Source organism: Ovis canadensis, chromosome 6 (genome assembly GCF_042477335.2).
Source record: "Ovis canadensis isolate MfBH-ARS-UI-01 breed Bighorn chromosome 6, ARS-UI_OviCan_v2, whole genome shotgun sequence".
Lineage (NCBI taxonomy): Eukaryota > Metazoa > Chordata > Mammalia > Artiodactyla > Bovidae > Ovis > Ovis canadensis.
This window is the reverse complement of record NC_091250.1, coordinates 74,449,478-74,593,656: the sequence shown is the minus strand read 5'-3', so window position 1 is coordinate 74,593,656 and position 144,179 is coordinate 74,449,478. Positions and strand designations below refer to the sequence as shown.

General features: G+C 41.2%; 4 protein-coding genes across 53 annotated transcripts in view; 2 read left to right on the top strand and 2 right to left on the bottom strand.

Annotated features, from left to right (window-relative positions):
* KLHL5 (kelch like family member 5) overlaps nucleotides 1–10,136 on the bottom strand; it is a 148,196-nt gene extending 138,060 nt beyond the window's left edge. The window contains exon 1 of the mRNA XM_069593889.1: nucleotides 9,953–10,136. The gene's annotated coding sequence lies outside the window, so the exon portion shown is untranslated. The remainder of the gene's footprint in view (nucleotides 1–9,952) is intronic.
* TMEM156 (transmembrane protein 156) overlaps nucleotides 1–39,985 on the top strand; it is a 62,514-nt gene extending 22,529 nt beyond the window's left edge. For 5 of the 40 annotated variants that reach the window (XM_069593899.1, XM_069593903.1, XM_069593906.1 and 2 more), the window contains 3 exons: nucleotides 2,431–2,514; nucleotides 13,933–14,038; nucleotides 16,701–17,272. In XM_069593899.1, the coding sequence (XP_069450000.1) occupies nucleotides 2,431–2,514; nucleotides 13,933–14,038; nucleotides 16,701–16,713 (203 nt within the window). In that variant the 3' untranslated portion in view covers nucleotides 16,714–17,272. Of the gene's footprint in view, nucleotides 1–2,430; nucleotides 2,515–13,932; nucleotides 14,043–16,700; nucleotides 17,273–19,547; nucleotides 19,609–19,852; nucleotides 21,890–28,697; nucleotides 28,749–33,957; nucleotides 34,053–37,112; nucleotides 37,500–39,851 lie in introns of those variants that run through there. The other 35 variants (XR_011257738.1, XR_011257742.1, XR_011257718.1 and 32 more) reach the window with 23 other exon arrangements.
* Nucleotides 39,986–42,257: 2,272 nt separating this feature from the next.
* Nucleotides 42,258–112,921, bottom strand: FAM114A1 (family with sequence similarity 114 member A1). 5 transcript variants are annotated; one of them, XM_069593891.1, is made up of 15 exons: nucleotides 112,538–112,679; nucleotides 107,284–107,360; nucleotides 104,282–104,637; nucleotides 91,953–92,040; nucleotides 78,946–79,059; nucleotides 78,718–78,824; nucleotides 76,209–76,343; nucleotides 70,914–71,066; nucleotides 62,642–62,765; nucleotides 56,944–57,035; nucleotides 54,966–55,127; nucleotides 53,756–53,895; nucleotides 49,722–49,794; nucleotides 45,956–46,009; nucleotides 42,258–43,825 (listed from the first exon to the last, which is right to left on the bottom strand). In XM_069593891.1, exons 3-15 carry the CDS (start codon nucleotides 104,627–104,629, stop codon nucleotides 43,724–43,726), a joined length of 1,692 nt encoding a protein of 563 aa, XP_069449992.1. In that variant the 5' UTR covers nucleotides 104,630–104,637; nucleotides 107,284–107,360; nucleotides 112,538–112,679; the 3' UTR covers nucleotides 42,258–43,723. The 5 variants fall into 5 exon arrangements, with proteins under 5 accessions (XP_069449992.1, XP_069449994.1, XP_069449993.1 ...); XM_069593893.1 differs by having other exon boundaries at nucleotides 78,718–78,821; nucleotides 112,538–112,623; XM_069593892.1 differs by lacking the exon at nucleotides 107,284–107,360 and having other exon boundaries at nucleotides 78,718–78,821; nucleotides 112,538–112,921.
* Nucleotides 112,670–137,656, top strand: TLR6 (toll like receptor 6). Of its 7 annotated transcripts, none has more exons than XR_011257716.1 (3): nucleotides 112,670–112,831; nucleotides 134,703–137,362; nucleotides 137,469–137,656. XR_011257716.1 is itself a non-coding variant. In XM_069593869.1 (2 exons), exon 2 carries the CDS (start codon nucleotides 134,771–134,773, stop codon nucleotides 137,162–137,164), a length of 2,394 nt encoding a protein of 797 aa, XP_069449970.1. In that variant the 5' UTR covers nucleotides 112,670–112,831; nucleotides 134,703–134,770; the 3' UTR covers nucleotides 137,165–137,656. The 7 variants fall into 7 exon arrangements, 4 of the variants coding, with proteins under 4 accessions (XP_069449970.1, XP_069449971.1, XP_069449968.1 ...); XR_011257714.1 differs by having other exon boundaries at nucleotides 112,696–113,308; XR_011257715.1 differs by lacking the exon at nucleotides 112,670–112,831 and adding an exon at nucleotides 119,598–119,716.
* The last annotated feature ends 6,523 nt before the right edge of the window (nucleotides 137,657–144,179 follow it).

Sequence of the window (144,179 nt, the reverse complement as noted above, 5' to 3'; positions counted from 1 at the left end):
GACAGGTGATTAGGAGGGGGAAGAAAGGCTGGGTTAATTGGAAGGAGTTGGTGGACTGGAGATTGAGCAGAGCTTGGTGGAAGTGAGGCAGAAGAGGGGTAGAAGAATAGGGAATGGTGATAAAGGATTTCAGAATTGGAGGTCTTAAGCTCTAGGCTCTAGGTGATGAGTATGAGCAAGAGTCAATCTATAACAAGTGTTGGGGAGAAAACAGATTTTTGACTGTGAAGCACTAAGATGTGTAATTGGAAATAAGGATAATAGGGATGATATTTAAAAAGAATTAACAACTGATTAGGTATGACAAGGGCATCTACCTATCAGAACAGACATTGACTGTCAGTCACTGTTGCAGTCCTATGGTGTGTACCCATGTATATACTGGCCCTACTGCTGTTTGAGTATGTATACATGACCCTTCTGGCATGTACCCACGAACATACTGGCTGAATATTAAACCTGATGAGTAGTTGGTTTCTTAAGGATAGTATAAAGTGTATCATTACAAGATTAGGCTTTGGAGACGGGTACTTAGTTTAGAATCCTAGGGCTACTACTTACTATTTATGTGACTTTGTGAAACTTACTTACCATGGTTGAGTGTTCCTTTCCGCCTCTGTAAAATGAGATTAATCCCCATTCTTACACAGGGTTGAGGTAAGGATTGAACTAAAGAGATTACATAAGAAGTAGTTCTCAATAAAGGAAAGCAGTATTGTGCTGGTGTAGTATTTCCCAAGACTCTTGTGTTCTTTACCAGGCAAGGCATGTTAGTAGGCAGAACAAATGGTTGCCTCTAGGTTTGAGTGAAAGTGTCATTAATTATTTTGGCTAAGTGTTTGTTGGAGATATTTCTAAAGGCAGTTTCATATCATCTTATCATTGGTACATTAGTATATGAGGTCCTAAACACATTGGTCAGTAATAACATCAATATTCTTCATTTGTAGGATAAACATTTGCAGAGCATTCCCATGAGTTTCTTTTTGTCTTTTTTTTTTACTAGATTCTCAAAGTATACAGACAGGACATGTTCTATTTCTTTTATTTTATAGATGAGCCTCTGAGGCTCAGAGAGATTAAGTGTGTTGTCCAAAGTAATACAGTAATAAAATGACAGAATTAGAATTAAGACCCAGGGTCTTTCTAGTTGTTATTATTTTAAATAAAATATTTTTTACTATTTTAAATAAATGTGTGTCATTTGCAATAGTGCATAGTTTTGAGTTTCTTGATCTATTTTTCTATGAATGGTTCAGTTCAGTCGCTCAGTCGTGTCCGACTCTTTGCGACTCCATGAACCACAGCACGCCAGGCCTCCCTGTCCATCACCAACTCCTGGAGTTCACCCAAACTCATCTCCATTGAGTCGGTGATGCCATCCAACCATCTCATCCTCTGTTGTCCCCTTCTCCTCCTGCCCTCAATCTTTCCCAGCATCAGGGTTTTTTTCAAATGAGTCAGCTCTATGCATGAGGTGGCCAAAGTATTGGAGTTTCAGCTTCAACATCAGTCCTTCCAAAGAACATCCAGGAGTGATCTCATTTAGGATGGACCAGCTGGATCTCCTTGCAGTCCAAGGGACTATCAAGAGTCTTCTCCAACAACACAGTTCAAAAGCATCAATTCTTCAGCACTCAGCTTTCTTTATAGTCCAACTCTCACATCCATACATGACCACTGGAAAAACCATAGCCTTGACTAGATGGACCTTTGCTGACAAAGTAATGTCTCTGCTTTTCAATATGCTGTCTAGGTTGGTCATAACTTTCCTTCCAAGGAGTAAGCATCTTTTAATTTCATGGCTGTAATCACCATCTGCAGTGATTTTGGAGCCCAGAAAAATAAAGTCAGCCACTGTTTCCGCTGTTTCCCCATCTATTTGCCATGAAGTGATGGGACCAGATGCCATGATATTAGTTTGCTGAATGTTGAGCTCTAAGCCAACTTACATATTAGAAAAGAGAGAGATAGAAGCCAGATGGAGAAAAGGTCTAGAAAGAGATCAATAGTGGGGAGTGACATGTTTTTAGGAACATCTACCTAAATGATGGGATTACTGGCTTTCAAAAGCTTGCCTTGCAAATCCAACATATGAAGTAGTGAAAATTATCATGCCATTTAGGACATTAAATATTAAATATATGTCAAATATTCTGTATATCATATCTATTATACATAACAAAATAATATTCTGCATATAAGAATAGATGCACAATGGCACTTATGGCAGTGGAGAAGCCGTTGGTTTTAGAAAGTATCTACTTGTTAATGGAAAATAACAATAAGAAAAAGCTCAATGTCTTATTAATCCAGGCTCTGCTATGAATGGCCTATTTTCCTTGGTAATCCTTGGAACCAACATGGGGAATATATATTAAGAATAAGCTTGCTTATCATCTAAATATTTAATATCTTTTCTTGGAATAGGTCATAAATACAAACCTACATCTGTCCTCTTACGAGGAAGTGATTCTGAGAAACTACGAACATTGAACGTGCGGGTTGTTTCAGGTGAGTTCTGTGATGTCCAAACAGAGCCCTGCCTGTGAAATTCCAATGTGTCACCATTTCACTATAGACACAAGATAGAGTGATCTGAGCTCACTTAAATTAGTCTTGTAGCTGGAAGAAAGGAGCCATGAGCAAATGAAATCCAGTATAATGTGTCTTATTATCAGGGGACAGTTATGATAAAAACTACTTCCTTAAATAATGGAAAGTTGGCTTAACTGGCAAGAAGAAATTCATGTGAGTAGGCAGAGGAGAGAAAGCAATAAGGAATAAGCCTCAGGTTTATTTTTAAATGAGACAAGATACCATTATTCCTTGGAATTGCAAGAAGTAATTGCAGAGTGGGCATAGTTTTGCTGGAGTCTTCACTTAGCAGAGGGTGTCATTGTACAAAGAGAACGTCTAATAGCCCCAATTAAAAAGTCCCCTGTCCTCTCCTGAGAGCTAGAAACGGAATAAGGGAATCCTAATTAGAGCAGCTGAGGGGGCTGTGAGCACAGATGCTGTGGTTCGATCTCATTCTTCTAATTGTGAAGCCTCTTTCTGAATTCAAATTGTCAAACCATATTAAAGAGAGAGAGAGAATACAACATGGGCAAAACTTTTTCATCAGGGAGAAATATTGGCCTCGACTCAGAAAACCAGAGAATTATGACTGGTGTTCCCATAGCTCCTGGTGCACAGCCAGGGAGCAGGTGCCTTCACATTTTATGAGAAGTTCGATAAGGAAGCTTCATGTCTGCTGTGTAAACAATTTTCAAAAACAAGAGGAAACCAAACCCTGAGCCCTCACCACAGCTACATTTGTAACCACATGGAGAGTTGCACAGCATTTCACTGGAAAATATGCTCTGGGAACTTTCTTAGTTTTTTTAAACTGGGAAGTACTCAGAGCCCTAATTTGAGAAAAAAAATTGGGTTGGGTGCCCCTAAAGAGCTCAATTAAAAAGAAACTTAGACTTTCTACGCTCATCATTAGCAGTAAAATGGTTAACCTATGGCGAATAAGAAGCTTTAGCTAAGTCATCATTTGACATCAGCAATGTACATGAACTTGGGCAAACTCCGGGTGACGGTGAAGGAAGGCCTGGCATGCAGCAGTCCATGGGGTCGCAAAGAGTCAGACACAACTGGGTGACTTGGACAGCAACAACAAAAAGGAGGGGAAGGTTGATGAAAACTGCATGCAGTCAGTGCCAATTTTGTTTGATGAATGAAATAGACAACATAGGGTGGTTTCAAATGGCAAAAGTAACGTTTCTTTGTGGCATAGCCTCTGCTCGCCCTTCTTACCCAGTGCCTGTGCCTGCTGTTCACGGGCCAGGCATGTTTTAATCCAGTGCTCCTGGGCTTTGGATCAACTTAGGAATTCTGGTACTTTCTCATTTTAAGTCATAATTCTGAGCCCTGTAGCCTTGTCTGAAAAAAAGTCAGTAGTTCCCCTGTCAACCTGTAAATTCAGGGGAAACACAAATTTAAAGTACTAGCTAACCACAAGACTCACCTCACAGGTTCTATTTATGAGCCTGTGATTTTCATGCACCAGAGGAATCTGCCTCGGCCATCCTTTCCCTTTAATGGTTCTCATTAAAAATCCTCTGACTTTATTACCAGGCATATAATATTAATGTTTAGAGTGGGCCAAGGGGTGATGGCCTTTTGTTAAAAAAAAAAACAACAACAAAAAACAAGGGGTCTTTGGAAGCTTAGCATCTAAAAGGGAGGAAGAAGCAGATGCTTTCTTGTTATAAATATTCCTTTAACCTAAATGCAGTTTCCCCCTCCCATGATAAGTTGCTCTTTCTGAGAGAGAAATGGGAAGGAAATAATGTCTCCCCTGAGTGCTGTTTCTAAGGCCTCTCTTTGTAATGATGGATGATCGGCAACAGTGAGAATCTAAGGGAAAAAATGTGCCAGCATGATTCTCTGAAGAAGCAGTAACATGAGTGAAAAAGTAAAAAAAAAGTAGTTCAAAGAGAACAGTGACTATAGTCAGATTCAGCAGAGCAGCTTGCTGTCAGCCCTGCCTGTACGTTCCAGAAGGTCTCTTTAGTTGCTCATGTATTACAAAATAAGTATTGTGACACACATACACACAGAGATATAGATAGCTCACACCCTCAAGGAGAAATAACACCCTTGCACTGCACGGGGCCCGGCACGTGCCGGGGGCACGGTGAACACAGGTGAAATAAATAAGCCTCATCGCTACAGAAAGAGAAGTCATACAGAATCAATTCTCAAGCTTCTGTGTGTCTCCAATATTTTCTCTCTTGCTTGGGGGAAGTGTGGTGCCTTCTGTTGTCTGCCTTGACATTCTTCTATTTTACATTTTATTCACTTGACTATATTCTTTTCACACAGGTGATGACTCTGTCTTATTCATCTTTGGATTCTTGTCCCTAGCATAGTATCTGGCATGTAGTTCATGCACAATAAAAGCTTATTAAATTCCACAAACCCTAAGGGGAAATGAGTGTAGAGTAAAAGGAGCAGTTGAATGAGAAATGAACCTTGGGGGTGGGGAAAGGTGAAAACAAATGGAGAGACAGAATGATCAAGGGAACATAATTTCATTTCATTAAAGAACACAAAATGCACTTTGTAGAATTGCTAAGGATATCAAAGGATAATAAAAAACATTTTGAAGAAATTTTGAGAAGCATGCAAAAGTAACTTGGAGATTCATCCATAAAAACAGTGCTTAATGAGTTGACTCCCTTGGGAGATGAAGGCCAGGGTAGTGTATCTGAATCATTGGGTGCAAACAATAGAAACCAACTTGGCTGATTTGGCAGAAAGGAAATTTATGGGAAAAGCAGTAGAGAAACCATGGAAGCAACAAGAACATTAGGTAATCTAAGCTTGTGCAGGAGTTGAGGGGACAGGCAGCCAAAACATGACTGGTGTTACCCCATAGGAATGGTCTGTTGAGAATGCCTCTGCTGATATCCACACCGGATGCTCCCTCTGGGTTGCCAGAGCTCCCTTTTGACCACCTAGCCACTTTGCATCACTGTCCAGGATTGCAAGCCCCACAGAGGGGTATCTGGTTGACTGAATGAAGGCACAGATTGGTACTCTGGGTACCAGGAAGCAGGGAGAGGGGATGTCTGCCCCTCTAACTTCCTGCATACTTGCGAGTGCCCCTGAGATGGCCACATACTGGACAGCCAACAAATACATATCTATGTGCACGACAGCAGGTTCCTAGGAGTTGAGCCTCCTCCACTGCATGGGTCAGCCAAGGGAGTTCTATCATCTCGTTCTATACTATGTCTATCAAAAACGGTGAGATCTTTAAAACTTGAAATTCTGTCCTTTCAAATATTCAACCAAAATATATTGAACACTTACTCTGAGCCAGAAATGGTGCTAAGCATTGCTGACACAGTGCTCGTACCACAGTGCGGTCTCTGCCTTCACAGAGCTGAGGCCACCCTTCAGGAGATTCAACCCCTGGTTCCTTAGGAGAAGGGAAGCTAATTAAACTATACAAACTCAGTAACCCCCTTGATGTGCACAGTACTTTCACACACATCATTTTATATCATTTCATAAGAACCTCACTTTTTTTTCCTGATGAGAAAAACGGAAGCTAAGAGAGTTTAAAGTAACTGACCCACTGCCAGATCCTAGCAGGGTCAGGGTTCAAACTCGGTTCTAACCAGTGGTTGCACTTTCCAGCACATCGCTTAATGGCAATGATGAACCGGGAAGTTTACTGCTGGTTCAGATCAAAACTCTTCTCACTCTTTAGATGTAAAAGAGCTGGAAACCGAGATGAAACATTTTCTCTATAATGTAGCAGGAGTTGTGTGAGACAGTGTGAGTCATCCTCAAAGTAACATTTCAGCACTGACAGTTAATGTGGGTGGGTTTTGAAGAACCACAAAGCAAAGAAAATGGAATTTTATCATGAATGAGAATTGCTAAATACCAAAAGGAGGCGGATGACCTTGTAATATATATTACTCCCAAATAAAACTGATGGCAGTGTAAAATTATAATTTGCAACATGTTTAAGGCCAGTATAAAGATTAAGCAGGTTTCAGTTTTATGCAGAAGATAAATTACTGGTACCAGATGTCCAGCAACCAAGCAAGATAACATGAAAATTTAATTTTTACTTGCTTAACTATAATATTTATGACTCTTAAAATACAGATTTGGGTTCATAAAATAGTAAAGGTTATAGCCATCTGCTTGGTTGCAGAATAGATCAAGAAGCAGAGGGTGACTCTACATGTAGGAGGAAATTCGTAAGAGTGAAGAATCCATAGGCTAAATAAGATGATTTACTCTGTTCATTCACTGAGTGAATCTATGCGACAGCCATTTGTGCCAGGTCTGAAAAAACATGGTAAAACATTTTGCAGATGAACATCTTCATCTGTACAAAACTTTCCCTGCCTGACCCACCCTACCCCCGGTCACCACCTCCCTTGCAAACCTTCCCCTTTCCCACCCTGCCTTTGTCTGATTAACTCCAACCCTGCTTTTCTTTAATCTTGGCTTAACTAACCCTTTCTCAGGGAAGTGTCTCAGATTTGGTGGACAAAGTAAACTACACCCTGATAACATAACACATCTTTTTTGTGGCAATTATCACTGTTGTTCTTTCATGTTTCTGTTATTACTTATTGATGTCTCTCCTGTGAGCCAGTTAGCACCTTGTGATCAGGACACTACCTGATAATACTCATTGCTGCATCCCCAGCTCATAGTACAGTGTATAGAAGAGTTCATAACGGGTACCCAATAAATATTTGTGAAATAAATACAACCCTGTGTTGTCTATGTTGAAAGAATGGCTGCTGTCATCTTACAAAGACCTTTTCCTCCTAAACTATAACTTTTGATAATGCCTACCCAAAATAACAAAAGGAGAATGGTTAAACACTTAATCAGTTTCATTCCTTGGAGTATTAAGGATACCTGCAGTGTCAATGAATCAGATACTGAGTCAACGACTCAGAATATTAGCACCTATCTGTTCAAGAAGCTTTTCCCCCTCTTTAATTGCTAATTCTAGATCATGCTGCAGTCATTTCCCCAGCCCACCATCCGCATTTGATTCTCTCACTGGCCAGATTCGGAACAGCTAGGTAGTTTTAGGATCACTGTTAATAAAAACAGATGGAGCCTTGAACATAGCAGGGAGTTGGCACCTTGAATAATGGAAGTGTGTTTTAAGGCACCATAATTGGTTCTATTAGCCCTAAAAGGCTACTAGCTATCTTGGGCTTGCACAAAAGTGCCCATGTTTTCATGTGATGGAAAGGTCAGAATGATGCATAGCAATATTGAAATTCTATATTCCTATGACAATTAGATCTTCATGACCCAGATAACCACGATGGTATGATCACTCACCTAGAGCCAGACATCCTGGAATGCGAAGTTAAGTGGGCCTTAGGAAGCATCACTATGAACAAAGCTAGTGGAGGTGATGGAATTCCAGTTGAGCTATTTCAAAACCTAAAAGATGATGCTGTGAAAGTGCAGCACTCAATATGCCAGCAAATTTGGAAAACTCAGCAGTGGCCACAAGACTGGAAAAGGTCAGTTTTCATTCCAATCCCAAAGAAAGGCAATGCCAAAGAATGCACAAACTACCACACAATTGCACTCATCTTACATGCTAGCAAAGTAATGCTCAAAATTCTCCAAGCCAGGGTTCAACAGTATGTGAATCATGAACTTTCAGATGTTCAAGCTGGATTTAGGAAACGCAGAGGAACCAGAGATCAAATTGCCAACATCCTCTGGATCATCAAAAAAGGAAGAGAGTTCCAGAAAAACATGTTACTTCTACTTTATTGACTATGCCAAAGCCTTTGCCTGTGTGGATCATCACAAACTGTGGAAAATTCAAGAGATGGGAATACCAGGCCACCTGACCTGCCTCCTAAGAAATCTGTATGCAGGCCAAGATGCAACAGTTAGAACTGGACATGGAACAACAGACTGGTTCCAAATCGGGAAAGCAGTATGCTAAGGCTGTATATTGACACCCTGCTTATTTAACTTACTTGCAGAGTGAAAGTGAAGGTGAAGTTGCTCAAACGTCTGACTCTTTGCGACCGCATGGACTGTAGCCTACCAGGCTCCTCCCTCCATGGGATTCTCCAGGCAAGAGTACTGGAGTGGGTTGCCATTTCCTTCTCCAGGGGATCTTCCTGACCCAGGGATTGAACCCTGGTCTCCCGCATTCCAGGCAGATGCTTTAACCTCTGAGCCACCAGGGAAGCCCAAATGCTGGGCTGGAAGAAGCACAAGATGGAATCAAGATTGCTGGGAGAAATATCAATAACCTTAGATATGCAGATGACACCACCCTTATGGCAGAAAGCAATGAAGAACTAAAAAGCCTCTTGATGAAAGTGAAAGAGGAGAATGAAAAGGCTGGCTTAAAACTCAACATTCAGAAAACTAAGATCATGGCATCTTGTCCCATCACTTCATGGAAAATAGATAGGGCAACAATGGAAACAGTGAGAGACTTTATCTTTTGGGGGGCTCCAAAATCACTGTAGATGGTGACTGCACCCATGAAATTAAAAGATGGTTGCTCCTTGGAAGAAAAGCTATGACCAACCTAGACAGCATATTAAAAAGCAGAGACATTACTTTGACAACAAAGGTCCATCTAGTCAAAGCTATGGTTGTTCCAGTAGTCATGTATGGATGTGAGAGTAAGACTATAAAGAAAGCTGAGTGCCAAAGAATTGATGCTTTTGAACTGGTGTTGGAGAAGACTCTTGAGAGTCCCTTGGACTGCAAGGAGATCCAACCAGTCCATCCTAAAGGAAATCAGTTCTGAATATTCATTGGAAGGACTGAAGCTGAAGCTGAAACTCCAGTACTTTGGCCACCTGATGCGAAGAACTGACTCATTGGAAAAGACCCTGATGCTGGGAAAGATTGAAGGCAGGAGAAGGGGATGATAGAGGATGAATGGTTGGATGGCATCACCAACACAATGGACATGAGTTTGAGTAAGTTCTGGGAGTTGGTGGCGGACAGGGAAGCCTGGCATGCTGCAGTGTGTGGGGTCACAAAGAGTTGGACATGACTGAGCAACTGAACTGAACTGATGACAATTAGAAGAAATCATTAAGACGGAAAGATTTTTTTGAAGCCAGCTTAGAGAACTGAATAAGAATCACCGAACCATCTGAGAACGTCCACATCTGTCTTGCCCGAAGTAATCTGTGAGGATTAACTTGAATTCATCCATTTTTAGAGAGGCTCTAAAAATTTTTACCTTTATTTTCCTTAAGGCAGCCACACTAGCTTTGCCAAAGTCACAAGGAAACGATCTCGATAGTTCTGTTTCAGTACTTGGTCCGCTTTGAAGGAACATGGCAGGTGAGGCCCAAGCCCGGTTGGGCCACTGCCCTCAAGGCCACACAGGTTCACAGAGGTAACTTACCTGGTCCAGCGCCTTCCTTCAGGCCTCTTGGCTCAGCCTCCTGGAATGGCAGCAGGATCTATGGCTGTGTAACCCAGCTCACACCAACAGTTGATAAAACCAGAAGAGCAGAGTATTAATTCCCAAAGAGAAAACACAGCTGAGAGAAATATGGACCAAAACGCTTCTGACAGCACGCACCTGTGTTCTCTTTTCTTAGAACCACGTGGGAAGTCAAATCACAGCCAAGGCTTGTTTGCCAGGTCTTCAAGTGGATTCTTTTGCTAACATAGTTTCAGGAACCTTATTCCCTGTTTTAGAGGAAGCCTAATTGGCTCGTTTCACACAGCACTTTTAACATTTAACAGGTTTTAGCCTAGGGGTAATTTCTGAAGATAACTTAGCCATGTTTGTGCTCTGGTTATGGGTTGATTTTCTAGATTAACTCTCACAGGGCACTCTTGTTTTCCTTATCTCCAAATTCCTGGGTGGCACCTCAAGAGGTTTTGTCCAGCTTGAACCCACAGCCTTTTTTTTTTTCCCAAAGAAACACAGGCACGGATAAGTTAAATAACATTCCTTCAGTCATTCAACAGGTATTTATTGAGTACCTGTTATGTGTCATGCTCCAAGATGGAGTTCTGGGGAGTAAATTGAGCAAAAAAATACAAACTTTGTACCCTGGAGGCAGACAAATAAGGAATTACAACAAAACTAGATACATTCTCCTTTGGGGAAGTAGAGGTCACAGAGGGTCATAGGACACCTAAGTTTGTTTTGTTCTCCTTGTTTTTCCTTTTGGCTTTCCAATTCAGTAACCAAGTAAAATTTAGCTGAACAAGTACTTTTACAGAAGAGAAGATAAAAAATTTGATGTGGCAAATTCCCTTAGTAGCCAAGAGAGCCTGAGTAGGATGGGGAAGTTTTAGATATTTCTTTAGTGTGGAAGACATACCCTGTGTTTCACATGAAAATCATCAGGAACAAAGCGAAGGAAACACCTCATAAATTTCTGTTACTCAGTGGGAATCAAGAATTACTTTGGAAGGACAAGCTGAGGTTAGAGACTAAATATCACAGATATGAAGCATTTTGAAAAGTGATAAAAAATTTTTAAAAAGAAGAAGAAACATCATCAGAGGTCACCCTGGCCATTGTCATGGGTGGAGTGATAGGGGCTTTATTTGAGAACATAAAGCATGTGGTTTTATTTTTAATCAAAATTTCTATTGTTGGAAATCCATTTTGTTCACTAGATTCAGTCAGGTCAAAACTCAGACCAGGGTTCTTTCTAAATTTTTAGGCTCCGCTGAGGCTCTTATAAAAAGTCAAAGAAATGTTTGGTTCAGAGATTTGACAAATTCATGAAAAGACCTTTATGAAGTTTTAAAATATTTCAGACTGCTTCTGCTGCATTAAGTAGTGTTGCTAAATGAATATGATTTGAAAGAAGCTATTTTTCAGTGTAAAACTAGAAAAAATATCACCTGTTTTAGCTATTCTGAAGAAGGTATTAAAATGACAGATATCCTACCTTTTTGCCTTTTAATCAATTTTTCTGAAGTTTTCCTATTAGCATATAAGTTACATGACTTTGGATACTAGGAGAAAAAGAAGATAATGTTCCACTAGAGAGTTACTTGAACTAGTTGTCATTTTGACAAATAATGACTTTCTGAATTATAGTTATACCACACTATAAAACATCAGGAAACCGAATAAATAAGCAAATGATGAGCAGTTTGACTTTCAAACCAAAAGGACTCTGTTAATTTTCTTCGATAACTATTTGGTTCCATGAATAGGCTCTTTTGAGATTTTAACCTTTAAAAATTATTCTCTCTAAATCTCAAATTTTGGAAGGTTATAAGATGTTTTACCAGCAGGGAAGGAGTGGGGAGGAATAGATTAGGCATTTGGGATGAACATATACATGCTCAGTCACTCAGTCGTGTCTGACTCTTTGTGACCCCATGAATTGCAGCACGCCAGGCCTCCCTGTCCATCACCAAATCCCGGAATCCACCCAAACCCATGTCCATCGAGTTGGTTATGCCATCCAGCCATCTCATCCTCTGTCGTCCCCTTTTCCTCTTGCCCTCAATCTTTCCCAGCATCAGGGTCTTTTCCAATGAGTCAGCTCTTTGCTTCAGGTGGCCAAAGTATTGGAGTTTCAGCTTCAACATCACTGCTATATTTAAAATAGACAACCAACAAGGACCTACTGTATAGCACAGGGAACTCTGCTTAATAGTCTGCAATAACCTAAATGGGAAAAGAGTTTGAAAAAAGAGTAGAAACATCTATATGTATAACAGAATCATTTTGTCATACACTTTAACATTGTTAATCAATTATACTCCAATATAAAATAAAAATTAAAAAAAGATACTTTGTCAAAGATGTCTAAACAATTATTCACATGGACGTTCCTTCTGAAACTTTAATGTGCATCAGAATCAACCATCAAAGGCCCCCTGGGCCATTAAGAAGATAGATCTGGGGCAGGGTTCTAGAGCCTGCGCTTTAAATTACCACTGCTGGGGATTTTCAGGCCAAGGCTCTGTTGATCACTTTATTTGTTTTCTATTGCTGTGTAACAAAATACCACAAACCTAGTGGCTTAAGACTACGTACCTTCATTATCTTACAGTTTCTGTGGGTCAGAAATTTGGGTACTGTTCTGCTGCATTCCAGGGACTCATAAGCTTGAAGTCAAGATGCGAGCTGGCCTGTTTTGTCATCTGAAGGGTTTCCTTCCAAGTTGGTTCATGTTGTTGGCAGAATTCATTTATTTGAGGATGTAGACTGAAGGCCCTGGCTTCTTAACTGGCTCTCACCACCAGACACCACCCCCAGGTCCTAGAGGCCACCTGCAGAGCCCTGCTATAGACCCTTTACATACACAGTTCACAACATGGCAGCTTGCTTCTTTGAGCCCAGTGAGGGATCCTCCCTGATGGCAGGGAAGGCCAAGTCTCTCTTTTAAAGGCTTTCGAATCAGACCCACTCAGGATAGACTCTCTCAAAATCAACTGATTTGGGATGTTAATTAACCTGCAAAAGCTCTTCATCTTTGTGTAACCTAGTCACAGGAATGAGATCCTATTACAGTCCTGCCCATGCTCAAGGGAGGAGAATTAAAGGGGGACATGTACACCAGGAGTGGGAATCTTGGGGGCTGTTGTAGAATTCTTCCTACCACAACCACCCTTGAGAAGGACAGGTTTAAAAAGACAAAAACCACAGACCCCCGGGGATTTTCCATGTGAGAGAAATAAGGCTGATAGATCTAGCCCCGTGAGTGCAGTTGGCCCTTACCAACAAAAGAGCCCATGAAACGTTAGACAATTCAGGACTTTAGTAAATGATGAAAGTGGCTTATCACATTAGTAGGACTACAAAAAATTGCTGAATGTATAATGCTTGGACAACTGACTAATCAGAAAAAAAAATTACGTAATCCAGAGCTCACACTAACACTACAGTAAATTTCAAACACGTTAATGATTTTAATAGTAACATGAAACCACAAAAAAGAAGGAACAATGGTAGAATTCATTTATAATGAACTGCAAAACTAATCATGACGCAAAACTCAGCTAAATCGCTAATAAATTTGACCATGTGTAAAAGAAAGTACCGGAGAAGGCAATGGCAACCCACTCCAGTACTCTTGCCTGTCGGAGGAGCCTGGTAAGCTGCAGTCCATGAGGTCACAGAGTTGGACTTTACTAAGTTTTTTCTTTACTTTGCTTCTCCTTCACTATACTTCGGATCTTGTGCCCAGAAAGCGGTGGGAGAGGAGGAATGAAAGGAAAGATACAAAGTTGAGAGAAATGGGGGAAACTTGCAGACAGGAAATTGAGTGAGTGGTAGAAACTGCCAAAATCCTGTTTAGACCCAGGGCATAGTTCTCTTACTACAATAGAATATACTGTGTCTGCTTTTGCATTGCTGTTGACTAAATAAAGACTAGAACAGCTCTCTTTATTAAATAGCAGAGACCACAGAGAGGCTGCCGATGACTCTGGTCAAGGATGTGCTTCCTCCAATACCAGAACTAGAAGTTACTCCCGCGGTGCATCAGCAAGATCAACATACACAGTGAGTGATGCTTCAGTTTTATCAATGATTTGGCTATTTATTATAAACTCGAATAGATCCAAGGAGGTATGCTGCTGCTAAGTCACTTGAGTTGTGTCCAACTCTGTGCGACCCCCTAGACGGCACCCTACCAGGCTCCCCCGTCCCTGGGATTCTCAAGGCAAGTACACTGGAGTGGGTTGCCATTTCCTTCTCCAAGGCATGAAAGTGAAAAGTGAAAGTGAAATCGCTCAGTCGTGTCCAACTCTTAGCGACCCCATGGACTGCAGCCTACCAGGCTCCTCTGTCCATGGGATTTTCCAGGCAAGAGTACCGGAGTGGGTTGCCATTGCCTTTTCCAGAGGTATAGTTAACTTCAAATTGCATTCCTGTCTGGATGTAGCAGATAGAGGGCTTCCCAGGCAGTGCGCTGGTGGCGCTGCATTAGCGCCTGCCAATGCAGGAGACATAAGAAATACGGGTTCAATTGCTGGGAAGATCCCCTGGAGGAGGAAATGGCAACCCACTCCAGTATTCTCACCTGAAGAATCCCATGGACAGAGGAGTCTGGCAGGCTACAGTCCCTGGGGTCACTAAGAGCCTGATATGACTGAAGTGACTTACCAGGCAGGTAGCACGTAGGAGATAGAATGTGATGAACTTTCAAAATCGGTTCATGTGAATTAGAGGGCATGAAATAAAATCACTATTTCCTCCAAGGTCTAGTAAGGACCAGTAAACTAATCTCTTAGTCTGTTGAATAACATGTGCCCTGAGATGTCAGCTCATCTCTTGGCACTGTTTCCTGAGATTGAGTCAGAAGTCCAGCAGGCTAATCATTGCTTCACTCAGAACATGAGAAAAGAGAGAATGTAAATTTGTAAAGTAGAACTATTCATTGACCCTCAACTACTGAAATAAAAATTTCTCTAAAGTTTGTATTTTATAACCTAGATGAATGCACATTGATTTCCATGCATTTGAATACAAAACTGTGATCAGAAGTGTCCTAGAAATCTTTTTCTTTCATTCAACAAATATTTATTAAGTAGCGATTTTGTGAAAGGCACTATTAATAACCATTGTAAGAGGTATAAAAATTGGGACAAAATGGGAAACTAGCATTTCTTAGTATTCTTTTATGTTGCTTAGTGTTTATAATACTTGGGTCCTGGCAGGAAATAGATGATATACTCATATTGAATAATTTGGGGAGAGTTTCATAAAGGGCCTTTTAAGTCAGCATGTGGGAAAACCAAAACAGGACAGTGTGGCAGCCTAGGACTAGTCACAGTGGGGCACTGCTACTGTCCCTAAGACCAAAGAGACAAAGAACTCAGAGGGACAGGGACAGAGGGACACACGCAGAAAGAATATGTGTGCAGGGCTGCCTGATAGGAGCAGTGGCTTTTGGTCGTGGACACAACAGCCTGTGGTTGCCCTGAGGAGAGAGAATTAATATCTCAATTTGGCTGTTCTCCTTTCTTCTCAATGTCGCGTACTCCCCACTGGCCAAACCCAACCAGAGCCAGAGGATTCTGGAGCTAGCTTGAGACAGTTCATATAGGCTGGTCTCCCAAGCACCAAGCAAGGTGGACAAAAGGGGAGAGCCGATCGGGAGAGTCAACCAAGGAGATCCAGCATAGGTGGCTCAGTGCACCAAACTGGAAACTAAGTGCCAAGGATCCCTCTGTCTTCAGGACTAGAGAGAGTCAGGTCTGCATGCTTGGGTCTTAGGGCAAAATTCCTAGGGAGACGACAGTGTCATCATATAATGTTTTAATGAAATGTTACTGGCTGTTGTGCTTGATATTTCTCATTGAGGTCCTCATTCTGGGATATTCAGCCTTGCATATGAAGGAAGACTCTCCTCTGTTCACTCACCAAATACTTTTAGAGCACCTGAAATGAAGTGAAGTGAAGTCGCTCAGTCATGTCCGACTCTTTGCGACCCCATGGACTGTAGCCTACCAGGCTCCTCCCTCCATGGGATTCTCCAGGCAAGAGTACTGGAGTGGGTTGCCATTTCCTTCTCCAGGAGATCTTCCTGACCCAGGGATTGAACCCAGGTCTCCAGCATTCCAGGCAGATGCTTTAACCTCTGAGCCACCAGGGAAGCCCTTAGAGTACCTAGTGTGTGCCAAAAATTCTGCTACTCATTGGCAAAATAATAGCAGTCAGTGGAAGAATTAGATTAGGGAATCCCTAATTGTCAAGTAATGTGATAGAGGCTCTCACAGGAACTTGGGGAGCGAAATGAGGAGACCCTTTCACATGTTGCCTAGTATTTAACCAATGTCCAGTGAGTATTTGTTGAGTGAGTGGATAAATTCCAACTTCTGTGTTTCTCTGGTAGTGCATAAACACTTTTTTCATTTTTATTTTATAGAAGTGGAAAATAAGCCCCAAAAATATAGTGGCAGGGGCTGGAAGAGACCCTAGGTTTCCTGGCTCCTAGGCTGAGAAGTTTATTACCACTAACCACACTGTCTTCTTGGGGCCCTAAAGGAGGCTCTGTGGCATAACAAAGGATTGGAAAGAGCCTTTAATCAGTGACTTTAGGAAGTTTTCTTGTGTTCTTATAAGACATAGTTTTAATAAATGGTTTTTTTTCCACTAATTATTTTCAGGTCAACAGTATTTTTGTATGAATAATATTTGCCTTTGTTTCTTAAATCTTCAGAGTATCCTTATGAACTCCTCTGGGCAATTTGGACTGAACCCTTCTGAAGACTACTCATAACTCTATTCTGGAAATGAGTTAACTGGTAAATATTTGGTACAGCTGAGGCTGCACAATAGGAACCAGTAGAAATGCTGACTGGTTGATGGGAACTAACTCAATAGCACTCATTTTACCCAGGAGATCAAAGGAATGAGAGTTTTTTTTAGAAAAGAATTATGAGTCATGAAAAACAAGCTGATGAAACCCATGGAAAGAGAACACTTTCTTCCTTTGTTTATCTACCATTATACAGCTTACAGTAGCCCGCAAATTTGATTTTGAGATACCAAAAACAAGGTTGAGGAGGAAAATGCTTTCTCTCATCATCCCACATTGCAGATCCTGATTTGATGTGTTTTCTTAAACAGATGGATTGTTCCTATTTTACAAATTGCTTAAGAGGATCTGGGTCGGTTGTTTATACATTTGCTTGCATCTAAAAATCTTGCCTCTTTTCAGCACTGAGATGTTTAAAAAATTCAAAGATACCAAAATAAAATGAATTTAAGTGAAATATATGAAAATTTAAATCTAATAACAACATGTTTCCTTTGTTTCTTTTGGTATTCATCTTTTTATAGCTATCACTGATGTTAAGAGTTATTATAAATATTAATTACACTAAAATTACATATAAACAAAAGGACAGTTCTTAACTTTGAAAAATAGGAAAGTATCTTCCAAAGAATTAAAATGGCCTTACTATTCATAGCAATCTACAGATTTAATGTGATCCCTATCAAATTTCTCATGACATTTTTCACAGAACTAGAACAAATAATCCTTAAATTTACATGGAACCATAAAAGACCCAGAATTACCAAAGCAACCCTCAGGGGAAGAAAACAAAGCAAAACCAGAAAAAAAGCAGGAGGCATAACCCTCCCAGACTTCAGACAACACTATAAAGCCACAGTGATCAAAACAATGTGGTACCAGTACTGGCACAAAAGCAGACATATGGATCAATGGAGCAGAGTAGAGAGCCCAGAAGTAAATTCACACAGCTACGGCCAATTAATCTCCAATGAAGGAAGCGAGAATACACAATGGGGAAAAGACAGTCTCTTCAGCAAGTGATGCTGGGAAAGCTGGACAGCTGCATGTAAGTCAATGAAGTTAGAACACACCCTCATACCATACACAAAAATAAACTCAAAATGGCTTAAAGACTTAAACATAATATATGACACCATAAAGTTCCTAGAGGAGAACATAGTCAAAACATTCTCTGACATAAATTGTACCAATATTTTCTTAGGTTGGTCTTCTAAAGCAATAGAAATAAAAGCAAAAATAAATAAATGGGACCTAATCAAACTTACAAGCTTTTGCACAGCAAAGGAAACCATAAACAAAATGAAAAGACAACCAATGGAATAGGAGAAAATATTAATATTTGAAAATTATGTGACCAGCAAGGGCTTAATTTCCAAAATATACAAACAGCTCATACAACTCAACAACAAAAAAACAAACAACCCAATCGAAAAATAAGCAGAAGGTAGACGTTTCTCCAAAGAAGGCATTGCTGCTGCTGCTGCTAAGTTGCTTCAGTCATGTCCAACTCTGTGCGACCTCATGGCCAATAGGCACATGAAAGATGCTCAACATTGCTAATTATTAGAGAAATGTAAGTCAAAACTACAATGAGGTATCTCCTCACAATATTCAACTCTGAATATTCCTTGGAAGGACTGATACTGAAGCTGAAGCTCCAATATTTTGGCCACTTGATGCAAAGAGCCGACATTGGGAAAGACCCTGATGCTGGGAAAGATTGAAAGCAAGAGGAAAAGGGGACAACAGAGGATGAGAAGGTTGGATGGCACCATCAACTCAATGGACATGAGTTTGAGCAAACTCCAGGAGATGGTGAACGAAAGGGAAGCCTGGCATGCTGCTGTCCATGAGTTGGAAACAACTTAGCAACTGAACAACAGCAATAATATGTGGAATCTAAAATATGACACAAATGAATTTATCTGCAAAACAAAAAGAGACAGAACAGACTTGTGAGTGACAAAGGGGAGGGAGTAGGGAGGGATGGGCTGGGAGTTTGGAGTTAGTTCAGTTCAGTTGCTCAGTTGTGTCCAACTCTCTGCGACCTCATGAATCACAGCACGCCAGGCCTCCCTGTCCATCACCAACTCCCGGAGTTTACCCAAACTCATGTCCATCGAATCAGTGATGCCATCCAGCCATCTCATCCTCTGTCATCCCCTTCTCCTCCTGCCCCCAATCCCTCCCAGCATCAGGGTCTTTTCCAATGAGTCAACTCTTCACATGAGGTGGCCAAAGTACTGGAGTTTCAGCTTTATCATCATTCCTTCCAATGAACACCCAGGACTGATCTTTAGGATGGACTGGTTGGTTGGAGTTAGTAGGTGCAAACTATTACATATAGAATGGATAAGCAATAAGGTCCTACTGTGTAGTTCAGTCAACTACACTGAATATCATGAGATAAACCATAATGGAAAGGAAATAAAAAAGAATGTAGGAAAGAAAAATATCTTCAGAGAGTTAAGGTGGAACTTAATCTCTTAATGTCAATATATGGCTAAAATTGCTTATCTGAATAGATTTTCAGAGTTTAACTGCCGAGTCTGATTCAATATTAAGCAATCTAACAGGAATGAATGTTTTAGCACATAAAGGTTTTTTTTTTTTTTTTGTACTCTATATTTTGTTATTATTAGCTCACAAACTGAGGTTCTAATTGTAAAATTTAGAGATTGAGGGTTTGGCAAATGGAATTCTACTAATCATACTTTTTCTTGCTTGTATTTCCTTGATTAATAGGTGAGTCAGGCTCAGATCTGGAATACTTCAGCAGGAATTTAGGGGTGTCACACTTTCTGAGGTATGGACATTATATGATTTCTGAGAAGCCAAATTATTGTTTTCTTGCATATCACCTACTATATTCTGACAAATGACTTGGAAATCAATGGGAACTTGGCATACAAAAAGCATAAATCAAGCTTCACGTTGTGTTACATTGTGGCAGCTTTTAAAAGCTGATTTCACTTATTTGTTAAAATAATAGACTTTAACTGAAACTGTGAAGCACTGCAAGATGTGGATGGCCTGCTGTCTGCCCACAGGCTTATGATGTGAAGGAGACAGGAGACGCATGCCACTAATTATAACACTAGGTGCCGCGGTAAGATGTGTCATTAAGAGGCTGCACGGTTCCTGCTGAGACTTCACAGGCCGATAGAATCATCGCCAGTTGAGGGTGATCTGGTAGGCTTCTCCAGAAGCCCACTTCTGAGCAGGGTCTGAAAGACGAGTTTTCCTAATCTCTCAGTAAATCTATGCTTGCTCAGCCCTCATGCCCTTTTCATATCTGTCATTTATAATTATTTTCATGATTGTTAATTAAGGTCTGTCTCCCTGCCTAGACTGGTTCTGTTCACCATACTCTCCCTGCCAGCTGGTATAATGCTCGGCTCACAAGTAGGGGCTTAATAAGTATTTGTTGGATGAAGAACTATTTCTTGAGTGTTCGTATACACCAGGCAGGCACATGCCATGTACACTCATTTCCTCCTCACAGTAGCTCTCAAGGTGTCATTACCTCTAGGAAGCTAACCAGTTAGCGTGTCATCTCTGGACTAACATCTAGCTCCAGTTGAGGTCTGTTAGGCTGCAAAGCTGGGGCTGCCCCCAGGACTCACACTGTGGGGTGAAGATGGGATAAAGGGCGCAAGACGCTTGGGGGTGCCTGAGAAAACGGCTCCCACCCAGAGCTCCAGTGTCCTCTCTCCTGCGAGTAAGAGGAGCCTGGGTAAACCTGACCTTGAAGAAGTCTTCTGATGGAATGTCCCTGGGCTTGTTGGTCCTGCTGTCTCTCCTGCAGCCAGCCAGTTCTGCTCGGCTCCCTGCACACTTGGCTCCAATAAAAATGAACCCGTGTTCCTGGGTGTCTGGTGTGACTCCAGGCTTCCAATCCACACCATTGAGCCTGACTTTTAGCACACCCCACTTTTGCACTGGTTCCACTTCTGACCTTGACCCACCTCATACCCACCCCCACCCATGACTTATAGCTTCATCCTCTGTGTGTCTGTGGTTCTCATCGTAGGTGACCCTTCCTAGCTGTCCCCCACACTTATCTCCTTGATCTCTGTGTCATGCTGAGTAGCAAGGACCCCAGCTCTCCATCCAGAGAAATTCAGGTGTCAACTGGAGCGGGCAGGGAACCATGGCACCAGGCAGAAGGCTGGCTACATTGCTGAGACGCCGAGCAGACATGGTGGGATTAGCATGGAAGAAAGAGGGATGGGCAGAGGAGAGGGTGTCAGGGGAGAATTGGTGGCGCTTGGCAATGATTTGATGCAGGTGTGGCCTGAGGGTGTGGCAGGGGAAGGGGAAGAGAAGAGAGGCAGAGGGCACCCCTCCGGGTCTCTGTGTGGAAAACAGTATTGCCCAAACTTACAGCTGCCGCCTTTGGTTTCCAGAATTTTCATTTTCCATAAGATTCCCTTCAAGCTTTACTTTCATCCTGGTTTCAAGCTCTGCTTCTCCCTGCACCCTGCATACTTAGTCATCCTGGATGGAGCAGTCATTCTTCAGATCACCTTGTTCTTCCAGCTTCCTTTCTGTTCCCTTTCCTTCCATCTGCAGAAATCCTCTCCATTGCAGACAGGTTGCCATGTCCATAGAGCAGCCCCTCCTGATGCCATTTGGAATCATGTCTCTTTTCTGTGCTTCCCTAAGGCTTAGTCCTCTTATCAAAGTCGTTCTCACATCCTGCCTCACACCACAAACATTGTACTCATGTCTGTTTCCCCACCAGACTGGGAGGAGACTGGGAATTACATCTTCTCCAGCTTCTAAGTCCCCAGTGACAGGTACTCGCTTCTCCCTACCTGCTCCTCCTTTGCAATTCTCATCAATGGAGTTTGACAGATATTGGCTGTAAATCTGGCACAGTGTTAACATTGAAGGCATCCGGAAGGGAGTGGGGCTGGGGATCTCCATGCCAGGGACATCTAACACATTGCCATGTTCTCTTGAATACTTGGTAGCGGATATATGGGAGTCATTGTGTTATGATTCTATGTAGCTTACATATATTTTAAAATACACTTTTGTACCCACTTGAAATTCAATAAAATCAAAATTTAAAAGATAAATATTGTATAAATTGCATCATCCTTTCTCCTTCTGTCAGAAGACGGCTCTTTCTCCCAATTATATTTCTTTTCCTTCATATAAAACATGCTAGAATAAAGACTCAGACTCATTTTTCTGACAGTTGATTCTCGTGATTTGATTTTGTTTTCTTCCTTCTCTATTTTTATTTTACGTCTCTTTTCTGTCTATATCTTTCTTTCTTTTTGTAAAAAAAACAAACATTTATTTATTTGGCTGTTCAGTTCAGTCACTCAGTCATGTCCAACTCTTTGTGACTCCATGGACTGCAGCATGCCAGGCCTCCCTGTCCATCACCAACTCCCAGAGTTCACTCAAACTCATGTCCATCGAGTTGGTGATGCCATCCAACCATCTCATCCTCTGTCATCACCTTCTTCTCCTGCCTTCAATCTTTCCCAGCATCAGGGTCTTTAGCAATGAGTCAGTTCTTCGCAAAAGGTGGCCAAAGTATTGCGAGTTTGAGCTTCGGCATCAGTCCTTCCAATGAATATTCAGAACTGATTTCCTTTAGGATGGACTGGTTGGATTCTTGCAGTCCAAAGGACTCTCAAGAGTCTTCTTCAACACCATAGTTGAAAAGCATCAGTTCTTTGGTGCTCAGCTTTCTTTCTAGTCTAACTCTCACATCCATACATGACTACTGCAAAAACCATACCTTTGACTAGACGGAACTTTGTGGCAAAGTAATGTCTCTGCTTTATAATATGCTGTGTAGGTTGGTCATAACTTTAATTCCAAGGAGCAAGCATCTTTTAATTTCATGGCTGCAGTCACCATTTACAGTGATTTTGAAGTCCCCCAAAATAAAGCCTGTCACTGTTTTTATTGTCTCTCCATCTATTTGGCGTGAAGTGAGAGACCAGATGCCATGATCTTAGTTTTCTGAATGTTGAGCTTTAAGCCAACTCTTCACTGTCCTCTTTCACTTTCATCAAGAGGCACTTTATTTCTTCTTCACTTTCTACCATAATGGTGGTGTCATCTGCATATCTGAGGTTATTGATATTTCTCCCGGTAATCTTGATTCTAGCTTGTGTTTCATCAAGCCCAGGATTTCTCATGATGTACTCTGCACATAAGTTAAATAAGCAGGGTGACAGTATACAGCCTTAACATAATCCTTTCCTGGTTTGGAACCAGTCTGTTGTTCCATGTCCAGTTCTAACTGTTGCTTCTTGGCGTGTATACAGATTTCTCAGAAGGCAGGTATGGTGGTCTGGTATTCCCATTTCTTAAATAATTTTCCACAGTTTGTTGTGATCCACATAGTTAAAGGCTTTGGCATAGTCAATAAAACAGAAGTAGACATTTTTCTGGAACTTGCTTGCTTTTTCTACGATCCAACGGATGTTGGCAATCTGATCTCTGGTTCCTCTGCCTTTTCTAGATCCAGCTTGGAGAATTTTGAGCACTATTTTGCTAGTGTGTGAGATGAATGCAATTGTGTGGTAGTCTGAACATTCTTTGGCATTGCCTTTCATTGGGATTGGAATAAAAAGTTATCTTTTCCAGTTTTGTGGACACTGCTGTTCAGTTCAATTCAGTTTAGTCACTCAGTCGTGTTTGACTCTTTGCGACCCCATGAATCGCAGCATGCCAGGCCTCCCTGTCCATCACCAACTCCTGGAGTTCACTCAGACTCACATCCATTGAGTCAGTGATGCCATCCAGCCATCTCATCCTCTGTCGTCCCCTTCTCCTCCTGCCCCCAATCCCTCCCAGCATCAGAGTCTTTTCCAATGAGTCAACTCTTCTCATGAGGTGGCCAAAGTACTGGAGTTTCAGCTTTAGCATTATTCCTTCCAAAGAAATCCCAGGGCTGATCTCCTTCAGAATGGATTGGTTGGATCTCCTTGCAGTCCAGGGGACTCTCAAGAGTCTTCTCCAACACCACAGTTCAAGTGCATCAATTCTTCAGCACTCAGCCTTCTTCACAGTCCAACTCTCACATTCATACATGGCTACTGGAAAAACTATAGCCTTGACTAGACGGACCTTTGTTGGCAAAGTAATGTCTCTGTTTTTCAATATGCTATCTAGGTTGGTCATAACTTTCCTTCCAAGGAGTAAGCATCTTTTAATTTCATGGCTGCAGTCACCATCTGCAGTGATTTTGGAGCCCCAGAAAATAAAGTCTGACACTGTTTCCACTGTTTCCCCATCTATTTGCCATGAAGTGATGGGACCAGATGCCATGATCTTCATTTTCTGAATGTTGAGCTTTAAGCCAACTTTTTCACTTTCATCAAGAGGCTTTTTAGTTTCTCTTCACTTTCTGCCATAAGGGTGGTGACATCTGCACATCTGAGGTTATTGATATTTGTTCTGGCAATCTTCATTCCCGCTTGTGTTTCTGCCAGTCCAGCGTTTCTCATGGTACTCTGCATAGAAGTTAAATAAGCAGGGTGACAATATACAGCCTTGACGTCCTCCTTTTCCTATTTGGAGCCAGTCTGTTGTTCCATGTCCAGTTCTAACTGTTGCTTCCTGACTTGCATACAGGTTTCTCAAGAGGCAGGTTAGGTGCTCTGGTATTCCCATCTCTTTCAGAATTTTCCAGTTTATTGTGATGCACACAGTCAAAGGCTTTGGCATAGTCAATAAAGCAGAAATAGATGTTTTTCTGGAACTCTTCTTGCTTTTTCAATGATCCAGAGGATCATCATGTTGGCAATTTGATCTCTGGTTCCTCTGCCTTTTCTAAAACCAGCTTGAACATCAGTGAGTTCACGGTTCACGTATTGCTGAAGCCTGGCTTGGAGAATTTTGAGCATTACTTTACTAGCATGTGAGATGAGTGCAATTGTGCAGTAGTTTGAGCATTCTTTGGCATTGCCTTTCTTTGGGATTGGAATGAAAACTGATGTACTGGATCTTAATTGCAACTTGCGGGATCTTTAGTTGCAGTGTTTGAACTCTCAGTTGTGGCACACAAACTCTTAGTCGCAGCATGTGGGATCTAGTTCCCTGACCAAGGATCAAACCAGGGCCCCTGCACCAGGAGTGCAGAGTCTTAGCCACCGACCACCAGGGAAATCCCTACATCTTTCTTAACCATTTCCAACTATTGGTGCTACTCCGATGGGTGGCAATCTTAGGATAATGGGTGAACGGAAGTTCTTACATTTGAAAAATATAAATAGGTATGTTATTGATTAACTGAGAGGTATGACAACAAATGGATGCATTTTAAAATCCTCTATGAACTAGGAATCATTACTTTAGTAAAGACAGAGTGGTCTAGAAGCTTCTTTGATTTGAAGGACAAGATGAAATGTGCTTGGAAGGGCTTGGGGCAAAACAGTCCATTTTGGCAAAAATAATACTTCACAAAATCTCCTGGATGAGTTATTCCCTCCCCAACCCTCAGAGTTAAGGCTGTTATCAGAGGGAAATATCGAGATAAATTTATTGCTTATTGAAAGAATATAATATTTATGTTATCATTTGAGATACTTTCATCTGCAAATAATAGCAAGCCCAAGTCGAAGTGACATAAATTATAAGAAGATGTATCGTCTCACCCAATAGAATTCTGAGTAGGGTGTTTCCCAAGTTGGTGAACTCAACAGCTCACCTCATTGAGCACCTGGATCTTTTCTCCTTTTCCTCTCTGCTGTCTTCTACTTGTTGGCATTGTCTTCAGGCTTCCCCTCTCATGGTTTCAAGGACAGCTTGTACTAAACGGTGGCCCCACAGCACGTTCTTCACCACTCTGTTCTTTTTAAAAGCTGTTATAGGAAGCCCCCTTCTGGAAAGATTTCTCCTCATGTCAGAGTGTCTAGAATTGGGTCACAAGTATGCGTGCTAAGTCATAGTCTTTCCAGGCCAGGTGGCAATTGGGTCACAGATCTACCCTTAAACCCAAGGATGACAGCACAGAGGGACTGAGACCATTATGATTGGTTTGAAAGTGAAAGTGAAAGTCGCTCAGTCGTGTCTGACTCTTTGCGACTCCATGAACTATACATGTCCATGGAATTCTCCAGGCCAGAATACTGGAGTGGGCAGCCGTTTCCTTCTCCAGGGGATCTTCCCAACCCAGGGATCGAACCCAGGTCTCCTGCATTGGAGGCAGATTCTTTACTGCTGAGCCACTGGGGAAGCCCAAAAATACTGGAGTGAGTAGCTGTTCCCTTCTCCAGAGCATCTTTCCGACCTAGAAATCCAACAAGGGTCACCTGCATTGCAGGCAGATTCTTTACCAGTTGAGTACCAGGGTCTAGAAGGACTCAGATTGGCCTGGTTCTTTAAGCAGGGAGAGAAATTGACTGTCAGAATGAAAACAGGTCTCTGTAAACATGGAAGAAGAGGAAACGACTGATGAGTGCCTCCTAGAAGGCTCCTCATCAGAAGGAGATGTGCAGAGAGAAACTGATTGAAAACAAAACACAAGCTTCCCCCTCGGAACAACCTTTTGAGGCACACTAAGGCTCATGCATCGGAGAAGGAAATGGCACCCCACTCCAGTGTTCTTGCCTGGAGAATCCCAGGGACGGGGGAGCCTGGTGGGCTGCTGTCTATGGGGTTGCACAGAGGCGGACATGACTGAAGTGACTTAGCAGCAGCAAGGCTCTTCATCAGCATGTGTCCTCATCCAGCATTTTATGATGGGTGTCCACAGGGTTGTCATAGGGCTATCATTTCCTCCAAAGATATGTCTATTTTCAGATGGACTGTGAAAATAGCCCAACTATTTCTATATAGAAAGGTGATTATCAGTGTGTGATAGTACAAAGGCAGGCACAGTGTTTGTAGTGAAGAGTTGAATGGTTTTCATTATCTTTCTTTTGTGATCTTATGCCACTTTCCTCTTAGGAATTATGTCTCATCTATTGAACGATGTCTTGACAAGGCTGTATGTAAATCGAGGTTTCTTGCCCATCAGCCAAGGGGTGACATGTGACCTAAGCTAGACCAATGTGACCCGCTTTCTCGGGACTTTGAATTTATAGTGACATGAGAATGGAAAATATTATTTGAGTTCTTCATTCTGGCAGTTAAGTTGCATCATTCCTGCTTTTAGACCCTCTAGGATCCACCCAGCCCCTCCAAACTGTCTTGATCCTGAGGTTGGTTCTCCAGCCTTCCCTTTGATTTCACGAGCTACCAGTTACATCCTTGCAAAAAGATCATTTCCTGCTTCAGTAGCCTGCTATATACAACATCTAACATCTATTTTATTTCATAAAATCATAGGATGTCTGAGCTGTAAGAAATCTTAGAAATCATCTGGGCAGTGCCCTCATTTTATAGCTGACGAAATTGAATCTCCCAGAGGTTGAGGGTTTCTCTCAAGGTCACATCACTGAACTTATCAGTGACAGAACTGGGAATAAGACAGGGTCTCCTTTGCCCAGGGTATTGCAGCCTGCTTTTTATTTTCATTCCTTTTATTATAAACCACAGCCTGCCTTTCTCCTCTTTCTCTCATACTTAATACAGAATGGTGACCTTAAAATTTTCATTTCTCCCCTAAATTCATAATTTGCTTGGAGGAGTTAAAAATTTTGTTTCAGAGGTAGTCCTTTCAGAGATTTGGCATCTGGTAAAGACAGGCATCAGTTTATATCCTTATATGGAGTCTTAACTATTTTCAACTATCTATAAAGAAATTCATGTTTGGAAAGGAAGTGGTTTACTCTAGGGAAACATATGGGTTAGGGTTCTGAAAGTGATTATCTCCCATTTTTAACTTTAGCTTCTATCTGTATGCATTTGGAGAAAGTCTTCCTCGATTCCCACTAAAAGATAAATATCTGCTCTATTTTTTCAGTCACCTTAGGGGAATCATAGTTTAGACAACTGCTGCCCAAATAGCCCAATGTTAGGGTAGGAACTGGGAAGAGGTTTTCCCTGGTGGCTCAGTTGGTAAAGAATCCATCTGTAATGCAGGAGACCCAGGTTCAATCCTTGGGAGGGGAAGATCCGCTGGAAAAGGAAATGGCAACCCACTCCAGTATTCTTGCCTGGGAAATCCCATGAACAGAGGAGCCTGGTGGGCTATACTGTCCATGGGGTTGCAAAGAGTTGGACAAGACCTTAGCAACTAAACTATCACTGCCACCACTTTAGGCACTAAAAATGTACTGGTTAATTCATTCACCTCACAATATCAGAAAGCAAGTACTCTTATCAGGATCCCAATTTACAGATGAAGAAAGTAAGGCACACAGAGGCTAAGTAACTTGCTTAAGGATACACAGATTTAAGTGGCAGAGCTGATATTTGAACCAGGTGGTCTCAGTTCAAAGTCCATGCCCTTAACACTCTGTTACATCTTAATTATTAACTCTCGCTATGGAGATAAAAGTAGATTCATTTTCCTAGGAAAAGAAGATTGTCCAATACCTTTTTGTACACACTTCCAGCAAGGGGGGGTTCTTCAGCATGACTCTCTTGTGTCCCAGTGATGCTTGCAGCATACACTTATGAACACCATTGAACTGCAAGTACTCCTACACAACAAACGTTTTTCTTGTCTCTACCCATGTAACCAAATACATCTAAAGAATCTGATCACTTGGTAGTTGTGAGATGAATTGCACAGAGGGAAGCTTTTTGCTCTGGATGCTCATCAAATAGGATCAAAAGTGAATCATTTAATAGATTATTTAAGAGTCAAATTCTTTGAACTCAACTCAAAATCCCCTGTGGTGAAAGGTACTAATTACAATGCAAAAACAGCCAAATATTGATTAGAAAATGCTATGAACTAAGTGCCTAGAAAGTCCTCTTCTGCTTACTGGATTTAAAACACATTATTCTGCTTGAAATTTGTTACAGAGAAACAGGAAATCATCTCCATTCCCCATCCTGTTTTGGCAAACAGACAAAGTAAGTTTTATTTTTAAGCAATTTATCAAAACAAAGTTCCACTATGTCAAAACAAATTGACAGTGCTTAATGCTTACATCACAGTAAGATTTTTTTGGACATTATTCTTTATTCAGAGTGAAAAATTCAGTTAAAAAAAGGGTGTTTAAAAAATTGTCTATTTTATTCAAGCTCTCTTAATTACAGACTAATACTAGAAGAAAAGTTCATTATTCAGTAGTAGCTGTTGGTTTTTTAATAGAATAATTCGATCAATGTGAGCAAAAAAGGATCTCTTTAAATGGCATGTTTTAGTGGCAGAATTCACACAGGCTGTATTCCTGAGAATTTGCTGGTTTGCATGGATGGGTGGTGCTGGAGGAGCAGTAGGGAGAATGAGATGGGAGGAGGCTTCTTGCCTCTCTTGGGAACTGGTGGTAAGAGCCCGGGGTGTGTAGCGCCCCCTCCCTGAGGACCAGGTTGGCCTACCTGTGCCCCAAATAAGCTAGTATCTGAGCACCATTAACAAGTACTGGTATCTGATGTAGAAACTACCAAGTTAGTGTTTGTGGATTTAATGAATGGAATGCTATTGGAGCCCAGACAAGGGCACTGAAATCAAGGAGGAAGAAATGAGAGAAGACTTTCTGGAGGAAGGGGGATAATCTGACACTTAAAGAAGTTGGACAGAGTGGAAAGAACACATATGAAGGCACTTGGGCAGTTGTGTATGGAAAAGAGCGGTTTACTTTAAGATCTATGTGTCCTCCAACACATACACACACACACACACACACACACACACACACACACACGGGCTCCTGACATGCAGGAGATGGAAGCATGCTCTCTTTGACATTGTAATAACCATGCTCTTCTGTTTCAAGGACACTGTGGTAATTAACGTGGGAGAAAGATGGGCTTTGTTAAACTTGAGAATGTCAGGGTTCTGCAGGGGAAAACTGACAATACTGTGATCTGTTGTGATATTTTTCATATTCTATAATTTGAGCTTGTAACTGCTTAACCAATTAAAGTTTAAGCAGGCAGCCCTTAAATACTACTGCACAACTGAAAGAATGATTTATTACACACAGAGTTATTGGAAGAGAGGGAAGCCAGATTGTATTCAGAGGAACACCACTGAAGGTGGCTGTTAATTTTTGCTCTGGATATAGGCTTCCCTGTTTAACTTAGAGAGAAGCTGCACCCTCAAACCCCCTTTTGGAGAGTTCCAGTGCAAAATAGTACACTAAAAGGTTTAGGAAGTCCTTAGGGTTAAAAAGAAAAAAGGTTTATTAATGGTTAACCCACTTCTCAGGTTAACCCACTTCTTTTTTTTTTCCTTCCCGATTATCACTGAGTACATTTTTTAATCACTGCAGTGAGAAAAGATTGAGACACAGGAGGAAATTTCATCCCTCTTTGGGGGTTATATTATAGCCAGATTTTTAAAAATCCAGTCTAAGATAAATTCCATTAAAGCACAATTTGTGCTAATGATGCTATGCTGATTCTAGGAATGCACTGTTCTGACATTATCAATAACGCTGAATTACTCAGTTCATACGGGCCCCTGATGGGCTCCAATCAATGCATGGTAGCAGCTGCATAAGTTAAATTGCCACTACACAGAGCCAAGAGGGAGTGTGGTGCAAGGGGCCATCCACAAGGATCTCTGTGGGTTTTGCCCTTGAGTTGATGAGGAATTGATGAAGGTGCCCTAAAAGGTAGGAGGGACTAGACTATACAGGACTTTGTTTGGGTATTCTCCAAAGATGCTGGGTTCAGCCAATGAAGGTTTTGATTAAAGGAATAACCAGATTTGCACTCTTAGGGAATCTATGCTGACACTACCACGATGGGTGATTAGAGGGGAACTAATACCTGCACTGACACCAAGTTGGTATCACAGGGGAGGAAAAATAATTACCCCCTACCATCTGAGTTCTTAACTGAGACCCCTGTAATAAAAGGCAGATTGACAAGAGAAAAACAATCAGAAATTTACTAACATGTTATCTCATGTATACAAGGGTGATACCCAGGGAAAAATGAGTAACTCAAAGAGGTAGCTTAGAATTCAGACTTAAATCCTGAATTCTAAATAGGGAAGGGGGCAGGAGATGTCAGCCTCTTAGGGTAGACCAAATGATTTTTTGGAAAGATGAGTGGACCCTTAGAAGAATAGGTGGGAAATATGATGGTTTGTGATAAAGTCTGTCTGAAAGTGGTGTTGACTGCTAGTCTCCTCTTCCATATTGAGGCAGTCTTCCTTGGTTGTTGAAACTCCCAGTTTAGGAATCTATGACAACTGAGTCCCTTATGGAGTATCTGTCTTCAGGTAGGTAAGGGAAATTCAAAGCCTCTCCCTGTATTTGCTGTTTTTCAAGAGCCTACAGCTCAACAGTAATCAACATACCAAAGCAGCATATTTGGGGATGGTATGTCCTGAACCCCTACAGTCATATACTGGGGTGGCATATGCTGCCATCCTTCAGTATCTATTATGCCAGTTCACAGGAATGATGAGAAGAAAGGGAAACAAGATGGAGGCAATGGGATCCAGGAAGATATACAAAGAAATAACCGATAGCACTTGGAAACTGGTTGGGCACTGAGGGTAAAGAAAAAGTAGGAGCCTAGGGTGACAGCTAGGCTTCTGGCAGAAGCAACACTATGCATCCAGTTAAGAAAATATATTAATAGGAGGAGGGGGGAAAGGTGATGAATTCAGTTCAGACATGTTCAGATTAAGTTTAGTGGAACACCCAAACACTGATACACAGGTGTCTGATAGGAAGCTGACTCTATGGTTGGAATCCAGGAGTGATGTTAGGGCTCCAGGTAGAAATTTGCATGTTATCAGCATATAGGTGGATGCTTCCCTGGTGGCTCAGAAGTAAAGAATCCACTTTTCAACACAGGAGATGTGTGTTGGATCCCTGGGTCGGGAAGATCCCCTGGAAAAGGGAGTGGCAACCTACTCCAGTATTTTTGCCTGGGAAATGCTACAAACAGAGGAGTCTGGCGGGCTACAGTCCATGGGGTCACAAAGAGTCAGACACAATTTAGTGACTAAACAATAACAACAACAAGCAGGAGAAAAGACAATTTCTAACAAGTGGTGCTGGGAAAACCGGTCAACCACTTGTAAAAGAATGAAACTAGATCACTTTCTAACACCACACACAAAAATAAACTCAAAATGGATTAAAGATCTAAACATAAGACCAGAAACTATACAACTCCTAGAGGAGAACATAGGCAAAACACTCTCTGACATAAAACACAGCAGGATCCTCTATGACCCACCTCCCAGAATATTGGAAATAAAAGCAAAAATAAACAAATGGGACCTAATTAAAATTAAAAGCTTCTGCACAACAAAGGGAACTATAAGCAAGGTGAAAAGACAGCCTTCAGAATGGGAGGAAATAATAACAAATGAAGCAACTGACAAAGAATTACTCTCAAAAATATACAAGCAACTTCTGTAGCTCAATTCCAGAAAAATAAATGACCCAATCAAAAAATGGGCCAAAGAACTAAACAGACATTTCTCCAAAGAAGACATACGGATGGCTAACAAACACATGAAAAGATGCTCAACATCACTCATTATCAGAGAAATGCAAATCAAAACCACAATGAGGTACCATTTCACGCCAGTCAGAATGGCTGCGATCCAAAAGTCTACAAGCAATAAATGCTGGAGAGGGTGTGGAGAAAAGGGAACCCTCTTACACTGTTGGTGGGAATGCAAACTAGTACAGCCACTATGGAGAACAGTGTGGAGATTCCTTAAAAAATTGGAAATAGAACTGCCATATGACCCAGCAATCCCACTGCTGGGGATACACACCGAGGAAACCAGAATTGAAAGAGACATGTGTACTCCAATGTTCATCGCAGCACTGTTTATAATAGCCAGGACATGGAAGCAATCTAGATGTCCATCAGCAGACAAATGGATAGGAAAGCTGTGGTACATATACACAATGGAGTATTACTCAGCCATTAAAAAGAATACATTTGAATCAGTTCTAATGAGGTGGATGAAACTGGAGCCTATTATACAGAGTGAAGTAAGCCAGAAAGAAAAACATCAATACAGTATGCTGCTGCTGCTGCTAAGTCGCTTCAGTCGTGTCCGACTCTGTGCGACCCCATGGGTGGCAGCCCACCAGGCTCCCCTGTCCCTGGGATTCTCCAGGCAAGAAAACTGGAGTGGGTTGCCATCTCCTTCTTCAATGCATGAAAGTGAAAACTGAAAGTGAAGTCTCTCAGTCGTGTCCAACTCTTAGCGACCCCATGGACTGCAGCCTACCAGGCTCCTCCATCCATGGGATTTTCCAGGCAAGAGTACTGGAGTAGGGTGCCATTGCCTTCTCTACCAATACAGTATACTAACGCATATATATGGAATTTAGAAAGATGGTAATGATAACCCTGTATGAGAGACAGCAAAAGAGACACAGATGTATAGAACAGTCTTTTGGACTCTGTGGAAGAGGGTGAGGGTGGGGTGATTTGGGAGAATGGCATGGAAACATGTATAATATCATATGTGAAATGAATCTCCAATCCAGGCTTGATGCAGGATACAGGATGCTTGGGGCTGGTGCACTGGGATGACCCAGAGGGATGGTACAGGGAGGGAGGTGGGAGGGGGGTTCAGGATGGGGAACACATGTACACCTGTGGCAGATTCATGTTGATGTGTGGCAAAACCAATACAATATTATAAATTAATTAGCCTGCAATTAAAATATATTTAAAAAAACAACAAGAAGCAGAAACTATGGATATACCTAGTGGATTAATAGATTTGTTTTTCAAACTTATTTATATGGTTTTGGATGAGAGAACTGCAAAGTGAATTTCAAGTTGAACCCTATTTTATTCGGTAGAGTGCACAACAGTTGCCATAATGTTGTGAACTAGCTGGATGAATATAGGGATGAATGGATGATTGAATGAGTAAAGGGTAGAGGTTCATTAAAACCAGTAGATGTTTTCCTCTTTTACTTTATTTCATGATTTGTTTTAGCTTTAGCTCTGGAAACAAGAAAAACATATGACTATCTCAAAGAGGCAAAAAGGCAACAGTGGGTGGATTGTTTGGATGCAACACATGGAGGACTTTATTCCTGCACTTAAAAATCAATGAGCCTTTTGCTTTTAAGCCAAGTGATTTCAGACCATTGATGTATATTATTCCCATTAGGTATCAATGCCCTAGCAGTGACTGACCAACTGCTGCCTTCGCAGCAATCCAGATTGAGATGACCAGTCAAATGACAGACTTGTTACTTTCAGCAAGTAAGCCTGTTATTTCACACATGACTTCCTTTGAGTAAATGTGAGTTTTCACTCTACATACCTGGCCAGAAATCAAGTGGTTTTACAAGAGAGATGTGGGATATCAGGCACTGGATTGTGACACCCATATCTTATGTAAATGGCCATACTATGGTCCTTGGGGGCTGCAGAATAGTCCAAGACTCCTTAATAATCAATCACACCACCATCAAGGCAATAGACAGGGCAGGTTGGAAGCAAGTTTTCCATTACCACTGATGGATGACTTTCACCTTTTTGTGGAAGAGTAGTTTTGATTCTTCATGAATCATAGAGGACATACTTAAAATGCCCAGCTGTGGCCCTAAACAGTCAAAAATATTTTCATACTTCTCTATAGGCATCAAATAATTTGGGCAATGCCAAGTAAGTTACAATCCATTTCTGTGGTTTGGGAAGGTCGTTAGGACTCAGATTCATTATCTGCTGAGACTTTTCTTTGTTTTCCATTTATTACTCTCCTTTGAGTGAAATAGAGCTGCAGGAGTGGAACAGAGACCTCAGTTCATTCATCCCTGACACATTATTCGTGTCTACCATTTCTCCATAAATTTGGAGAGGAAGAGACAGAAATTGCAAATGCAGGGATTTAAATCCCCTTGAGCTACATTTGTCAGGATGAGCAGATTGTAAACTGCCTCTTGCAAATATGATAAGCATTTGGGCATCAAGCTAATAACCGGGAACCACAGACTCATTCATTTGTGTGGTGTTTCCCTCCAGAAGTTTCTGAAATTGCTTCTGTAGTCATTACATACAGCTAGAATTGTTCAGGTTTAGCAGGAAGATTAGACACACTACAATATCTGGCTAAGGAAGTTGGCTTTTTCCAGTGAGGCTGAAATGATAATTTTTTTCTATTTATATCATCACAATCTTTACAAACTGCGTACTTGGAATACTTGATTTGGGCTTTTCTTAGAAAACAAGGAGAGATCTGTATAATCCTTTAAATTGTCTTAGAGCTTTATAGGCACATTGATGACAAAGAAATCCAAATCATTAAGATGCTCTCACTCACAGTTATGGCCCTTCTGTTGAAAAATAAACTTTGTATTTTACACTTTAAGTCCCTGGCAGGACCCTATCCTCTTATCTTCTTCAACAGAAGCTATTTTCTTTTGCTTCTTATTTTGACCTTAAAAAATTTCACTGTATAAGTCATCCATTAATACATTTTCATTATAAAAATATTACAAATAACACTGGAGTTCCCTTTGATTATTATGTCAAATTCTGAAGTTCTCCCAATCCTACTACAACCCTATCCATTTTTGGTCACAAGCATCATTAATAGTTTTGTGTGTGTCTCTCCAGACTTTCTTCCAGGAATGTGTGTGTGTGTGTGTGTGTGTGTCTGTGTGTGTAGTATATTTTTGTGTATGCTATTAGATGTTATTTGAGATAAATATACTATAATGAAGAAAGCTGAGCACCAGAGAATTGATGCTTTTGAACTGTGGTGTTGGAGAAGACTCTTGAGAGTCCCTTGGACTGCAAGGAGATCCAACCAGTCCATTCTAAAGGAGATCAGTCTTGGGTGTTCTTTGGAAGGAATGATGCTAAAGCTGAAACTCCAGTACTTTGGCCACCTCACGCGAAGAGTTGACTCACTGGAAAAGACTCTGATGCTGGGAGGGATTGGGGGCAGGAGGAGAAGGGGACGACAGAGGATGAGATGGCTGGATGGCATCACTGACTCAATGGATGAGAGTCTGAGTGAACTCCGGGAGTTGGTGATGGACAGGGAGGCCTGGCGTGCTGCGATTCATGGGGTCGCAAAGAGTCGGACACGACTGAGCGACTGCACTGAGCTGAACTGATACTGTAAGCACCATACCACAGGTTTCTTTTTTCATGCAGTGATTCTGGAGCTCTGTTAGTACAGAGAGCTATTCCATCTTGCTATGGATTGAATGTTTATATCCTCCCAAAATTATACGTTGAGGCCAATGTGGTTATATTTGAAAGATGGCTTTGGGGAAGTAATTAGGTTACAAGTAAGGGTGGAGACCTCATGAATGAGATTAGTGCCCTTATAGGAAGAGACATAAGAGAGCCTACTTCCTCTGTCTCTTCATTCTCTGCCATGTAAAGATGCAATGAGAAGACAGCCATCTGCAAAGCCAGAAGTGGGCTCTCACCAGGCACCAGATCTGCCAGTACCTTGATCTTATCCAGAGAAATAAATGTTTATTGTTTAAGCCATCTAGTCTATGGCTTATATTTATAACAGCAGCCCAAACTGCTGTTATGTTTATAACAGCAGCCCAAACAGACTAAGACACATTCTTTCTAGTCTTTTTTAACCACTGCATAATATCTCACAGTATTGGTAGACCATAGTTAACAAATAAGGGCGGTTACTAAATAGGTGGTTCTAATTTCTCACTGTAGGCTACCCCTGCCTGATGAAGAGTCTTGAAAAATCCATTATAGAGTGAATTCTTCTAAGTAAAAAAGTGTAAATTCCATTTACCTTAATGAAAAAAAATGTTTATGTACTTCTAAGTGCCTAAATCATGCCCATTTATGCTACAACACCATATAACATTAACATGGACACAAGGACTTCTATAGTTAATATTAACTTGGCCAGATATTCTCCATCATTAATTACCCTATCATACACCTGTTTCCATTCTTTCAGTGTTTATAGGTTGAACACTTAAGACTTTGATGTATTTGTTCATTGAGCACCTATTATGAGTCAAACACTGCTTTGCATGCTGGGAATATATTAACAGACAAAAAATTCCTGTCTCGTGGAAATTAAATCCTAACACAACAGACAAGTAACAGACAAGTAATGAAACAGAGCAAGACCTTATGGTCCTTCCCCCCCACCCCAACCCCCAGCCATGTTCTCAGCCTGCCTTTTGTCTGTGGAGAAACTTTAGCCAAAGAATAAGTTTAACCAGAGAAGTGAGAAAATGCAGAAACGAAGGAGGCAACCAGAGGAGGCCACATAATGATGATGATGTCACTAAGCATAATCAAAGACCCTTCTTCCTCCTCAAGGGCTGCAGATAATATTCTAAGCTGTATCCTGTCAGCTGTGTTACAGATGCTGAAACCCCCACCAAGTGGAGAAGTTAACCACATGATGCCCAGATTATAGCCGTGACATAAGCAGCCACAGTTCTGAGAACTGGCCTCAAGGAAACGGGAACAAACTGACCCCAGAACTGAAGATCAGCTGTACTTAAACCAATCACGATGACACTGGTCAAACCACAGATGACCAATCTCAAGATGACTGTCAGAGCTGACTGTGCCATTTCTGCGTGGAGCCCTCTCTCTCTGTCTATGAAAGCTCTTACTCCGATTGGTGGGAAGAAGTTGGCGTCCACCCTCACCCTCCCCGTTACTAGCATCCAAAATAAAGCTTTCCTTTCCACCAATCCAGCTTCTTTAATAGCTTTTGAGTGTTGAGCAGTTGGACCTTGGTTCAGTAGCAGTAAGATATAAATGATGGTAGACAGTGATATATCCTAAGGAGAAAAAAACAAAGCAGGGAAAGGGAATATTGGGAGGACTGAAATTTGACCTGGAGATACCTCACCAAGAAGGAGGGTTTTGATTAAAAAGCCCAAAGAAGTGAAGGAGGGATGTGTGAAGCTGTCTAGAAGAAAATTATCCTCTCTATATAAGATGCCCCATATCCTCTGACTAAGATGCCCTCTAGGACCAAATAATTTTTTCTAACAGAAATGGCCAGTCTTTTAGTCCTGCAGTTCATCATTGGTTTCTCGTCCTTTATCACATTTCTTAGCGGTGAATTTTTTTTTTTTCCCAAAGAGAGCAGACTAGAGTTTTCTTGCAGAAGTGTTGAGAGGCGATCACAGTTTTCAGCGATAAATGGATCGCTCAGCATGAGATTTATAACATGAGGGAGAATGGGACACATGGGCTACCCACTTTCTCTTGGGAGGCATCGGCAGGAAAAATGTGGTTAGGCTTCTGACAGGGAGATTTGTGCAGCAATCTGTCTCTGCCAGAGGCCATTGGCTAGAGAAAGAGCCCAGGTATTAGCTGGAAGAGCAGAACTCAACCCAAATGAAAATGAGCAACTTTTTTTATGACCAGGCATCTGGTTGTCTGGGGGCTCTGGCTAGCGTTTTATATACTCCCTCGATATAAATCCTATCTCTTCTGATTATCATTTGGATAACCTAAGACAGATTATTTAATCTCTCTGAGGTTTGCTTTTCATCTGGAAAATAAGTATGATAATAGTCGCTATCTCATAAGGGTGATATTGGGAATTAAACTGAGATCATGGAAGTAAAGTGTCTGTAACATAGTTAAGTAGTTAGTGAATAAAGACATTGTCACCACCAGCATCATTATCATCACCATAACTACTACCATCATCTTTATCACCACCAACAAAATAATCAGCATCATTACAACCACCATCATCAGCACCACCACCATCATCAGTGTCAACACCACCATCGTGATCTCTATCACCCATCACCATCATCATCATCACAGCCAATACCACCACCATCATCCTCTCTATCACCACCACCACCATTTCTTGGGCTCAACAGGGAATAGCACCAAGTTCAAGGACAAGCAGGCATTACCGAGTGCATCTTTAAAATACTTATCAGTATCTCACAGCCCATGGTACTAAAGATTCAACAGAGAGGCTGCCTAAAATTGGTAATCTTCAAGGCAAGGGAAGCATAAAACCACTGCAAGCTCCAAGTAGGTAGTAGAGGGTTAAGGATTTCCAGGGAGGGTGGTGATTTACAAATGGGATTCCTTGGCACGAGTGACAGGGAGGAGGAGGAAATGGAGCCATTTTAGGACAGTCCAAGGCACCTGTGAAGCAGGCTACTGTGCTGATGCTGACCAGGGAGCTGCTTGATGTAAATCTCTGTGAAGAGGTGCAGAGGCCTGCTGTGAGAAGCACCCAGGGGCCCAGTAGCCTCACATGGCTTCATTCTGTGTCTCTAGGGCCCCAGCGTGTTCTCGGTTGCATGGAAACAACCACAGCTGACGACCCAATCTTTCAGCTACAAATCCACCTCACGGTATAAAGAGAGCTAAACACATAATTATTCAGCTATCTCTAAAAAGAACATGTTGGTTTTCTCTTTTGTTGAGAGGCTCTACAGAAGAGTTACAATACTTAGTCAGGCCAAAATGACATGGGTTTGAATCCTGGCTCTGTTTCACCACTTGTGTAAGATTCGATGAGTTCTAAAATTCCTTGCATCTGAATGTTCTCATTTGGGGAGCGGAAATTGTAGTATCTACCCATTAGGGTAATTACGGAGAGTAAATGGGATGATACATACAAAACACTCAGCACGGCGCCCAGCACACAGTAAATACACATTAATGATTGTTATTGAAGCTTTTTGGCTGGATTGTTTTCTGGTGAGGTAAATGGGGAAGGAGAATATAAATGTAGAGAAGGAGAAAGGGAAGAGGAGACATGAAAAAGAGAGTCAGGGTGTGGAAAGCTTATCTTGGAAGACAGGCACTTAATGACTGTCAAGAAAGTCCTGAGAGAGAAGAAGGATAAAGATGGCAGGGACTCAAAGGCAGAGGATTCATTTTGCTTTTTTGCCAAGGTTTCATCCATCTGCTCTTGGCTTCTATGCTGACTTTTCCCGCCAAATGGCAGCTCTAGAAACCTAGTGGTGAAACCCAGGGCAGGGAGACGACCATTTCGGAATCACCCTAAACTTTTATTCTCAGGGAAGTCATATACGAAATGTACATACTATTCTTTTGCAGTATGGAATTTCTTTGAGACGAATAGAAGAGACAGGCCTTCAAGTGAGTCAGCAGTGACCGCAGGCAGACATAATCCTATTGCTTTTTGGCTGACAGCTCATGCAGAGAAAAAACACTCTCTGATCCAGACAAAGGTAACAGCTTCAATTCCAACACAAAATTCTTATCCTACAAAATCAGGTTCTATTCCCAGTCTATGATGGCTCTAGACACCAGAAATATCAGAAACACCATCAATTTCTTACTATTGGGCTGTAATAAGCTAATCATTGCTAAAAGTAAAATGCCCAAAGGGTAGACTAACTCAGATTATTTTCAGGAGCGAAGCGCGTATACACACAAAAGAACTCAGATTTGTTTAACAGCAGACATTGCAGTGGAACATCTATTATAGGCAAATATACAGAAGTGAAGTCGCTCAGTCATGTCCGACTTTGCAACCCCATGGACTGTAGCCTAGCAGGTTCCTCCATCCATGGGATTTTCCAGGTACTGGAGTGAATTGCCATTTCCTTCTCCAGGGGAATCTTCCTGACCCAGGGATCGAACACAGGTCTCCCACGTTGTAGGCAGATGCTTTACTGTCTGAGCCACCAGGGAAGTTTTTTAAATATACAGAAAATGAACATAAACCTGAATAAGTTATGAGATAGCTAGACAAATACAACAAATGGTTAACTACGTGATTATTTTTTCAATGTGAAGAATGGATGGTCTGAATCCACTCTGATGGCTTTTTGAATCTTAACTACAAAATCAAGGCAAAATTGCAGTTCTGAAATGAACTTTCATTATGATTTCTTCTGATGTGATTTTACAAACCAACAGTTTAAGAAACCAAGTTGAAGCCTGGATCTGAATATCAGAATGTAGGGCACGCTTAAGAGGAAGATCAAAGGGCAATTTAGACCTTACAAAAAAACTAGCTTGACCCTGAAGAATAACTGCTTTTATAAAATTAAATATAAATTAAAGTCATGTGTATGATCCACCTCATCTGTTCTGCATACATACATATTACAAATGTATACTTTTTTTAGGAAAGAAGGGAAACATGCTTATTTCACATTTTTGCTGAATTACTTCCTAAGACGTTATGTCCTAGAGCTCTGGGATGGCTGTGACTGGAATTTGCTTGCTTTTGTTTCTAACTTAAGCACAGCCTGGCAACCTGTACAGAATTTAACTTTCCAGATATGGGATCACCTTGGGGCAGCTGACTTCTATTAATACAAAGCACAGGAGACACTCATTTCTGGGTTCAGTATTTCTCTCACGTAATCTGCACGTAATCTGTCCAAGGTGCTTCTTCCCCTTGGAGTTCTGCAGCTGAGGTCCATGGTCTACCCCTTGATGGCTGCAGCTGAGGTGGCTCATCCCTGGTTTTGCCCAGCCAGCCACATGGCTCATTTAACCATGGGTTTGATGTACAGCCCAGTGTGAGACCCAGAGGGAAGGGAGGCTCTGTCTGAAGTTCAAGATTAAATACTTTCCTCTAAGAGTTGGGATTTTGCCCTTTAGAGCTGCATGTATCAATACCCCAAAGCAATTTTCTTGGATGCATTTTGCTTTGAATTTGAAATATGCTTTTGAAGCTTTTTATTTAATAAGGCACAAGCACAGGCACAAGACTACATTCATTATTTAGACTAGAACTTCTTTTGCACTTGATGTAAGAAAAAAAAAAAAAGGCTGGCATGCATGTTCAGGGTAATTGCATAGATTGAAATGAACCCAATTTCTGTAAAGGATTATTGAAGGAATACAAAACTTCCAGAGTAAGTCTGTTAAATCATTCATTCAGTAACTGATTGACATTTGCTCAGATCTGGATCATGTGCTTTGCTAGCTTTTAAAGCAAAGCAAAGAAGAAATTATTTAAAAGTGATAGTGAAAAACAGTATTGAAAGAGAGCAATCCTGGAGAGTGGATATATTTTAAATGATGATTCTCTCTTAAATAATGTAATTCACAGACCATGGAGCTAGGCCCCAGGAATCATCTCTCAGCCTGTGTTTTCACTTGGCAATCCTCACATCCTATCATTAAAAGATATATAAGTACAATGCAAATAATGTCACCACTTAAAAAATAATTCTCTTATTCTTTTGTAGATTTATATTTCATTTCATGATTAAAATTTTTGCTATGCACTAAGTGAGTGAAGGCTTAAAGTCTAATTTCTAGCCCCTTTGCAACTATCTGTTTCTTTTACATTTCCTGTTAACACCCATAAGTTCATCTGATGCTAAAAAAACTCTGATATGAAGAAACTAAATCTCAACCCTTTCCTCTGCTCTATACATAAAAAGTCTAAAATTTATGAAGAGGCAAATGCAACATTTTTATCAGTTAATTGTTCTCTAGATTTAACAGCAGAAACATTTCAGGCAATCAAAAAGCAAGTAGGAAAAACCACCTTTAATTGATTCCACAGAGAATTTTTTTCCAGATTATAAATAACTTCTTATATTTTCCATTTGGCTGTTTCAGGAGTTACACAAATGAAATGCAGGATATTGGAAAATACATTGCTAAGAAGTAGGATGATATGAAAAGATCCCTACTTTACCTATATGGAACAAAAGTTGGTCTATTCTACCAGGGGAATAAAAGCAAATGTGAATGAGGCTAACATACAGGCTTTGTTTCACCAGAAGAGAGTCACTGGGTAAGACACCTTGTGATAGTACCTGGGAGGGATGTCACTGGGGCTCCCAGACAAGAATGTTGTATGAAACCCCTACCCAGAGCGAACACTAGGGCTGGAGGGGAGAACTGCCCATTGACAATGCCTCTCCTGGCTGCAGGGTCTTTGGTGCAGCCTCTTGGATTGTAATACCATTTAGTTATCCATACATCAATATTTTCTGTCTTTAGGAGCAATGATGGCATTTGCCGCCAGGGAGTGTGATCTGTGTATTCATGGAATAGCTTGACTCAACTGTAGATTTTAAAGTGCAGTCCTGGGGGTCTACTGTGTTGTAATCCCTCTAATATTCTATCTAAATACTTGCAAGCTCTGTGATTATGCCATTATGTACTATGGTCATAAGAAGTTAGTTTTAAACAAAACATTCTTTAGTATCCCTTATCATATGTATTTTCATCCCATATGCAAAGTTTTGGATAAAAAAGTTCAAGGAATGTGAAAAAATCCAATCTGCTGAGGAGTAGAACATTTAAAAAAATACTTATTTACCTTGTTCGTCAAATTTTTTAAGGTTTAGAAAAGTTATTAGTATTGTAAAGCATTTTCAGAATGATTGTAAGTCCTCTTTCAGAATATCTGTTTCTACCGGGTGAGATCATGTTCTTCTACTGTGAGCACACAGTAGGAGCTCAATATATGCTTGTTTGAAGAATGAATGACTATAAAGAGACACCTATATTCCCCTTTCACTATAATAGGCAAAAATCTATAAGTAGTGTTATCTCTTCCCATGGCATTTATATAATAAAACTAAGTCCACTATAAGAACTGATTTAAAGTCATACTATAAGAATGGGAAAATTTAAAGTGAAAATTTAAAGTCTAGGGTCCACTCATAACTTGCCAAAGATAACATGCTTAACCAGGAAAATGGAAATGAATATTTGTAAGTGAACTCTAGATTAAAGGAAATTATCAATACAAAGCTGTGAAAGTTTAAATTAATATAAAAGAAACATAATTATTTGTAAAAACAACCATATACATTAAGAGAAATGATACTCTCTTTAAACTTGCATTTTCAATACTGTCTGTGCAAAATTGCTTGTAGTGTCTCCAAACAGACGTCTGTGGCTGGATGCATGGAAAACTTCCCATGAAATGCACATCAGAGCAACAGGGCCCACTGTTTCCTTTAACAAGATGAAGTCTGGCCAGGTCATGGCTGTGCTTTGGAACAACTGGTCTGGATGTGTGAAACCTGCAGGACAGGCAGCAGCAGCTGGAAGGCATCCTGTATGTATGTGGTGCTATTGCAGCCCTGTGAATGGAGAAAACTGTCATTGAAGGGTTACTGTCAGAGTTCCAGCTTGACAATTCTTCCCATTTGATAATGTTCTTCTCCTCAAACCCCACACTATTTTAGAACATTTTTCTTTTAATGCTGTTGCTTAAAGCAGATATAAACACATTTTGCTGGATGGCTTGCAACCAGCTCTCAATTATCTACACTAACAGAGAGAAGAATTCACTTGAGGCAAGCCATTTCCATAGACTTTTAGGGTATATTAGGGTATATTTCCTTTAGCTCAGATGGTAAAGAATCTGCCTGCAATGCAGCAGACCTGGGTTTGATCCCTGGTATCAGGAAGATCCCTGGAGAAGGAAATGGAAACCCACTCCAGTATTCTTGTCTGGAGAATCCCATGAACAGAGTCCATGGGGATACAAAGTGTTGGACATGACTGAGTGACTAACACTTAAACTCTAGGGTATATTATGTGTGTATAGTCAATACCCATTATGTCCAGTCTTACTTATCCTTTTTCCAGATCAATCCCACTGCCCTGAAATAACACAAAAGCACAGCATGAAAGAGGCTGTAGTTTGTCCTAACCTACAGATGAAGAAGGGCTTCCCTGGTAGCTCAGATGGTAAAGGATTTGCCTGCAATGCAGGAGACCTGAATTCCATCTCTGGGTTGGGATGATCCCTTGGAGAAGGAAATAGCAACCCACTCCAGTATTCTTGCCAGGAAGTTCCCATGGACGGAGTAGCCTGGTGGGCTATAGTCCATGGGGTGGCAAAGAGTCAGACACGACTGAGGGACTAACATGTACAGATGAATAAACAATAATGGGTTACTGGAGATATTGTGCAATTATTCACGGCAAATGCTTGAATGCTGTCATCTTCCTATTCATGTTGGTACTCTCCACTTGGTTTGGATCTTTGACATTGCTATTCATGTTCATGGGTGCTCTAACAGACAGTATTCCACGAGAGACCACTTAAAGTTCCAGGTAATTAAAACAGGAGAAAACTTCCACCAAAGGAATGAATAAACGATTTGACTTCATACTCTTCATGACCAACAGTAATTCATCTGCTAATGCCTTTTGGGTGGCCAAGGAAAATGTTCTCAGGTTCCATGTTCTGCCTCTGATTGCTTGGATTTCCTTTAGCTCTATCCTCCAGAATCTTCCCTGCATGTCAACTCCATCCCTCTGGGAGGCTGTGTCTTAAGCAATAACACTTAGGGTCACCACTGTTACTCCTGTACCTCGGTAGCTTTCCTTAAAGGTAAGACTCAATTCCTAAGTGCATTGCTATATATTTATATGTAGCCCTCCCTCACTTTTGTAATTTCCAAATTTTGCATTTGACAGGTACTTCAGAGAGCAAGAAACCACTGTATATACACTGCTTATATTCAAACTTAACTTGTCAACACCTTGCGGCTTCAGCTGGGTGCCGTGGGGCTACAGAAGTGCCAGTTCCTTATGGCTGATCCGTAATAGAAGAATTTCCCCCACTAGCCACAGATGGAACACAGCACCTACAGGTCAAGAATGAGGCGTCCTAGGTCCCTTTCCTTTTCTTTTCTTTTACATTGCTGCTTCTGGCAAAGCCACAGCTGTGTGGGGCAGCTGCATGTCCGTGTTACAATGTCCTGGTGTGTGGGCTGGCCATGGAGTGAGTGGTCACAGAGGATCTTGCCTCTGGTTAGTGAATGGGCAGATGCTAAATATTTACCTGTCATTTGTTGCCAGTCTGGAACTTAGACCCGGCTAAACCCAAGGTTATTGTGAATGGAGGAAAGTGCCCACTTTAACAAAAATTCACCATTGAGCAAGAATTCCTCGTTGCAGCCAAAAATCACAGTGTTAAATCTGGTGTCAAACTTGGCAGCAGAAATGTGCTTCTGCCGGAGGAAACAGCGACAGAAATAATGTGCAAGCTTAGCATTTCTCTTTATAATCAGGATTCTTGAAAATTAGGTATTGTTGTTTCACTCGAGGGTTTACAGCTATACAAATGTACTAAAAAAAGACTGTAGACGATAAAATTTAGAATTGCAGAAATACTTGCTGTCTGGGAGAAAGACAAAATGTGTAGCTCTAAAATTTGGTTTAATTCAGAAGCATTTTCTCTCTGGGGGGCCACTTACCTCTAACAATACACTATTGATCATGGGGTTAAGGACCTCGGCCTTCTGGTTGCTCTGTGGAATCAAAAGTATGAAATTGACAGATTAGGTGCTCATACTCCAAGGCTTGTCAAAGTGTTAAGATGCTGGCTTTATGAGGGATCTCTTAGAGAAGAAGAGGAGAAGTGGAATGCTTACTATACATGAGGCTTCATACTTGGTGCTTCCCCTATACGATCTCATTTAATTTCCACAGAAATTTTAGGGGGTAGGCAGGGACCACAATAACTCTGATTCACAGATGAGAAAATATGAATCAGGAAGGTTGAGGAAGTTATTTAAGGTCATGTAGCTAGAAGTTTAAACTCAGACCTTTTAAACCATTCAAATCTTATATCAGGTTTGGGATTAGGGGGAGGTGAGTGAGATTGAGTTGGACAGAGTTAGCTTCAGTCTTTGCTTAAAATTTTTATATTTTGTTCATCATGACTTTTGGTATTCATTTTGATTTTTAAAATATTGCATCTATCTAGATGACTGAGGTTGTCCATTTGTCTCTTTTTGAGAGATGGTCCCCTTAAATTTGGTAGACAGGTTAAGTACCTTTACTTGCCTTTACTAGTCCCAGCCCTAGTCTGTCTATTTTTCTTTTAAATACAAGCACAGGTACTTGGTTTTAGGGTATGTCTTCTAGGTTGGCAGCAAAGTTAAAATACTCGACTATAGCTTGCAAACAGGTTGGCAGATTCCAGTTTGCAAAACATGAATATATGTAAAGTGCAGAATACAGAGTCCAGTGTTAAGCAGGTGTTCAAAAAGTGTTAGTGTCCATGTAACCATTATTATTATGTCTGCTATTGGTCCATTAATCAACAGTCTTCTCTATCTAAAATGTTCAATCTACTCTTAGACAATAAATAATTAAAGGGACTAGAAAGAGAGACAGCAGTCTTAATAGGCTGTTTTCTCTCACGGTACTCGAAAAATGTTATGGTAAACAAAAGGATATAAATGAAGTCTGTCTTCCCAGAGCAGCCCACTTTCATTGACATTACTCTATTGAGGGCTAAATAATGTCTTACTGGGGAAAGCATAATGGAGTCTTGGGAAAAAACTCTTTAAAAACCTAGTCATTTTAGTAAGTAACCAGAAAATCCATTATGGTTTGCTTTCATGTTTATTTGATTATCAATAAACCTCTAAAATATAATCAAAATGAGGGCAATAAAATGACATTGGCTTTCAGAATCAATGAGATGTGCAAGCAATTTAAATAGAGTCTGGAGAGCAATATACACTCATTAACTTCAAGTTATGAATAATGGCTCTTTCAGAGAGCAGAAACAATAACTTGATATGAATGATTTATTACAGCACAAGACAAGAGGTACTGTTGTGGTGAGATGGCATTTCATAAACCATCTTTAGATCTGGTTTTTTCCTTCTTCAAAATGACAATTTGTGTATTCCTGATTTTGTATATACAAACATTTGGACACACGTGTGTGTGTAGTTTATGTGTATGTGTGTGTATATTCATTCATTTTTGTGTGTATATTCATTCAAGTACATACTTCTCTGCTAGAACTTTGCTACTCAAAGAGTAGGATAGGAGTCAGGAGCACTACTACCACCTCGGAGCTTGTAGGAAATGCAGAATCTCAGTGCTCATCCAAGATCCACTGAATCAAAATCTGCATTTAATAAGATCTCTAGGTTATTCGCTTGCACATTAAGGTTTGAGAAGCATTGTGTTGGAATACACTACATTAAAGACAATGGAAAGCAATCCCATGAATATTACCAATCAATGTAAATAAATTAATGTTTAACATGGGTATACCCTGGTTGTTTCATGTTGATGTTTGGTAGAAACCAATGCAATACTGTAAAGCAATTATCCTTCAATTAAAAATAAATAAATTTAAAAAAGAAATTCATGTTTAACATGAATCGTAAAAAAACATATAGCACATATACACAAAGACATATATAACCTCATCACTAGGAAACTATAGAGAGCCAGTTAGCTGTCTGCCTCCTGTGTCTGATGGGCAGCCAACTGGGAGTTGAGAGACTAACTGAGAAGCCTGGGTGAGTTAGTTCACCCCTCCGGGACTCAGGGTCTCAGGTAGTAAACTGGAAAAAAGCCGAAAGAGTGAAAAGAAGATACAATAGAGCCTTAGGAAGCCAAGTCGCCAAGGTCATCCCATTCTGATGAAGACTTCACACCTCTCTGTAAATCTAGCAGTTACACCAAGAGCACCAGCATCGGTTAACCTAGGCAATGCCGCACACATAAATGCAATTTATCAAGCCTATCCTATGAATAAGCTTCTACCTGCAGCCCCCCTTCACTCTGCCTGCTTACAGCGAAGCTCTGCTGCTGAAGGCCTAAAATCAGACAAATATTAAAAGCTGGTGTTTTGCAAAATGGGAGAGGCAGACCATATTCTCTGACAGCAGAATGAATCATTGGTATGTAGCTCATCCTTTATTAACTAAGCCACTTACAGAAATGTGGGAGGCATACATCTCCTGACAGTCAGTCTACAATCATTTCTGCTTTTTTTTTTTTTTTTGAGAACTGCCCTTCTCCTGGGGTGAGGGGAGGTGCGTCGCAGCACCCAGGTAGGTCTACATGCAATGACTCTGTCCTCAGTCACTACTGGTGACACCAGATGGATATCTGAGGCATGCTACTGAGCCTTTCAAACCTTCTCACCCAGGATCCTAGAATTTGAAGGGAGAGAACTGGGAACTGCTGGAGTTGAGTCACATTAATATTAATAGCAATGCTCCAGAAAGAAGGTGCATGAGCTCTGCTGAGGAGTCCCCACAGCTGCTCATACATCTCCACCACTTTTAATAAAGTTCCTTTACTGCCTGTCATGGATTGAATTGTGGCCCCCAAGGATATATGTTGAAGCCCTTACCTCCAGTATATCAGAATGTGACTTTATTTGGAGATAGATAGGGCTTTACAGATTTAATTAGTTGAGGCTGTGCTGGTCACCCAGTGTGTGGTACTTGTTAAGGCAGCCCTAGGACACTAATACATTTATTACCCAAACACCCTAGCTAAGACAGGAAGCAAAACTTGCTGTTTCTCATGTAAAGAACCATCTGCCCTTGGATCCAGGGCCTTAAAGGAAAAGTGGAAACCTTGATAAAGGAATAACTTCCTCTATCTCCTCCAGCCCCACTAGGTTGAGTTATATAACATGACTGATTTCTCTAGAAAATAACCAGAAGCCACATCTCCAAGGAATGCCAAACCTCTCAAATTTGTTACTTTGAGAACAGAAACACTTCTACAGATTGGCTGATAATATTTTGTTTTTCTTTTGGTTAAAGTTGAAGTGTAACAATAAAGCTTCTGTGGCTTATAAAATAGGCTTTGAAGACAAGTGAATGTGAATATTAAGAATGACTTATTTTAATAGAAATTTTAGTATTATATATCACAGATATTAAGTAATAGAAACAATCTTCATTTGATATTTTTTTCTTTAACAAATAAAGGAAATGAGACCCAGAGAGGTTTGAAAATCCACCCAGTATCTTGTATAACTGATCTGGTTGCATCTAGAATTCAATCGGATGAGAGCCTCAAGCCACCTGTTGCCAAAGAAGATGCTCAAACCTCATTTTAGTAAATGTCTTGGCTGCATTTCTGCTTGTGGAGCTATCAAAGAAGGCATTCCATCCTCTACTTCATCTCACAGCCCCTAACAGACCTTCCCTTTAAAAAGGTGAAAAAAAAGAGCCTGTATCACAGTCTTACCCCAACAGTGGTTAAAGAAGTTGTAAACTTCTCTGATAACGAGGCCACTTCTTTGCACATTGCAGTAGTTAATCTGAAAGAAGGAAAAAAAAAAGAGATTTGGGGATTTTTAGTTAAGGAAAATAATTGGATTGTTCATACAATTATTGATACTAATACAGCATTCCCTTTAAAAGAAGGGCAGACAAGTTTGAATATGCTCTGTAGAAATTTCCCTTAGTATTCTTCCATGACTCACAGTCACAGTTTAATTAATTCTCACCCTACCTCTTTTTAGAAGCAAAAACATATGCAGGAAATTACCAGGCTGGAGTTCCACATGTGTAGGGGTTTAAGACTATTGCCAAGGGACCAGCATTTTGGTCATTTGAAAATAATAATGAACAGTCACTGAGGTACCATGTTAAGTACGTTTGTATGCATAATCACATTTAATCCTCATAATGGCTTCATTCAGTTCAGCTCAGTCACTCAGTTGTGTCTGACTCTTTGTGACCCCATGCATCGCAGCACTCCAGGCCTCCCTGTCCATCACCAACTCCTGGAGTTCACTCAGATTCATGTCCATCGAGTCAGTGATGCCATCCAGCCATCTCATCCTCTGTCGTCCCCTTCTCCTCCTGCCCCCAATCCCTCCCAGCATCAGAGGCTTTTCCAATGAGTCAACTCTTCACATGAGGTGGCCAACGTACTGGAGTTTCAGCTTTAACATCATTCCTTCCAAAGAAATCCCAGGGCTGATCTCCTTCAGAATGGACTGGTTGGATCCCCTTGCAGTCCAAGGGACTCTCAAGAGTCTTCTCCAACACCACAATTCAAAAGCATCAATTCTTCGGCGCTCAGCTTTCTTCACAGTCCAACTCTCACATCCATACATGACCACTGGAAAAACCATAGCCTTGACTAGATGGACCTTTGTTGGCAAAGTAATGTCTCTGCTTTTCAATATGCTATCTAGATTGGTCATAACTTTCCTTCCAAGGAGTAAGTGTTTTTTAATTTCATGGCTGCAGTCACCAACTGCAGTGATTTTGGAGCCCCCAAAAATAAAGTCTGACACTGTTTCCACTGTTTCCCCATCTATTTCCCATGAACTGATGGGACCAGATGCCATGATCTTCGTTTTCTGAATGTTGAGCTTTAAGCCAACTTTTTCACTCTCCACTTTCACTTTCATCAAGAGGCTTTTTAGCTCCTCTTCACTTTCTGCCATAAGGGTGGTGTCATCTGCATATCTGAGGTTATTGATATTTCTCCCGGCAATCTTGATTCCAGCTTGTGCTTCTTCCAGCCCAGCATTTCTCATGAGGTACTCTGCATTTAAGTTAAATAAGCAGGATGACAATATACAGCCTTGACATACTCCTTTTTCTATTTGGAACCAGTCTGTTGTTCCATGTCCAGTTCTAACTGTTGCTTCCTGACCTGCATATAGGTTTCGCAAGAGGCAGGTCAGGTGGTCTGGTTAGGGTCTGTGATTTTTCCCATTTTATAAATGAAGAAATTGACATTTAAGAAGGTTAAGTAACTTGCTTAGGACAAGAATATGATAGAGCTGGAATTCAAACTCAGATGTCTCTTTATATCTTGATTATGTTTTTATGCGATACCTCAAATCAAAGATATTGTAGAATATGTTTTTTAAGACTTACATCAAAACTCTGTGCTTATTCCAGCCTTTCTACCTGTAGGACTTTACCCCAAGAAAATAACACAAGCTAGATACAAATATTTAATAAAGTAATATTTGTCATAATATAGAAGATGATGACAAAAACTGAAAACCTAATTACCTAACAATGTGCTTATTGCCCAATTTTTTAACAAGTATATATACTTACATGAACAGTGATTAAAATGCTATTAGCAAGACAATAACTCCAAGTTAAGAATCTTACACATTAAAAGATTTAATGATGTCAGTGGGAGTAAGTTTCATTCTGATAAACAGCGGTTGTGTCTAGACGATGTATTCAGGTATGTTGCCTTATATCCATCTATCCCCCCTTCCACCCATCCACCCACCCAAGACTTATCTGCAAAAAGGGTCAGGAGTAAGGCTGGAGATGGCAAAGAGTGGTTCTGCCTATGTTCTTGGGCACGTGGATGGTAAGGCACTTACTATACAGACATATATGAGGCCTTATTACCTTTCTCTTGGAGCAGCTTGGTAAGGCTGGGACAGTCAGGGGCTGGGGATAGGAAAGGAGCTAAGAGTACGGCTCTGCTTTCCATACTCAGAAACCTCTGACTTCAGCCCTCCTCTTTCAAATCAGCACCGTAAATAGTACTCAGATTTTTCCTCAATACTTTAAACTTTTCCTATTTTACTGTTTCCTTTTCCCTCTACACTGAGACAAGTATATATTCTTTGTACGCATTTTAAGGGCAGGATTGTGCAGGGCTTATAATATCTTTGACTTTCACATGTTTAGATATGAAAATCTAAACTAGATGCCAAATCTGGACAAGTGAGGAAAAATGCCACCAGACACTAAGAATGAGTTTTGCGAAGGTCTTTCCATTGAAAATTTGCTCCCCAACCTGCATTGCTGAATTTAGTAATAAGAGAAGACTAGTTGAGTGAAAGTGTTCAGACGTGTGTGTGTGTACATGTGTGCACGCACCCATATACTTTAGGAGGCTCTTATTGTGGCTCCTGCGTCTCTATATTTATAATAAGGAGAGGGCATTTGTGCTAGTTCTCTATACCACAGCAAACAGTCATGTGCCTAAAAGTTAATGGCTTATTCTTCACTTCCATAATCAACTATTTTAATGAACACTTGATACCAGCTATTTTCATGTATATAATGTTACATACACACACATTTTTATTTCACTAGATAAACTAATAGTAGCTTATTGAAGAACAAACATATTACAGCAAATATGCACACACAAGCAATCCACAGTGAACTGGCTTACAATGGTGACCATCACTGCCAGATTCAGAATATGTAGAGCTGGTGTAAGTCCCTAGGAACAGTGGGGGTGGTTTGTATATTTCTATGAAACTAGCTGAGAAGTCCATTAAGGTGTCTTTCTTCTATTTGTGCGGCATGTTGAAAATGTAATTATCTTCAAAGGTTTATACTTCCAAGACCCTGACCTACTAAAACAAATACTTAGCTCTGAAAGATTTAGGGTGTCTTCTCTTCAGTTCAGTTCAGTTCAGTCACTCAGTCGTGTCTGACTCTTTGCGACCCCATGAATCGCAGCACGCCAGGCCTCCCTGTCCATCACCAACTCCCGGAGTTCACTCAGACTCACGTCCATCGAGCCAGTGATGCCATCCACCCATCTCATCCTCTGTCGTCCCCTTCTCCTCCTGCCCCCAATCCCTCCCAGCATCAGTCTTTTCCAATGAGTCAACTCTTCGCATGAGGTGGCCAAAGTACTGGAGTTTCAGCTTTAACATCATTCCTTCCAAAGAACAGCCAGGGCTGATCTTCTTCAGAATGGATTGGTTGGATCTCCTTGCAGTCCAAGGAACTCTCAAGAGTCTTCTCCAACACCACAGTTCAAAAGCATCAGTTCTTCAGCGCTCAGCCTTCTTCACAGTCCAACTCTCACATCCATACATGACCACTGGAAAAACCATAGCTTTGACTAGACGGACCTTAGTCGGCAAAGTAATGTCTCTGCTTTTGAATATGCTATCTAGGTTGGTCATAACTCTTCTTCCAAGGAATAAGCGTCTTTTAATTTCATGGCTGCAGTCACCATCTGCAGTGATTTTGGAGCCCCAAGAAATAAAGTCTGACACTGATTCCACTGTTTCCCCATCTATTTCCCATGAAGCGATCTCTCCAAAAATAATTCTTGGAATGTCTAGCTAACTATTACTATTCTCCCTAGCATGCTCATTTCTTAAGAGAGTCCTTATTTCTCAAGATGACGGCAGAGCAATGGACCTAGTTGACTGCAATGGGAATCTCTAGCAGCCAAGGGTGTACATGGGTCTGTGTGTGCACGTTTGAATGACACAAATACATACAATTTGAGAAATAAGAATTAAAAGTAACATTTACTTTATCAGAACTTTTGCTTGGTCCTGAGCTGATTTTTCTTCTTCTTGTCCATGAAGAATTAATTCTGCTACTTTATGAAGTTGCTCAATACAGCGAGCTGTTACTTCTGCCAGGCTTTCAACGGACAGCATGTATACTTCCTGAAAGCAAAAAGTGTAAGTCAGAAAATTATTCACTGAGCAGATACTTTCTAAAAAATCTTGTAACATTAAAAAAAATTAAATAATTCTTGGGAAGAAAACCAAACAAATATGACCTGAAAAAAAATTACCCAAAGTTTAATGAGTAGACTATTCTAAATGGAAATGCTACCATAAAATAGAAGTGTCTCCGGGTCCCAGGGACATGACAATCCTTCTTTATAGCTGTGTCCCCAGTTCTCGGGCTTCCCCGGTGGCCCAACTGGTAAAGAATCTGCCTGCCAATGCAGGAGATGCAAAATACACGGGTTTGATCCCTGGGTAGGTAAGATCTCCTGGAGAAGGAAATGGCAACCCATTCCAGTATTCTTGCCCAGAAAATTCCATGGACAGAGGAGCCTGGCAGGCTAAGCTCATGGAGTCACAAAGAGTCAGACACAACTGAGCAACTGAGCACACACATGTACACGCCCCAGTTGTCAGTGTGATGCTGGGCACATAACAGGCAGATACCCAAGAAAGCATGTAGAAGGATGGCTGAGTGAATAGACCTCAGTAGATATTTTTCTTTAGAGTGATCTAAATTGTAAGTTTCTTTATCTAAAATTCAATGTAAAATGAAGTTATTGCAAATGCATTTTTTTCAACACAGGCAGCTTCTAAATTATGCACATATAAATTTATTAAACTACAGAATAAAAACTATCGTAATGAAATTTTTTCAAAAATGCTTCAATTACCTCATTAGTTAAATGGCATAAAGACATTTTATGGTTACAAATTTGCATATAGGATGGAATTTTACCTTAAAGAATAAATCAGCTAGGTTCTTAAAGTTCTTTTTCCCTTTAAATTATAATTGTAAAGCTATGGAGGAAGGCTACAATATCTGTGCTAAGTCATGAAATGTCTTGGCATAGAGGGATTTTAGTGTTTATTACACTAAGACTCATATTAGTGTGGAATAGGGTACAAATGAAGATGAAATGGCTTTGCCTCACTTAAAATGAAGCTGCTACTAAAATTTACATATTACTGCTGTTTAGGTGGATGACCTGTAACATGTTTACCTCGACTGTCTTATTTGTCTTTTCTTTCTTCTCGCCTTCTTCAGGGTTTTCAGGTTTCTCTTCCTTTTCTTCCTTCTCAGTTTTGTCTTCTTGCTCTTCAGCCACATCTACTGATACCACAGTTTGATCCTCTTCCACCCAGTCATGAGCTTTTTTCATGGCCTGCAAAGGACCCCCCGGCAACCAAAGCAATATGTCTATTGTACAAATACAGAGACACAAAAGCCAATCCCATGACTTGGATCAAATCCTAATCCATTAAGGGTGGTTTTCTGTATGTTTAAAGAGTGGTGGGGCAATTATTCAACCTCCCTAAAAACACCTTGTTGTTGCTTTCTGGTAAAATACAGTAAGAAAAGGGACATAATAGAAAGAATGTATGGAGAGAATACCACAGGGCCAGAGAAATTTTTGGAAAGCATTCTAAAACGATATTCAGATAGGAATAAAAGTGACAGTCACTCTGGAAAAGCCATAGTATATTTTTCACTTTTCCTGGCCAATTATAAAAGCATGATAGAATATATATACATACATACATACATACATACATACATATATATATATGTATGTATGTGTGTGTGTGTGTGTATATACATATATATATATATATGAAATTTAGCCAGGGTCATTGCTAAAGCAAATTTCTTCTGCCATGTTTCATGAAGCCCTCAGTGTTTCATGAACCTAATAATGTATCACACTGGGAAGATGAAGGATGGCTCTGCTCCTCTCCAGCCATGCCAGGTCTTTTGACCTCAGGGTGGTGGTGGGGGAGGAGAGAACTATGATTAATTTCATTTCACATGAGTGCAATTTGCAATTTGAGCAACATGTGGCCTTTAAAGTTATTGACCAAGCATAAACCACCTTCCCTGTGTATTATTCCCTGGATTTTGAAAGGGCAGACTCACTAGCTTTCGCATTGCAGTTTAAGCTGTTTGCTTAAGTTTTATCTGAGCTTGTGTGAAACTGACTTCTCATTTGAAAGCTTGCACGTCAAAGTTTAACACAGAATGTTGATGGAAAGTCAACAGGGAGAAGATTAGGGGAGACAAAATCCAACAAAACTATCCTTGGTGTGTCCTCTTTTAGGGACAAAGGTTTACCTGACTATGTAAGTAAACCAGTGAGACCTTGGAGGCACCACACACACACTGTCTGAGCAGTGGCAGGTGCTGCACGGAGATGAATGAGGCAATTTCCCCACTGTGTTCAAGTCACTGACCTGCCAGAATTGGTGACCTCTATCAGAGATAAAGAATTACTCATCTCTGCACCTCCCTGCCTCAGTCTGCATTTTCCTCACTCACCTTGATGAGTGAGGACCTGTGTCAATCACTGATGGTTTAAAAGAAGAAAAAGAAAGAGAGAGAGAAGGGGGGAAATGACACCGTTTTAAGTAATTAATGCTCAGTGACCTCACTAAGAAATGCTATAGCAAGACCTTGTACAAACTTGCAAAACATCCTGTGTTACTATCAGAGTAACCCAGACCATGAAAGCCCGGATGGCCTTAGATCTTAGGACAAGGCACCAGCTTTCCAGTGGGAAGGGTCGTGCGGGTGACCTGGCTCTGGCTGGTGTGCTTTCTCTGCCTGATTCTGGCATGTCACTTTCAAGGTGACGGGAGATGGAATTTGCAAAAGCCCTTTGGTAATTCAGCCTCTTTCCTCCCGTAGGCTGAAGATAACCCTGCTTTGAATAAAATCCTATTCTGTGGAGAAGTGACTTGTTCAAGATCACACCAGTGAAGCTGCAACTAAAATGCAGGTCTCATCACACAGCCTAGCATGTTCTCAACAGTTACATTTCATGATGTTGCCTCATCAAATCTTAATGTCTGGCCTGGGTCTCCTCTCCCACCACGTGCCATTTGGAGCTTGGGGGTTTTTCTATTTCAGGTGAATCTCTGGAATTTTACAACCAGGACCTTTTTAAAAAAACAAACAAACACTCAGACTCAGATGGGACTGACCTTATTGAGTTTGTCAGGTGTGGCTGCAACATGTAATTCAAAGAGAAGCTCTGTAAGCATGCTAGCAAACTCTTCTTTGTTTTCTTCTATGCCTGGAAATAGAAAATGACAGAAGTAAGAAGCATGATTTCTTTTTCATCCTGCAGAATGTGGCAGCTCCCCTAACCTTACAGCCTGCAGTCAGAGTATAAGTCGGGGGTGGCAGCAGCCCACCCTCCAACTCCGGGAAAAGATGAGCCGTGCCCGGATATTCAAGCACAGTGGCGAGGTAGCAGGCTGAAGCTGGGTGGGGGGCTGGTAAAGCCTTGCTGCTCACAGCTCTAGCTGGGGCGCCCCTGGGCTAGACTGAAGGGCACATGAAGGATGAAGGCAGGGAGGGACCATGTATACCATAACAGGTATAGACGGTCACCACCTATTTGTTGAATGACTGCGTGAACAAATTAATGATGTTTCTCAGGCCTGAGAGCCCTGGGACAACACTGTATTTAAGGCTTATAGTGTTGTTATGCTTAGCATTGCAACCCTTAATGATACCCCAGGGCGCCCTTTTGTGTCCACAGAGCCACAGTGCTGAGCAAGCAGAATTAGTCTCCGTGGATCATCTACTTTTATGTTAACACCTATAACAACCTATCTCTAGAGAAACTTCTCATGATTTCCTAGGACACCTGCCTGGTCATACAGTATTTCATAATGGTATGTCTTCCCTCCAGACTGGAAGCTACCTAAGGGTACAGATGGTACTTGTTTTGCTCATTCTTGAATCTAGAGACTCTAACACAGAGACTGGAACATAACAGGTGATAAAAATGAATAATGATTGAAAAATAATTTACTAATCAGTTGTACCATATTTACTAATATATTGATTATATAATATGTCGTATACATGAAATAAAATTAATCTCATTGATGGGCAATGAAAAAGAGAGATCTTTAAAAGTTACCATCTTCTATCTCTCATTTGAATCTACAAGTTGAGGCCATTTTTAAAGTTTCTGATTAGTGCTAAAGAATTGATTTCATGCAACTAGAGATTATCATACTACGTGAAGTAAGTCAGAAAGAGAAAGACAACCATATGATATCACTTATTGCAGAATCTAAAATATGACACGAATGAACCTATCCGTCAAAGAGAAACAGAATCAAGGACATAGACAGTAGACTGGTAGCCAAGGCGGAGTGGGTGGGAGAGGGTAGGAGTGGGGGTCCGGGATTAGCAGATGCAAATTGGTATATGTATGAATAGAATGGATAAACAACAAGGTCCTACTGTACAGCACAGGGAACGACGTTCAGTATCCTGCAATAAACCATAACACAAAATAATACGAAAAAGAATGTTTATATATGTATAACTGAGTCACTTTGCTGTATAGCAGTAATTAACACAACACTGTAATTCAACTATACCTTAATAAGAAATAAATAAATGAAAGAATTGATTCCACTGTGGGTTTTATCACTAGTCTGCGGTGAGGAGGGGGTACACTATAAAAGCATCATTTGTCTGGCCTGACTACATGATCTCAAAACCCCCTGAGAAGGAAATATCTGGCTTAGGTTAGTGGGTGAAGATAGCAGCTTCAGAGAGGCCTGAGCTGTGTGAGAAATTCTGTAGCTAACACTTGTCTGCCTGTCTTTGTTTCTGTTTTAGAGACAAAATGGTTAATCACAGCTTGTCAAGATAGCCAGGCCTATATCAGTTTATCATCCCCTAGAATTTATATACTTATTCTCACCAGGGAGCAGGTCAATAAAGATACTAGAGATGGAAAGCATATATGTCAGGTAAGAAGCTTTATGGAGAAGAAGAAACCAAGGAAGAGGAATAGGGACAGCTGGGGGTTAAGAATCTCCCAGCTGAGAAAGTTACTTTTGGGTAAGAGCCCAGAGGAGAAGGGGAGTGAGTCACACGGGGGGCCAGGGTAGCTGTGGCCGGCAGAGGGAGGCATGTGCCCTGGGGTCGAGAGATGGCTGTCTTTGTCCATGGTGAAGTGATACAAGCAAATCATAAAAATCCATAAGGCGAGTGCTCAGATAGAGCAGGCTGTTGCAAAGGTTGAGCATGGGTATTAAGAAAGCTTCCAGAAGGAGATGATGCTTGAACCTAGCCTTCCAGGATGAGAAAGGCATTAGTCACAAGCAGAAAAAGGGAGAATTGGAGGCCTACAAAGAGAGAATTAGAGAGAAAGTGAATGGGATTCCATCAAAAATTGAGATTCTCTCTCTGCTAGTCAGAGGTCTTGGTCTCACCTTCTCTAACTGGGCAAATTTAGAAGGGCAGCTCCCACAGGTTCTCATTCCCCAACTGCCTGGTCCTTCTCATCTGTGTGGGGCAGCACAGCAGGGCAGAAAGAGCCTGACTTGAGGCTGGGGTTCTTCCCTAGCTCCTGTAGTTAGTGGGTCTGTGACTGGGGCCAGTTACAAGGCTTCTCAGCTTCCACTTCCTCTTCTGTAAATTTAGGGTAAGAAAACCCACCCATCTCCTTTTTAGTGTTATTGTAAGGACCAAATAAAACCAATGTGTAAGTATTTTGTAAACACTAAAGTTTTATATAACTATATTGTTATATGCTGCAAAGATATAAACATAGGGAGATTAAAAATATTTGAAAGTAATCCATACTAAATTAGGATATATATACTCTGTGTATCTCCAGTTTTCAAATGTGCATTTCTGTCATAAAACAGAGAAATATACCAAAAACGCAGAGCAAACATTTTAGGAAAATCATCACAGAGAAAAATGAAAGTAGATAAAAAAACAGATAATAAAGAATGTTGCAACAAAAAAGACCTATTACTACAATTCTTGGTCTGTACATGTTGCTGAGAAGTTTTTCACCAAGGCAGTGAAAAGAGGAAATAGCTTTTAGAAATCTCCTTACAACAGTGGGAAACCAAATTAGAGACCCATGGCAGTGTAATAAAATTACATGTTGCTGGAAAGATAAACATGCAAATCATTAGCTAACGTTATTAAAAACAGAGGAGCCCAATATTAAATTTATCTAAAAATGACAGTTTATTACATTTTCTGAGACGATCAAATAAATTATTTAGGTGTTAGAGGTATTTTAGAAATATAAGTGCTTACAAGAAAAAACATGATGAAAACGCTCTGGTTTCTCCTAGACTTTGGCTCCTGGATTGTCTACTCGCTCTCACTGACGAGATTGTTCTTGACAGCTTTTAGTTAATCCCTCACCTTTCTGGAGTTTGTAACACTCCATCATATCTGGGTTGATTTAATGACAACCCTGGTATTCTTCTTTCCTGTTCTTGTTTAGCTATTTAAATGACATCTATTTATTAAATTAATTAAAATTAGTAGTGCTTTGATAATCTGGAGATTTCCTTTAGGAAAATGAACGTATTGTATGTATTATGGGAGGTAACAGGGTTCCATCACTTAAAGAGAGATGAATCTACCATTTCCTAAGCAAGCTGTTCAAGACTGTAATTTGCTTTTTGGTCAGATTCTAAAATCTCCATTTATTGAAGCTCTGTATTAAGACTGAAACATAACACATGGAGTAACATTTTCTACTTAACAGTTTGAATCAAGTTTCCTCTCCAAGAAATAGTACTTGTTGGGGATGCAATGCTGCCTTAACTTATACAGGCAATAATATTTCATTGATGTTAGGGATCCTCTTTTTATCTGTTCTGAATGACACCCCCAGTAGGATAGAGGTCTACCTCAGGTATCATGAAGCTGAAGAAAAACAGCCTGCATTTTTTGGTGATTGTTACTCTGCAAAAGAGGCATCTACATTAGTTCATCTTGGGTCCATAATCCAAACCATAGGACCTTTGACAGCTAGTGTCTTAGTTTCTTCATTATTAAAGCAAAGACAAGGCTGTCATCCTTTGTGACTTCATAGCAACACGCAAATGCTCAGAAACATTGCTCTCCAGCTGTCTCTTTGATACTGACCTTTTCCTATGCTGCAGTGTAATTGATTCTTCTATCTTGATGCAATGAGCATAAATCTCATTAAACTTAAGGCACATAAGGTCAGTATGTGGGAATAAGGGGGCGATATTTTTTAAATGACAGTTTGCAAATGCTTAGAATAATACTGCCCTGAACATCTAGGCTGAAGCATTTGAGCTCCTGTGTTTGAGCTTTGATTAAAGGTATGTATCGGGCTTCCCTCATAGCTCAGTTGGTAAAGAATCCGCCTGTAATGCAAGAGACCCCAGTATGATTCCTGGATCGGGAAGATCCCCTGGAGAAGGGATAGGCTATCCATTCCAGTATTCTTAGGCTTCCCTTGTGGCTCAGCTGGTAAAGAATCTGCCTGCAACGTGGGAGACCTGGGTTTGATCCCTGGGTTGGGAAGATCCCCTGGAGAAGGGAAAGGCTACTCACTCCAGTATTCTGACCTGGAGAATTCTATGGACTGCGTAGTCCGTGGGGTCACAAAGAGTCGGACAAGACTGAGTGACTTTCTTTTTAAAGGTATGTATCACGCCGGGGCACAAAATGCTTCCAGAGACTGGATGATATGAATGTACATTATCACAAGTACAATTGTAAATAAAAGCTATAGCTTATTGCATCTTTGCTATTTTCCTGGCATTGTGTTAGCATGTCTGATAACTAGAACAGCTAACACTTTGAGCAGTTCCATGTGCCAGGCACTGTAATATACATTTTTACGTATATTATCTAATTTGATCCTTACAACAGCCCTTGGGAATAGGTATCACTGTCTCCATTGTATAGGTAAAATACTGAGTTTCAGAAAGGTTATATACCTTGTTCAAGGCCAAGTAGCAAGTAAGTAGTAAAAATGTGGCATGTAAGACCCTTCAGAGGATCCTAGGAGAAGCCAGCCTTGTGTGTCCACGGTTGCTTAAATTTTCAGCAAAACCTACACAAATCAATGGCAGTTGCAGTGCATGGTGATGACACCACTCACTCTCCATGTACATAGCAAATGCTTTACTAGATTCTGCTCCCAAAGGGACAACCTACTCATTAAGCACATCCAACCTGGAGAACATCTTGGCCCCTCTCAAGGAAGCCTGGCCTCTCACAAGATCACTTCTAGTCTCCTTGGGTCGTGTCATCACCTGGCTGGAAGTGTGTCGTGGGAGGGTGCATCTGGCTCACTGCAGCGACTGACAACCCGACACTCCAAGCCCTGGTGTACCGTGTGCTTTTCTCAGAACTGTACTTTCGGGGGGAAGGCCACTTACAAACACACCCTAACTCCTACACACAGAAGTTAAAAGGAAGGAGAAAAAAATGAAAAGAAATCCACTCAAAGACCTGCCTACCGTCAACGCCAACCACATTCAATGACTTCCACGTGCAGACAAAAAATTTGACGCTGCAGCATAAACTCTAGCCATCAGAGCCCCTGTTGAGTGTACCGTGCTCTTTGATCATTCGACCAGATGCATTTGCTGTGTGCCTGTGACATGCTGGACATCAGAGAAGTAAAGGTGCCTGACTCAGGAGCTCCCACCCAGAGGAAGGGAGGATTGTGACCAGTGTGACCAGCTCCTGTGACAAGAGCAGGGGCGCAGAGCTGGGAAGTGAGCAGGAGTGCTCAGCGAGCAGGAGTGCTGAATTAGTGCCTCTCCCATTTAAATGGCTGTGCTTATTAACAGCAGCTTCATAAGGATGACACCAACAGTTTGTCTTGCTATTTTATTGGTTATTTTTCTTTACCTTGCACTTCTTGATTCTCTTCATTCTCGAACACTTTGGCTGCAAAGATGTCTTTAATGGAAATTAGGTCATTTTTTAAGACCTCCAGCTTCTCTCCATCAAGTGATGCTAAAAATGACTGAACCTGAAAAAAAGAAATAGGTCAGCATAACTGTCATCTTTTCTTCTCATTAATGATGTTTACATTCAGTTGTGCCCACTTCTCCCAGGTGATCTGTGGTGTGGGAGGTAACACTGGGTTGACTGTTGGATTAACTGCCTACTAATTGTGTAACTTTGGGTAAGTTACATAAACTCCCTGGGCCTCAGTTTTCTCATTTTTTAATTGAATGTATTTAACAGATAACATCGTCAAATGTCAAAGATAAATTTAGGATGTACAACATGTTAGTTTGATAGATGTGTATATTGTAATATGATTGCCATTGTAGCTATATTTCGTGCCTCTATTGCATTACATAGTTATCTTTTGTTTTTCATCATTGAGAAAATTAAAATTTTAGTCTCTTGCCAAGCTTGGTGATTATAGTGCCTAATTGCTGTCTGCATTCCTAATACTGCACATTAGCTCTCTATGGCTAAGTTACTACTTGTGCAAGTTTGTACCCTTAAACAATATCAGTTGTATCCTCCCACCTATCCTGGGCTAACCACCATTTTACTGCTTTTTATGAGTTTGACCTTTTGAGATTCCACATACAAGTAATAACATACAACATTTGTCTTCCTCTTTCTGAGTTATCTCATGTAGCATAAGGAGCCCAAGGTCCATTCACGTTGTCATAATTGGGAGGGTGTTCTTCTTTCTCATGGCTGAATAATGTCCCATTGTGTATATATATTACACCCTTTTTAATCCATTTATTTGTTTATGGGCATTTAGGATAGTTCCATGTCTTGGCTATAGTGAACAGAACTGCAATGAAACATGGGAGTGCTGATATCTCTTGGAAGTATTGTTTCTGGCTTCCTCAAAAAATTAAAAATACATCTATAGTATGATCCAGCAATTCTACACACCCAAAGGAAGTTCTCTGTTTTAAAGTGAGATCCACACTTCACTGTGATCCTTTGCAGTTAAGGAAACAATGAATGTGAAGGACATTGCACAAATGCACACAGCAGATGCTAAGTAAGTGGTGGTGGCAGCTCCATCAAAGCGGCTAAAAACACACCTCGGTGTCAACCCCGGATTCTAACATCTTACTAATTCCTATTTGCCGGGAGCCAGCATGAGGAATCCCACCCGTGACAAGGTCATGTGGCACAGATCTGATGGGCAAGGCGAGTCGGATCTCAGGGTGTCCCCCTGGTATTTCCTGAGCATGTACCCCAAAACCCAAAAATCTGCCTGCCTTTGTACTCTGCTTTTCCACTCTGCTGACACACTCTGGAAAAAGTCAACTCAGGGCTTTAGTCGTCTGCATTTGAAAGGGATGTTTCAGTTAAACCCCCTCTGATAACTCTCTAGCTTGCCTAACAGGTTCCCCTGGACCTCTTACAGCTTATGAATTGCTTACAGCCCCCAACCACGAGAGGCACAAAGCTTAAGGCATCTTAAAGATACAGAGCCTTTTCTAAAGAGCTAAAAATCATATTGGTGATGGGTTTTCACTGTTGACTCGATGATTGCTGCCAGGCCTCCATATTCTTTATCTTTTAGGTACCTGGGAGGATGTTAATCAATATAAACGGGATATGGAAAAAGATATATAGTAGTTTTGATGTTAGCAACACTAGACTTTTGAGTTAATTACTTTTCTTTTGTTATAAATCACTGTACATCTTTTACTTGTTATAAATTGCTGTATCTTTGCTATGTAAGAATGTAACTTTATTTAGTGCTTTCTGAGAGTGGCACCAGACTTTGAGAAGAACAACACAAATAAGTCTTCTGGTTGACAAACCCTTATCAGAAAAAAGGCTGTAAAATGTTCATTGGCCCTTTTGGCTGGAAGATGATGTAAATCACCTAAGACTTGTGCATACAACTAGGTATGCAGAGAGAAAAGCCTGGTTTTGATAAGAGCCTGGCTGCTAATGCTGCATAATTTTGTATTACCCATAGATCTCTATGTACAATTAAAAAGGTATAAAAGGCCTTGCTAGACAATAGAGGCTGGGCCAGTCGCTGGACTGGTTTCCCCTGTGTCTTCTCTTTACTCTAATTTCTGGCTGAATTCCCATCTGGGGCCTGGAGGCTTGCCATGTCTACTTACTTGTCCCAGTTTCTAAGATCCGTAAGAGAGAGAGCCCAAGGCGGGGCACTCCCCGATATTCAAATGGACGCCGGTGGCCTAAGGTAGATGGTGCAAGCTCCTTGTCTGGAACTTTATTGGCTTTCCACGTAAACCAAGTTATTCAGCCTCTTTTCTCCACTTAATTTTCCTACTACACTATTTCTTACTAATCTAATTTTATATTAATAAATAAATAAGTTTTTTCCTCGCCAACGCCATCCCCGCTTCAAATTCCCTGAATCCACCGGGGCTGGACCCCGGCACCTATTCTTACTAATCATGTGACTTTGGGTAATTTACTTAACCTTTCTATGACTCAGTCTTCTTATCTCTAAGTAAGAACTAATAGCATCAACCATATAAGATTGTTTTGAAGGTTAAATGAAATGATGCACTCAAGAGTACTTATTGTGGTGGTCAATAAATTATATATATAATGAAAATAAAGATATATGTAAAACAGAAAACAAACTTATGGTTACCAAAGGGGAGAAGGAGAGAGGGAGGCACAAATTAGGAATGTGGCATTAACAGATACAAATGACTACATATAAAATAGAGGTACAACAGAGATTTACTGTACAGCACAGAGAGTTGTATTCAATATCCTGTTATAACCTATAATGGAATATAATCAGAAAAAATAACTGAATAACTTTGCTATATTCCTGAAACTAACAGAAGATTGTAAAGCAACTATAAGTCAATAAAAATGGGTATGTAAACAAATACATAAACAAATAGATATTGTATATCACAGATATACATATAAACACACTTGCTAGATGTTTTATTGTATAGGAGTTACAAAAATGTAACAAGACATATTTTTCTTCTCAGAGATCTTGCAGTCTGAAGGAGGGAGGCCCAGATGACCCGAAACAGCCACACCGAGTGTGAATGCAGTAATGGGGCGGGGGGTGCTCCCAAGGAGGGGCTGCAGTGCCCTTTGGGGAAGCGAGAGGTGGGCAGGGACACTGCACAGAGGACCTTGCTTGAACTGACACGCTCCCTGCCCACTGTTCTTCAGAACTCCTCTTTTGCAACCGTCCTTCAGAAACTCTTAGAAATCACCTGGATAGATGGCCAGGCAACCTCTGTGAATCCAAAGATCAATGTGAAATTCCAAAATGGTCACAGTGAATGGAGAACCATACAGAAAGTAAAGTCTGACTATAAAGTTGGAAGGCTTTAAATTCCTCATTCTGTAGGTTAACACTTGCCCTGGAAGGAGAGCCAGCAGAGAAGCTGCCATAGTCTTTGGGTTGTGGATTTTTGAAATTTACCTTATTTTCGGTTGTGCTGTGTGAGTGCTATGCTGTGCTTAGTCGCTCAGTTGTGCCCGACTCTTTGTGACCCCATGGACTGCAGCCCGCCAGGCTCCTCTGTTCATGGGGATTCTCCAGGCAAGAATACTGGAGCGGGTTGCCATGCCCTCCTCCAGGGGATCTTCCCAACCCAGGGATCAAACGGGGGTCTCCTACATTGCAGCACTGCATCCAGATTCTTTACAGTCTGAGCCACTAGGGAAGCTGGTGCTGTGTGAGGGCTTTCTCTAGTTGTGGCAAGCAGGGGTTACTCTCTAGTTGAGGTACATGGGCTTCTCATTGTGTTGGCTTCTCTTGTTGCAGAGCACAGGCCCTGAAGTACGTGAGCTTCAGCAGTTGCTGCACATGAGCTCAGTAGTTGTGGCTCGAGGGTTCCAGAGCATGGGCTCATTAATTGTGGCACATGAGCTCAGCTGCCCTGTGGCATGTGGGATCTTCCCAACTGGGGATGGAACCAGTGTCTCTTGCATTGCAAGGTAGATTCTTTTTTTTTTAATTTATTTTTTAAACAGCATATTTTCTAAACAGCATTTTTCTCAGAGTAGAGAAATGGGTAATAAAGTACAATGCTGAGTGGAAATGGATATGCACATGCGGGACCTCTTTGTTCCTCCATGTATTCTGAGGGTAGCCATCCCCCGGGAGTGAATGCATTGGGGTTTTATGCTTTGGGTATCTCCCAGGAAGGGTTCTTTTTAGTGAAGGACTCTTTGGTCAGCATCTTTCTATTACAGCATCTCTCTTGCTTCTTCCTAGTTCATTCCATTATGCCAATATGATGTGCATTAAATCTTTACTTCAATCCAATAATAAATAATAAATAACTATGCACTCCTCAATAAATATTCATGGAATGCTGACTATATACTTGGCACCCATGCCCAAGTGCTGTCGGGGACACAAGGGTAGAAAGTCTGGTGTGGGGGTGTCATTTCGAGGATTCTTGTTTACTCTTTTGATTAACTATTGGGTATATAAAATACTATAAAAATATTAGTTTTTCCTTAAGATTCATAGTACACCACACTGCCATGCCTACTGCCATCCTAGTGTCAGGCTTGTAGGTAGTAAGGATTCCTTATCATTCTGTACAACCTGTCTAGGTTTTAGCCAATGGCATGTTAGCAGAGGGAATGTGTATCATTTCCAGGTTAAAGCTTTTAAAAACTGGGCACTCCCCTCTATATTCTCTCTCCTCATGCTGATGGAATGAAGGAGACAATGAGTTCCTAGAGAAGAAGGAAATCCAACACATTAGACTTGGACATAGAGGAAGCCGCAGAGGCAAAAGGACGTGCCTGCCCAGAGCCCGCACTCTCTCGTCTAGATCTCTCTCCAGGTGAGTGCAGGTTTCCTTCTAAAGTCTGCATGGACCTCTTCGCCAGGCTGTGCTCCCTATGGAGGGACCATCTACCAGGCGATGTGCCCCTAAGCCCAAGGAATGGACAAAGGTGGCTGTTTGCAGGGGTTGTGTATGTGCTTGAACTGGGGCATCCTCGCACGTGCCCATGAGGTTCCCTGAGGTGAGAGACCGCTCAGGGACAGTGGAGACAAAAGGAAGGGAGCAGATGGGAGGGTGATGTGGAAACTTGAGGAGTCTAAAGATTCTAAATGGGAACCTGGCCTTCTGGGCCATTATAAAAGTACATTTGTCAAAGAAGGATGATAATTTCTTTTTTTTTTTTTTCTGGCCATGCCATGTGGCACATGGGATCTTAGTTCCCCAATCAGGGACTGAACCATGCCTCCTGCACTGGAAGCATGGAGTCTTAACCACTGAATCCCCAGGGAAGTCCCAGAAAATATTTTCTTTAACAGTTTGTTTCCAAAAGCTCTTTAACTTTTAAATATGTGGTATGTGTTGGGTTACCTGGTGAAGTGTAAGATGTCTAATTGAATTCCAGGTAAACAATGAATGTTTTCTTGGTATGAGTGTATATCTTAAATATTACACAGGGCATGTTTGTACTAAAAAAGTATTCATTGTTTATCTAAAGTTAAAATTTAATTAGTCATCTTGATTTTTATTTGCTAAATCTGACAATCCCAGGAGGGTCTCCATTTGTATTCTTGCCAGAAGTCTGCGAACATTAGGATGGAACTAGTGGAGCCAGAAGATGGACAGAGCCTGGCTTCTGGATCCTTAAATGCTGGAAAGCTGACTGCTGACCAGACACTCATACCTTGGAAAAACACTATAACTTAAAAAAAAATTTTTAATTGGAGGATAATTGCTTTGGAATATAGGTTTAAGAGGGTGGGGATCTCTATAGTTTTTGACCCATATTTTTTAGAACGATTAATTATAACATCCAGTAAGTACTATTACGGGCTTCCCTGGTGGCTCAGCCATAAAGAATCCACCTGCAATGGAGGAGATTCAGGTTTGATCCCTGGGTTGGGAAGATCCCCTGGAGAAGGAAATGGCAACCCACTCCAGTATTCTTGCCTGGGAAATCCCATGGAAAGAGGAGCCTGGCAGGCAAAACTTAGCAACTAAACAACAATAACAATAACAGGTATTATTACTAACACAAGAAAAGCTCTGTATTTCTCACAATGAAAAACTATGAAAGTCTCCAGGCTGGGGAAAGAGAGATAAGCCTGTGGGAGCAGTCTGCAAACAGAGGGCAATGCCCACCTCCAGGGACTAAACCTCCTTCCTGGCAACATTAGTCCTTTGGGGCTGTTTGGACCCCAGAACTCTTTTATAGCCTGACCTACAGTGGGAGCAGCTTATGTCTTTCTTCTACCATGATAGCTTTGAGGGGATGTGCTTCTCTGTAATGTTTTCAATAATAATAACAAATAAATATGTAAGAATGGATAAAAAATAAAATTTGTCACTGACATTATATATGCATATACATATATATGCATAAAATGGCAGCTGACATTCATTGACTGCTTATTATGTACTAGGCAAGTTGCAGCTAGCTTTGTATGGATTATCTCATTTAATTTTTAAAATAGTTTTATGAAATAGATCATTATCATTCCCATTTCATAGATAAAGAGATTGAGGTAAGATAGGTCCAAAATCATACTACAGCTACTAAGTGGCATTTGATCACATAATGTCTGACCCCAAACCCTGCTTTTGTAGGGAAAAGTTGGTGTTTCAGTGGAAAATGGTATTTTCTAGATCAGTTTATCAGATTATTAGATTCTGATTCCATGGGAGCAGTTTTATAAATCTGTAATGTAGATACCTGATAGCAGTGCAAAATAATTTGTCTATAGACATGTGAACAAGTTTTGTCCAGGGAGGGACAAGCTCCCCTCCTATGGAAAATCAGATTTGTGTCCATTTGCATATTCATTTCAAAATTGCTTTATTTTATATGAATTTGTACTTATTTGGCTTTTCCTTTGAACCAGTTATAACATCTGACTGGTTCTTTCATTTAATTAATGAGTTAAATAAATTCTTTAATTTGTGTTCATTTGGTAGGTATCTTCATGAGTCATGATTTTGCTTTAAAAAAAATTATCCGTTAACAGTTTAACCACAAGACTGTCAGTGATGGCTGATGGATAACTAGAAAGGAAATAAACACATTGTAACTTGTAACTGTACAATCTTGGGTATGTATGGAGGGTGGGGTGGTGTCCATCCTGTTTGCTTCTTGGTTGCCTGTTATATGGCAGAGGTCATCTTTCCCTGATAAGGTGAGTTTCATGAATGTCTCAACCCCTCAAATTCCACATTTAAGAAGACGAGGCCTAGAGAAAGTCAAATATCACTTTTTCCTTCTTCCTTTCCTTGGAAGGAACTTGAACTTCCTTCCAAGTTCAGTTTCCCGTCTGAGGCCCTGCCTCTCCCCAGGGAATGTTACTGGGCTTCTCACAGGAGGTCCAGAGGATACTGCCCTGTGACCTCCATTGGAAAAACACCCCAGAGCACAGTCAACCTGAGGTGCACACAAAAGAGTAATATCCACAATTAAATGAGTCAATAGTTTTGAAGTGCTTAGATTAGTCATTATATAAATGCCATGTAAGTATTAAGTAAAAACACATTTGAACATGGACATGCATACCACATAAATCCTTTTCTAAAAATAAAAGAGAAATCACAAGCTCTGCTGACTTCCACTCTCCAAGTTTTGTTTCTCTGGGATCACAGTGCGAGGGTGTGAACGTGCAGGGCTGTGAGGTAATTTCCCAGAGTTCTGTTCAGGAGCATCCCTAAACAGAGTTTTAATGCCCAGTAAGACAGTCCTGCCCTTCACGGCCCAGGCATTCTAACAAATGAGTGAGTAAATAACCATACCACCCGTGAAACTAAGTGTACTGAACCCTGCAGTCTGCTAGAAGCATCAGCTGCTTTGTTGCCACCGGGTAGCAATGAGGAAGGATTGGTAATAAAGGCCGGTAGCTCTGATCTGGGTACCACGGCACCAAAGAGGGGCACAGGCCAGGTGCCGACAGTCAGGTTTCTGCACGCCTTTTGCGCAGAGAGGTGGGGGTGGTGATGATTCGTATCATGATGGCCCTCTTGGGACTGGTGACAGGGAATAGCTTGGTAAGGAACAGAGAGGAAATAATACGGAGCCTGAGCAGCTCATCGGGCCATAAGTGATTGTGACCTCAGCACAGAAACGAGGCTCTAAAAATGAGGTATTTTAATAACAGATTTTCTTTCACGTTTAAGAAAACACACTCATGAACATGCTACTTCCAACGACAGGACAGACATACCTTGCTTTCGCTTTCATTGGACAGAATTTCCAGGGCTTCCAGGTGTGACAAACCTTGATACTCATCGAACAGCATCCCATAGTGTGCGGTCCTCTCGGCCGTGAGCTGCTGTGCCAGCCTCTGCTTCTCCTTCTCTTTGGCCTCCCGTAACATCTGCACAAACACATTTGTACATTAGATGTATGCTTAAAAGCCCCATTTACTCCAAGATGTAGGGGAAGATGACCACTGACTTGGTACTAGTGAAGAGTAGGTTTTAGTCACTTTGGAATTTCTGCAAAAATGACTTTTTTTAAAAAAAGGTAGGGGAGTTTTTCTTTCTTTCTTTTTTGGCCACATCACACAGCTTGCAGAATCTTAGTTCCCTGACCAGGGACCGAACTCATTCTCCCTGCAATGGAAGCATGGAGCTCTAACCACTGTACTGTCACATTCCCCTAAAATGACTTTTTGGATTAATTTTACCCACAGTTTTCCACATAATATTCCACTTTGGATTCTTCATGTTCATATGTGCACAACAAAACAAAGCAAAAACCCTACTCCCAAGAATAGTATTGAAAAGAAGGAAAGCAAAACAGTGGTTTCCACTGAAGTGTTTTCTGTGTGTGTGATTAATCTTATTTTTTTTTAATGTCCAGATTTTCTATATTAGCAAATTTAATGTACACTGGGAAAGCTGAATCTATTGTGACAGGATTAATTGCAACTTGTACACCTAGGCAGACTTCAAAGAAAAAATAAGTTGATATGATTTAATTTGAATTATTTAAAAATTTTTTGTTTGTGGTTATTAAACATCTTCAATTAAAAAATAATAAAATATAACCTCACAGTATATTCCTCACCAGATACCTAATATAAATATAAATATTAATATAAATAAATGTTAGCTTATCAATTCTTAGATTGGTTTTGAGAAAAATGACTGTGAACTGACTTCCTCTTCAGGTTGATCATTTTTCTCCAGTTATGTTTCTATTGATTAAATAGTAAAACAGTAAACACAAGTTGACCAGTTACTCATAATTTCCTGCACTTCCTTTCTTTGATTCTAAGCACCTTTTATTTGATTCCTTATCAAGGTTACTGTGACATTGTTTATAGGGTTCTTTAATATCTGTGAAGAGCACCATAAATGCGCTGGCCACTACAAGGTCACAAGGGGAAGATCATAAAAGAATAGATTTTGGTTTTTATTGGCTGTCAATAAAACAGTCAGCCTTGTTCTCCTTTTCAGTTCCTGAGGTTGTTAGCCCAAAACCCAATAGGCTACAGAAAGAATTCACCCTCCTGTCTGTTTTCAAGACTGAATAAGCACAAGGTTTGAATTTTAAAATTTTCAAAACCACCTCTGGGAATTTTTTAACACTTACACAATAAAAGCCAACTACCCTCACTGATCTCACTGGCTTGGTTGTGGTGAAATAAAGTAACAAAGCGACACTGAAACTGCTTCCTGATTGCCCTCTTTCTGGGCTTCCCAGGTGGTGCTAGCGGCCAAGAATCCACCTGCCAGTGCAGGAGATGCAAGAGACGTGGGTTCAATCCCCGGGTCAGGCAGATCCCCTGGAGAAGAAGATGGCAGCCCACTCCAGTATGCTTGCCTGGGAAATCCCATGGACAGAGAGAGGAGTCTGGTGGGCTACAGTCCATGGGGTCACAAAGAGTTGGACATGACTGAGCTGGTATTATTCTTTACCCTCTTTCTGGTCTATTTTTTCTTTCTTTTTTTTTTAACAGCACTCATCATCTTCTAAAATATGAGATGATGTGCATTGTTTGTTCGTCCCTCCTCACTAGAACAAAATCTCCAATTTTAACCAGTGATGGTCTCAAATGCTTAGAACAGTGTCTAGCACATAGACATTCAAAACGCATTTGTGGAATACGTTGTGGAATGTGTTGTGGAATGATTGAATGAATGAATAATTACTGTTTGGAAGGGGGCTGAAGGGGGTAATGTTGTGGCCATCCAGTGTAAACTGGCCATGTGAATCACAGGTGCAATGCTGAGATGTATCCCAGAGTGTTCCCTGGTGGTTCAGCTGGTAAGGAATCTGCCTGCAATGTAGGAGACCTGGGTTTGATCCCTGGGCTGGGAAGATCCCTTAGAGAAGAGAATGGCTACCTACTCCAGTATTCCGGCCTGGAGAATTCCATGGACTGTATAGTCCATGGGTCGTAAAGGGTCGGACGCGACCGAGTGACTTTCCCTTTCACTTTCAGATGTGTCAGGCAGTTCAGCCGCTCAGTCGTGTCTGACTCTTTGCGACCCCATGAATCACAGCACGCCAGGCCTCCCTGTCCATCACCAACTCCCGGAGTTCACTCAGACTCACGTCCATCGAGTCCGTGATGCCATCCAGCCATCTCATCCTCTGTCGTCCCCTTCTCCTCCTGCCCCCAATCCCTCCCAGCATCAGAGTCTTTTCCAATGAGTCAACTCTTCGAATGAGGTGGCCAAAGTACTGGAGCTTCAGCTTTAGCATCATTCCTTTCAAAGAAATCCCAGGACTGATCTCCTTCAGAATGGACTGGTTGGATCTCCTTGCAGTCCAAGGGACTCTCAAGAGTCTTCTCCAACACCACAGTGCAAAAGCATCAATTCTTCGGTGCTCAGCCTTCTTCACAGTCCAACTCTCACATCCATACATGACCACTGGAAAAACCATAGCCTTGACTAGACGGATCTTTGTTGGCAAAGTAATGTCTCTGCTTTTAAATATGCTATTTAGATGTGTAATTACAAACAAATGCAAATGGCAAGTGTGTATTCTTGGGTGACACATTTCTATGAGCATTGCTACTTACTTTTTTAGTAAGTAAGTACACTGAATGCAGAGGTAACAAAAAATTGTGATGGTGGCACAAAAACTATGACAACCTGGGAACTTGACCAGGTCTAGTTCTTCACTTTGCAAGAGTGTAAACTTAGGCCAAAGATTCACATACTTAGTTTCTGAACTTGGTCACATTTCCCTCCCACACTGCCTCCTTCCTGACTATAATTGAATTTATATATATGTATAAATTTATGTATACATATATAACATGTTTAGATGTGTGTACAAATCTGTATATATAATATACATTATATACATGAATATATAGATATCTTTTATTTCTAGATATATATATTTATTTCTATATATATATATATGGGTATCAATTTATACATATAGGAAAAGTGAAAGTCACTCAGTCATGTCTGACTCTTTGCAACCCCATGGACTGTAGGCTACTAGGCTCCTCTATTCATGGAATTTTCCAGGCAAGAATACTGGAGTGGGTAGCCATTTCCTTCTCCAGGGGATCTTCTTGACCCTGGACTGCACAGGAATGCTTACACTGTGGGAATGAAAGATAAACCCTTTTCATTCTAAGCCACACTGATACTTGGGTTGTTATTGCTATTATTGGTTTTGTTTTATTTTGCATTTTTGCAGCATCTAATGTTAATGGCCTGATTAATACAAAATCTATTTGCTTCTTTAAGGATCAAGAGGTTAATGGTCTAGCTGACTCTGCCAAGTCTCTACTAGGGCTATGATATCAGATTGGTTACATGTGGGTTATTATGGAAGTGTGTGTTAGTTGCTCAGTCCTGTCTGACTCTTTGTGACCCCACGGTCTGTAGCCCGCCAGGCTCCTCTGTCCATGGGATTCTCTAGGCAAGAAAACTGGAGTGGGTAGCCATTCCTTTCTCCAGGAGATCGTCCCGATCCAGGGATTGAACCTGGGTCTCCTGCACTGCAGGCAGATTTCCCATCACCTGCGCCTCCAGGGAAGCCCCTACAGTGGAAGAGCCAGGGAGAAATCACCTAGAAATCAAATTCTTAGGAGCTGCCACAGCTGAGATCACCTGTTTTCAGTGATATCTCCTTTGTGGCTTTCTAGCACTGAGTCATGGGAAGACCTGTCTGTCCTGCCTGTGAAATTTATAAAATCCTGCATCTGCTGCTCCTGATTTTGGTAAGACATAGAGAGACCTGGTATGTCAGACTCTTAAAGGGGAAGAGGTATAGGGGCACGGCTGACACTATGGGGTCTGAGCTGGGCATGTGCTGTATGAAGGAGCAAGTTCAATATTAGAGTTTTGTATTTGGAAAATAAGATAAATACTACTTTTAATTTAATTGGCTACTGTAAGTAAAGCAAAACATAAATTCTTCATATCATACTTCTCAAGGAGGAAAACTTTACAGCTGGAGGTGTGACAGGAGAAGTCCAACCTTGCATATAGTAAAAGAAACATAAACTAAGATTCCATTGAGATAGCATTTTTACCTATCATCTTGACACATAAGAATGACAATGGTAAGAACTGATATTCTTGGGTGCAAACTATGACTCAGGTTCTCTTCTAAGTCATGTAATCCACACAACAAAGCTATTAGTAGGTATTGATGGTCCCAATGTACAGAGGAGTAATCTGAAGCACAGAAGGGTTAAGTCATCTGCTCAAGGTCATGGAGCTAGAACCTGGTAGAGCTAGAATATGATGGTACTGCAAACTGAAAATTGGTGTTTCCCCAAAATTCTTTTGTTGAAACATAATCCCTGGTGTGATGGTATTAGGAGGTGAGGCCTTCAGGAGGTGATTAGATCACAAGGGTGGACCCCTCACAAACAGGATTCAGGTCCTTATAAAAGAAATCCAGAGAGCTCCTTCACCTTCTTCCACCATGTGAAGAATCTGGGAGAACATCAGCTTGCGAATTGTAAAGCAGGCCTTTAACCAGATACTGAATCTACTGTTGCTCTGACCTTCAACTTGCCAGACTCCAGAATTTTGAGAAATAAATGTTCATTGTTTATAAGCCCCTCAGCCTATGGTATTCTCCTATAGCAGCTGAATGGACTAAGATGAATGGTATCAATGGAATTATCTTTAAGAAATTATTAAGTATGTATAATTTATATTTACTAAAGCAAGATACAAAAGAGTTGGTTAGTATGCTAGTATTTGGTTGAAAAAGTTTGTATATATACATGTGCGTATACATATATATATATTTAGCTATATTTACCTATACAACCATATCTATATCTAAACCTGTCTATATAATGTCTCTGATAGAATCTGTAAGAAGCTGTTAACAATGATTAACAATGACTGTATCCCATGAAGAGTGGCTGGGGAAAGTGGCATATTAAAATTTCAATTTCCACTCCCTGCTATTTCATGTCTTTGAATTGACATGTGCTTTAAAATATCTATTAAAGAAGATAAATAAAATTTTATTTACTTTATTGACTGAAAGAACAAATCACAAAAGTACATAATCCCACCTGAGATAAAGAAACAGTTCTCTCCATGAGTGTCTTGGTCCGCTTAAAACCTGGGTCACTTTCTGCAAGGACATTCATGGTTTTCTTGCCGATGAATTCCAAAGCATCAAGACCACCAGTTAAGACACTTTTACCCTGCCAGTGAGGTAATTGCATGAGATTAGGTTTTTACATTTTGCTATTTCGAGACAGTCAGCACCTCCTAGAATGCACTATCTTCAAATATTAAAAGCAGTATGAAGTCACAATTTTTTCTCATCAGGAGATTTATCATCAGTTTAATCCTGTTTTCTTTTCCTTGGAAGAGCATATATCATATAATTTGTAGGACATACAATGTTATTTTAAAAAGGTGCTTAAGAAAACCAAAACATTTTAAGGATTAATTGTATTGGTGTGAGTGAATAGGTATGCTTCTAAGACAAAAAATTAATAGATGACCCAGTTCCTGATTTTGTTTGAAACAATTTTAACCCAAGTAACAGAATTATTTAGAGCAGTCTATAAAAATGTCAAATAGTCTTGCCAATTTGGGGAATTCTTTAATCTAGGGCCCTAGAGTGTAGGACCCTCAGGCTGTTTTGATGGCTCTTGCATACTTTCAGAAACTAGCAATAACTGCCTATAATTAGTATATTCATAGAATAAGACAGGTTGATTTCTACATGTTTCTGGCTCTAGAAATTATCCTATTATGTAGTTATCCTCTGCAAATTGCTTTGCCAGCCACTGTTTCCCTTTTTAAAAAAGAGTAAAACCACCAACATTAACTTAGATAAACTGTACATAATAAATAGAACTGCATACATTTCTTTGCAACACCTTGTCTATACCCCAAGTACACAACTACAGTTACAATCTGCATATATCTGTGTTTTCTCACCTTACATGAGTTTGCATAAGTCATATTTTAATATTACTGTAATATTTTATTATTTATATGCATTATCCATTTTTCAAAATTATCGCTTCAATAGCAATATTCTATTTCACTGATTACTATACTTTATTAGTCATCTCTGTTTTAGATTCTTAGACTTCGTTTTCAGATTTGGGAGCCTGTTTTCACACTAGAAAACAGTTTCTTAAATGCACATATTTTGGGAAGACTAGGAGACAACAGCAATTACACTTTGGCATAATTTAAAATTTATTTTCTCCTGACATCCTGAGGCTTACTTCAGTGGAGAATAAAACTGGAAGATGGAGGGACTTTGGCAGATTTGGTGGGGGGTGGGGTGCTGGAGCTTGGGCCAAGGGAGAACTGGAAGGTTGGAAAGCACACGGAAAGGAATGTGAGGAAGCTGAGGACAGATTCAGAGGGCCCTGGATTGTAGCTCTGGGAGACCATGAATTCACTCCTTGTACCAGAGATAATGAAAGCATTCCACTCAGTTCCCAGCTCTACAACCCTCTCTGTACGTCTGCCGTGGACATACTGAACTTGTACTCTCAAAATATATTAGCTGACTCCTAAAACACATTAGCTACCTGCTTCTCCCTGCTTAGTCTAGAGTACTTCAAGTAGCAAGGAGAGGAACAGCCATTTCCTATTTCTGGCAAGCCCTTGACATGAAGCCTGAGTAAGACACCTCCATATGTGTCCATAGCCCGCTCATCTCATATGCCTTTCCATCTGATAACTGTTGAGTTGACTTCATCTTCCAGCATGTTATTATGCCCTCTTGTCTCTCAGCTTATGCCCAGCATCTAGCATAGCTCTTGGTATATAATGAGAGCTAACTAACTACCTTTTTAAAAAAAGTGAATGAATGAATAAATTGGAAATGAGCCATAGTTTATGAAAAACTAGCTGTTTGATTTTAAAAGCAGAAAGTAAACCTTTTCTTCTGATCCTGAAGACCAGTTAGCTGCTTCATTTCAGCCGGGGTGTGTCCTTCTTTTATTCATTATTCATCAGTGTCTTGTCAGTAACAAGCTTTTTAAGCTTCTGTAAGAGGAAGGGGCCAGGGAAGGAGCCTGCTATTCAAGGAAAGAGAGGAGTGGGAACTGGGAGGTAGCGATGGAAGAAGAATGTTGGTCTTATTATCTGGAAACACGTTAGAAACATCTTGGGGATGCTCCTGATTCTTTACTGGTATGTGTATATACATACTTAGAATCACTTCATAATTTTTCAGATTGAAGGTTAAGAGACACAGAACATTTCGGAAAAACAACTGTCCCAGCTCTAAGCAACAGCCCTCCCTCCCTGGTAAACAGAGACTGTCCTTGCAGCTGCTGGAAAGGACACTGTTAAATCAGACTGAAAAATATTCTTTCTAAGCAGCTCCTTTCTTTTAAATATAAAGTATATTTCATTTTGTTCTTATCATCTTGGTTCCAAGGTTATGCCTACTCTGTCGGGGAAAGCATAACAAAATCATAATCAAAAGTTTTGAGCAAGGCCATCTTTTCTCTGATGTATCTAGGTCACTGGTAAATAGAAATATCAAAAGAAGGCACAGGCAGACCTCAGGGAAAACAGAGGAAGCAGCTAATGACTCACTGTGTTCTGAACCGCATTGGTAATGGCTGACAGCATGCCCCGAGACCCCGAGGAAGGGGAAGTGGGTGGGCTTTCTGCGGGGCTCTGATCTGCGGCTGCATCAGCTACTAAAGAGAAAAACACCCTTTTAGAGTTTGTTTTGCTGATCTGAGCTTGGAAATCTATATTTGCACACATGGTGTAATATAGCCCAAGTCCAAGAAACACCCAAATAAACGCACCACTCACTTTGAGAGACTTCATTTCCATCATGAGGTTGGGCCCCTTCGGAAGAGCCAGAGTTCACACTATGAATCCGGAGGGTGGCCCCTGCCTTTTCCTTCACTGCTGTCAATCCATGACCTGTCAGGAAAGAAAATACGGTTCATAGATACAATAGAAGCCCACGGTCTGCAGGTTCCATAACTCATGTCCTCCTGTAAACTGGAGGTCAATATCCCAGTTGTGGGAGAATGTGGTGGTTAACAGCACAGACTTTGTGAGCCCTCAGGCGTGGGCTCCAGTCTGAGCTCAGCTTCACGTCTGCCTAGCTGGGGGACTTTTGAGAAGTTCTCAACCTCTCTGTGACTCAGTTTCTCCACTATGCTGTTGTGAGGAGCAAATAAGATAAACACATGTAAAGGTTTATTTTTCCCTTGTTTCTCACACTATCCAATGAGCAACCTGGGGTTCCCCGCCCAAGATATTATCTGTGAACGGTATTCCTGTCTTAGCCTCTTTCTTCTTTTCTAAATCTCTCAGGGTGGGCATGCATTCTTATGCTTGGATTTTTTGCATGCCTATCCCATTGCAGGTGCTCAATTACTGTTTGTTGAACTGAAATCAGTCGCACCTTAACAAGCTCTTTCAAAGCGCTAGTCATCTGTTTAGCAGTCTGTGTGTGTGACAGCCCAGTCTGGAGACATGTCAAGATCCAAAGGCAAGCCAGTGGGAAAACCAGGGAGGGCACACAATAGTTGCCCTGACATTTGTCTTTAGCAGTAACAGTCCAAACACAAGAATAGTCAGGGTGAGGGGCACTGATCTTACTCCATCTTTGGACAATGCCTGTATTTCCTGGAGCTGGCACAGTGGGTAATCAATAACTATTTAGTGAATACAGAGCTGAACTTCCCATCTACTCTCTCACTACTACTACTACTACTACTACTACTACTACTACACACACACACACACACACACTGCTTGGCTTGATAGAAAAATAGTTTTATCTACATTTTATTTTGGCACAGTATTTTTTTCTCTTTAGAGGATCCCATGATTCTCAAACCAAACAAACAAACAAAAACAAACGCTGATAGTCTAGTGATATCTTAAGTGGCTATTTGAGCTCTTGAAGGAAAAGCAGCCTGGGCTGCCATCATCACAGCACTCACCTCCCCCCAGGGCCTGGGGAGAAGATGGAAAATGTCACTCGGGACCTGGGCAACTGCAGGTTGTTTAAACCCAAGGCAAAAGCAATAATAGTACGTGGCGGGAAGGGGAATCCTAAGTCACAACACGATTTGAGAGCCAAAGAGAACTGTCTAGTCATAGGGGACACTGTTAAAATGACCAACTGTCATCTCCTGAGTGAGAGAAAGATATGGATGAACCTCAAACCCAAAGAATCATATTTTATCAATTTTAACCTTATTTATTAGTGAAGTGAAGTGAAGTCGCTCAGTCGTGTCCGACTCTTTGCAACCCGTGGGCTATAGCCCACCAAGCTCCTCTGTCCATGGGATTCTCCAGGCAAGAATACTGGAGTGGGTTGCCATTTCCTTCTCCAGGGGATCTTCCCGACCCAGGGATCGAACCCAAGTCTCCCACATTGCAGGCAGACGCTTTAACCTCTGCACCACCAGGGTCTTAAACACAGCACTGAAATTTACCGAACTGATATAGGATTAATTATATCCAGTGGGAATCACCTGGTATTATACACTCTCTAGAAACCACTGAAAATTAGGAAACACTATTTACAATGTTCACAACATCAATTACATACAGAAATATGTAACTATATTCATGTGTAGATCATTAGACACAGTTTGAATTCATTATTGTTACTTTTTTAAAAGACACACTATAACTGCCAAAAGTAAGACTTGAATTGATTTCAATTAGTTTAAAGCATTTCAATGGAAACTTGTTGGAGTTTCAATAACACATTAAAGTTATGGGATATAATTTTGTTGTTGTTGTTTAGTCATTAAGTCCTGTCTGACTCTTTGCAACCCTATGGAGTGTAGCCCACTAGGTTCCTCTGTCCATGGGATTCTCCAGGCAAGAATATTGGAGTGATCTGCCATGCCCTCCTCCAGGAGATCTTCCTGACCTAGGGATCAAGCCCACATCTCCTGCATTGGCAGGGTGGATTTTTTAACCACTGAGCCACTTGGAAAGCCCACGGGATGTAATTATCTCACATTTACATTCTGAGACCATATTCCTTGACATCCTTTAAAAACATATATATATATATAATTGCTATTTCCTTCTCCAAGGGATCTTCCCGACCCAGAGATCGAACCCAGGTCTCCCACATTGCAGGCAGACGCTTTAACCTCTGAGCCACCAGGGAAACCCTACTATATATGTTATATACATATATATTGGGGAAGGCAGTGGCACCCCACTCCAGTGCTCTTGCCTGGAGAATCCCATGGATGGAGGAGCCTGGCAGGCTGCAGTCCATGGGGTCGCTGAGTCAGACATGACTGAGCGACTTCACTTTCACTTTTCACTTTCATGCATTGGGGAAGGCAGTGGCACCCCACTCCAGTACTCTTGCCTGGAGAATCCCAGGGACAGAGGAGCCTGGTGGGCTGCAGTCCATGGGGTCGCTGAGTCAGACACGACTGAGCGACTTCACTTTCACTTTTCACTTTCATGCATTGGAGAAGGAAATGGCACCCCAGTCCAGTACTCTTGCCTGGAGAATCCCATGGACGGAGGAGCCTGGTGGGCTGCCGTCTCTGGGGTCACACAGAGTCAGACACAACTGAAGCGACTTAGCAGCAGCATACATATATATATGTATATAACACATATATATTCCAAAGGAAATAACATATATTCAAATCTCAATCCATGATTCTCATTTAGATTTCTGGGGGCTAAAACCAAGGAATAAATAAATTTCGGAAGGCTAGGAGGCAATTGCTACATCTTCTTTGTGGAAATCGTTCAAGAGAGATGACTTCACATCCTTCCCCGAGATCATTCACAGTTTACGAACCTCACTGTGATCACGTTCTCTTTCACCTTCTCCACCTCTTGCAGGTTAGGACCATGTCTGAATCTTTTCCTGGGGAAGAACTGCTTCTCACCATCTCAGAACACAAACAATCATGGATATATATACACCACCTGCCTCTTTGTTTCAGCAAGGAAATACCATTTTATGTGCATAATAAGTAGAATGTGTTTGTTGAATGGACATGACAATAGGCTGCTACTTCAACCACACACACACACGTGCACACACACGCGCACACACACACACAGAGACACACACACACAGCTCTATTTAGGTATAATCGATATATAGATTTGCACATACTTAAAAGTTCCTCCAATTGTATTTTCTAACTAACAATTCTTTTTTTCTGAATTCTTTTGTTAGTGAAAGTACATCTTTACAACATTCTACTAGAAATATAAATCTATGGTTTTTTATAGCTAAGTTTTAGGCTCTGTGCCACACCCTACTTTGAAGAATAACTTCTAAACCTTTACTTAGTGTGACATCTAGTGCCCAGAATAAGGAATAAGATGGAGTCATTGTTGCCTTTTAACAGAGTAATTATTCTCAAAGATACTGATTTGGGTCTTTCGATAACAGAGAAAAACAACCAGCATGAGTAATAGCCTAGGGTATAGCTCATGAATTCTTCACATGACATCATGAACCCGCAAGAAGTGAACCCGTCCAAATTCCATGATTCGAAAGATGAATATCCTCTACCCTTTGACTTACTGCAGTAAAAAGATGGTGCATAAAGCAACGATGGTAAGATAATAATGCTGTGATACTGCGTCATTAGAAACAAATGCTAAATGACCGTCTGGTATTTAACTTATCATCTCTACTCTAGCGCAAAATGCCCTAAACATAGGAGTCAGGAGTCTTGTGGAGGAATTTGGTTCCATCAGTTATTAGCCATGTGGACTTGGTGACTTTTCTGAGTCTCTGCTGCTGGATCTTTCCTGAAAGGAGGATGATAACATCTGCCTTCCAGGGTTTTGTTAGGTTACTGAGGAGAAATACGTGAAACCCTTGGGACTGGGTCAACATTACTGAGCACAATGTCCCAGGCACTAGAACCTATTTTCAGTAATTTGTCTCATATAATCTTTTCATGATAAAGTAAGGAATATTATTCTAGTCATTTCATGATTGAGGACACTGATACCCGGTGACGTGAAAATACTTGCCTAAGATCCCAAAGCCAAGAAGTGGCAGAGGCAGGATCTGAACCCAATCTTTCTGACTCTAACTCTCACATGCTCCATCACAATGTTATATTAATAAAGTCTTACATGCTATTTGTTGTTGATTAAATGTCATTTTAGTCCTATTTCTATAACTCCTTGCAAATCAGACAATCAGGAGCTTCCTCATTCTTAAAACACTGCGTGTGTTAGTCGCTCAGTCGTGTTCGACTCTTTGTGACCCTACAGACTGTAGCCTGCCAGGCTCCTCAGTCCATGGGATTTTCCAGGCAAGAATACTGGAGTGAAAGGCCATTCCCTTCTCCAGGGGGTCTTCCTGACCCAGGGATCAAACCCAGGTCTCCTGCATTGTGGGCAGATTCTTTACCCTCTGAGCCACCAGAGAAGCCCATTAGAACACTGGTTTACACTAAAATTAGCTTGAGTTATTTTACTCTGACCAAACAGCAAGGTGACAGTTGCCCTGCAGTGACACCTTCCTCTAACCCTACCCTGTCCAGCCATGCCTTGGGGTGATACAGCTTGATGCTCTTAGGATCATCTCTGTGCTGTTCAGGCATGGATCCCAAGACACTATGTGGTGCTGTCTTCCACCTTCAGTTTAATTTTTTTCTCAAAAATTTTTACCAGTCTTGCTTCTTATGATTTCCACCAAGATCAAAACCCCTTTGAAGGGAAGTCTCCCCTCTTTCTGGAGGATGAAAATAATCTGTGGCTGGTGGGAGGGTCTCTCTGATCAAGTGGTAAGTTAGGGGAGCAACAGCAGTTTCACGCCAGCACCCTGGATGGGTAGCCCTGAGAGTACTTTCCCTGGCCCCACATGACTGAGGGACCCCAGCGAGGGCAGCTGCTAACTTGTTCAGAAGGCTCTCGCCTTTTAGATTGCTTTAATTCTAACATAACATGTCCTTCTTTTTCATTTGATTTTTTTCTTTTTCTTTTAAAAGGTGAATGCGTTTTAAAAAAAAAAACTATTAAAAAACACCATAATCTCATCTCTTTAAGATTTCTGGTTGATTTTTAAAAAAATAGACACTTACAATGTTAGCAAAATCAGATTATAAAAACGTAGACAATAGAAGGTGGGTTAGCCTCTTTTTCCCTAGACAACATCCACTGACCTAACAGGTAATATGAACTTACAAATGCCTATGAAATGATTTTGGAGGAGGGCATGGCAACCCACTCCAGTATTCTTGCCTGGAGAATCCCACAGCCAGAGGAGCCTGGTGGGCTATAGACCATAGTGTTGCAAAGAGTCGGACGTGACTGAAGCACCTTAGTACACATGAAACAATTTAAGACCTGAAAAAGTATTGGTCCTAGAAGACAGTGAAGAAAACTTATAAATTAAAAATTAGATAATGTTTACTTACATATATTAAAAAATGGAATATTAGTCAACTGGTCAACCACAGTTCAAGTAAATTTAACGCTTCCATAGTTATATATACATTATATATTTAATGAAGGATGTGGATGTGTTTTATTATGCTTATTGTGATATGAGAGGGACTTCCAAGGAGGAGTGCCAGGGGCTCTTAAAAGACTTAAAGTAAGTGGCTCTGTCTTCCTTAACCTTACCCCCAGACCCTGTTCCCTTTTAAAGATAACAAGTCCAATTTGTTTTTGGTTGATTCCTTTCAGCAAAAAGTTTTTAAAAGCACATTCTTATATATATGTGTCCCAGATCTGGCTTCACCATAGACAGTGGGGTCTCAGCTCAGCAGATGGTGGTGGAGGCTGTGTGTGCTGCTGGGATTCTGGTGTTTGTTCTCCCCGGCTGATGGCCCTTGGCTCAACACCTTGCTTTGCAATGCCCTTCGCCAAAGGGAACAAGCTCCCTCAAGACTATACTGTAGGGACTGGTCAGTGAGGGAGCTGGTGATATAAAATCCTGGCCCTGTGCATTAACAGGGGACATCTCTGAAGAGTCACCCCAACTCCCAAGCTTCCTATGGGATGGGCTGCAACTGCACCATTGTTCATCTTCTCCTGAAGCCCTGTTCTTTTTCATTTTTTTTTAAGAATCCTTTTTATTTATTTATTATTTTGGTTGTGCTGGGTCGTCGTTGCTCAAGGGCGTTTCTCTAGCTGCGGCAAGTGGGACCTGCTCCTTGGTTGCAGAGCTCAAGTTTCTCTCTGTGGCGGCTTCTCTCGTTGACACGGGCTCAGTAGCTGTGGCTTGTGGGCTTTAGAGCACAATGGTTGTGGCGCACAGGTTTAGTTGCTCCGTGGCAAGTAGGATCTTCCCAGACCAGGGATCGAACTCTTGTCTCCTGCATTGGCAGGAGCCACCAGGGAAGCCCCTAAAGCCCAGTCCTGCTTTCCCAGTCCTTCATTGTCTTTGCAAGGCTTGCTCCTGAGAGCCCTTCCCAGTAAAACTCCAGTACGCTCATTCCTGCCTCAGTCTCTGCCCTGAGTACCCCACCTGGGCCACTGACCTACCTCATTCTCTTTAATGGTTATGTAGAATATTCCACAGAATGACTCTGTCATGTTTCACATTCTCTGTGCATGGATACATGAGTAGCTTCTGGTTTTTCTTATATTCCTGATGAACTCCCTCACCTCTTTCAGGTCTTTGCTCAAATATCACCTCATTAAGATCTACCCCTCACCACTCTTTAACCTGTACTCCTGACTTTATATTTTTCAAAGACGTCCCCCTTTATAACCCTCTATATAATTTTCCTACTCAGTATGTGCACTGCTTATTGTCCGCATCCTTCCACTAGTCAGTAAACTCTTACTTGCTCACTACTTTATCTCAAGCGTCTAGAATACTGCCTGGCATGGTAACTATTTGATGAGTATATTCCATATTGAACATCTTTACACATTTATCTTAATAAACTTTTGTAAAGAGTCAACACTGGGGCTGCTGGATAGAAGGCTCATGGATTTAGGATTTCATCAGTAGTGCTAATTGCTCTTCTAAGGGTTGCACCAATTTCTACTCTTCTTCAGGTGAATTTTGGAAACAGAACAATTTAAAAGTATTGACTGCCTTTCAGACTCTACTAGCAATGAATTCAAGATATTATAAAAAGTTGTGAGAAGTAGCTGTTGAGAAAAACACACAGATGGTGTTGCTGCACTCAACATAAGTAAGCTTCATGGCAGTAAAAAGTGGAGCCAGTCCATCTTCCTTTCAGGAAAGTCTTCTCTCTCCATTATGCTGGTTGATGTCCAGTCTGTAATCATGTACTCACTTCTCTTTGGGTTCAAAATTGACAAAAAGAGCTTCTGAACTCACAGTGTTTGCTTCACCACCACACAGGAATTCATTAATCCCTGGGCCCTAGTCATAGTTTGAAAGGATTGTGAACAAACTCCAAGCACTAATCCTATTATCTTTTGTATTGATATTTGAGAATTTTCACATCCTCAGCAATATCACCTTTAAAAACGAATCCATGTGATATTGAGAGTGAAATACCTAGTAAAGGGTTCTTACTGTAGCGTCATTCTGACAAGTTTGCCGTTCTCTGTGATAAACACTGTCATTATTTCTGACAGTGCTGGTAGAAGATGTTCATTAAAATGTGCAGAAGGAAAACATCATGTAACTCTTGAGTGTGTAGGGAAGGAGAACAATGATAACTTTGAAAAGGTAAATATACAGATCAGCTCTCCCTTGCCCTTCTCAGGTACCCTAGCATAGAGGTGTTGGGACTCATAAAACTGTCAAAACTAGAATTTTAAATAAACAGGTGGGCCTTCTGTAGTATCTGGAAATAAGTTGCTCTATTCTACTACAGAATTTTTACCTTGGCATATTTGTATATGTCTCAGCATTGTCGACTTTCATTTTGGTTACTAGTCTATCACTTGGCAATATATTCTACACATAAATCAAGTCTCTACGGTGCTTGTGGGAAATCACATCTGTTTCTCACAATAGTACTTTGAAATTATCATTAAAATCCTTTTATTCTTTTTTTTTTTTTTACATTTTCCTTCTGCCTCTGTTTTCTGCCTGGATCTTAAATAATAACCATTTTTATTGCATTTTATGAACTCATCCAAAGGCATGGGTGGCAGCTGATCAAGTCTTGTTAGAATGTAATTAATAGTGTGGCTGTAAATGAAACCAACACAGGAGTTATGGCCTCTCCAAAAACAATTGTTGGCTGAGAGATGTCTGATTTTATATAAGCATTGGGAAGGTTGCTTTTTCATTTCCTTGTAATCTTGGGGGTCAAAGTAGTGAGTCAAAAGATAAAATATAAAAACACAGTGTAGAAAAAGTCAATTTTCTATATTTTTCTACTCAGCACAGTGGTTATAAATATCTTTCTCTTGCTGCATAGAACCACAGTCTATGGAATCATTATATTTCAAAAGTCGGAGGGAATCTTAGAATTTCTCAAGTCGTTCCACACACACTTTTCCAAGGAAGGAAGCTGAGCCTATAGAGGCTCAGGGCATAGTGTAGCTAGTTAGTGACACTTCTTTGTGATCACAAGTTAGTGGCAGCCGGGATCAGGGCTCTCAGGTTTTATGAGTCCTGATACAATGTGTATTCCAGGAGAGAACCACCTCTAAATCTTTCCATTCTTCAATTACTCTCTTGCCAGCTCTTAAACAGTTCTAACAATTGTGCCTGCAGTTTTTCAACAACTCTAACAGTACTGGTTTCTATTTGTAATGCTCAATCGACAGCTCTGAATTTCATTAGGGACTTTGTGTCTTGTACAGTTTTCTCTGCTACTGGAATTACCCTGAGGGTAACATCAGGTTTCTGAGTACCAATCAATTGCAATAGAAGGTGTGGTTATTTTCTTCCTTTATTTTCCAGCGGCGATTTATAAACCTTCAAGAGCCTGTCGGCTGTTCTGAGTGCTCTGTTTTCCAGGAAGTTTCTTTGCCCTGTGATAATAAACTTAATGCTGCAAAGCCCGTTATTGCATGTGCATAACGGAAGGCCTGCCTCGCTTGCCTGTCTTAATCCAAAGGTTGCAGCTCAAGATAGACCACAGTTTAGGACAGTGTCTATAAATTCCTCAAGCTTCTGTAAGAAGGTGGTTGAATCCTATTTTAACCGACCCTCTATTTCAGGCTGTGAGCCTGACTGACACTTCTCCACTTGTGGGACACATGATCCCTGTTACCTTTGGGGAGTCAAATTACCAATCACCTCCACTGCCTGTTTCCAGCCTTAGAACCTACGACTTCAGCCTTCCCTCATGCTACAAGTTTTAGTTCTCCACCAGGTCCACAAAAATACTTATCTCATCTTAAAGTATACATTGCTATCATTTTAGCCACTATTACTTTGTAAAGTTACAGCCCGTCTTAATCAGAAATCCCCAAAATATACCTTGTGAATGAGTTAGGGATGGTATTCAACTATCACTATTGCATTTATCTGGGTTGTGATGACCAGTGATGATGAACACAGTCTCTACTTCTCTAAAGATGGCTCCAGTTTGTCCAATGGGACTCTTAGAGTGAGTATCGATATTTCAAAATTTCTTTGCTCTCCCTCATATGCCCTTTGGTTGTTGTGGGTACAAACAAGAGAAAATGCCAAGATTAAAATGCTTTTCAAAATTCTAGCATGCAGCTAGAGCCATTAAAAAATATTAAGATTCTGGAATTGGTGGTTTAACTGTTAAGGATTTCAAATAGAAAAGGGAGGTGTGGTAGGTAGAACTGAGAGACCACTCCCAAGATTCTTACCCCTGGCAGATACACCCATGACTCCCCACCACCACCAATTTGAGGGTGGTTGTTGTTGTTTAGTCACTAAGTCATATCTGACTCTTTGCAACCCTGTGAACTCCAGGCTCCTCTGTCCTCCACCATCTCCCAGAGTTTTCTCAAATTCATGTCCACTGAGTCAGTGGTACCATCCAACCATCTCATCCTCTGCCACCCCCTTCTCCTTTTGCCTTCAATTTCTCCCAACATCAGGGTCTTTTCCAATGAATCGGCTCTTTGCATCAGGAGGCCAAAATATTAGAGCTTCAGCTTCAGCACCGGTCCTTTCCATTAATATTCAGGGTTGATTTCCTTTATGATTGACTGGTTTGACCTTGCTGTCCAAAGGACTCTCAAGAGTCTTCTCCAGCACAATTTGAAAGCATTCATTCTTCAGCGCTCAGTCTTCTTTATGATCCAACTCTCCCATTCTAAAAGGAAATTGCAACCCATTCCAGTATTCTTGCCTGGAGAATCCCATGGACAGAGGAGCCTGGTGGGCTACCCAGTCCATATGGTCGCAGAGTTGGACACAACTGAAGTGACTTCGCATTAGCACTGGAAAAACCATATCTTTGAGGATACTGACCTTCGTTGACAAAGTGATATCTCTACTTTTTAATATGCTGTCTAGGTTTGTCATAGTTTTCCTTCTAGGGAGCAAGAGTCTTTTAATTTGAGAGTGATCAGGATTGTGAATATGATGGGATTCACTCCCACAATTCAATTCAATTCAGTCGCTCAGTGGTGTCTGACTCTTTGTGACCCCCATGGGCTGCCAATGCAGTAGCTTCAGGAGATGTCAGTTCAATCCCTGGGTCAGGAAGCTCTGGACACCATTATAACTGGAAGCACCCAAAACATTATACTGTTTTATGACATAAAGCATGAAGAGAGTGGTATAACTTGGTGATCAAGTAATATACTGTTCCAGACATCACAATTTCAAAAACTTTTAGACTCCACATTTTTAGTTTTGGTTCAGAAAGCATGCCAGTCCTGAGTACTGTCAGTGGCAAGATCCATTTGGGAGTCACTAAAAGCTCAAACATTTTCCCTAGAAAGCAAGATGCTTGCAGTGCCTGTCCTTACTCTAATAAGAGACTCTGTCCTGTTCAGAAAACAAAACAGGCTCCTCTACTTTAATCTGACTAGTTTTTTCCATCTGCTTGTGTATTGGGTTGGTCAAAAAGTTCGTTTGTGTCTTTGGCCAACCCAAAGTATCCACAGTATACCTGGCCCTTCAATTAGCAAAAGAAAAAAAATCTACTTTTCAGGCTCTCAGCAGAGAGCAATGTTTATTTGATCACCATCTATCTACTCCTTGCCACAGCTCTCCAGGCATGGAATTAGGAGAATGCAATGAATCCATTCTTCCAGGCATCTAAATTCTGTCCAATTAGATACCTGCCCCTTCAACGGTCTGTGACCACGGTTCATTGGAGTAAGGCCAGAGACTACTGATTTTAGGAGTAACCGTGAATTGGACCAATTCATGGCCCATCACAAGATCCTCATGCCACAGACCATAGGAGAACACCTGAGTCAGACGACCTGAAAGCGGTGTTACCTGTGACTTCCTATGTTCTGCCTGTCACTCTCCACCCTCAAGACGAAATGTGGAGGCTAGGTCATCTGAGACATGTTCATGTTATATCTTCAGTGTCCATGAAGAGTATACACAAGAGATGGTCACATGAAGAATAACTGACAAATCTTCACTGATGAGGACACAGTCAGTATGTTTTCTCTTTGTGTAAGAGCCAATGCAGGATATTTCTCCCAAAACTTCATACAAGGAAAATCACGGTATGTAAACATGCTGTCTTGTTCTATCATCCAGTGAGAAAGATAATCTACTGGCGGCCAAAATCACGGTATCTAAATAAGCTGTGCTGTGCTGTGCTGAGTCGCTCATCATATCCAACTCTTTGCAACCCCGTGGACTGTAGCCCGCCAGGCTCCTCTGTCCATGGGGATTCTCCAGGCAAGACTACTAGAGTGTGTTGCCATGCCCTCCTCCAGGGGAATCTTCCCAACACAGGGTTTGAACCCAGGTCTCCTGCATTGCAGGTGGACTCTTTACCATCTGAGCAGCCAGGGAAGCCCAAGAATACTAGAGTGGGTAGCCTGTCTCTTCTACCGGGGGAATTCCCTGACCCTGGAGTTGAACTGGGGTCTCCTGCATTACAGCAGATTCTTTACCAGCTGAGTCACCTGGGAAGCCCCTAAATAAGGTAAGTCTTGTTTTATCATTCAACAAAAAAGATAACCTACTGGCAGGCAAGCATCTCAGAGTTAAGGTCAGTGTTCAATTATAGAAACTCTCTTAGCCTTGATCTGTATCTTCTTCCTACCTGCATCTTTTCCTATTTGTATTTCAATATGCTGTGATAAGTGCCTTTTTAGAGTAGCCTATTTGTATATTTTAAAACGTTCAAGTGGATGACAAACGAAGCTTTAAGAATATATTATTAAAAAAAAAAAGAATATATTATAAAAGCCCCAATCTTATATTCTAAGATGCAATGTAATAAAATGGTTAAAAGCCATACTGTGCGGTTCAAAGCCCAATTCAGCTACTCTTGATTTTGGATAAAGTTTAACCTCTCTGTGATTCAGCTTTCTTATCTCTAAAATGGAGGAAATAAGAGTACCTCCTAATAGGGTTATTTTGAAGAATAAATGTATTAATATACAGGAAGCACTTAGTAAACACTAAAAACAATTTTCTCTTATTATCCCATGTGTGTGTGCGTGTGTGTGTATGTGTATGTGCTCAGGCCCTCAGTTATGCCCATCTCTCTGCAGCCTGTCAGGCTCCTCTGTCCATGGAATTTTCCAGGCAAGAATACAGGAGTGGGTTGCCATTTCCTCCTCCAGGGCATCTTCCCTACCTAGGGATTGAACCCACGTCTCCTGTGTCTCCTGACTTGGCAGGTGGATTCTTTACCACTGCATCACCTGGGAATCCCAAATATCTCATGAGGTAATGTTAAACTCTATCAGTACATGGTATGATCAAAATGTCATATCCTATTTGGCCCCTGAACTTTATCCATTCAAATGCAATGTATAATGCTTACCTACTGTGGCAGATGCTGACGAGAGCAGAGATTTGCCCCAGGAGCCCCAGCCTGCCCATCCCCCTCCACGTGGAGAGGAATCCACAGTCTGTAAAAAACCAGATTAGCCACAAGGTCAGCAATTCGTTTATCCCTGAATGGGAAAATATCCATTCGTTTGAAACACAGAGAAGGTTAAACAAATCACCAACAACCATATCTCACTGGATTATAGTTTATAAGGACCATAAAAGGATATACCAATCCACGCTGCAATGTGTACTTTGGAATCAAACTGATGTGCAGTGGTGTTGGCATCTGAGGGCTTAGCTTAAAGTGAGAAGGGAATTTGATGTCAACCAAGACCCAAATCTCCCATTATCTGGAAGACAGTGACAGGGCTATGGACGGGAGGGGAAGATTTAATACCTTAGGGCACAGAGTGACTTGAAAAACTCCAAAACAACCTTGACTCATGCCATTTTTTTCCCCCAGAACTAGAAAAAAAAGGTGCTCTTCAAGGTAGATAGAGTTAACTTTCAAATCTCTGGGGTGGTAGGAGGAGCTTTGGCATGGATGGTAGCAGGCAAGCTGTCTACAAAAGCATCAATAAACTTGCAGATGGGGAGCAGCAACAGGAAGCCTTTGAGGTAGACAACTTTAAAGGTGTCACTCCACTCACAATGACCCCTGGAACTGTATCTCTCACTGTCGGTGGGCACAGTTGATTCAAATTCGTTTTCCTACGTATTTGGATTGGGACACAGATTCTTGTTCAGCTTGAATAGAAGATCCACCATGCAGACTAAGAATTAAGAGAAAGCAGAGTGAGCAGAATGAAGGAGATTAGCTAAGGGAAGCTGTCTGGCTTCAGATAGTTTCTCAACCCCTGGTTCCTGTCTCTCTTCAAAGCCCTGTGGCATTACTACCTTTGGGTTCTCTGTGATTCCAGCACAGTGTTTCTCTCTTTCTCTCAATATTTTTGTTCACTGATATATCCACAGAGCATAGAAGAGTTCATGGCATATAATGAATGCTTTTTTATTTATTCAATTTAGCTGTTGAATAAATGACTGAAATTCATCGATTTTCTTAGGTGTGCAATAGTTTCCGTAACTTGTGACCAATACATCCTGACTCAAAAAAAAAAAAAAAGAACCACCCCTCTCCCTTAATATCCAGGAATACATTTCACTAAATACATTTTATAAAAGAATTACAGTGATTTCATTGCAAGAAAAGAAACGAAGAAGTTAAGGAGGAAGTGAAAAATTTCTACAGAGTTTGTAGATTCTATAACTTTTGACCCAAGGCTGGTCCATCATCCTCCCCAACTACCTTCCCCCTGCAGTCTTCCACCCTTTCAGATAAGAGCAGCCAAGTGAAACAGCTTTGACCAATGAGATATAAATGAGAAAGGGTTCACTTTCATGATAAATTATACAGTTACAGCTGGTGACAACCCTCCCCTCTCCTTTTATCCTGCTCTGAATGTGAACCTGGTGCTTGAAACTGAAGCAGCCAATTTTGCTGCCTTAAGGGACAGGCCAGGGAATCACACTGGTTCTGGCCCTGGTGGGCTACTAAACAAATATGAGTTATTGCCTATCTCCATTCTGTTAAATGAGAAAAAAAAATCACTATTTTGTAAGCCATTATATGTTAAGTTTTAGTTGAGCTTTCCTGATGGCTCAGATGGTAAAGAATCTGCCTGCAATGCAGATTTGATCCCAAATGCTATTCCTAACTGATTCACTTAGTTACTGTCAAACACCATCCATCAGTGTAGACTACCAGTTAAGTGTAAACATTATGGAATTAAATTGCTTGGGTTTGACTCTAGGCTCTACCATTTTGGACAAGTTAATTACTCAAGTCTTTTAAAGTCATCATCGACATTACAAAATGCAGCCAGGAGTATAAGAACCAATAACCTCACAGGTTTATTGTGAAAATTAAAATAATTCACATAAAGCTGTGAGCATAGTGCTAAGTGAAGTCGCTTCAATCGTGTCCGACTCTTTGTGACCCCATGGACTGTAGCCCACCAGGCTACTCCTTCCATGGGATTTTCCAGGCAAGAATACTGGAATGGGTTGCCATTTCCTTCTAACACACAATAAATACTCTAGAAATGTTAACTGTTAATAATAAGAATAATTGACTACAGTTTTAACACTAAGAAGCAAAAAGCTATGAAAGTTGGCTGACATTTTTTTTTCTGTTTGGAAACAATGAGAAGCTTGTTAATGTGAATGGAAATACTCAAGATTCATGACAGTCTGCGTTCATTTTTGGTGTCTACATTGATTTACTTCACTTGAGCAATGAAGCCAGTGGCAATTTTATACCATGATGAAGACAGATGTAAGTTGGTGATTAATATAATTCTTTCATGGGATAAATCACTACCTCTGTGATTAGGGAAAGTTAATACACTTAAGGGTGACAGCTTCTGACTCAAATTTACAATACTTAATATGCTCTGACAGCTGGTAATTGACTAGCAAATGGAAATAAATGTTAAATGAGTCTAGAACTTTTTGCAGTGTAAGTGACTACTTCAATTGCGTTATTAATAAAGCTTCTTTGACATTGAGCTGTGACTTCTTGATCAGCTACAAAGAATGGCAAAACTCAAATAACAAAATGTGTACATTTAACATAAAAACCATATAAACTGTTTGACACGGATTGTAAATATATCCAGTGGAGTACTGTCTCCACTTTAAGCGGCTTTAATGTCACATGCTTATGAGACTATAAAGTAAGCAGCATGGATCTACTCAGGTATCCCATTTTCATATAAGAAAAATTTAAAGCTTTTTCCTCATCCTCACCCATGTAACTCCCACCTCCTTTAACAGACAACTTTACATCCTAATCCATAGAGAAAATAGAAGCCATCTGATAAGAACTCTATCAACTTCCTGCCCACCCCCTCAAACTCTCAGAAGAATGAGAGTCATATTGTAACAGCAAATCAGACTTGGCTTGATCAGGAGGGATCTCCAAAACTCAACTGGAGATTATTGATACATCTATAAGTGTTGTGTGCACCGAAGAAGATGAAAAGAGTGCAAGATTTTATCAAGTTCAAAGTTCTTTAAATAGAAAAGACATTTACATATTGGGTATTCCATTTAAAGGTCTTTATCATTAAATAGAAAATTCATTTATTTATTTTTAAGTTATTAAGTAGAAAAATATGCATACATCTTAGAATTCCATTAAATTCAAAGGTTTTCAGCACTTAAGATAGAAAATATATGTACCTCTTTTAAAAGATAAAGACCAACCTGATAGTCCTATCTCCTTTACTAGATTAAGATTTAGAGACTATGTATATAGCTTTGGTCTTGGGATATGGACAGTAGAAGTTGTGAGACCAAACCCTCTTTAAGTTTTGTAACTCATGACACAGTTGTTCTAAGGAGGGGGTCAGTGTGACATTTGGGAGGATGTAAATTGCTCGGATGCCTGCACCTCTGTTAAAATATTTGCTAAAAAATGGCCTCAGTTGTTCCCAAGGAACTTTCTTTCTTGGTTTGAATGCACCATTCAACTCCAGGGAGATTTAAAATTAAGTATAGAAAGGTTTTAAAGCATGAAAGGCATACAATTAATCACTTTGTGCATATTTCTTCTTTTCTGTACTACTGATGCTTAAAGGAGTTTGAGCGATTATAGTGACAATGTTTTGAAAATCAATTAAAAATGAATAATTGAATTATCAGACTTCTGATTTTTAAGTTGAAATGTATCTAAATATATGCATAATGTTTGAAACCAAGTGGGCCTTAGGAAGCATCACTATGAACAAAGCTAGCGGAGGTGATGGAATTCCAGTTAAGCTATTTCAAATCCTAAAAGATGATGCTGTGAAGGTGCTGCACTCAATATGCCAGCAAATTTGGAAAACTCAGCAGGAGCCACAGGACTGGAAAAGGTCAGTTTTCATTCCAATCCCAAAGAAAGGCAATGCCAAAGAATGTTCAAACTACTGCACAACTACACTCATCTCACATGGTAGTAAAGTCATGCTCAAAATTATCCAAGCCAGGCTTCAACAGTAGGTGAGCCATAAACTTCCAGATGTTCAAGTTGGTTTTAGAAAAGGCAGAGGAACCAGAGATCAAATTGCCAACATCTGCTGATCATTGAAAAAGCAAGAGTGCCAGAAAAACATCTACTTCTGCTTTATTGACTATGCCAAAGCCTTTGCCTGTGTGGATCACAATAAACTGTGGAAAATTCTTAAAAAGATGGGAATACCAGACTACTTTACTTGCCTCCTGAGAAATCTGTATGCAAGTCAAGAAGCAACAGTTAAAACTGGACATGGAACAACAGACTGGTTCCAAACCAGGAAAGAAGTATGTCAAGGCTGCGACTGTCACCCTGCTTATTTAACTTATATGCAGAGCACATTATGAGAAGCACTGGGCTGGATGAAGCACAAGCTGGAATCAAGATTGCTGGGAGAAATATCAGTAACCTCAGATATGCAGATGATACCACCCTTATGGCAGAAAGTGAAGAAGAACTAAAGAGCCTCTTGATGAAAGTGAAAGAGGAGAGTGAAAAAGTTGTCTTAAAACTCAGCATTCAGAAAACTAAGATCATGGCATGCAGTCCCATCACTTCATGGGAAATAGATGGGGAAATAATGGAAACAATGACAGACTTTATTTTGGGGTCTCCAAAATCACTGCAGATGGTGATTGCAAGCCATGAAATTAAAAGATGCTTGCTCTTTGGAAGAAAAACTATGACCAACCTAGACAGCATATTAAAAAGCAGAGACATTAATTTGCCATTAATTTGTCCACCTAGTCAAATCTATGGTTTTTTCAGTAGTCATGTATGGATGCGAGAGTTGGATTATAAAGAAAGCTGAGAGCCAAAGAATTGATGCTTTTGAACTGTGGTGTTCAAGAAGACTTGAGAGTCCCTTGGACAGCAAGGAGATCAAACCAGTCAATCCTAAAAGAAATCAGTCCAGAATATTCACTAGAAGGACTGATGCTGAAGCTGAAACTCCAATACTTTGGCCCTGATGTGAAGAACTGACTCATTGGAAAAGACCCTGATGCTAGAAAAGATTGAAGGCAGGAGGAGAAGGGGATGACAGAGGATGAGATGGTTGGATGGCATCACCGACTCGATGGACATAAGTTTGTGTAAGCTCCGGGAGTTGGTGATGGACAGAAAAGCCTGGCATGCTGCAATCCACGAGGTTGCAAAGAGTTGGACATGACTGAGTGACTGAACTGAACTGATGGAACCTAAGGGGTCATTAGGTCCACTCTATAAGATTTATAACAATTCTTAAGTACTCAGCAAGATTTTGTTTAAGTAGGTAAATGAGGTACTTAAAAAGTAGACAGAGTATATTAAATTTATAGATGTAGTTAAAAAATATTTGACCATGTTTAAGCTGGCATAAAGGACCAAGCATTTATCAAAAGCCCCTTGAAAGTGAGTGTTCAATTATGCGAGACTTCTAAATAGAGTAAGATTTGTGAGATGAATACTATGGAGAATCGACATTTTGATTCTATAACCTTAATAAATTGAATACTAATTGTTCAAACCAAGTTGAAAGTCTGAGTAGTGTTTTTTATGGACAGAACACTGGCCTATATCAAAACCCCATTTCAACACAAGTCTAACTTTACTGCACCCCCCACTCACAATTACTTCTTTCCCTTCTATTGTAACGGAAGTGGTATCTTCCTCTTGGTTGTAATTATCACCTCCATCTGATCTCCTCTGGGCGTGGGAAGGTTGATTTTCCCTTTTCTTCTGGCTTTTCAACCTTTCTCTACTGGCTGCTTCCCACATTTAATTATGCGCACCATTCTCCATCTTAAAACCAGCAAATGAAAATCAGGATGACAAAATGTTTTTGGTTTTTTTTCCCAACTTGTCTGGTTTCTGTTCCATGTCTTTCTTTCTTCTTTATCTCTTAAAAAAGCTGCCTACCTTCTGAATCCACTCCCCTCCCCACCCCACAGTGACCCTTCCACGGTCACTGTTTCATGAAACCATCCTTATCAAGATCACAAGGGCTCTCTCTGGGTCAGAGCTATGGATTCATTATAGTCACTTTATTTCTTGACTTCTCAGTAGCACCAGAAGCTTAACCACTTTTCCATCCTTAGAAGACTCTGTTCTCATGACCTGGCTTCCATGCCCTATCTTCTTACTCTTGCTTTTTTTTTTGTCCATCCCTTATCATGATGATTTCTGTTTACTTTAAAAAGTTTCCACACATATTGTGGGAGCTCCTTAAGTTGCAACCCAACTGCTTCAAGCATTCCAATAAAGTACACATAGTCCAGGTGGTCAGCTGGCATGCTAATCAGGAAAGCCATACTCCAGAGGCAGCTATAATGAGCACTTGTATTATTCACATCTCTACTAACATCTGAGGCTTTGCAAGTTAGCGTACTGAATTACAGAAATGGGCTTTCACTGGTAAACATGTTAGACTGGTAACTAGCATTCTGACTATCTGAAAGGGGTTCTAGATTGTGAAATTAAAGGTGTTCAACACTAGTTGGTGGTTAAATATATTTGAGAGCCTTTTCCTACCTTTACATGAAGAAGGTAAAAGAAAGGATTTTACCCTCTTCTAAGTGGTCTTCTATTCATCTCTGAACTCTGGAGAATTCTGGTTTCTCAATGCCAAGTATGAAGGATGAAATCTCTGCTCCTAGATTTCTAGGCATTTGCCTTGAAGGAACCTTTCACTTGGAGTAATGGTCAAGGCACGTAAAAGGTCAGATCAATGGAACATTCTCAAGTCTACATGCGCTTTCATGAACTATTTTAAACATTTTTGTTAATTAATGCTTAATTAAAAAATGTCAGTGTGGTATAACATGATTTGAAATTTAATTTATAGAATGAACTTTACTGGCAACTACAAGTTGGTGATGGACAGGGAGGCCTGGCGTGCTGCAATTCACGGGGTCGCAAAGAGTCAGACACGACTGAGTGACTGACCTGAACTGAACAGAACAATCTATCAAAGAGACTCTAAGAGGTGGGCATGACCAAATTGACTTAGAAACATAGACTTCAGGGCCAGGTCTTGGCCTCTGATTTTATTTATTTATATACAACACCTGGGCAATCTGACCCACTCCCATTAACACCCAATGGCTGCTGCTGCTAAGTCACCTCAGTCATGTCCAACTCTGTGCGACCCCAGAGACAGGAGCCCACCAGGCTCCCCCGTCCCTGGGATTCTCCAGGCAAGAACACTAGAGTGGGTTGCCATTTCCTTCTTCAATGCATGAAAGTGAAAAGTGAAAGTGAAGTCACTCAGTCGTGTTCGACTCCTAGTGACCCCATGGACTGCAGCCTACCAGGCTCCTCCGTCCATGGGATTTGCCAGGCAAGAGTACTGGAGTGGGTTACACCCAATGGCTAATGGTCTCCAAAATCTCTCCCCACCACCTCCCCTGGGCTTCAGACCACTGTAATCAACTATCCACAAAATATCTTCACATGGATGTCTCATGGTATGTCCAATACTGAGCTCACCATGTTCTCAATCTCATCTGATTCCTCAACTAGTTCTTCTGTGTACTAATATTAGTGATTCCCAAACACTGGTCCACAGTCTGACTGTAAGAGTATTACCTGGGGGAATTTACTAAAAATATGGTGTCTTAGCTTCCATTGTGATCTTTTAAAGAATAAGAACCTTTCAGGGTAGATCCCAGGAATCTAAACTTCTAACAAACTTCCCAGGTGATTATAACATACCACCAGATTTATGAAGCACTGCCCAATACAACTGAGCTTCCAAGGTGGCACAGTGGTAAAGAATCTGTCTGCCAATGCAGGAACCACAGGTTTGATCCCTGGGTCAGGAAGATCCCCTGGAGGAGGAAATGGCACCTCACTCTAGTATTCTTGCCTGGGAAATCCCATGGACAGAGAAGCCTGATACAGTCCATGGGGTTGCAAAGAGTCAGACATGACTGAGAGACTAAGCATGCATACACACATCCAATACAACCAAAAGGTAGCAGCTACCATCTGGTTGCTCAAGTGAAAAATCAGATGTCTTCACGTGGAGAGTGATAAAAAGAGAAACACTCCAATAGAACTGGGGCAAACTCTACTCACTCATTTAAGAGGCAAAAATCTGTCATCAGCAGATCTTGGCCTATGTGCTCTCATCTTTGTCTTTGCTGATAGCAATTTTACTGTTCTTAAGCACCCTACTTTTCCTTTTCTAGGGAGAGAACTGGTGAGTGGTAGTCTGTGTTTTCCTTTGAGTACTTTGAGTGGTAACATGCATCCTTTACCTTCTTCATGACTGGCTTTTTAATGCACTGGTATAGGACAGTAGGGATGAAATTTTTTTTACTCCGGGTAATATTTCCTGATGCTAAGAATTTAGGGAAATTTGAACTAGATTAGATCTTTTAGGGGCTGATCGACTAGCACATGGGCTTTCCTCATAGCTCAGATGGTAAAGAATCTGCCTGCAATGCGGGAGACCTGGGTTTGATTCCTGTGTCAGGAAGATTCCCTGGAGAAGGGACTGGTTACCTACTCCAGTATCCTTGCCAGGAATCTCCATGGACAGAGGAGTCTGGCAGGCTACAGTCCATGGGGTTGCAAAGAGTCAGACACGACTGAGTGACTTTAAGAGAGGGAGAGACTAGTGCATAATAAGGCCCCACAAGATTTCTGCAAATAAATGTCATTCCAACCTAGTACCCATGACAAATATCTCTGAACCAAAGATGGGGACTTCACCAACTCCTTACAGTTGATTTGGGTGCTCCATCTCAGGCTTCCTTGTGCCGGCCTATCTAGTCTATATCTAGTACGCTAAGACATACTATGAAGTGAAGTGTTAGTCGCTCAGCTGTGTCCAAATCTTTGTGACCCCACGAACTGTAGCCCACCAGGCTTCTCTGTCCATGCGATTCTCCAGGCAAGAATACTGGAATGGATTGCCATTCTCTTCTCCAGAGGATCTTCTCGACCCAGGGATAGAACCTGGGTCTCCTGCATTGCAGGCAGATTCTTTACTGTTTGAGCTACAGGGAAATCCAAGACATACTATAATTGCTTTTATATAACACTTCCTTCCCCAACTAGATGGGAGGCATCCTAAAGATAGTTATACTACCCAGCTTCTGGAGAATAATACATGGTGTCATGAGGTTGGTAAAGATTTAGACTCTAGTCCAACCTCCTAAGTTCAAGGGGGGCTGGGGACCATCTCTTATGGAGGTTGTGGTGTGAATTCCTAAAAGAAGCCTTAGCTCAGTGGTTTCTGAGTCTGTACATCAGAATGGATGACAAAGAGAAGGGGCCCTAAAGACAGAGATAACTTCTCTGAGTGTATCAACTGTGATGGTGTGACCCTTCAAAGAAGACATGCCAGATGAGTAGCTGGCAGAACCACTGGCCCCAGAGTGCCTCCTGGGGTCACACCATCCTGCCTGCCAAGTGATGGCTGCCATGCTGACTCAGGCAAAGGGGAAGCTAATAAGCTAAAATAATAATTTTAAGCAGACCAAGACCCAAAGTAACTAGATACCACTTATAGAAAAAATATATACATTTAAACCCATTATCACAAAACCTAGTGTGTCCTAGAAGAAACGACTTCCTCAATGACTATTCTGCCAGGTTTTTTAAAAAACAGGCGTTTCCCCTTAGAAACTTTCTTTTAAGAGGTAATGAGATTCTCTTAAACTCAAATACATCTAGGCCCAGACAGGCTTTTGAACTTTTCCTGAAGGACCTGTCATTCCTCAGCAGGCCTGTGTTCAAGATCCAACCAACCAACGTACAAATGAACTTTTGATTCAAGACTTTTTGCAAAAAAAAAAGAAAGGAAAAGAAATTTTTTTTTTTTTTTGCAGAATTCATTCTCTTCTGGATCAACAGAAAAATGGTTGTTTTCATCACCGCAAAACAACTTCCTGTAAGTGTGCAATGAAGAACAAATAAAATAGAGCAAATGAAGAATGCTTGAAGATGAAGCACCCAACTGAATTCTAATATTAACTTAAGACAAAAGGATAAGTTGCTGAGAGAGAGAGAGAAGAATCCCCTTTTCTAGTAATTATTAAGAAGAAACTATATCTGCACCTAGTTAGAAGGTTTAAACGTAACCTGGGTGAAAGAGACATGCTTTCCTCTCAAGGCCCTTCCAGCCACCTGTCTTAGCTTTCTGTCTTCTTAGAACCAACATGCTCACAGGAATTCCTCCCACATCCTGCTTCTACCTGAGTTCCCAATGCAACGACCACCACCACCCCGCCCTCCACCCTCCACACATACACAGAGCCACGGCTCTAACTCTGTGGCCAGTCTCTGAATTTCCATTCAGATACTTTGTGAAGCTTCATGATAAGGAAATGCTCCCCTTTTCACAGCTATCAGTAGGGGAGGGGAGGTGCCGGGAGGGGACTATCTGTCTGCCAGTTAGCTTTCTCTCTCTCTGTAGCATTAAGGAGGTTTACAAAGTGCTCTCAAAAGAATTCATTCGATTTGCTCGAAATGTAAGAAGATGGATATGTAGGAGCATCCTGACTTTTTATTTTGCTATCTTTATTAGCAAACTTGTTATAACTTTTTGAAGTCTGAAACTGGAATGTATAATCTAGCCTTCATGAACACACATATCTTGACTCAATGAAACTTTTATAGCTTCTTTGAATCATCTTCGGTCAGAATGTCATGGTTAAGATATATTTTTTTAATGTACAAAAGTATATATTAATAGTAGCAGTTACAATAACAATTGGGAACCAATGTGCCCCAGTAGAAAGACAGCATGGAGGGAAAATAGGTTCCAAAGTCAGGCACACAGGTAAATACAGGTATAGGGCATATCCTATTGGTTATGTTTCTGTGGAGAATTCAGACTAATATCCACCCTGTCATCATTCTTTCTTTCTTCCCCACTCCCAATTATTTCTCAAAGCTCTCTCAGTGGTTGAAATGTTTAGCTAGAGTTGAGACCCTTTGATCTAGGGATTCTTAATCCCTCAGGGGGTCCATGGATGGCTTTAAAGTGTCTGTGATATCATGGAACTCATAAACAAAATTTTGCATGTATGTTTACATAACTGATCCAAACTCCCAGCTGGTCCTCAGATCCCTTCCATGACATTCAGCAGAATGATCATTTGTTTTTGTTTAAACATCTCCAGTGATGGGAAAACCCTTCCTTTCATCTCATCTTAGAACAATTCTGAGGGTCGATTTGAGGAAACTGAGGCCCAAGAAGTCTACTTTTGAGTAAAATAATCACAAAACATTAGTCAGAAGGATACCTCCTGGTCTTCATGGGCAAATTCTTCATTTTACAGAGAAAAAACTGAAGCACAAAGAAATTTGGTGTCCTGCCCAAACTAAGAGAGTTAATGATAGATGGGGGATGAAAATCCAGCCCTCGAACTCCCCACTTAGCCTGCCTCCCTCACTGCTTGCAGCAGAGTCACCTCAAGGAGGGGCCGTGTGGGGCACACTTCGGGAGAGCAGGGCCGATCCCCCTACACTGTAGCATCCTTCTAGAAGGCAGGTTTGGAGGAGAGTGGTCCATTTCCTCAAGTACTGCAGAGTGCCTCCCTACCCCTTCCGGTCCCCACGTGGATGGAGGGAAAGGTGTCAGGAAAACCCAGCCTGGTCATACTGATGTGGAATGCAGTAGTGACATGGAGATACTGGCCTGACTTATCCCCCAGAGAGCCAGGTGCAGGCGCTGAAGTGAAGCACAAAGGTGTTCCGCTGCTGGTCTCCAGAAGGTGGTATGTGATGATAAAAGAGGAATCTGAAGGTTTCAGATCTTCAGAGTGGATTTGTAAATATGCAGTAAAATTTAAGTGATGTTAAAGAAGCATTAACTTGTTTAGGGGGGAATTAGGTTCGTTAATAATTTGGACTCGTTATATTCAATATTACAATATCGCTCACTTACTGAGTAGCTTAATATCTTACTGGGTTGCTTAAGATCTCTGAGCCTGATTATCTCATCTATAACTTGGGGTTAATAATATCCAGCTTAGAATCTCAAGGAACTGTTGTATGGAGTGAATTACTTAATATATAGAGTAGTTAGGAGAGTGTCCAATAATTTGGTGGTGGTTATTGTTAATAAAAATACAATCAACAAAATGAAAATATTAAAATGACCAATTATTCTCATATAAACCTTTTCTCACCAAACAATATATTTCTGATGACAGAGGTAATGTCATAGTGTATACTGAATTCCCAATTTCTAACCTCACAGCTTGGCACAAATCTATGCCCATGGTAGGTATCAGTAAGAACTTAGTCAAATGAACCACTCCTACCGGATCACTGTGTTCTTTCAGGGGTATTTCAGATCCAGGTTCTGCCTCGAGGCTCACGGCATCAACACACTCAGCGAGGGCATCCTCAGTCACTTCTCCGTTGAGGGGCAGCTCCATGGTGCCAAGGTCTTTGGGCTCCTCAGCGAGTCCAGTGTCAGCAGTCTCTGCACCCTGAACAGCCTCATTTTCGTGCACATCTCTTCTGGGATTCGCTGGCGTTAGCTCATTTGAAATTGCAGCTGAATCACAGCGCACTTCTGCATCTTTGGGTAAAGTATCACTGTTGGGCTTGTTGGTAATTTCTTCTTTGTCTCCAGAGGCTAACATGTCATCGCCATTGTCAGACATTTTAATATCTGTTAACATGATTACAAACAAACAACTTACTCTTTATCTCAATTATTAAATTTTAATTCAAAGCCCTGAATAATTAAATCTGGTGGAGGTAAGCTTTTTTCTACCAAGAAGAAACTTTATGTAACCTCTGTGTAGGCCGAATAATGGCCCGCCAAAATATCAACGTCATAATCCTTAGAATGTGACTTGGCTTCCTATGCAGTGAGGTCCTTATATCTTTATTTTAGACTAATGAAATTATCAGGCTCCCCAGGTGGCTCAGTGGTCAAGAATCTGCCTGCAATGCAGAAGATGCAGGAGACACAGTTTCCATCCATGTTCACCTTGTGAATGTTACTTTATATGGCCAAAAGGACTTTGAAGACATCATTAAGAATCTTGGATTACCTGCATGGGTCTTAACTGAAATCTCAAGTGTCCTTATCAGAGCAAGACAGGGAAATCTGACTGCAAAGAAGAAAAGGCAATGTGATGACAGAAGCAAAGACTGGAGTGATGCACTCTGAAGATGAAGGAACAGACCACAAGCCAAGGAACACAGGGGGCCACTAGATGTTGAAAAAGTCAAGGAAAACATTCTCCCCTCAGACTCTAGAACTGTAAGGGAATACGTTTGTATTGCTATAAATCACTACGTTGGTTGTACTTTGTTGCAGTAGCAATAGGGACTAATACAGACCTACAGGGCTATCTTTAAACTTTCACGGATCTTTCACCTGGCATGAGGAAATATGCATATAGGAACTAAGAGTATTATCTGTATCTGTGAAAGTATTTACTTCATATGACTTAAATTTGTAGCCATAATAAGAATAAGCATGGAAAATACCTGAGAACTTATTTTAACATGCTTGACATTTAGTATTGCAATTTGGTCAGAAATTCAAAATGAAAAAAACATACATACACAGAAGTGTGCCTTGTTGGGTACCAGCCCATGAAGGTCTGAGCTTTCTTTGGTCAATAGTTTAGATGGGGAAACACAAGGATGAAATGGAATAAAAAAGTGACATATTAAGCCAAATGAGGAATGGAGCCATTACAAAATAACATACAAAACAGAAACCTCTTTATGAAGTTTGTGAGTTATCGCTACCATGTACAACAGTGCAGTTCAATAGAACTTTCAGTGATGATGAAATGTTCTGTATTCATGATGGCAAATATGGTAGCTAATAGTCACATATGGCTATCAAATACTTGAAATATGGCTGGTGCAACGGAGGAACTAATTTTTAAATTTAATTTTAAATAATTTTAACTTAAATTTATATAGACATGTGTGGCTAGTGGCTACCTTATTGGATAACATATATTCAGAAGGATAGTTCAAGATGATAATTTCCTTGTATGTGTTTGTGTGTGTGTGTGTGTATGTTCAGTTGAATCAGTCATGTCAACTCTTTGCAACCCTATGGACTACAGCCTACCATGCTCCTCTGTCCATGGGATTCTCCAGGCAAGAATATTGGAGTGGGTTGTCATGCCTTCCTCCTGGGGATCTTCCTGACCAGGAATTGAACTCCTGCATTGCAGGCAGATTCTTTATCACTGAACCACCTGGGAAGCCTGATAATTTCATTAGTCTAAAAAAAAGATAATGACCTCACTATATAGGACACCAAGTTGCAGGCTAATCAGTGGGTATTTTTATTGACCTGAGTGTTTGCCAACTGGTCAAATCTCTGGTCACTGTTAAAAGCACAGTATGTGGGAAGCCATTTCACATACTGGCCCTGTGATGACAGTGGCCAACCTGCAATTCACGTGCACATGCCAACTGTCTTGACCCTTCAAACAGTTGTTCCTTAAAACTGTCTAGCTATTTTCTCTCTCCCTTGGTGAATCTTGTTCCTTTCTCACAGTTTTACACACTTCTATGCTATGACTCTCAAATACCTACCTCCATTCCACAGACAGAAAGAAAACTAGTGGCTTCTAGTGGCTGTCTGCAATGAGGGAGACCCGGGTTCGATCCCTGGGTCGGGAAGATCCCCTGGAGAAGGAAATGGCAACCCACTCCAGTATTCTTGGCTGGAGAATCTCATGGACAGAGGAGCCTGGTGGGCTACAGTCCACGGGGTCACAAAGAGTCGAACACGGCTGAGCGACTTCACTTTCACTTTCAGTGGCTGAAGGGAGGGGGGATGAGTAATCACTGCTAATGGATGTGGATTTCTTTTGCGGGCGACGAAAATGTCCTAAAACTGAATAGTGGTAATGGCTATACAATTCTGCGAATATATTACATTCAGAAAAGACTGTCAGGTGGCTGTTGGTTCAGTATGTTGTTTTAACGTATTTAAGGCCCATTTAGAGTAACCGTCTCCTCTATATTTTGTTCCTCCTAACTGGATATAATTTTTCTTCCTCTGAACTCTCAGAGCACTTTGCATCTATCTCAGTTCGGATGGTTACAATCATCTTTGATTAGAGTCGTTTGAGTGTTATCCTAATATGCTGTAAATACTATGAAGATAAGAATCTTCCTTATTTTGTCTTCATATTTTATACAGCCCTTAACATGGTTTCTTGAACACTGCAGGAAACTCAACAAACATGTGTATTGAGTTATATTAATATTTTTGGAAAGATTTAAAATTACAGTGTAATTTGAAATGAAAGTAAGCAGCAAATGCCTTTACCTCATTCGCTTACTCAGGAGCTATCTTACAGCAAGTGATTTCAAATGACCCATATTGTCTTTCCTCTGTTCCTTCACCTACAAGATAACTGGGTTAGAATGTCTCTTTTTAAACAAAAATACTTGAATTCTCTGATAACACAACTATAAACAAGTCTGCAGATGGGAAAGGCAAAGAATGCATCCTCCCCTTTGGCTGATACATTAAGTTTCAGGTATTCAAGGTTGGAGATGGTCTGTCAGTAAGTATAGTCTCTGCCTAGTTAAAGTAGTAAAGAGTGATTCTGGCTACCCTAGAGAAAAGGGATTGTTACTGTGGTTTATGCGAGAGGGATGAGATTGAGGGAGGGTAATTGAAAAGCTATTGTCACTTGGAAGCTTATCAAATTTTTGTGAAAACCAGTCAGGACTGGCCTGGACAGAGGTTGGCAAACTACAGCCAGGTGCCTAAATTTGCCTCCCCTCTGTTTTGGTAAATAAAGTTTTATTGGAACACAGACATGCTCACTTGTTTATATAACCTCTGTGGGTTCTCTAGTACAACAGCAGAGGTGAAGAGTGGCGAGAGAGACCACATGGCCCCCCAAATTGCAAAGCCTAAAATAGTTACTGTCTGGCCCTGTATAGAAAATGTTTGCTGACCCATGGTCTAGGACATTCCTTCACTGCCATGGCCTAGAGTTCTCCTAATTTACCCTTATCCTCACCTGGGTCCTAGGGGTACAACCATAAGGAGATTGAGCACATACTTGGACATCACTTATATTCCCCTTTTTGTGTTCATCAACATTTAGTCAAAGGCACTGTCTGATCTTTTAATTTCTTTGTAAGATAATTTGAAAAACCTTATTATTAATCTGGATTATTAAGAAGTTCCAAACTGTTTCACTTCTCTATCAGCAGGAACATGAGAATAAACCTGGTTATAATAAATATTTATGGGTGAATAAAAAGCATTAGAAACATTTTGTATCTGCCTCACCTTAAATTGTTGTGATACTGTTCCTAGTGTTAAAATATTTCAGCACATACTATGGAACATCTACATGGATTAGTTGTATTTTATGCTCTGGGGGTGGCTGGTTAACATTTTAAATGTCCTATTAAGGAATATAGTTTTCAAGGTCTTTAGTTACCATTTCAGATTCTGTAATGGACTGTTCACCTCGTGAGAGGGTTCAACCATCCCTCTCTCTGAACACTATTTATCAGGGGGTACTATTAAAAGCTTCCCCAGTGGCTCAGATGGCAAAGAATCTGCTGCAATGCAGGAGACCCAGGTTCGAACCCAGGGTTGGGAAGGTTCCCTGGAGAAGGGAATGCCTACCCACTCCAGGTTTCTTGCCTGGAGAATCCATGGACAGAGGACCGTGGCGGGCTACAGTCCATGGGGTCACATGACTGAGCAACTAACACAATACATTATTAAAAGTATTTTTCACTGATAAAATGGAAATGGTGGAGCTACCGAGCTTTGCCGTAGATTTTTTCTAGTTCTACTCATTGCAGAAGTCCATCAAAGCCTGATTACAAGGTTCGCTGAGTCCTGCCTCCAGAGCGGTCCTCACCCAAGGACTAAAAGACAGAGCCAGAACTTCATCAACTGACAAGAACAAGCTGTATATTTGAGCCTGGTTGCTAACCTACATGGGAGTGTGTGGCAGAACTCCTGAGACTGGATTCTGGTTCTATCAGTTGCACAGAGGAGCCTACCACTCTCACCCATCTCTGACGGCCAAACTGCCTTAGGTCAGGTCACCTCAACTGTGGGAAAATGACCACAACAAAACCTCTCTTCCCTGTGGCTACTCTGTATCCAATTATCAACATGAAGACATTTCTTCAGAAATACACGTGACATTCAGCTGTAAGGAGTTGAACCAATACTGTCAGGACACATTTATGGACAATTTATTTCAGGAAGACTATATTTTTACATCTTTCCAAATCATCAAAATGGTCGGCCCTACTTTAACTTCTAATCGTATGTGAACTTTTCTACCTGTTACAAGTCCATATTTTCCCTGAATCTAAACCAAAAAAACAAAGCTTCCTCCAAATCTTTTTTATTCTGGTAGACCGTGGTCTACTCTGGATGTTATGACAGGAGAGAGGTAGTCATTTTTAAAACAGTGCCCTTCCACCTGAAGTCATTATAAACTGTGTGTTCTAAGACACAGCTGTTCCTATGTAGGGACTGTTGGTGGCTGGGATGCACGCTGTGTGTCCTGGGTTGGCCCCCATCTCTGCCTGGGTGCCCCAGAAGCAGTCGGATTTAAACTTGCCCTGATTTATGGTTTGGACTGTTGACCATTACAGCCGTGTCCTGTGGCTTTGATGCTAGGGAGCCTCAACCCACAGAAACAAGGAATTTTCTTCAGTAAACTCCAAGAAGAGGAAGAGTGGCATATAAAGAAGCCTTTGTGGGCTGGGAATATAAGTTAGTTTTTCATGAGTCAATTCATGCATCACCTAAAATGCTCCCAGAGCTATGCTAGGTATTGGAGCAACAATTTCATGGCTCCAAAAATAAGTTTAAAATGGAAGACATCCTTCAGAAAATGAATAATCTGTTTCCATCTGATTCCTGGTCAGTGAAGGTCCAGGAAGCTACTGCATCTAACACAGAATGGTTAAATGATGATTTAAAACAGCACATCACAGCAAGTAAAGAAGTGCCTGAACTAGACTGATCTCATACAAGGGAGAACCTTGAAAGAGGCTTTGACAGTCATTAAGGCCTGATGGGAAAGGAGTGTATGCAAGTGCTAGGAATGAATCTAGACATGCAGAACGGATGCTGTGCGGATGGGCCAAGAGCCACACGGAGGAATATCAAGGGATGGGAGGGATGGATGCTGAGGTGGAAAGAATTGTGCTCTGATCTCTCTATCCCTCTGCAGGTGTACAGCCCACTCATTCTCATTGGGCTTCCTTACTTCCTCCTCTGGAGAGTAAGGGTGGTGGACATACCGATCTGCATACTTTGTTCCCGCGCACCAGACTGCAGGACTGGGACCAGCCCGTGATGACAGAGAAAAATAAGGACAAGATAGAGAGTGTTTCATCAGTCTAAATTTATTCAATGTAAAGGACTGCCTTCATCTTGCAAGTTTAACCTTCATGCTTTTCTTGGTATTAAAACATCTTTCATTTTATGAAATAGTATTGGAGTGCATGGATTTGTTAAATGGTCTCACTTGGCAAAATAAGGAGTTGGTAATACAATACCCTGTGTGAGATCACTGCCTCCAAATTTAAAAAGTGTCAGTCAGTGAAAGACCAGGAACAAAAACTGGATGACAGGATCTTAACCAGGTTGTAAGAGTTCCAGCGGTACTTGACAAGTATGTGTACCCAGAGCCCAGACTCTTTTTCCTCCAGTCTGGCTTCCACACGTCTGCCAGGTAACTTTATGAAACACAAATAAGGACCTGTTTAAAAAACAGGAGGTTTAAACACCTTTGCATGGCATCTGGGGCCCCTCACAGTCCAGCTCCACTTTCTCTATCAGCCTCCTGGAACTCTCAACTCAACAGACAGCACATTTTCCATCACTGCCCAGGCAGCTCATAAACATCTCCATCTTTGCTTATGCTGGGTTTTCTGACCAGGATGCCCTGCCTCCAACTGCCTGGCAAAGTCCTGTTTTTTTTTTTTTTTTCTCGGTGTCTAGAATCACTTTCATCAACTCAATGGACGTAAGTTTGACCAAACTCCAGGAGACAGTAAAGCACAGGGAAGCCTGGTGCGCTGTAGTTCATGGGATGGCAGAGTCTGATATGACTCAGTGGCTGAACAACAATGTTACTTTCTACTTTGAAATTTTCCCAAATTTGCCCCACTCCTTCCAATGTTTTAGAAGATACATTGCATAGACTTCTATGGCATTTTTAAGGAGTATTTATTTCTGTATCATTTTTTTGGTATCATTTTTTAAAAGGAGACATTTGTCTCTCCTCCAGAACTGTGACCAACAAGCACCTAGCTTGTTTTCCGACGATCTAATATTTACTGAACTGAAATATATTGTTTGATATTGATTAAAGAGAAACAATGTGTGATGTAAGCCTGGTCTAATGATGTCTGAATCCGTGAGAATCAGCAAGGCTCCTTCCCACCCTCAAATTCCTTCTGCACTGGCTCCAAGGAGGCTCAGATCCCACCCTCAAAGTTCCCTTCTTTTGCTTAGAACTTATGCCCTAAGAAGTTTATCAGATTTTTTCCTGAGCTCAGGAAAGGAAGGAAAGGCAGGGAATGGACACAGGTGAGGTGGGGAAGGGGCAACGGGAGGAAAAGAGGGCAGAGAAGGCTCTGAGGAGAAAGCCTGCCTACTTAGTTTTCTCAGGGTGGACGAGGTCTTCTGGAGTTCGGGACATTGACTTTAAAAGCCACCCACTTGACTCTCTCAAGATGTTTAGGATGAGAACTGATGGCATCGAAGGACAGAGAGATCACCCTGACAGTTCATGCAGAGTTCTTTCTACTCCAGGAAGGGCAGTGAAATTCAGGTGCCTGATCTGAGATGGTTAGAAATACCTGGTTCCAGGGAGGAAGAGGAGCGACTGGGCCGGCGGGTGGGGGGGTTGGGGCGGGGAGTGGGGCTCAACCTGGAGGCTGTGAATAGAGGTGGGCTGGCTCAGGGTGCTAGCTGGGGTGGAAGCGCCGGCAGTGCCGGCGTCTGCAGCGGGAGAGATGACGGATGATGAGCTTAGGTGGGAGGGCAAGGCCGGAGCTCGGCTTTTCCAGGCCAAGGGCTGGCGAACCCCGGGATGAGACTTGCTTCGCCTGTGCCCGCCGCTGCGGACACCCCGCAGCTTGCCTCTCACTGGGACCTGGGACCTGGGGGAAACTTTTTCAGACTTGCTTTGTGCTGGGACCGAATACTTCGGGAGCACAAGGCAGGCTCCGCAGAGGTTCACGCCGGCCGAGGGGGCAGAGCAGGAGTGCGGGCGTGTGGGTGTGTGCATGAGCGTGGACCCGGAGCGACACACACTCACACACACACACTCACACGCCCGCACCCACGCGGGGCCCTCGGCCGCGCCGCCCGCGCCTGCCCGGACCTTCACCTCCAGGGCCGCTCCCTCCGATCCTGCGCCCGGTGCCCAGCCCCTGCCGACTCGGGGAACCGAACGGGATAGACAGAGACGGCAGGGTCTCCCCGTCACCCCGCCGCAGCTGTTCCCGCATCCCCCCGCCCCCGCGCCCGCCCGGGGAAGGGGGTGAAGGCGAGAGGTGCCCGGGGCTCTTACCGCTCAGGCGGCCGAGTGCGCGCGGGAGCGCCGCCGGGTCCCGCCCCGCCACGTCGGCAGGGCCGGCGGGGACGCGGCCGGAGGGCGGGCTGGGAGCGGGACGGGGCGGGCTGGCCGCGCGGCCCCGCCCCGCGGCCCGGCCAGGGCCCCGCCCCCGCGGCCCGGGGCCGGCCCGGAGCGCGGCGGAGGTCCGGGCACCCCCTCACCCAGGCTCCCGGGCTCGAGGATGGGGGTCGCGGCCGCATTTCCGACCAAGCATCGGAAACTTGGTTTTTCCGAACTTCGTGCCGCCTGGTGAGCTGGAGGGGCGCCCACCCCCGCCCGGGGCGGATCTAGGGGCTCTCCCGTTCCCTTTCCTTCCTTTAAAAGCGGCCAGGAAACTGCGCAGTTAAACCAGGAAGGGGTTGCTCAAGTTCAGCAAGAGTTTTCGATCCCACTCCTCCGCCCCCGCCCCCACCCCCCCGCATGGTGCTTTAAATAGCTTTCCCTTACCCTGTTTGTGAGAGTGTCATCTGATTTAAAACCAGCCAACCGAATAAAAACACTTTCTAGAAGGCCAGTTTGGAAACGTGGATCAAAATTCAAATGTGTTAGCATTGGCCCAGGAATTCCACATCTGCGAATGTGTACCAAGTAAGCAGTCAACTGTGCACACGTGTATGTCCGAGGATGTTGTCTGTGATTGTTTGTGCCACAGAAAACAACCCGGAAGTAAACTGTCCTCCCAACAAAAGATTGGTGAAGTAATTTTTAGTAACTTCAAACGACCAGGTATGCTGTAGTCGTTAGAAATTATAACTCTATGTCCAGTTTGTTGATATGGAAGGAAGGCGGACCATAGCCGAATATTAAGTGAGGGCAGGGAAAACTTAGAAGAGCGCATGTACAGTATAAATCTATTCTTGTGAATATATAGTATATGTATTTTTATATAAAAAGGAGATTTTAATGTTGAAAGCAGTTATTTTTTTCTGAGTTCTTCAGTGGTGTTAGCAAATTGTATTCCAGGTGTGTTTTGGTGTACCACAGACACCGTGCCTGTGACTTATGTTTGCCTTGGGTCAAAGAACCCACCTGCTGATGCCGGAGACATTAGAGATACCGGTTGGATCCTTGGGTCCGGAAAATGCCCTGAACGAGGGCATGGCAACCCGACCCTCTCCAGTATTCTTGCCTGGAAGGTTTCATGGACAGAGGAGCCTGGCAGGCTATAGTCCACAGGGTCGCAAAGAGTCGGACACAACTGAAGCGACTTAGCACAGGGCACAGCAAGTTCCTTTGCCAAACCTGCCCCTCTCTACCCTGCTGAAAGGCAACAGCGCAATCAGGCATTCCACCCCACCCCCCCCACCCACACACACACCCGTTTTTTTAAATTTAAATTTAAATTTTATATTGGAGTATAGTCCGCTAACAATGTCGTGTTAGATTCAGGTGTGTAGCAAAGTGATTCAGTTATACACATTCCTGTATCAATTCTTTTTCAAATTCTTTCCCATTCAGGTTATTACAGAATATTGAGCACAGTTCCCTGTTCCTCGTTGGTTATCTATTGTATATAGATCAATCCCAAACTCCTAATCTATCCCCCTCCTCCCCCCTACAACAATAAGTTTGTTCTCAAAGTCTGTGAATCTGTTTCTGTTTTGGAAAAAAAGTTCATTTGTACAATTTTTTAAAGATTTTACATATAAGCACCACTATATTTGTCTTTCTCTGTCTGACTTCACTTAATATGATGATGTCTAGGTCCATCTATGTAGCTGTAAATAACATTATTTCGTTCTTTTTAATGGCTGAGTAATATTCCATTACCCACATTTTCTTCATCTAGTCATCTGTAGACATTTAGGTTGCTTCCATGTCTTGGCTATTGTAAACAAGGTTGCAATGAACATTGGGGTGCATGTAGCCTTTCAAACCATGTTTTTCTGCAGATATATGTCCAGGAGTGGGATTGTTGGATCTATGATAGTTCTATTTTTAGTTTTTTAAGGAACGTCCCTGTAGTTCTCCATAGTGACTGTGCCAATTTACATTCCTACCAACAGTGTAGGAGGGTTCCCTTTTCTCCACACCTCCTCCAGCATTTATTCTGTGTAGATTTTTGATGATGGCTATAATGACTGATGTGACATGACATCTAGTTATAGCTTTGATTTGCATTTCTCTGATAATTAGCAATGTTGAATGTCTTTTATCTCTTGGTCAGCTATATGTCTTCTTTGGAAAAATGTCTGTTTACATCTTCTTATTTATTTATTTTAATTGAACCTCATTCAGTTTAGTTCAGTTCAGTCGCTCAGTCATGTCCGACTCTTTGCGACCCCATGAATCACAGCACGCCAGGCCTCCCTGTCCATCACCAACTCCCAGAGTTCTCCCAAACTCATGTCCATCAAGTCGATGATGCCATCCAGCCCTCTCATCCTCTGTCGTCCCCTTCTCCTCCTGCCCCCAATCCCTCCCAGCATCAGTCTCTTTTCCAATGACTCAACTCTTCGCATGAGATGGCCAAAGTATCGGAGTTTCAGCTTTAGCATCAGTCCCTCCAATGAACACCCAGGACTGATCTCCTTTAGGATGGACTGGTTGGATCTCCTTGCAGTCCAAGGGACTCTCAAGAGCCTTCTCCAACACCACAGTTCAAAAGCATCAATTCTTCGGCACTCAGGTTTCTTCACAGTGAGCCTCATTAGTTGTTTGTAAATTTTAGAGACTAATCCCTTGTTGGTTGCAAATATTTTCTCCCACACTGTGGGTTGTCATTTCATTTTGTTTATGGTTTCCTTTGCTGTGTAAACACTTTTGAGTTTAATTAGGTCCCATTTGTTTGTTTTTATTTCCATCACTCTAGGAGACAGCTTGAAAAAGATATTGCCGCTATTTATGTAAAGAGTGTTCTGCTTATGTTTTCTTCTAAGAGTTTTGTAGTATCTGGTCTTACATATAGGTTTTTAATCCATTTTGAGTTTATTTTTGTGTATGGTGTTAAAGAATGTTCTAAGTTCCTATTCCTTACATATAGCTGTTCAGTTTTCCCAGCACCATTTATTGAAGAGATTGGTTTTTTTCCCATTGTATAGTTTTGCCTCCTTTGTCCTAGATTAATTGACCATAGGTGTGTTGGTTTATTTATGGGCTTTCTATTCTGTCCCATTGATTTATATTTCTGTTTTTGTGCCAGTATCATACCATTTTGATTACTGTAGCTTTGTGTATAGTCTGAAGTCAGGATGCCTGATTCCTCCAGCAATCAAGTAAGAAAACTTTTCATATCCTTCTAACTGTGTTAAATGCTGCTGGTAGTTAAGATGAAAGTTGAGACTTGACCTTTGGATTTGGCAGTATGGTCACTGGTGACCTTCACAAGGGTTGTTTCTCTGGAGCTGAAGGGAAGAACCCACTGCATTGAGTGGGTTTGAGAGAATGGGAAGAGAATAATTAGAGACAGTGAGTGAAACAACTCTTTCAAGGATTTTTGGTGTAAAGAAGAGCAGAGTCTGGCATTTAGATCTCAGGGTCTCTGATCCTCACTGGGTTGGAGTAGAATCACCTGAAGAATTTTCAAAATAATACTGATGGCCGACTCCATCCCAGATTACTTAAGTCAGGATCTCTGGACATATGTGAGAGCCCCTGTCGTTACATTCTGACCAACACTGGGGGTATTACGTTTGTTGCTGTTCAGTCGCTCAGTTGTGTCCAACTCTTTGTGACCTCATGGACTGCAGCACACCGGGGTTCCCTGTCCTTTATTTTCTCTTAGAGTTTGCTCAAACTCATGTCCATTGAGTTGGGGATGCCATCCAACCATCTCGTCCTCTGTCATCCCCTTCTCCTCCTGCCCTCAGTCTTTCTCAGCGTCAGGGTCTCTTCCAATGAGTCCACTCTTTGTATCAGGTGGCCAAAATATTGAAGCTTCAGCTTCAGCATCAGTCCTTCCAATGAATACTCAGAGTTGATTTCCTTTAGGATGGACTGGTTTGATCTCCTTGCTGTCCAAGGGACTCTCAAGACTCTTCTCCAGCACCACACAGTTCAAAGGGGATATTATAGATATTTTAATTTTTTCCCTCAAAGGGGTGTAAATGGTGTCTCTCAGTTGTCTGAAGGTTATCCATTTGTCTATATCCTTTGCATTCCACCACCCCTGATTGGGTTTGTTAGTCATTTTAATATGGATTTATGGGAACTTTTTATATATTTCTAAAATTAATCTTTTTGTGTTGCAAGTTTCTCTTGGAATGTGGCTTTTAAAAAATCCAGCAGATTTTGGTTTTAATATTAATATTTGAGTTATCAGTTTTATTTCTAGTGGTTTGTATATTTTATGATACTGATCATTTTCATATAATTTATTTCCAAGCTGTTGGTAGGTGATATTTATTTATTGATTTTAGAGAAAGTTCTTTTAAAGAGCAAAAATCACTAAAGTAATGCTTTGCTTCTGTATGTGGACAGTATATTTGCTGGCTTTAGACTATTTTACTTATCCTCCTATAATGCTATTTTGTTTTTTAAAAATAAAAGTAATGCATGTACATAGCAAAGACATTAAAACAGGACAGAAGAGTATAAAAGGAAGAGTACAAATATCTCCCTTCCTTGGTTCTTCTGCTCAAAGGTAACAGCTTTTTAAATATCCCCTCAGAAAAGAAGGAAATGGCAACCCACTCCGGTACTCTTGCCTGGACAATCCCATGGATGGAGGAGCCTGGTGGACTACAGTTCATGGGGTCTTGAGGAGTCAGACATGACTGAGCGACTTCACTTTCACTTTTCACTTTCATGCATTGGAGAAGGAAATGGCAACCCACTCCAGTGTTCTTGCCTGGAGAATCCCAGGGATGGGGGACCCTGGTGGGCTGCCGTCTATGGGGTCGCGCAGAGTCGAACACAACTGAAGCGACTTAGCAGCAGCAGCAGCAGAAAAAAAAGATTTTTATTTAGATGTTAGCATAACGATGTTGACCCTTGTGTTAGATGCCTGTGGCTGCCATAAAATATTCCCACCAATTGGTGGTTTAAAACAAGAGAAGTTGATTCTTTCACACTTTTGGATGCTGACAGGGCTGCTGGCTTCTGGTGGCTCTGGGCATTCCGTGGCTGTGGCTGCAGACTTCCAGTCTCTGCCTCTGTTTTCACCTGGTCTGTTCCCTTCTCTGTGTGTGTGTGTGTGTGTGTCTCCTTTGTGTATGTCTTGCTCCTGGCAAAAAGATAACCTATGCAGGTGTCTGAGGGACCAGATTTTATGCAAATGCTGTCACACTCTCCTATTCTTCTTTTCTTTGCTTTTCTTCATTTAACAGTATATCCTGAAGTCTTTCCACCTCAGTATAAAAAATGTAAGACTTGCATAGCATTTTAAAACTCTTTACTATAATGACTTGTCTTCTTGGGCAATCACTATTTCAGCCACTTTTTATTATTGTCTTGTCTAAAACTCATAAGTGTTAGTCGCTCAGTCGTGTCCAACTGTTCGTGAACCCATGGACCATAGCTGCCAGGCTTCTCTGTCCGTGGGATTCTTAGGCAAGAACACTGGAGTGGGTTGCCATTCCCTCCTCCAGGGGATCTTCCCAACCCAGGCACCGAACTCAGTTCTCCCGCATTGCAGGCTGATTCTTTAATGGCTGAGCCACCAGGGAAGTCAGAAAAACTCATAAGCACTTGCATCTTATGAATGAACAGATGGAGTCTTCGGAGTTCAGTCACTTGCCCAGGGCCACACAGCTAGGGCACAGCCGCGGGAGGACTTCTGCCCAGCATTGTCTGTTTGTTCCACTGTCATGCCATCTTCATATCACCTGGATTTTGTGGGTTTTGTCATCTCCTTAAAGACATTTCTCAGAATCATAACAGCCTCAGAAGAATAGCCTCCTTGTTCCTGGAAACCGGTGTTATTATGCAATACCCTAATGAGCATTTGTCACCAAACCGCACAAACATTTTGTCACCATGTGATGTGACCACATCAGCAGTGATGTGTGTGTGCATATTTCTTAAAGACTTTGGTCCCATGTTCTTTGAAATTCCTTCAAACCCATAGCTGGTTCCTTTCTCCTCTGTTTCACAAAGCTGGTTTCCAAGGGTCAGAGACCCACTCCTCTCTAGCCATCTCTTCCACTCATTTAACAAAGATCCAGCCACTCCTTGCTGATCCTCCCCCAGCCTGCAAAGGCTTCCCGTTATGTTTGATGAGTAAGAATGAATCGCGAGAAGCTGGCCTTTCCTTTCCTGCTGAAAGCAGAAGTGATTCTAACTCTGATGTCCAACTTTGTTGTGGATCAGACAGTAGGGTCTTAACTTATTTTTTTAGTGATGGGAATTAATGTCAAAGACTGGGATTAATTATAGAATGACTTTAGCTCACGTGTTCAGTTCCTTACAGAACCTCATTTAAGGGAGCGTCTTGGAAATAAGGTATCCTGGATGCCTGAAGTATCTTGTTAACTGGACATCCTCTTTTTGTATCATCAACCTTTTTTTATATCGCTCTAAATTATTCTAAATGGCCTTTAGGAAATTAATTTTTAATCAGTCCTGCAGGATCTCACTATTATTTATTTTTCTAGAATTAAAAATGAAAACATCTAGCCATACCAAATGTTGGTCAGAACGTGGAGAAACAGAATGCAATTTCCCCCAGGTGTGCTATTAAACTTTCTTAAAAGCTGATTTTTTAAAAAACCAGTTCTGGAGCCTTAGCTTATTTTATTTTAGTCTCACAGGTCGCTAAAATAATGCTCCAAAATTGCTTAATCATGGTGGTTGCAATTATTTTGGAAATATTAAATATGGTGATAAAACAGGTTAAGCTGAATAACTTTCCACTGTGGTGACAATTTAACACGCAGGTTGCAAACTCTTACAGATAAATATTCTCTTAGAAAAACATTTTTCATCACATTGACATTGTTATTAGCTGGATGATTATATAAATTTAAAATTTTGATTGCTGTTTAAGTCTGTAGCTCAGAAAAACCTACTGATCCATGTGCTTTGCTCAGGACCTTAGAAGGGAAATTCGTGTGCAGGAGTAATTACAGTAAAGTACGACAGATGGCGCAAAACCGTTTCTATGATACTGCTTTACTTAGACTGAGGGCTTGCATTTTGTCAAGCTCTTTTTCCGTACCTTTAGAAGTTATTTTCTCTCCTGAGAAAGAAATCTTGGTAAGTAAGAAGGCTTTTGTGGCTTTTACAAATTATGGAATAATTACTTCAAATAAGCTAGAAAATGCTAGCGGTTGTATAGGAAATAGGTTAAGTTTTTGCAAAATGATTTTAAGGTGATTTTTTTTTTTTAATGTTGCAAACATTCTTTCTGTTATACAAGAAAGACGAAGATTTGGCTACCTTGAAAGATACAGAAATAACTAGTACTTGTCATATTTAAGGGGAAAAAAGCTAACTGATGTTATTGCTTTCTTCCGTTTTTGTCTACTACCTTCTGTCTTTTCACGCTTTCCTGGTTCCATGACACCTATCCTATCACATGTTATATGTTTTTATAGTAGACATGAGTGTTTGATTCTCGCTGTAACACGGTCTGGAATCATTTATTTGTGTCTGTCACTTATTTATAAGCAGGGATTGAGCTTGTGCCGTTCGTATTTATACGCCCCAGCATTGAAGGTCTGGGGGAGGGCGGCACGTACTACACTCAGCTAACAGTTGTTGAATGAAGGAAGTGGCAGTGACTGGCCCAGAACTTGCCTTATTCAACTTTCTTACCCAAACTTTGACAAATAAAACAATATTTCTCTTGCATATTTGTTGATTTGATTATGGAATCTCAAGCTTTTCTGGTCTTTCATTTTTCATAGTTTTGATGTTCATAGATCTTATCCACTTTTTTTCTTGATACAGAGCGTCTTGCATCTGTCTCCCCCCATCTTTCATTTGATGCATTAAAAAAAATTTTTTTTTAACCTTTTGTCTCTTTCACTTCCTTAAAAAAAAAAAAAAAAAAAAGCTGTGAGCTCTCTAATCTTCCGTTCTTTCATCTCACTTTTTTTCCCCTTCTTTTTTTCTCCTAGAGAAACTCTTGTCTTAAATATAAACACTAGGAACCGCATGAGGGTATAAATGATCTGGGAGGAACCTTTGTGTTTTGGAGGCAGGGTGATTTAAGGGAAGCTGATCAACTTTCCCACATAGCAGCTATGTTTCAGGCCCCTGAACGCAGACACCATCCAGAGACGTTTGAGTGGGTTCTCATTCAGAGATGTCAGTTATCTATCAAGAGGAAGAAATTCTCTCTCCCTCCCTCTCTTTAACCACACAAATAATACAATGTGTTTCTTTAATATCAGCTATATTTTCAGACAAGTCTTTCAAGTTATAAAAGATGTTCAAAATTAGAAATTTTGGAAATATACAAAAGTTATGAGAAAAAATTAAATTCACTTATGACTTAAGAGATCTAGAGATAATTGCTATTAGCATTTTGTTTATTTCTTTCCATTCTTTTTTCCCCCAGGCGTTGTGTATATGTTAGATTTTAATCATATTTAATAAAACTAGAGTCCTACTATGCACACAATTTTGTATTCTTTTATTCATTTAACATTATTTTGTAGACTTTCCCCCACAAAGTACAGTATTTATGGCTGCATATACCATTCCATAGTATGGGTGTACCATAACTGATTAAACTATTTTCTATACTTAGTCATGATTTTTTTTTTCAGTTTTTCATCCTGATGAGCATCCTCATAGTAATATTTTTATGTGTATTTCTTTAGAAGAAATTTTGAGAAGTAGAATTGCTAAAATAAAGGTAAGCGTATTTTTAAGGAATTTATCTATATAACCAAGTTGCTTTTCAGAAAAGTTGTACTAATTTTTCATTCCTGCCAGAATTAAATGAGAGTTCTCATTTTAGTCCCACCTGCCAACATTGGGTATTATATTTTTGAATTTTCCCAATTTGGTAGGTGAAAATAATCATGACTTTAAAAAAATATTTAAGAAAAAAATCCCATTTGATTCACTTTATCTTTTTATACTTAAATATCATAAATTATAGACATGGTGATGTTTCATCTCTAAATGCTTCATTCTGTATCTCTAAAAGAAGTACATTTTCCTAATGTATCCATATGACATTATATTATATATTATATAATATATATTAATATCATATATTAATAGACTGGTCCCTCTTAAAATCCTCTCTCCATTTGTTACTCAGGTAACTTTTACAGCAGGTCTGTCTAAAATAAGATTCAGTCTAATATCACAAGTTTCATTTAGATGTTATATATTTTTTTATTTAATATGATTTTTAATTTCTGTGAAATTGGACATTAATCATATTATTCACTGTTGATTTTGAAGGGGTAAATTTTCTGAGCAAATAATGTGCTCTCCTTAATTTTAAACATCCAAAATTTGAAAGATACAGGGAACAACTGAAAGGAAAATAAACCCCTCTTAAAATTTTACCATGCAGAAATAACCACTGTTAATATCTTGATATGTATCTTATAGTTTTCCATATGTATGTGTGCATATTAACTGCTATACATTTTATAAGTGAACTACTTTTGTCACATATATATATAGTGAGCAGTTTTCCATGGAGTTAGATTTTCTTTATTTTTAAAGACCACACAGTAGTGTTTAATTGTATGGAGATACCATAATTTATTTGACAATCTGCTTGCTAGTTTGGACAGATTTTTAAAAAATAATTTATTTTGTACTGGCCCCTGAATTGTACTCTTTTACTGGTTCTAACAGGTTTTCAATTACTTCTCTTGGATTTTCCAGAGTGACAATCATATAATTAAAAATAATGGTAATTTTGTTTCCTCCATTCCAATATTCCTGTCTCTCATCCCCCACCCCCTGCATTACAATGGCTAGAACTTATAGAACAGTGTTAAATAATAGTGGGGATCCTTGAGGGACTTCCCTGGTGGTCCAATGACTGAGACTTCAGCCTCTTCATTTGGCAACTGAAGAGTTCGCATGCCACAGCTAAAGATCCTGCATGCAGCAGTTAAGACCCGGTGCACAGAAATAAGTAAATAAACATTTTTAGGACGTAGTGGGCATCCCTGGCATTGACCCTCATGGAATGCTTTGGGAGTAGGATATTGGTTTAAGCAAGATACTTGATATATTCTTTATCAAGTTTTAGAAGTATCTTTTGCATATATACTTTATTTAACATGTTTTTAGTCAAAGATGAATGCTGAATTTTATCAAGTGAATTTTTAACATCTATGGAGATGCTCATCTGTTTTTTTCCTTTAATCCATTGCTGTGTTATTGTCATGGATTTGCTAATAATAAGTCATGGTTAATTGCATCTCAGCCAACTCCTTGCCGCACTGGGAATTTTCCTGAGATGTAATCGCTTCTCACTCTACATTTTGCACCATAAAGCTGGCAGTGCAAGTATTTCTCTGAACCGGTTGGCTGGTTTCTTCCACAAACCTGCATGCCTCCTGATTTTTTCATAGCTTTCCTCCAGACTGTTCAGGAATCTGACACCTGCATTTGGGGTAGGGGTCAGGTTGCTTAGGAGGAAAAAAGTGAGATAAGGAGAGGTAATGTAGACTTTACTTAGGAAAAGTATACAAATTAGGTTATTTTACACAATTGTGGTTTATTGTGGGAGAAGGCAGTGGCAACCCACTCCAGTACTCTTGCCTGGAAAATCCCATGGACAGAGGAGCCTGGTAGGCTGCAGTCCATGGGGTCGCTAGGAGTCGGACTGAGCGACTTCACTTTCATAAACCCAAAACATCTGATTTAATCATCGTGTGTTATTTCTTCAGCACAGAACGAGATTGAATAGGGTTTCTCATATCTGATCTTTTCCCTGCTACCAAATAGTTGGAGTGTATCTCTTTTATTTGTGTTTTATAATAATTACTCTTAATTTTATAATATACATACTTAAACATATATTTTTCTAACAGAATATTGAGTTACTTGGTATATATAGCTTCTTCTCAGTCAGACAAGGATTGTAACATGCTTTTGGTCCACTCTCTCCCTCTCCCTCCACTATCCACTAACCCCCTTGTTAATACTGGCAATTTACATTTAAACAGTTTAAACACTGAAATTTCCTTCAATCTGTATTAGAACTTAGCAATACACTTTGTACTTTCTTTTCAAAGTGCTCCTTTTTGATTCCCAATTTTTTTGAGTTAGTTTCTTTTTCAGAGCGTAGAGTCTGTGCTTTAGTAATATAGTGGGTCTGTCTTCCACATTTTTTTAGCATTTCTTTCGTGTATCTAATCTCTTCGGCTTCTTGGACTGCATTTTGGGGAAACGCCTCTCCTTGGTCTTCTCTCTCACTCATTCTCACATTAGCAGTGCCACTCTGCAGTTCACCTCATCCAGTAAGTCTTCCATTTCAGTTATCAAATTGTTAATCTTCATGACTCCTGCTCCATTCTTTTTTAGAGTTTTCGCTCTCTGAGTATATCTGTCTGTTACAAATGCCCATTTTCCTCTTTTACCTCTGTCTCCTTGGGTGTTGATGTCCCTCATATTTGTGTTTGGTTCCTTTCTGTCATGGTGTTTACTTTGTGAAAGTGTCACGCTTCTTGCTTGTGCAACCCCAATTGTGATAGTTAGATAAGAGTCCCTTAGTCCGACTCTTTGTGACCCCATGGACTATAGCCTTCCAGGCTCCTCTGTCCCTGGGATTCTCCAGGCAAGGAAAGGTAGCCATTCCTTTCTCCAAGGGATCTTCCTGACTCAGGGGTTGAACCTGTGTCCCCTGCATCACAGGCGGATTCTTTACCCTCTGAGCCACCAGGGATGCTTATTATAACTGCTTGTTGATCTGTTTTTACAGCCTGCTTGTTGGAGGAGTGGACCAAACTAGTCTGTATTAATTTTATTTTGCTGCTGTAACAAATAACCACAAACTTAGTAGCTTAAAAAGCACAGTTTATCATTTTACAGTTTTGTAGGCTAGCAGTCCGACGTTGGTCTTGTTGGGTTTAAGTTAAGGGGTTGGCAAGTCAGCATTGCTTCTGGAGGCTCTGGGGGAGAATCCACTTACTTGCCTTTTTGAGCTTCTAGAAGCTGCCTGCATACTTTGGCTCATGGCCCCCTTCCTCAAGGGAGGTCATGTCCTTCTCATATCACACCACTCTGACCTCTTCTGCCTCTGTCTTCCACTTCTAAAGATACTTGCGATTGCATTGGGCCCACTCATGTAAATTTTAAGATCTACTGATTAGCAAACTTAATGCTACCTGCAGCTTTAAATCCCCCTTTCCGTGTAACAACATATTTATAAATCCTGGAATTAGGAAGTAGACATCTCTGGAAGGCTAGTATTGTCTGTCATAGTTCGATCTGTTTGTCGATTTCAGAGACTTCTCTTGGTTTCAGTTCCCCTAAACACTTCCCTTTCCGATTTTATATGTGTGTGTGTTTCATTGTTTTGGGGATTTAGGGCAAGAGATGGTGCAAGTGCCCATCACTCTGTTGACTCTCACCATTTTTAATGTTTATAATTGAAAATGTGGTTTTCTTGATCCAGAGAATATTTAGAGCATTTAAAAAAGTGATTTTATAAGTTTATTTTGTAGACAGAAATATGACTGTATTGATGGGCAATTGGGAAATGCTGTACTGGAGGAGCAGGGAGGGACTTATCATTACTATGTGCCAGTTTATAATGAAATTTCCCCAACCACGAAGAGTTTTTACTCTTCCAAAGTACGACTTACTGAAACTACTCATCTCTTAACTATTTTGCAATGTCCAGTATACCCTACAGTAATGAACAGTAGATCTTTTTGTTAATAAAACTGAACAACAAGTGGTCAAAATCTGCTCTCACTTATACTAGCTACACAGGATCCTAGTTAAGAAATGTGGTTGCCTGCTCTGGTCCCCTGGAGCCTTCTAGATGCTTTTTGTGTAGAGATCAGACCCTAAATGGGATTGAGGAAGCTTTGAAATTCTAGCCCCTTGTCCTGGTAGCAAATATTGAGTCCATGGGGTCATACACCTGCCTCTTCTCAACCAGGTCATCTTTTCTCATTCACTCTGCGTTGTTGTCATGAGAGGCAATGTCTGTCATCCACTGGAGTAGGGTGAGACTTTCTGGGCTCTGGGAAGACTGTTCTCTTTTATATGCACCCACTTTATTCTGATGTGCCTTCTGATTCCTTCAATATACTTTTTAATATTTCTCTATCATCTCCTGTTTTATCAGCATGTCAACTGTAGGAATCTGATGATTCCAGATTCAATTCAGTTCAGTTCATTTGCTTAGTCGTGTCCGACTCTTTATGACCCCATGAATCGCAGCATGCCAGGCCTCCCTGTCCATCACCAACTCCCGGAGTTCACTCAAACTCACGTCCATTGAGTCAGTGATGCCATCCAGCCATCTCATCCTCGGTTGTCCCCTTCTCCTCCTGCCCCCAATCCCTCCCAGCATCAGAGTCTTTTCCAATGAGTCAACTCTTCACATGAGGTGGCCAAAGTACTGGAGTTTCAGCTTTAGCATCATTCCTTCCAAAGAACACCCAGGGCTGATCTCCTTTAGAATGGACTGGTTGTATCTCCTTGCAGTCCAAGGGACTCTCAAGAGTCTTCTCCAACACCACAGTTCAAAAGCATCAATTCTTCGGCACTCAGCTTTCTTTATAGTCCAACTCTCACATCCATACGTGACTACTGGAAAAACCATAGCCTTGACTAGATGGACCTTTGTTGGCAAAGTAATGTCTCTGCTTTTGAATATGCTATCTAGGTTGGTCATAACTTTTCTTCCAAGGAATAAGTGTCTCTTAATTTCATGCCTGCAGTCACCATCTGCAGTGATTTTGGAGCCCCCAAAATAAAGTCTGACACTGTTTCCACTGTTTCCCCAACTATTTCCATGAAGTGATGGGAGCAGATGCCATGATCTTCGTTTTCTGAATGTTGAGCTTTAAGCCAACTTTTTCACTCTCCACTTTCACTTTCATTAAGAGGCTTTTTAGTTCTTCTTCACTTTCTGCCATAAGGATGGTGTCATCTGCATATCTGAGGTTATTGATATTTCTCCCAGCAATCTTGATTCCAGCTTGTGCTTCTTTCAGCCCAGCTTTTCTTATGACGTACTCTGCATATAAGTTGAATAAGCAGGGTGACAATATACAGCCTTGATGTACTCCTTTTCCTATTTGGAACCAGTCCGTTGTTCCATGTCCAGTTCTAACTGTTGCTTCCTGACCTGCATATAGGTTTCTCAAGAGGCAGGTCAGGTGGTCTGGTATTCCCATCTCTTTCAGAATTTTCTATAGTTTATTGTGATCCACACAGTCAAAGGCTTTGGCATAGTCAATAAAGCAGAAAGAGATGTTTTTCTGGAACTCTCTTGCTTTTTCCATGATCCAGCGGATGTTGGCAATTTGATCTCTGGTTCCTCTGCCTTTTCTAAAACCAGCTTGAACATCTGGAAGTTCACGGTTCCTGTATTGCTGAAGTCTGGCTTGGAGAATTTTGAGCATTACTTTACTAGCGTGTGAGATGAGTGCAATTGTGCGGTAGTTTGAGCATTCTTTGCCATTGCTTTTCTTTGGGATTGAGATGAAAACTGATCTTTTCCAGTCCTGTGGCCACTGCTGAGTTTTCCAAATGTGCTGGCATATTGAGTGCAGCACTTTCACAGCATCATCTTTCAGGATTTGAAATGATTCCACATTATCAAGTGCCAAATCCTGCCTCTCTGAATTTGGTGCTTCTGGTCTAATGTGAATCGGAAAAACCCATACCCATTTGTATGGGAATTATGTCTGAAAATAAGATCCTATAACTAAAAGCATTTTCCTGTGAATGGAAAGAGCAGAGAGTGTGTGTTATATCAGCTGCCCCTTGTGGGTTTGTGAAGGCACTGCTAGCCTCTGCCTGTAGGTGGTTCCAGGCAGGTGTGGGCATTCTAGCGTAGCTGTAGGAGGCTGCTCTGTGGCCATCACAACTGCCACCACTGGTCTCAGGATGCTGCTGTGGGAGGTAGGTGGCTGTGGGTCCTGGTCTGTCCTGGCCAACTCTTGTTCCCTGTGGGTGCCCATAGGTATTTTTCTGTGCAGATCAGAGCTGGAGTGGCACAGACTCGTGAGTGTGTCTGAATTGCTAGGGTTGGCTTCTTGCTTGACCTTTGGCGTAACGCCTCTGTCTCAGTCGCAGTCAGGGGGTCTGTGGGCTGGTGCACCTGCCTCCACCCCTCAGCTAGTCATCAGTGCCAGGTTTGGCCTGTATTAACTGTATCTTCTCAAATGGCTCCACACAGCGTAGCGTTCTCTCTGCCAGGCCAGCTACCGTTGGTTTTGGTGAAGTCCAGTTCACGGAGTTAGTGTTAGTAGTTCTTCCTTGTCACATAAATGTGGCCTCATTCCTATCTTCATCTGTTGTTCAGCCACTAAGTCATGGCTGACTCTTGGGGACCTCATAGACTTCAGTACACCAGGCTCTGCTGTCCTCCACTATCTCTTGGAATTCGTTCAAATTCACATCCCTTGAGCTGGTGATGCTATCTAACCATCTCGTCCTTTGTCACCCCCTTCTCTTCCTGCCTTCAATCTTTCCCAGCATTAGGGTCTTTTCCAATGAGTCAGCGCTTCACATCAGGTGGCCAAAGTATTGGAGCTTCAGCTTCAGCATAAATTGCTCCAGTGACTATTCAGGGTTGATTTCCTTTAGGATTGACTGGTTTGATCTCCTTAAAGTCCAAGGGACTTTGAAGAGTCTTCTCCACCACATTTAGAAAGCATCAGTTCTTCAGCGCTCAGTCTTCGTTATGGTCCAACTCTCATTTCTCACATTTTCATCTACCCTCATAAAAGGATTCACCCCCTGTCATATGCCATAGACATTTAGGGGTCAAGCTGCTGGTGGATGGACCTTCCAATCAGGCCTCAGAGACTTGTCAACCACCTTCCTCCCCATCCTTTTCATTTCAGATTGCTTTAGCCAAATTGACTTGAGCATTAGAAGATCTAGCCCACTGTTGGCATGGATCTGCCACACTCACCCAGAGGACCTCTCAGGCTCATCTCAAAATTCAGATGCCCAAACTGCAATAGGCCACGCTTGCGTGCGTGCTCCATTGATTCAGTCATGTCCAACTCTTTGTGACCTTATGGACTGTAACCCTTCAGGCTTCTCTGTTCCTGGGATTTTCTAGGCAAGAATACTGGAATGGGTTGCCATTTCCTTCTCCAGGGCATTACCACACCCAGGGATGGAACCTGTATCTCTTCCATCTCCTGCATTGGCAGGTGGGTTCTTAACCACTAGTGCCACCTGGGAAGCCCAGGCCATACTTGGTCCCACTTTACTAAGAAAGATACAGGAGAGGAAATAGAGCTCAGGCTTCCTACGTGGTATTTATAGTTCATACACAGTTCTTTCAGCCTGGATGCTATTTACTGTTCAGTGGTCATATTTTTAAAATTACTTGCATTGGCCGTGCTGGGTCTTTGTTGTGGCACATCAGTTGTGGTATGTGGGATCTTAGTTCCATGACCAGGGATTGAACCTGTGCCCCCTGCATTGGGAGTATAGGGTTTTATACCCTGGACCACCAGGGGAGTCCCTTGAACAGTCATCTTTACCAGAAGTGCTTTTTTCTGAGAACACAGCTGACATCCCCCATGTTTCAGGTTTTCAGAAAAGAGATCAGATTAGTCCATGAATAAGGAGAGAAATGGATTTGTTAACCCTTCACCCATGGGGGGGGTGGTATCACTGGTTGCAGCAGATGGCTGAAGTAGTACCAAATTGAATACTGATGTAGACTCAAGAATGTCTGTAGTTTCTGGCAGTAGCTCCTTGTTTACCCTTTTGAATAATTTTAGATGATTAAACTGACCAGTAAAACATTTTGAGGGGATAAGAGGACTGTCCTTTGAAAGAGAAATAAAATAGTCTGAGTCCAGTGAAAACAGACCATGGTCATGGTCAACTTTTAAGACAATTGATTTAAAGTCTTTGTCAAGCAAATCAGTACATGAGCTTCTTTGGGGACAGTTTCTATTGACTTCTTTTCTTCTTCTTTTTTTTTTTTTTAAATTAATGGACTTTATTTTTTAGAGCAGTTTTTGGTTTATAGAAAATTTGAGTAAATAGGTCAGAGAATTCCCAAATGTCCCTTTTTTCACTTGACACAGTTTTCCCTATTATAACATTTTGCATTAGTGGTCTATTTATTATAATTGATGAACTGATATTGATATATTATTAACTAACATCTGTAACCTAGATAGCATATTAAAAAGCAGAGACATTACTTTGCCAACAAAGGTCCATCTAGTCAAGGCTGTGGTTTTTCCAGTGGTCATGTATGGATGTGAGAGTTGGACTGGGAAGAAAGCTGAGTGCCGAAGAATTGCTTTTGAACTGTGGTGTTGGAGAAGACTCTTGAGAGTCCCTTGGACTGCAAGGAGATCCAACCAGTCCATCCTAAAGGAGATCAGTCCTGGGTGTTCAATTGGAAGGGCTGATGCTAAAGCTGAAACTCCAATACTTCGGCCACATCATGCGAAGAGTTGAGTCATTGGAAAAGACTCAGATGCTGGGAGGGATTGGGGGCAGGAGAAGGGGACGACAGAGGATGAGATGGCTGGATGGCATCACCAACTCGATGGTCGTGAGTTTGAGTGAACTCCGGGAGTTGGTGATAGACAGGGAGGCCTGGTGTGCTGCGATTCTTGGGGTCACAAAGAGTCAGACATGACTGAGCGACTGAACTGAACTGATACTTTACATTTGAGCATTACTTTACTAAGCGTGTGAGATGAGTGCAATTGTACGGTAGTTTGAGCATTCTTTGCCATTGCCTTTCTTTGGGATTGAGATGAAAACTGACCTTTTCCAGTCCTGTGGCCACTGCTGAGTTTTCCAAATTTGCTGGCATATTGAGTGCAGCACTTTCACAGCATCATCTTTCAGAATTTGAAATAGCTCAACTGGAATTCCATCACCTCCACTTTGTTCGTAGTGATGCTTTCTAAGGCCCACTTGACTTCACATCCCAGGATGTCTGCCTCTAGGTGAGTGATCACACCATTGTGATTATCTGGGTTGTGAAGACCTTTTTTGTACAGTTCTGTGTATTCTTGCCACCTCTTCTTAATATCTTCTGCTTCTGTTAGGTCCATACCATTTCTGTCCTTTATCGAGCCCATCTTTCTATGAAATGTTCCCTTGGTATCTCTAATTTTCCTGAAGAGATCTGTAGTCTTTCCTATTCTGTTGTTTTCCCCTATTTCTTTGCATTGATCTCTGAGGAAGGCTTTCTTATCTCTCTCCCTGCTATCCTTTGGAACTCTGCATTCAAATGGAAATAATTTTCCTCTTCTCCTTTGCTTTTCGCGTCTCTTCTTCTCACAGCTATTTGTGAGGCCTCTCCAGACAGCCATTTTGCTTTTTTGCATTTCTTTTCCATGGGGATGGTCTTGATCCCTGTCTCCTGTACAATGTCACAAACCTCCATCCATAGTTCATCAGGCACTGTGTCTATCAGATCTAGTCCTTTAAATCTATTTCTCACTTCCACTGTATAATCATAAGGGACTTAATTTAGGTCATACCTGAATGGTCTAGTGGTTTTCCCAGTGCTGGGCTGGAAGAATCACAAGCTGGAATCAAGATTGCCGGGAGAAATAACCTCAGATATGCAGATATCAATAACCTCAGATATGCAGATGACACCACCCTTATGGCAGAAAGTGAAGAGGAACTAAAAAGCCTCTTGATGAAAGTGAAAGAGGAGAGTGAAAAAGTTGGCTTAAAGCTCAACATTCAGAAAACGAAGGTCATGGCATCTGGTCCCATCAGTTCATGGGAAATAGATGGGGAAACAGTGGAAACAGTGTCAGACTTTATTTTTGGGGGCTCCAAAATCACTGCAGATGGTGACTGCAGCCATGAAATTAAAAGACACTTGCTCCTTGGAAGAAAAGTTATGACCAACCTAGATAGCATATTGAAAAGCAGAGACATTATTTTGCCGACAAAGGTCCGTCTAGTCAAGGCTATGGTTTTTCCAGTGGTCATGTATGGATGCGAGAGTTAGACTGCGAAGAAAGCTGAGTGCCAAAGAATTGATGCTTTTGAACTGTGGTGTTGGAGAAGACTCTTGAGAGTCCCTTGGACTGCAAGGAGATCCAACTTGTCCATTCTAAAGGAGATCAGTCCTGGGTGTTCATTGGAAGGACTGATGCTAAAGCTGAAACTCCAATACTCATTTGTATTGGACTCCAATACTCATTTGTAAAGAACTGACTCATTTGAAAGGACCCTGATGCGGGGAAAGATTGAAGGCGGGGGGAGAAGGGGATGACAGAGGATGAGATGGCTGGATGCCATCACTGGCTCGATGGACGTGAATCTGAGTGAACTCTGGGAGTTGGTGATGGACAGGGAGGCCTGGCGTGCTGCGATTCATGGGGTTGGAAAGTCGAACACGACTGAGTGACTGAACTGAACTGAACTGATACTTTACATTAGGATTCAATCTCTGTGTTGTATTGTCCTATAGGTTTTGACAGATGCATAAGATCATATATCCGCCATTATAATATCACATGGATGTAGTTTCAGTGGCCTAAAAATCCAATGTGCTCTGCCTATTCATCCCTCCCTCTAACTCTTGTCAACCACTGATCCTTAAAGCCTCTTTAGTTTTGCCTTTTCCAGAACATCAGAGAGTTGGAATGGTATGGTTGGTAGCCTTTTCTGATTGAGTTCTTCACTTAGCAGTCTGAATTTTGGTTCCTCCATGGCTCGACAGGTTATTTCTTTTTGTTGCTGAATAACAATCCATTGGATGGATGTACCACAGCTTGTTTACCTTTTTTATCTTGTTGCTTTCAGTTTGGGGGCAGTTATGAATAAAGCCATCAACATCCTCCTGCAGGTTTTTGTGTGGACATAGATTTTTCAGTTCATTTGGGTTAATACCTAGGAGTGTGATTGCTGGATCATATGGTGAGGCCATGTTTAGCTTTAAGTAAAAAAACTGTCAGACTGTCTCCCAAAGTATCTGTGCCTTTTTAAATTTCAACAGTTAATGAAAGTCCCTGTTGCTCCATATCCTCACCAACATTTAGTGCTGTTTCAGAATTGTTTGGCCATTCTAATAGGTATGTAGTAATTCCTCATTGGTGTTTTAGTTTTTAGTTCCCTGATGATATATGGTATTGAGTACCTTTTCGTGTCCTTATTTGCCACTTGTATATCTTCTAGGTGAAATATCTTTTGCCCATTTTTAAATTGCATTGTTTATATTTTGTTGAGTTTTTCTTCATTTAATTTGGGTGCAAGTTCTTTATCAGATGTGTGTTTTGCAAATATTTTCTCCCAGTCTATGGCTTGTCTTTTCACGTTCTTAATAGTGTCTTTTGCAAAGCAGAAAATTTTAATTTTAATGAAGTCCAATTTAACATTTTTTTCTTTCATGGATTGTGCTTTAGATGTTGTGTCTAAGTCATTGCCAAATTCATGGTCACCTAGATTTTACCCTGTATTATTTTCTAGAAATTTTATAGTTTTGTATTTTACATTTAGCTCTATCACCTATCTTGAGCTAGACCATCTTTTTTTTTTTCTTTTTTGCATGTAGAATGTCTAGTGGTTCCATTACTGTTTGTTGAAGAGACTAGCCTTTCTTCACTGATTTTTCTTTGCTTCTTTGTCAAAGATCAGCTGACTATATTTGTGTGGGTATATTTTTGAGCTGTTTCTCTGAACCATTGATCTGTCTGTCCATTCTTTTATCAGTACCACACTGTCTTGATAGCTATAGCTTTATGTAAGACTTGAAGTTGGGTAGTGTCCGTTCTCTAAGTTTGTTCTTTTAATTTTTTTCCCTGTGAATGGACAGTGCTTTCTTTTTTGTCCACATGCCTCAAGCTTGTTTTCTTCAGCCAGACACTTTGAATATTATAATGTGGTAACTCTGGAAATACTAGAATGTGGTAAGTCAGATTTTCCAGGGTTTGTTGCTGCTGCTTGCTGTGGGGTGTATTTGTTTGTTTAATAATTTTTTTGTGTTGGAGTATAGTTGCTTTACAATGTTGTATTGGTTTCTGCTGTACAGCAAAGTGAATCAGCTATATGTACTTATATGCCCCCTCTTTTGCTGGGTCTTCTTGCTGCACGTGGGCTCTCTAGTTGCGGCATCTTACTGTGGAAGTTTCTCATGTTGAGGAGCACAGGCTCTCGGGTGCACCGGCTTCAATAGTAGTGGCACTCAGGCTCAGGAGTTCTGGCACACCGGCTTAGGTGCCTCGGGGCATGGGGGACCTTCCCAGACCAAGGATCAAACTCCTGTCCCCTGCATTGGCAGGTGGATTCTTAACCACTGGACCACCAGGGAAGAACCATATTTAGTGATGTTTCTAAATTATTTTTGTAAAGACTGTTTTCCTTCTTGTGTGTGGCCATTGAACTCTCAGTTCCATTGGCTTAGTGGTCAGCTAGTGATTTGGCAAAGGTTTTCTTAAACATCTGGGGAAACAGAACAAAACAAAAAACATCTGATCTTTGCATATTGGCACTGTGTTGAAACACTTCTTCAGGGCTTGTCAGGCTGTTTACAACTCTGACTTAGCCTTTACTTCTTTCCCCTTGCACAGAGCCTAAAAGTCAACCAGAGGTGGAAGTTTAGGATTTTTTCAGGTCCTCTCTGAGCGTGCATCCAGACCTGGGCATGTCTGTGGCCTTCTCGATTGCTTGGTATACGTGGAGCTGTCCGAAGCCATTTTTCTCCCCTGTATCTTCTTTCCTAGCTTCTTTCTTTCTGGTTTTGGTATATGTGCTGCCTGCCCCATCCCTTATCCCTGGCTCCAGGTGGCTGTGGGTAGTGTACATGCCTTTAAGGGTTTCCAAACACTGTCCAGGAGGCTGCTTCAGCCCTGAGAAAGTTCTGAGTTGGAGTAAAAATAGACAGGCTCCTGAGTGGAACACACAACCACAGTTCTTTGATAACAAGGTCTTAATTGCCTTTCTTGGCACCAGCAACTTGCATAACTGGAAAAAAAAATGGCACATTAAATTATGGGATCAGAAATGATCCTGATAGTAAATGAAGAACTCATTGAGATTTCATGTTTAGTAAGCTGAGGATTGAGAGTAATCAGCCAATGTTTATACATCTTAACATATATTATATTTCTAGAATTGGATGCACATCAGGATGTTCTGAAGATCAGCAGCAACCCTCCGGGAGATAGTCACTTCAACGCCATGATCAAAGACAAAGAATCTCCTATCAGAAGCTGTCATTTTGTTTACATTGTGGCCTTAGTATTTGGAACCATAATCCAGTTCTCTGATGAAAGTGAATTTGTGGTAGACATGTCAAAAACAAGCCTTGTTCATGTTCCCAAAGACCTGCCACCGAACACCAAAGTCTTAGACTTGTCTCAAAACAACATATCTGAGCTTCACCTGTCTGATGTCAGCTTTCTCTCAGGGCTGAAAGTTCTGAGACTTTCCTATAATAAAATCCAGGGCCTTGATATTAGTATTTTCAAGTTCAACCATGATTTGGAATATTTGGATTTATCTCACAATCAGTTGCAGAAGATATCCTGCCATCCAATCACCACGAGTCTCAAGCATTTAGACCTCTCATTCAATGACTTTGATGCCCTGCCCATCTGTAAGGAATTTGGCAACTTGACCCAGCTGAATTTCTTAGGATTAAGTGCTACAAAGTTAGAACAATTAGATCTACTACCTGTTGCTCACTTGCACCTAAGCTGTATCCTTCTGGATTTGGAAGATTATTATATGAAAGAAAATAAGAAAGAAAGTCTTCAAATTCTGAATACAAAGAAACTTCACCTTGTCTTTCACCCAAATAGCTTTTTCTCTGTCCAAGTGAAGATATCAGTGAATAGTTTAGGGTGCTTACAACTGACTAATATTAAAGTGAATGATGACAATTGTCAAGTTTTACTTAAATTTTTATCAGGACTCACTGGAAGACCAACGTTATTAAATTTTACCCTCAACCATATGGAAACAACTTGGAAATGTTTGGTTAAAGTTTTTCAGTTCCTTTGGCCCAAACCTGTAGAATATCTCAATATTTACAATTTAACAATAGTTGAAAGCATTGATGAAGAAGATTTTACTTATTATAAAACGACATTGAAGTCACTGAAAATAGAATATGTTACGAACGAAGTTTTTATTTTTTCACAGACAGCATTATACACAGTGTTTTCTGAGATGAACATTCCGATGTTAACCATATCAGACACACCCTTTATACACATGCTTTGTCCTCAGGAACCAAGCACATTTAAGTTTTTGAACTTTACCCAGAATGCTTTCACGGATAGTGTCTTTCAAAATTGTGACACTTTAACTATATTGGAGACACTTATTTTACAAAAGAATGAATTAAAAGACCTTTTCAAAACAAGTCTCATGACTAAGGGTATGCTTTCTTTGGAAACACTGGATGTTAGCTGGAATTCTTTGGAATATGACAGACGTGATGGAAATTGCACTTGGGTTGGGAGTATAGTGGTGTTAAATTTATCTTCAAATGCCCTCACTGACTCTGTTTTCAGATGTTTACCTCCTCAGATCAAGGTTCTTGATCTTCACAATAACAGAATAAGGAGCATCCCTAAAGATGTCACTGGTCTAGAAACCTTGCAAGAACTCAACCTTGCTTCCAATTCTTTAGCCCACCTTCCTGGATGTGGTATCCTTAGCAGCCTTTCCATACTGATCATTGACTATAATTCAATTTCCAATCCATCAGCTGATTTCTTCCAGAGCTGCCAGAAGATTAGGTCCCTCAAAGCAGGGAACAATCCATTCCAATGTTCCTGTGAGCTAAGAGAGTTTATCCAAAGTGTAGGCCAAGTATCAAGTGACGTGGTAGAGGGCTGGCCTGAGTCTTATAAGTGTGACTATCCAGAAAGCTACAAGGGAACCCCTCTGAAGGACTTCCATGTATCTGAGCTATCCTGCAACACAGCTCTGCTGATTGTCACCATTGTGGTCCCTGGGCTGGTGCTGGCTGTTGCTGTGACTGTCCTCTGTATCTACCTGGATCTGCCCTGGTACCTCAGGATGGTGTGTCAGTGGACGCAGACCCGGCGCAGGGCCAGGAATGTACCCTTGGAAGAACGCCAAAGAACTCTCCAGTTCCATGCTTTTATTTCATACAGTGAACATGACTCTGCCTGGGTGAAGAATGAATTAATACCAAACCTAGAAAAAGAAGATATAAGAATTTGTCTCCATGAGAGAAACTTTGTTGCTGGCAAGAGCATCGTGGAAAATATCATCAACTGCATTGAGAAAAGTTACAAGTCCATCTTCGTTTTGTCTCCCAACTTTGTCCAGAGTGAGTGGTGTCATTATGAACTCTACTTTGCCCACCACAATCTCTTCCATGAAGGATCTGATAACTTAATCCTGATCTTGCTGGAACCCATTCCACAGAACACCATTCCTGATAGATATCACAAACTAAGAGCTCTCATGGCACAGAGAACTTATTTGGAATGGCCCAAGGAAAAGGGCAAGCATGGACTCTTTTGGGCTAATATTAGAGCTGCTTTTAATATTAAAGTAAGACTAGTCACTGAAAATGATGATGTGAAAGGTTAAAAAAATAATAAAACATCTGAAATCCAATTTAAGAAACCATCATTCACTTGGATTCTGATGAACACTGGTTTCAAATTATTTCTGGATGCTGCCTCTGTTATTTCCATGAATGCAGGGAAGACTTACTGAAAACCATGTTTCAGCTCGACTGGAAACCAGGCTGGGGTTTGAGCTAGTGCTCAGACTTGCTGATTACAGGTACTCAGTCTCTCTGGTTTAACCATTCCGTTTCAAATTGAAACAGTCTCTGTCAAATGAATGCTCAGTCATTCAAGGACCTTTCCTCTCTCTCTCCTTTCCCAAGTGGATGTTGTGTGAGCAGGAGTCTATGAGACTTGCTGGCCACAAGGCAGAAGTCAGCCTCAGAACTGTATGCAGTGGTGCTTGGAGAGTCCTGTGAATCTTCCTCAGCCTTGGGGTCAGTTCTGTCATCCTGCTCTACTTTGGGAGAAAACAGACCAGATGCAGAAATTAAAGATCCTTTTTTCTTCACATCTGAGTAATACTTTACAAAATGTTTGACCTTTCTATACAAACATGGAATTATACATTTTACACACATATATATATGGGGCTTCCCAGGTGGCTCAGTGGTTGACATTCCGCCTGCCAAGCAGGATATGCAAATTCAATCCCTGGGTTGGGACGATCCCCAACCTGCTCCAGTCTTCTTACGGAAAATACCATGGACAGAGGAGCCCGGTGGGCTACAGTCCATGGGATTGCAGAGTCGGATGTGACTAGTGGATAAACAACAACTATATATATATATATATATATATATATATATATATATATATATATATATAATAGGCTGTTGAGGCTAAAGACATGATTCCTGCTTGCCAAGGAAATTCAGAGCCAAAATTATTTATAACTGATTATTGAACAGGAGTTTCTGGTTGTATTAGAATTTTGGTTAATGTCTCAAAACTGCAAAAAGGTGGTAAATATCACCACATTTTAAATAGGTATTAGACAGAGCCAGGTTGGACTTACTAAAAAATAGCAGAAAGAGGCCAGTAACTATGAACTCATGTTACCCATCTTCAGAGGCTTGGATTCAAAATGGTGATTAAAGAGTCATTAAATAGAGGTTCTAGACCTGTAGAGAGATGGCTTTGGATTTCTTCTTGACTTCCGGCTGTCTGTCTTGACTAAGCCACCAGTATCTCTCACCTGTATGACTACAGTAACCTAACTGGCCTCCCTGCTTTTTACTCTTGCTTCATACTTTGTCCAAACAGCAATCAGAGGAATTGTTCTTAAAATAGAAATTATTTTAAGCCACCCCCCTGCTTTAAAAATTCTAATGACCTCCCCTTGCAGTTATAATAAAAGTTGAGCCCCTTGTCAGGACCTGCTGTGAGGACGGGGATGAGGAATGGGATGAAGGAGGGGAGGGGTACTGCCTGACTCGTGACCATCATTGAGAGGAATGGTGTATGGGTCTGATAGGACTGCCCTGCCACACACCACAGTCTGGGTGGCTTAAACAACAGTAATGTATTTCTCATAGTTCTAAAGTCCAGGAAAGGGAGAGATTGGCAGAGAGAATGGGATGGAGGGGTGTAAGAGCATGGTTAAGAGACATAACTAGGATGACTGCAATATAAATGGAGAAGAATGCTCTCATGCCCAACTCTTTGCAATCCCATGAACTGCAAGCTGCCAGGCTCCTCTGTCCATGGGGATTCTCTAGGCAGGAATACTGGAGTAGGTTGCCATGCCGTCTTCCAGCAGATCTTCCCAACCCTAGGATTTAACCCAGGTCTCCCACATTGCAGATGGATTGTTTACCATCTGAGCCAGCAGGGAAGCCCTAGTGAGAATGAGAATATAGCAAAGAAAAAAGAAAAACCCACACACTGGGAAAAGAGGAAGTGAATTTCTTCTAGACTTCTGAAGATTGGTTTGATTAGAAGAGAATGAGAATAAATTATAGGCAGTGAAAGGGACTTCAAGGGATTTCTAAAGCCACAGGGACTTTCTGGGGATTTCTAGTTATAGTTAGTTTATAAGGAGTCTCAACAGTCAAGTCTAAGTATGAAGTAGTTTTTGTGAGCAGATTTCTGACCTCTTCAGTCCTTTTGAGTATTAACAATGCAATGTAGCTTAGTGTTTTCAATCTCCAATTCCATTTAAGCTCATCTCCTTTCCCCATATCATAGGGTGCAGCTTCACATCACAAACAGATATCTCAGTGCTGCTGACCCTCTCACTGCCTCCCCTGTATGCATGTGTGCCTGGGGAAAATGCGAGGATGGTAAGGAGTTGGGGTTTGCACTGTCTGATTCACCTGCTTCAGGAAGTGCTTGCCCCAGCGGTTGGCAGCTCTCCATAGAATAGGGGGTAAATTACACTTCCGAGTCCTTGGTTTTGGGCCCAAGTCATAGGAAAAGTTCTAGTCTATACCCTACCCCATACTCTGTAGAACCAACTGGTTTAATTAAGAAAAAGGAAAGTGAAAGTCACTCAGTTGTGTCTGACTCTTTATGACCCAGGCCAGAGTACTGGAATTCCCCAGGCCAGAATACTGGAGTAGGTAGCCTTTCCCTTCTCCAGGGGATCTTCCCAACACAGGGATCTAACCCAGGTCTCCCACATTAAGAGATTACAAAACAGAATGCTTGGTCCAATGCCATCTGAGGAATGTGTGTGTGTGTGTGTGTGTGTGTGTGTGTAAACTGCACAAATTTACTGCCTAGCAATTTAGTTACTGGCATCAAGAGCCTAAAGCATGTTTATATAAATATTAAAAAGTCTGCATGTTTGCTGCAAAAATGATAGTGATGTATTATATCTCTATCTGGTAAGATTACTGTTGATTTGAATTTTTATCTTTATTTATTTGTATTTCCTGAGTTTTCTTCAGTAAACACATTTCTTGGATAATAGAACATTAAAAAAAATGACCTTTGAGAAGAACGCACGTGCATGCTTAGTTGCTGAGTCATGTCCGACTCTTGCAACCCCATGGACTGCAGCCTGCCATGCTTCTCTGTCCATGGGATTTCCCAGGCAAGAATACTGGAGTGGGTTGCTATTTTCTCCTTCAGAAGATCTTCCTGATCCAAGGATCAAATCTGTGTCTCCTGAATTGACAGGCAGATTCTTTACCACTGAGCCACCTGGGAAGCCCTTGAGAAGAACACATACACATATATTTATTTGACCTTGTTATGAAGAACTCTTTTAACCTAAAAGCAAAATGTAGTAGTAGTCTGATGGAGCTGATTATAAAGACTTGTGAGAACCAGTGGTTAAATATTAAGGAATTTTGCAAGCAGGTCAGTTGGTAGCTAGAAATCAGCTATAGTGGAAGTACTTGAACCATAGGTATTGGCAAGTGCTAAAAAATAATGAGGCTTTTTGTTTTTTGTAGCCTGGTTTACCCTAGGTTGTTGTTGCTTAGTTACCAAGTCACACCCAACTCTTGCAACCTTGTGGGCTGTAGCCTGCCAGGCTCCTCTGTCCATGGGATTTCCCAGGCAAGAATACTGGAGTGGGTTGCTGTTTCCTTTTCCAGGGAGTCTGCCCAGCCCAGGGATTGAATTCATGTCTCCTGCTTGGCAGACGGATTCTTTACCCCCGAGCCACCTGGGAAGTCAACCTGATTCACCAGCACACAACTGTCAGTAATAGCAAAGAGAATGTCAACTTACTTGTTTATATAAAAAGGTACATATTTGTTGGTTTGAAAGCTCATGAGATAAAAAGATAAAAAATGAGGGAAGATGTTTACAAAAAGTTTGACAGAGGGTGTCAGTAACATAAACGAAAACGAGTAATTAAGTAGAGAAACATAAACCTGATATAGACATATGCAGTGATGCGAACAAGTAATTCACAAAAGTGACAGAAACTGTCAGTAAACATAAAAAGCCATGCAAGGCATTTACTCACTCTTTCCAGGAATTTATCTTAAGGTGACAGTGAAACACTTGGACCAAGACTGTGTACAAAGGTGCTTATCAACGTTTCCTGAAGCCAAACATTCAGGCTGGAGACAGATTGGCCTCGGTCTAAGATTAACTCAGGTGGCAGCTTAAATTGCTGGAAATTTTTAACTAGTTAAGGGGGAATTAATTCAATGCCAGATGTCTAGTTGATGCCGTTTTTCATTCCCAGCCAGCTTCATAGGGCACAATTTGAACTCTAGGGTCAGATGGGAGAGAGGAATTTTCCTTTCTGTTGGAAAAATATGGAGGGAGGGATGGAAGGAATGAAACACAGTTGTGAGTACAGCTGACCCTTGAACAAGATAAGTTTGAACTGCACTGGTCCACTTAAAGATTAAAAAAAAAAAAAAAGTACTACAGCACCACACTGCGGTTGGTTGAATCCAAGGATGAGGAACTGCAGTTACAAAGGGCCAACTGTAAAGTTATAATCAGATTAGGCTCTCTAAAACCTGTTTTGTTCAGGGTCAACTGTATTGACTCTGCTGGGAGAGGCATCCCTCAAACTAGTTTGCTTCCTTGCTGAGTGAGAGACCATACTCTGGAGATTTCCCTGGTGGGAATCCACCTGCCAGTGCAAGAGACATGCGTTTGATCCCTGGTGTGGGAAGATTCCACGTGCCACGGAGCAACTAACTCGCACACCACAACTCCTGAGCCTGTGCTCTAGAGCCCGTGCTCCGCAGGAGAAAGCACTGCAAAGCATGCCACGCAAAGAGTAGCCTCTGCCGGCTGCGGCGTGAGAAAGCCTGCTTGCAGCAGTGAAGACCAAGAGCAGCCAAAAATAATAATAATACAGAAAAAGAAACCGTACTTTCTACCTCTTCCTGAAAAAAATACTCATAAACTAGAAATGGATGGGAAATTCCACCATCTGATAAGGAATGATACAAAAGAACTTATAAAACAGAAAGTGACTCACAGACTTAGACAATTAACTCATGGTTGCCAGGGCTGGGTTGAGGGGTGGGGCGGTGGTGGAGGGCTGGGGAAGCGGGAAGGAATAGTTAAGGAATTTGGGAAGGTCGTGTACACACTGCTATATTTAACATGGATAACCAATAAAAACCTATTGTCTAGCACATGAAACTCTGCTCAATGTTATGTGCCAGCCTGAATGCAAGGGGGGTTTTAGGGGAGAATGGATACATGTATATGTATGGCCGAGTCCCTTCACTGTTCACCTGAAACTATTACAACACTGTTTATGGGCTGTACCCTAATACAAAATGGTTTTGGTGTTTAAAAAAATAAAAGCATAGATGGAAAACTCATAGCTAACCTCATACTTAATGGTTCTCAAAACTTCCCTAATATTCAGAACCTGCTCTCAATAGGTTCAGAACCTCGGCATCAGACCTCTCATCACTTCTGTATTGGGAGTGCTAGCTGAGGCATTTAGACAAAAGTCAAAGTGAAAGTCACTCAGTCGTGTCCGATTCTTTGTGACCCCATGGACTGTAGCCCACCAGGCTCCTCAGTCCATGGAATTCTCCAAGCAAGAATCCTGGAGTGGGTAGCCATGCCCTTCTCCAGGGGAATCTTCCTAACCCAGGGATCAAACCCAGGTCTCCCACATTGCAGGTGGATTCTTTACCATCTGAGCCACCAGGGAATCCATGTTATAAAAAGTATCTATCTTGGAAAGGAAGAAGATGACATTCTGCAAGTGATGTGATCTTAATTATAGAAAATACTACTTAGGAATCCGCTGGAAAACTAGTAGAACTAATAAGTTCAGCAAGGTTGCAAAGAAGATATACAAACAGCTAATTTACACATGAAAAGATGTTCAACATCATTAGTTATCAAGGAAGTGCAAATTAAAACCATAATGAGATACCAAATCATTCATAAGAAGACTATAGTAAAAGTCAGATGATAACAAGTGTTAGCAAGAATGTGGAGAAATTGGAGCTCTTATACACTGTTGGTGGAAAGATAAATGATGCGGCTAGCCTGGAACTCCTCAAAAGGCTAAACGTATTTACATACGTGGTAGAATTTCACGCTTAAATATCTAAATATATACCCAAGAGAGAATGTCTCCCCAAAACTTGTACATGAATTTTTATATATTCTTAACAGCCATAAGTGTAAACAACACAAATATCCATTCGCTGAAGGAAGGAATGATGCTAAAGCTGAAGCTCCAGTACTTTGGCCACCTCATTCGAAGAGTTGACTCATTGGAAAAGACTCTGATGCTGGGAGGGATTGGGGGCAGGAGGAGAAGGGGACGACCGAGGATGAGATGGCTGGATGGCATCACGGACTCGATGGAGGTGAGTCTGAGTGAACTCCGGAGTTGGTGATGGACAGGGAGGCCTGGCGTGCTGGGATTCATGGGGTCGCAAAGAGTCGGACACGACTGAGCGACTGAAATGAACTGAACTGAACTGAACTGAACTGATACCCATACAATGAAAAGTTAATTAGCAACAAAAAAAATGAAACTCGATACATGCTGCAACATGGACAAATCTTGAAAACATTAAGCTAAGTGGGAAAAAGCACAAATAGCCACATTTTACATGATTCCATTTATATGAAATACTCAGGCAAATCTATAGAGATCATTAGTACAATCTATAGTGGTTGTCTAGGTCTGAGGCAAATGGGGCACTGGAAATTGACCGCTAAGGGGTGTGGCTCTTTGCAGTGTGTTGAAAAAGTTTGGTTGTGGTAATGGTTGTGAGAGAGTCATTTCCTAGGCAGGTTGATAAGAAGTCTAGGGGTCCCCAAGGAGAGAGGGGTCTGGAATTCTCAAGGAGGAAGAAAGGACAAATTTTTTTCTTCTCTACATTCCTTAGGATTATATAACAAAAATGTATTCTGCCTGAGGACAGTCTCTGGATTAAACCTTCTGGCTAATTGTGTTATCTTAAAATGTAAATTATGGGAGTAGGTCTGGTGATAGGAGAAGGCAATGGCACCCCACTCCAGTACTCCTGCCTGGAAAATCCCATGGACGGAGGAGCCTGGTGGGCTGCAGTCCATGGAGTCGCTGAGGGTCGAACACGACTGAGTGACTTCACTTTTCACTTCTATGC

What these genes read in the sequence shown, in the direction of transcription:
- TLR6 (XM_069593867.1), top strand. Translation starts at nt 113,197, where the DNA reads ATGTCCGAGGATGTTGTCTGTGATTGTTTGTGCCACAGAAAACAACCC. An exon ending in TAGTAACTTCAAACGACCAG is followed by an intron (nt 113,309 to 134,702) that starts GTATGCTGTAGT and finishes TTATATTTCTAG; the next exon opens with AATTGGATGCACATCAGGAT.
- FAM114A1 (XM_069593890.1), bottom strand. Translation starts at nt 104,629, where the DNA reads ATGTCTGACAATGGCGATGACATGTTAGCCTCTGGAGACAAAGAAGAA. An exon ending in CAAGCAAAAGTTCTGATAAA is followed by an intron (nt 49,795 to 53,755) that starts GTAAATGTTACT and finishes TCCTTCTTTCAG; the next exon opens with ATTAACTACTGCAATGTGCA. An exon ending in CTTCTTTAACCACTGTTGGG is followed by an intron (nt 46,010 to 49,721) that starts GTAAGACTGTGA and finishes TTGATTCCACAG; the next exon opens with AGCAACCAGAAGGCCGAGGT.